This window comes from Cucurbita pepo, chromosome LG01 (genome assembly GCF_002806865.2).
Source record: "Cucurbita pepo subsp. pepo cultivar mu-cu-16 chromosome LG01, ASM280686v2, whole genome shotgun sequence".
In the NCBI taxonomy this organism is placed as follows: Eukaryota; Viridiplantae; Streptophyta; class Magnoliopsida; order Cucurbitales; family Cucurbitaceae; genus Cucurbita; species Cucurbita pepo.
The window spans coordinates 7,174,019-7,308,693 of NC_036638.1; the positions used below are offsets into that span (position 1 = coordinate 7,174,019).

Here is a 134,675-nt window from a genome sequence, read left to right on the forward strand (position 1 = left end):
TCCAACAAGTGTCCGTTTTCCAATTGACTATTCCAACCTATAATGAGATCATTTTCCTTTTTAAGGATATCATCCAAGGAAATCTATAGACCGTTCTAAGAAAGTACCCAATTTAATTATCACAATACTTCATTCACTTGCCTCAAATTAAACCTCAAATTAAACCTGATTAGACAATACTACTTCAAATATTAATTTCGATCCAAAGAAAGAGCAAAATCATCACTGTAACCTTAAAATTTCAAACCTAGAACAGCGACCAAACCACGCATAAAACTAAAAGGCGGAATGAAGGTAGTTCACCTCTATTTTTCATCACCGAGACGAGGCGAGAAACTCCTTTGGGTTCTGTTCTCTCTTCCTCCGATTGCCTGGTAACAATGTAGCGTTTGGTTTGAGCAGCGAACACTCAAAGGAGAAGAGGCCGTCGATGGAGCCTTGTACGATCTAGCCTTCGGTTTGGGCAACGAACACTCGGAAGGGAAGAGGACGTTGATGGAGCGCTCTGATTCTAGCGTGAGAATGTGCGCTGAAGAAGAGAGTGTGAGTGCGGGAGATATAATACATATATATAAGCCCGAGTGAAATACGCGCCCGCGGCGGCCGAGACAGCTGGCATCCGAGAATGGCGGGTAACGGCTCTGAAGACCGTTATGACTTTGACCCTGGAAAACCGTCGACGATATGAACGTTGAAGCTTATATTTCCGATCGTAACAAAACCCTTGTCGCCGGAGAAAAACAAATAGAAACAAAAAACGGCTATAATTTCTAACCTTTTTTTATTAATATTATTATCCTTCTTTCTAATTTCTTTTAATATATTAATCATTTGAATTTGCATTTCATCGAACGTGCATTTACGGGGTTCTCAATTCTCAAGTTTGGAGAAGGAGAAACGAAACAACGGATGGAAACTTATCGAAGAGAAACTAATCTTGATTTTCTCACAAAATAAAACGAAAAACCCTCCTAATAAAGTCAACCCTGAGACGTTGCTTGAAAATGCAGGTAAGTCAGCCCTTCGAAAGTTGCTTGAAAATGCACGTAAGTCAACCCTTCGAAACGTTACTTGAAAATGCAGGTAAGTCAGCCCTTCGGGACGTTATTTGAAAATGCAGGTAAGTTAGCCGTTCGTATTCAATCTAACTACCAAAGTTGAACGAACATATAAAGTAATAAGAAGGCATGAGGACACAATGTCATACTGGCCTTCTGTGATAGGAAGACATGTATGAAATTAATCGAGCAATAGTCATACTTGTGTTCAACTGCCTCGATTTTTTCTTCTTCTTTTTTTTGTCTATCGTTTTTCCCTTACTCATCTATCTCCTAACCCAAAATTTCGTCTACCGGTTATGAAATAAAGACCCTAACTTTCATCCGTCTTTCAAATGGCTACAACTATTCAAAATTTACGGACACGATCGAAACACGTCCTAAACTTCTAGGTCAAAATTGTCCCTTGTGTCTAACTCATTTTTCTATAATCCATCCCTAATTCAAACTCCCAAACTCACTCTCTTCAGCCACACCTCGTCTTAGAGGTACCCAAAATCTTCAGCTTCTAAGAGCCCAGATATCAAAATGAGATGGAAACAACAAAGGGATATCCATTATCTCAACAAGATCATGAAATCCATAGCAACACTGCCATTATTTGTAATGTTTATTTAATGTGAGCCACAGACAACCAGGAATAAGTTCTTTACTTGGTTGAATGTTGATGCCAAATTCACTACACTGGAAGTTGGGATCTGTAAGCATCATAGGCAGAAGTAGATGGAGTTACTGGACAGAACCTGATCGAGAACGAGTACGGCACCGGAGGAAGTAAATACTCCTCGTGTACGCAGGGAGACCAGCTATCATCTCCTCCCACACCCATGTGCTTGTGGTCGAGATGAACCTACACGACACCACGACGAAACTAAGAGCTTAGAACATAGAGGACGAGTAAAAAGTCAACAGAAGAATCAGATCAGAGGATATCAAACCAGCACATTCTTAAGAAACTTTTAGCTCAGAAGTTATGTTGGATAAACTGATATAATTACCTCAATGTCATCTCCCTCAACAAGCTCCTCGTTGTGTTCTGCACGGTCAAGCTCGGCAGAGGAGTAGTAGCTTGCACTCATTTGCATAGGCGGCGAGCTTCCGTATATCGAGGCATAGATTCCGATACCATCCTTGTTTTCAAGAGTTACCCACCTGACATCAGTCCTGCCTGAAGATTCTCCAGGGACAATGTATGGAACATGCATTTCAGATACGTTCTTCTCATAAACTCCGACATGAGCAGCTGCTTTTCGATCAGGATAACACTCGAATGGCCCTCTTCCGTACCATCTGACCCGGTCCATAGATTTATCCAGATTAAACTTGACTCCCACGCGTGGCAAAGGAGGAAGATTTGGACTTGGTTGTACTTTGCAGTCCACAATCACATCTCCAGAACCGAAAATCGTGTATGTCATATCCACTTGAATTAAGATATTTGATTTCTCCGAGTCAGAGGAAGAAGCCTGCTGATCATCACTCCCGACACCGAGAAAAACGATCGCAACTTTCACATAATGTTCTGTTGTACTAAGTATGGAACATCTTTCGGCAGTGAAAGAGAGGCTGTCAATATGGGCAGCTTTCCACAAGGAAAAATAACTACATGAACCTCCACCTTTGTCATTATCAGTAGGCGCCCTCCAGAAGGAAGGCATGATGCCCTTAATTATCAGAGGAACTCCTTTAACCTACAAGTCAATACTCAAACATCAGGACTCCCTAGTTCTCTGGAACGGCCTAAGGGGCTAAGGGGCATAGTGAAAATCCAATCATATATTATATTACCTTCCAGCTTTCAAGTGTTCCAGTTTGAACATCTAATTTAATCTCCCATAAGTCCTGCTGGTAGACTCGAACCGTATCCCCAAGAATTTCACTAAGTAAAGTAGAATTTTCATTCTTGATGGACTGCAAATCATTACATATTTTCCACAGTTAATTTATATTATTGGAATGGTAAACTCTCTGAATTAGTTTAATCAATGTATATAAGCACTTACATGAGGAAAAAATTCTCGCTTCATCGGCAACTGGACTTGTGATGACGAAATGGTGTGACCAGCGTCGACCCATCGCGTTGAGTGCAGACGTTTCACAGATACGGTTAGAAAGAACTCTAATGCAGGTGATGAAGCCCATAGATCATACCATGGACTTGATTGCCAGTCAATATTATGAGTTCCCTGAGGACCTAAAACAGGAAGAGAGAGAATTCCATTTCCAAGTTCAAGACCATCACCATAAATGCTCCAACTGAACTCCAAACCCTCTGTTGTTGTAAAGAAATGAGCATTCAGAACCTGTAAAATGGAAATTCAATGTAAAACATCTCCCTCCAAGCTTCAATATATGATGAAATAATCTAGTCAGGCATCTGAAGAACCTGAAGTGTTCCATCCTTGAACGAAAACTTGATTTCCTGATAGAGATTCTTGACCTCTGAGTTTTGCAAATTTGAAAACTTGTCAGTAACATACACGATGCTTTCGAAAGTGTTGCTCATCACATCACTATATAAATAACAAGATGATTTTCAATTTACCATTTAGTGCAGGATGTGGAGTTCGATCTGGCCATGTCACACCGTTCATACAAAAAACCGAATCATTTGGGATATCTCCAAATTCACCTCCATATGCCCATCGCTTCCTGCCATTGCCAACCTCCTTCAATAGTGCCTAGATCAAGAAGAAAAACCTTTTGAAACTAATGTAGAAAAGGGTTAAACACCTCAAAGGTAATGATTAGAAAGTAGTTTGCAGCATATAAAATTAGAAAAATGAAGCAGATAATTCATAAGTAGAACAAACAAACAGCTGATCTCAAAACCTGATCAACCCAATCCCAGATAAACCCTCCTTGGAGACCAAAGGTGTTGTCAATTGCTTCCCAATATTTATGAAGATTCCCAGTGCTGTTTCCCATTGAATGAGAGTACCTATTGTTTTTTGAAGATGTATAACATTAAACAAAACCAACAATGAAAATTTTATAGGATTATCCATAGTTATTGACAAGACTCACTCGCAGAGGATCAAAGGACGAGTTTCATCGGGATCGTTAGCAATCTTCACAATGTCCCACACACGCATGTACATGGGACAAATTATATCAGTAGAAGAGGTTCTAGACCCTCCTCCTTCATAGTGCAACACTCGAGAAGGATCTTTTCCGCGAATCCAGCCTACACCAATGTTTATGAGTTGAAAACTTTCTTGCATAAATAAAAAATATTGTGTGCGTCGAGATTAAATTGGCCTTGCAAGCATCAAACAAGAGTATCCAAGTATTTCTTACTATTAGAACTAACTCAAAGATAGAATTAAACCAAAATGACATACCAGCTAGAGCAGAGTGGTTGGGTCCATATCCAGACTCATTTCCCAAGGACCAAACTATAATACAGGCATGATTCTTGTCTCTTTCCACCATTCCTATTACGCGATCCAACATTGCAGCAGCCCAACTTGGTTGCAAAGTTGGATGCTTCACATGTCCGGAAAGATCAAAACCATGTGTTTCTATGTTGGCCTCGTCTACCATGTACATGCCAAACAAATCACACAGCTCGTACCATCGAGGGTGTTGTGGATAATGGCTGTTTCTCACCGCATTAATGTTGTTTTGCTTCATTAGGACCAAATCCTGCAACCACATGAAAAACAAACAACTAACTCGCCATATGAGTATCATCACTACGGCCTATAAACTATGCCTCTTTAGTGTAAGACGTGACAAATAAAGAAATGGAAAAAAGTTGAATGCATACCGCTAAACAAAGGTAGGTGAGTCAATTCAAACTTTAAACTTCGGTTTCATCAATTTAAACCTTGAACGAGCATAGTAGTTTAAATCTAATACAGCAATAAATAGTGCAATTGAACCCATTAATTAGTTAAGTTTCCATTTTCTTTTGAAGATTTGCAACTAGCTACGAATGTCCTAATAGATTATACTATTTTTGGGGGACCAGTTTTTCTAATTGTGTTCTATGCTTTTATTAAATTGGATTTTAGCATTTTTGTTTCAATTTTTACAAACAAAAATAAAGCGTTACCTTAACCATGCAGGACTCTATATTCGTCTTCCCGAGCCGTGGATGATGTTCATGCCTGTTCACGCCTCTGATCACCACTGGACACCCATTGACGAGTAGCTGTTTTGGAGCTTTCGTTATACTTCTTATTCCAACTAGGCATGATTCACAGTCGATAATCTTATCTGATGAGTCTTTCAGAAGAACAATAAGAGTGTAGAGATGTGGCTGTTTGCAAGCAAAAAGAAGAGATTAAAAATTAGCAAGCAGTGACAAAGAAAGAGAAGAGAAAGTAGCAGATTATTGAGAATCTTCAAAACCTGCTCTGCAGACCAAAGCTTAGGCTTTTCCATTCTTCCCCCAAGTACATAACCATGGAACCCCAGGGTGGTGGCAGAGAGCAGAGAAAGCTTAACACTGGCCACGTTTGATGAGAGAAGATCAGCAATGCCTTCATGATTGTCCAAGGTTCCATTGTCAAACAATACTGCTTCTAGCTTATAATCGTTAAGAAAATTTTCCTTCTTCGTTTCAAGAGAGTTGTCAATTTTCACTTCAACCTGTAAGATGAACATGAAGTTTGAGAAATTATGCCATCAAGCTAACAAAATCAATTTCTGGCCCATAAGGCTCCAATTTTTTGGTTTATGAAAGTTTGAGCGTTTTATTTTTACAATCAAAGTTTATGGGCCAATTTTTTTTATGGCTAAATTACAAAAAATACCCCGTTGCTACCTGTTTTAACAATATCCTTCCTGATTCAAAAATTGCAATATTACCTTTAACCTTTCACATACGTTTCAAAACAATATTTAGAGCATGTTGGACGAAAATTGGAACTTGAAACAATGTAGCGACAAAGAATAAAAACAGGGACCCAAATACTGCCACACTCCTTCCAAATCCCAATTTGCATCCAAAATTCTAACGGATTTCAACTTCAAATGTAGTTTTGAAACATCTATGAAATGTAAAGGTTAATATTGCAACTCTTGTTTCGATACATCAGGCACTTTTCCTGTGATATACATACACACACATATATGTAACCATTTGAGAAGTAGAAGCATCAACCGTTTGTCGAATTGAACATTTCGACCCAAATACTTTAAAATGTAAGTTAACACTTAATGTGATAACGTATCATTTTATTCAAAAAATAATAACAAAAGTCTGTACCGAAAGCATATAGCGTACCTGTATATCAGCCCAAGAAAAATCCTCCCCAACATGAGACTTGAAAAAGTAGTCCCCTATGAATACCTACATACAAACCAACTCCAATCACAAACAAACCAACATAACTGACTAACAACACTTGCAAAACTTTCCATAAAAAGCTGAAAGTAGAGTAGAGAAAAGATTGAAAAAAAACCTGAGGTTTGGATAAAAGAAGGACGTCACGATGAATCCCTGAGAGCCACCACTGGTCTTGGTCCTCAAGGTAAGAACCATCGCTCCATCTTAACACTTGAACGGCAAGAACATTCTTGGACTTTGAGCCACATGGATGGCAATATTCTGTTATTTCAAACTCTGCTGGTAGTCTGCTGTCCTGACTGACCTAACCATAACCACACCAAAAATTTAACTCTTCGAAAGAGTCTCAGATTTCATATTCAACACTATAATCTCCTAACTTTGAAGTTGCTATAAATACTAATTTCACCAAACCCCTCCAAATGACCACACGTTCATTTGGCACAGTCTACTAAAACCCACAAACCAAATCTATTTTCTCATAAGAAAACCAGCACAAAAGAGAGCAAAACTATCAAAGACAACAGATGTATGACAAATAAATTTGCCTTACAAGCGACCGCTTACCTGTATCCTACGAGACTCCCATTTATCCACACAAAAAATGCAGAATCAACAGCTTCAAAGTGCAACAAAATTCTACGACCTGTCAAATGTAATGAGTATTGCTTCTTATCTTTCTAGAAAACAGGAAAAAAGAGAGAAAAAAAAATGAAGAAAAAGAACCTTTCCATTCTTCTGGAAGATGGAAATAAGTTCTGTAGCAGCCTGTAGGATTGTCCTCAGGAACATGCGGAGGATCGAGAGGGAAGGGATACACAACGTTGGTATAAATGGGCCGATCAAATCCATGCATCTGCCAGTTTGAAGGAACTGTTCCAAATAGTCAACAAATAAAAAGTTCATCAGACAAAAACATGTGTTTATCCAACAACGTTAAAGAAGAGAAACAGATGTCCTCTATTCCTCTTTTGTTCTCCTAAAGATTCATTATGCAAAAGAAAGCTATGGTCCAACTTTTTTAAACTAAAACAATTCAATTTGGATAAACCAATCCATCAAACCAGGCGTCATGGGGCTCTCGAGATCTTAACACCAGGCAGGACCTTGGAGGGTATCTCCAAACACCCTTATGAATATGGCTAATTAAGTTTAGGCTAGAAATAGAGAGCCTCATGCAAAAAAAGATAGTCATCCACACCAAATTCACAGATATCTAACTGATTCATCGGAGCATTGAAATATACCTGGCAAAGTTGTCCATTCAGAATCCTCAAATGCACTTCCATGAAAATCCTCTGGAACGCTCGTTGGACTAGCGGCCAAGTAAAACTTCCAATAACCAGATAGAGACTTAATGAAAGGTAAGCCCTTGACCCAGAAAGCAGCACTATCAAGAGCACTTTGAACAGCATCATCATTCCAAACAGCCGAGTTAGACACCAGAAAATCTACCTTACTACGATCATGCCAGTACTTTAAACATCCTAAAATACACAAACCACCAGAATTTGCTGCAATTAGGGTACTGGTAAAGAACACTCAAACAACGACGAGTTTAGTTTTACTCGAAAAGATCCATACATTCATGATTTAGAAGTGTTTTCTTCATCTAAATAATCTCAAATGTTACACCCAAAACCATTCTCTCTCGCTGGCAGACTGCTTACATTCAAATAATCAAAAGTGCATTAAAAAATCAATGTTAACCAGCATCAAGGGCTCTAAATTCCAAGGGCAAACAAGAAGGTAAGAGATTCAAATTCTGACCAATTAATTTCCATAATCCACAGAGAAAACCTATTTTTCCAACACCATCCATCACAACAACAAATTAAAAACATAAGTAATACCTTCAACAGAATCCTGGCAGCGTAGAGGAACATGAGAATCTCTCTTCTTCCACTTGATGAAATTTGGGTCTTCCCACACCTTGTAACCATTATCAGAGGGAATGAGAAGCTTAGCGCCCAAAACAGCCATGACCTAACACACGCACCAATGTTTTCAACATTAAACCATGAAATCTGAACACAAACCAAGAAACAAAATGGGTGAAATCTGAGACAATACCTGAAGCGTTTGAAGATCAAAGAGCGATCGAAGTGTTAGATCCAAATTTAATCTCGGGAGAGATTCTTCATATCCGGCAATGCTTGATCACGTAACAATGCCGATTATCGCACATAAATACTGTAATTGGACGAATAATTTTGAAAGCCAATGTCAATCAGGGAGTGGCAACTGTGGAGTGAAGAAGGATATCTGTTTCTGATCTTATCCCCCAAGGAAAGTGTCTTTACAATAGTGTTGACTTTGTCTCCATTTTTTTNTTCCTAAATATATTTTTATATCAGAAGATAAACGGTAAAAATATAACTAATATTAAAAATAAATAAAAATTGAGAATTTTATCCAATTATTTTATAAACCATTATTGTAAAAAAAAAAATATTTATATATATATATTTAAACTTAAATAATAATTTTATAATTTTTTTTTCATTTACTAAATTAAATTAAAAAAAAGATTTTTAAAGTATTAAAAATATTTTACAAAACTATATAACATTTTTATCTTTATCTTTATAATATTAATTATAAATAAGCGACAAATATATATTAATAATTGTTTCAAATATAGAAGGTTGTTCTGGATAATGTTTCTATGTGCACAAATTTGGTTTAAAGAATAGTTTTCATTTTTTTAAAAACATAATAATATTTATATATTTAACATTTTTCAATATAATTTTTATCTCAATCCCTTCATTTTATATTTTATATTCCGTCCCTAGAAATTGATTCGACATATTTTATTTTATAAAAATCATTATTGTTCCCCAGTCTCAAAAAGCTAACCCTATTAACCGAAACATATAACTTCAATGCACATATTTTTCCGAGCTTACTTATTTGATTGCTGACCAGTCGATGGTGGGCGAAACGATTCAAGTAGTACGTCGACGTTACATGAACCAATATAATATTCATAAGACCATAAGGTTTGAATATTAGTACCATATTGATTGATGGGCCAAATTTGATGAGCAAAAACAATACAAATTAAGGGCCCAAAGGTAATGGAAAACATAAATACAAGGCTTGAATTCAATCAGTATGGCTATGATTATGCTTGTTTCACTTTCAATTCTTATTGGCTATCAAATACCTAAAAATGTTTGTGTTTGTGTGTGCCACACACCTATCATGGAGGCAGCCCAAATTTGTTCTTGCCTCCAAGCCTACCACACCACGCATTCACTAGCAGACATGTAAGTTTGGCTGATGGTAATACGTAACAGGTTAAAGTGGATAATATCTATTAACAGACATTGGACGGTGTGCCAGCAAGGACGTTGAGCCCTCAAATAGGGTGGATTGTGAGATCCTATATCGGTTGGAGAGGAGAACAACATATTCTTTATAAGGGTGTGAAAACCTTTCACTAGCAGACTTGTTTTAAAACGTGAGGTTGACAACAATGTGTAATGGGCCACAACGGACAAGGACTTGAATTGTTACAAATGGTATTAGAGTAAGACACTAGACAGTGTGCTAGCAAGGACGTCAGACTCCCAAGGGGAGTGGATTGTGAGATCCCACATCGATTGGAGAGGGGAATGAAACATTTTTTATAAGGGTGTGGAAACCTCTCACTGACAGACACGTTTTAAAACTGTGAGCGTAACAGGTCAACACGAACAATATCTGCTAGCGGTAGACTTAGACTCTTACCCTAACTTCTTACTAAAAGATATAGGTATATCATGTTAGTTGAACTGTGTTCATTTTGACATCAATATCGATGAGTTCATGAATGTACTCATAAGTTCGAGTTTTGGTGTGTAAGACATTAAAGGATTTGTGGACTTATTTGCCTCTCCTCGATGCTGCCTCCTTATGCTCCTTCCCTTTTGACCCTTTCTGTTCCTCAGCTGCTTTTCTTTGCTTTCATTGTGTTTCTTTTGGTCAACTCTTTATTATTATTATTATTATTATTATTATTTATTTATTTATTTATTTATTTCAAAATTTGATAATTGATTTTTGAAATTATTTTGGTACTTTGGATTTGTGATATCTAGACATTTTCATTTTTTAGATATCTAACTGACACACAAAAATAATGATGTTGTCTCCAAATTTCATTCCAAAAAATAATAATAAAACTCATCATTTTTATGGGTTTTCTAATAAATTATGTCCATTAATTTTTTTTTTTTGTTATTTTTAAAGGAATTAATGGTTTTTTTTTTCTCGAGAAAACTGGATAATTTTAAAAAATAAAATAAAATAACCGAGAGAAAAGAGTCTCCCAAAATTGCTTCACCCAGCCACAGAAGGTAATCTTCGATTGAGATTTGTGAAATCTCAAGAGAGTGGAACAAAATATTCCTTATAAGGGTGTAGAAACCTCTTCCTAATATACTTGTTTTAGAACTGTGAAGCTAAAAGTGATACGTAATGGGGCAAAGTGGACAATATTAGTTAGCGGTGGACTTGAATTGTTATAAATGACATAAGAGGTAGACAACAAACGGTGTGTCAGCTAGAATACTGCCCCCAAGGGTGTGGATTGTGTGTGGAAACCTCTTTTTAACACATATTTTTAAACCGTGAGATTGACAACGATACGTAATAGACCAAACCGTGGTCTTGTTTCTCGTCAATATTCTAAATAATCAATGAAGCAGTTTCAGCTCATAGTAAACGACAATTCTAAGTTTTAAAAATGTAACAACTTCTGCCAGCTTTAATAATCTTTTAAATTTTTTTTGACTTGCTAGCATTTACTTTCTTATAAATTTGCTGACCAGATTCCAAGACTAACAACATCCACAGAGAATGAGACATCACGATCACGATTAAGTTTGAAGGATATATCCGAGATGAATAAATAAATAAATCATTCTTAATCTAAATTTTTTAAAATAATAATTTGATAAATATTTTGTAATTTTTATTTAAAATTTAAAAAAAAAATGAACTTAGGGTTACATTAAAAAAAAAAAAAAAAAAAAACTTATTATTTATTTCTTTTTCTTTTTGAATTTTATCTAATTTTTTTTTATTATTATGGCGGCGTTTTGCATTAATTCATTTTGTCGTTAATAGAAACAACCGCTTTTAAAAAAAGAGGCTCTGACTCTTTTCTAAAAAGAAAAAAAAACAACATAAGATTTAACATAAAAGGCTAATTTTACTATTAAAAATAATATATATATATATATATATTTTTTTTTTTCAGCTGTAATTAATTAATTAATAATAACAGCCTTCCAAAAACTACTTAAAAAAAGTTAAGGGTATTTATTTATTTATTTTTATAGAAAATGATTATTTATTTATTATTATTATTTTTTTAAATTCTAAAGCACATAAAACAATTTCTTAAACTGGCTACCAAATATATCTTCCTTTTATTGTTTTTTTTTTTTTTTTTTTAAGTTTAAACTCATAAAAAAAATTAAAAAAACATATATTTTATTATTTATTTATTTATATTTTAAAGTTTGAATGTATGGAGGTAATTGATTGGGTCCATACTTGAATTTAAAAATTAATGGCAATACATCAATAATCATGTCACACCCATATAAATTTATTTATTTATTTATTTATTTATTTATTTATTTATGTTTTAAATAAAATGGATTATGACATTTATCATAGAAATTCACTCGAACTTGGAGGATGCTTTTCATTGTCCATGATCATTGAACTTAGCTTATCAAGTTTATGTGATGGGTGCTTTAATTTTGGGATTTAAATAATTAATTTGTCTTTTTTTTTTTTCTTTTATAAAGGAATTTTTAATTTTAGAGTCGGGTTTTTGATTTTACTTAGAAATCATGTTGTAACGTTTCATGTCTAGGATTCGGATTATGATTTGGAATCTTGATTCGATCCTTGAAAGCTACGACATTTCTTGTAACATGACCTTATCTACTTGTCTTGAGCTGATTCTAAGATGGAAGAAAGACTTGTAACGACCCAGATCCACTGGGAGCAGATATTGTCCTCTTTGGGCTTTTTCTTTCGAGCTTCCCCTCAAGGCTTTAAAACGCGTCTGCTAGGGGAAGGTTTCCACACTCTTATAAACGGTGGTTTGTTCTCATCCCCAACCAATGTGGGACATCACAACAACAATAACAGTGAGATCACACATCAGTTGGAGAGAGGAACAAAACAAACATTGTAAGGAGCTAAAACAGACAATATCTACTAGAGGTGGGTTTGGGTTGTTACAAATGGTATCAAAGCCAGTCATGAACGATACGAGACACTGGTCAGAATAGGGTCTTTTTTAAAAAAAAACCATGAGATTGATGATGAAACGTAACGGGCCATAACAGACAATATCTATTAGCAGTGACCTTGGACTACTACAAATGAAATCAGAGCCAGACACCAAACGGTGCGGCAACGAAGACACTAGACCCCAATTATTTCGTGTCGTGAGAGAAGGTTGGAAACATATAATAATTCCAATAACTAAGAAAAAAAGAAAAAAAGGTGTCCAAATCCATGGTAGGTGTGGAACAAGGTTCTTTAACAAAACAACAACAAAATTTGAAGAAAAGATGATTAGCTAAAGAAGAGAGTGATGCAAGTTTGGGTAAAGTGAAGGTCAAATCAAGATGGATGATACTGTTGATGAACAAGGTTTGGTGTTGTTCATCATGTGCTTCATCTTCTTCTTCTTCTTCTACCCATCATCATCATCATAGTTCACTCACTATATTTTGTGTTCATGTATTTCATATATATTCTTTATGCATCTATTCTTATATATATATATATATATATATATTGTTTGGCATCTATAACAACCAACAAAAAGAGCATCTTGACCCCCAATAAACCAGCAAAACAACTTGGAATCATGTACAGACCAAACATTACTTTCATAAAACTTTTCCAACCCATCAAATTCAAATTCATCCGTTCATCAAGTTTAGTAATGAACCGAACGACCTTATTGTTCTTGCTCATGATTAGAATTTTTTTTTGAATGAACGAGTTTTTATTCCTCTATTTGTAAAGTAATGAGTATCTGTTTTGAAAGAATGTTTTTATGCTTTTCTTAAAATTTTATGTATTTCTTATATGAATGTGGAAATTTCTCTCTAGTAGACGCGTTTTAAAACTGTGAGGTTGACGGTGATAAGTAATGGGCCAAAACGGACAATATCTGTTAATAGTGGACTTGGGCTGTTACAATGGTAGCAAAGCTAGACACTGGGCAGTGCCCCAAAAGAGGTAAATTGTGAGATTCCAAATCGGTTGGAGAGTGGAACGAAACATTTCTTATAAGGATGTGAAAATCTCTCCCTAGCAGACGCGTTTTAAAACCGTGAGGCTGACGGTGATACGTAATTAGCCAAAACGGACAACAGACGCGTTTTAAAACCGTGAGGCTGACGGTGATACGTAATTAGCCAAAACGGACAATGTCTATTAGCGGTGGGCTTGAGCTATTACAATAGTATTAGAACCAAACATCGGGCAATATGTCAGCAACAAGAGGGTAGATTGTGAGATCTTACATCAGTTTTAAAATGTGAGACTGACGATAAAATGTAACGGACCAAAACAGACAATATCTGCTAACAGTGTAGTTACAATTTTTTTTTTTTATTCGAACCCCAAATTTAAATCTTTGAACGGAATCAAGAATATAGCCTCATTCTTAGATTGATATAATCAACCCTACCTTTATTAGATGTGAAAGAAATTCCCAATCATAGATATATTCTCACACAACAAGCATGTCTGTCACACACACCGTTCAATCAACTAATCATCAAACGGGTCGAGTCGAAAATGGATATACAATTGAAGGGAAGTGACAGTAAAGACGAGTCACATAGCACTAGCTAAGATCAAGAGATGCTCGTGGCAAAGACTATATAGTTTTATTTAATTTCCTTTAAAGTTGAATAAGTACTCTTTATGTTATGTTGTGTTGAATGCAGTCAGTTCAAATCGCACTATTAATGCTTTCAGTAGTAGAGCAGCAGTTTGTTCTGCAACATGGCCCTCCCCAACCCTCTAAGTGCTTCCATAATTTTTATGCTGTGAGACATGGTGGCATCTAAAACCCTAATCTCTTTCCTTTAAAGATATATGCTCTTCAAAAGTTATGTATATATATTATATAATCCCCTTTTCTTTCTATCACATCATTCTTTTTCTTTTTAGATTTTTTCTCGATTTGTAATCAGGGTAACGATCGTTCCACGTATACGTATATCGTTATCGTTTGAGGGAGGGATACTGTTTACATTAGGGTTAAATCTTCAGGGTTTTAGTGTGTTTGTCCTAATTTGAATGTAATTCTATATGTTATAAGACGTTTTAGCTTTTTTTTAGGCTTAAAAGTATCGACATAGATTGAAGGTGATGAAGCTTTTGTTGTTCGTAAAATGTCGGTTTAGGGTTGTTACAAAAATCCTGCCAAATTAGGAAAAGTTGAGAGATCTTCTACTACTCTGCGTCGAGAGAACTAACGTACGTCAAAGCAATTACGTTGAGAGATTTCGTTATAAGGGTGTGAGAGATCTTCTACTACTTTGCACGTACGTGAGATTTCATTATAAGGGTGTGAGAGATCTTCTACTACTCTGCACGTACGTCAAAGCAATTACGTTGAGAGATTTCGTTATAAGGGTGTGAGAGATCTTCTACTACTTTGCACGTACATGAGATTTCATTATAAGGGTGTGAGAGATCTTCTACTACTCTACACGTACGTCAAAGCAATTACGTTGAGAGATTTCGTTATAAGGGTGTGAGAGATCTTCTACTACTTTGCATCGAGAGAACAGACGTACGTCAAAGCAATTACGTTGAGAGATTTCGTTATAAGGGTGTGGAAACCTCTCCCTAGTTGATGCGTTTTAAAACCGTGAGGTTGATGGCGATGACTGTTAGGAATTGCTGATCTCCTCAATGGTACGATATTGTCCACTTTGAGCATAAGCTCTCATGGTTTTGCTTTGGGCTTCCGCAAAAGGCCACGTACCAATGAAGATCTATTCCTTTACTTATAAACTCATGATCATTCCCTAAATTAGCCAACGTGGGAGCACTCCCAACAATAACAGGTCAAGCAGGTGTCGAGACATCTTATTACTCTATTAGGGTTTCATATCTCACAACATTTTTTATATCCATCGAGAAAACACAACATATCTCGACACAATTACGTTGACAAAAGAAACTCCAAAGCTCACGATTCATCATATGACCTACGATTAATCTCGAACCTAGTTGATTAAGGTAAGACTTTTTCCGATTGCCCGACACTCGAGTGGCCAAAGATCTCTCTTTAGAAGATTAGGTTTGCTCTTTCCTCTTTTGCCATCACACCATAGGGTTCATAGAGAAAGGTTAGGTATACTCCACAAAGGGAAGACACAAAAGCTAAGTCTATGGCTGTGTGTGTTAGTCTGTGGAAGCTATGTGTTTGGCAGACAAGAAAGAAAATGAACTGAAAACCCATAAAAAAAAATATATAAAATAAATAACATTGGGGAAGTTGAAATTCTTATAGGAACCTTTTAAAGTGGACAAATCTTTTTAACACAAATCTTCCTTCAAATAATTACCTGCTTTTTTCGGACCCACGTTCATACACGTTTCGTTCCCCTCTCCAACCAATATGAGATTTTACAATCCATCCCTTTTCGGGGCTCAACGTCTTCACTGACACACCGCCCGGTGTCTACCTCTGGTGCCAGTTATAACAGTCTGAGCCTACCACTAGCAAATATTGTCCTCTTTGGACTTTCCCTTAAAAAAAAATTTAAAACTCGTATGCTAGGGAGATGTTTCCACACTCTTATAAAGAATGTTTCCTTCCCCTCTCCAACCGGTGTGGGATCTCACAATCCACAGCCGTTCAGGGCTCAGCATCCTCACTAGCACACCACCTAGTGTCTAACTCTGATGTCATTTATAATAGTCCAACCTTACCGCTAGCAGATATTATCCTCTTTGGGCTTTTCCTTCAGAGCTTCCCCTCAAAGTTTTTAAAACTCATATGTTAGAGAGATGTTTCCACACCCTTATAAACATCAACATGGGATCTCACATTAACGTCTAGAGATTTGATAGAATCTCTTAACTCGATGAAAAAGATTATCCCAAGCTTTGAATCTCTGTGTCCCTGTTTGTGGGTTATGTGACCTAATCGTAAGGGTTAACCTAATTTATACGTATTGATCACTCTGTAAGTGTGTTCATTCAAAGCACTAACTAATCGGGTATTTTAACATTCAAAGATTTGATAGAATCCCTTTTAACTCGATTAAAAAAAAAAAAAAAATTCTCCTTAGCTTTGAATTTGTTTGTCCCTATTTGTGGGTTGCCAACCCTATATAATGATTTATATATTCTATGTATTTGATTAACAAAGAAGCCACATCATTTCCAATAAGGTCACATCCAATAGGGTATATATATATATACACACACACATAATCACTTCTTTAATATATAGTTTAGCAATAGAATGAAGAATATAATTTGAGTGTGACTTCTCTCTTCTTACCACTATCTATGGTTAAACGTTGCCTTATTAGACGAGACTCTACCTATATATATGCTTCGTTAATGGACCGATCTAAATAATTTAAATATTTCGAGTCCTTAATGGACTATAATTCGAGACTTTAAATTTTCATATCAGCTATGGGTCGGGTCGAACTTTAAAGCTTAACCCATTTTATTTTTATTTAATTTAAGAAACATAGCTTTTGTGAGCACTATGTTGTGAGTACAAATTTGTTTGAAGAGTGAGTACTCTTGTCTTATAATGGTTGAGTCCATCCTTGCAAGAAAGGGGACAACTTTATTAGCACCACATGATTTATGGGTCTTCCAAATCTATGACCAATGTTTATTAGATATATACCTTTGTTTCCACTTCATGATTCTTTATCTTTTTTCCAATTAAAAAGTGATGTCTCTTTTTTTTTTTTTTTTAATTGTTTTTTTTTATGTATAAATCGTCAGCTCGGGCCCACTGCTAACTCGTTTGTTAGGAAGATGTTTCCGAATCTCACAATCCACCCTCCTTGAAGGCCTAGCATTCTCGAGAGGCTGCACACTAGGCTCCAAATCTCACAATCTACTCCCCTTGTGGGCCCAGTGTTATGCTAGTACAAGGAGAAGTTTCCAAATCTCAAAATCCATCTCCTTGTGGGCCCAATGGACCCAGTGTTCTGCTAACACGTTTGCTAGGGAGAGGTTTCCAAATCTCACAATCTACACTCTTGGGCACAGTGTCCTGCTCTGTTAAGGAGAGGTTTCCAGATTTCACAATTCACCCCTTTAGAGGCCAACATCCTCGAGACGCTGCACACTAGGCTCCAGATCTCATAATCCACCCCTTGTGAGCCCAGTGTTCTGATAGCACTTACGCTATGGAGAGGTTTCCAAATCTCACAATCCACCTCTTGTGGGCCCAGTGTTCTGCTAGCACATCTGCTAGGGAGAGGTTTTCAGATCTCATAATCTACGCCCTTGGGGCTTAATGTCCTGCTCTATTAGGGAGAGGTTTCCAAATTTCACAATTGACCCCTTTAGGGGCCAGCGTCATCGCTGCACATCGCCTAGTATTTGAGTCTGATATCATTTGTAGCAGCCCGAACCCATTAGCAGATATTGTTTTATTTGGGCTTTCCCTTCTGGGCTTTCGCTTCAAGTTTTAAAACACGTTTGCTAGTGACAGAATGCTTTGTTCCCATTTCCAACAGTCATGAACAAGGATTAAACTGTCACAAAATTAAAGATATAGAATTAAATTGTAATATACTAAAACTTAAGAACTCGTACGAAGTTAATACAGAGACTAAATCGTTATAAACTAAAGTTCAGAGACTAAATTGTTATTTTCACGAAAGTTCATAATTAATAACTAAAAAAAAGTTTAATTTCGAGTCATCCAAGCATTAAACAAGAACTAATCTCCTTTTTCCCTTTATGAACCAACCCTAAACAAATTATGTCAATTTAAACACAAAGTCAAAAAATACTATAACCAAGATCTAATCACCAAAATCTATGGCCATATGGTGGAAAGCTTTTCAAGAAAGCCATTTACAAAAGCTAATTAAATCGTTAATTATTCAATTAACATGCTTTAATTGCGCGTCTCATTCAAATCATACTGATACACATTGAAAAATCATGATGGTGCTAACCTAAGCTATACGACGATATGAATACTATATAGTTATAACATATGTATACTCGACACGTCTTAATATTCTATAATCATATCATAGGGTAATATTTATATCACGACATTATTTTCTTTATAGCCTAGATGCTACTTTTAGGGATGTCATTTGATTAGGTATGAAAAGATGGTAAGAAGTATTGGTATCCATGTTGGCCCCATCACTTCAAATTTTGAGTATCGGCTATATTATTTCGTTTATGTTGCCCTGTTCGTGTTTAGATCATAGCTTAAATAAATGCAATTTCTTATCGGTTTAGATCATAACCAAACCAGTTACGTATCGTCGTCAGTCTCACAGTTTTAAAACACGTCTACAAAGGAGAAATTATGTAAGAACCACGTCTTAAGAAATTGATAATAATTGGTATAATTATGGAGAAAGTCGGCAATTCCTAGCGTTACAAAATCTAAGAAAATTAATATAATCTAATCAATAACATTATCTTTGTAAAGTTGAAAACTTTGGATTTGAGGTCACTAATTTTATCTTTAACTTGAATTTTAAATGAATTAATCATAACTCTAAGTCTCCCCCACTTACCATAATATTATCAATCTTACTATTATTATTATTATTATTATTTAAATATTGTTCGCGAGGTGAAGATCGGTTTGAGATGGTAAGATTTGGAGTTGAGTTTCGATGGTTCCAACATTCCCTGTAACAGTCCAACTATTAATAGAGATTGTCCGTTTTGGCTCGTTATGTATCACTGACAGTTTCATGGTTGCACCCTTATAAGGAATGTTTTGTTTCCTTCTCCAATCGATGTGGAATCTCACAATCCACCCCGTTTAGAGTCCTAACGTATTCACTGGCTCACCGTCTGGTGTCTGACTCTGATACTATTTGTAACAACTCAAGCCCACTACTAACAAATATTGTCTATTTTGCTCCGTTAAACGCGTCTACTAGGAAAAAGTTTTCACTCCCTTATAAGAAATGTTTCGTTCCCCTCTCCAACCGACGTAGATCTCACATTCTCATGCAACATGACCACGTTACCTATTTATCTTAAAGCATTTTCAGGATATCGAATCAAGATTTAATACTAGATGGTTCCAACATGACTTCGTTACCTATTTATTTTGAAGTTCTTATGTTTAAAATACTGAAGAAGAAACTTGTTAATAAAATAGAATCGGACAGTTGTTTTAAGAGCGGATATGTTACCTAATTTATAAGGAACAAAACCCAATTTTTGCACTCATGACGTGTAAACTAAATGTTTAAATGGAGAAGTATAGACCAAAAATCATAATTAATATTAACTTATTACTTTATATATTGGAGTTTTATTGAGAAAGAAACAAATATCATATTGGGTGGCACTCGAATTAAGGGGATTTTCAACTGAATTTCCATTTGTATTAATTTTTTCAAAATTTCCTATAAAATTACACGACAATGTTCAAACGGCTAATAACTATCGATTCATGTCAGGGAGTTTGATGGTTGAACTACTGAAAAAGAAAGTTAATAATAATTATTAATTCTTTTGATTGTTTTTATTCGAATGTGGTCTCGGTTTATTCATGTAATCTTCGTTTGCTCGATTCTCCTTCGTTGAGGGAGGCAATGGAGCATGTGACAAAAGATTCGAACTTCCAATCTAGTTAAAACATTAAGTTTGAAACTCGAAAACCAAAACGCTACCAAACCCAGACCTTAAAATTCAAAGTGTAACAACTCAAGCCTATCCTACCAGATATTGTTATTCTTGAGCTTCCCCTCAATACACCCTGTCGGGCCCATCATTATCTCGGACACTCATTTCTCTCTCCAATCAAAAAAGAATCTCATAATCCACCTTTCTTTGTAACTCAGCCTACTCACTAGCACATCACTTGGTGTCTAGCTCTGATATCATTTGTAACAGCCTAAACCCATTTCTACTCGAAATTCTCCTTTTTGAATTACCCTTTTAAGCTTTCTCGAAAAATTCAAAGAGGACAATATCTACCCGCGATGAGCTCGATCGAGCTGATATGTCACTTTCAACGTAAAATGAATTGTAAATATGGAGATTTGGGCTGTAAAGGCCATTATTGGAATTCACAACATTTATTACACTCTTTCTGTGGGTTTCACCTCAATACCTCTCTTCCTCTCTCTTACCGACTCAAACAAACATCTTTTACCTCACCACTCAAGCTAAACAAGCTACATCAAAAACTTTTTACCTTTATTACCTTCAAATTTAACAACAAAAGTTAAATTTTTTTTTTTTACTGTCATGTTGTTTGATTCCCATTGGTGGCCTCCAAAAAAGTTACCAGTCCAAAAAGGGTATATATATATCCCTCTTCAACACTTGTTTAATTGTAAAATTCACATATTAATTCCCCATGGAGGAAGAAAAATCCCCCGCCCCTCTCCTCCACCTCCCCACCAAACTTCCCGATCACCGGAACCACTCCGACCGCCCCTCCCAACCACCCGCCGGCGGGTGGAAAGCTGCAATCTTTGTCATATGTAAAATTTCATACTTCTTTTTCCTTTTCTGGGTCTCTCAATTTTCTGACAAATTTTTCATTTCTGACAGTCGTCGAGGTCGCCGAGCAATTTGCTTTCATCGGCTTGTCCAGCAATCTCATCATGTACTTCACCACCGTCTTCCATGAACCCACCGCCACCGCCGCCAAGATGGTCAACAACTGGTCCGGCGTCTCCGCCGTCTTCCCAATACTCGGCGCCTTCGTCGCCGACTCACTTCTCGGCCGGTTCAAAACCATAATATTTTCCTCTCTTATATACTGCCTTGGAATGGTGCTGTTGACGCTATCGGCGACGGTGATCGGAGCACCTCACCGGAAACCCGTGTTCTTTTTTGCACTGTACATTTTGTCGGTCGGAGAAGGCGGCCACCGTCCTTGTGTACAGACGTTCGCCGCCGATCAATTCGACGAGGAGACGCCGGAGCAGAGGAAGAGGAAAAGCTCGTTCTTTAATTGGTGGTATGTGGGCCTTGTGGTGGGGTCCACTTTAGCTGTCTTTCTGGTTATTTACGTTCAGGTATTGTTTTATTTTTTATTTATTTATTTATTTAGAAGTGGTAACGTTTTATTATTTATTATGGCTGCAAGAAAAAGACAAAATATCACCGAAAAAAATCAATTAAACCGGCTCAATTTGATACCGGCTTATTAAAATCGGTTCTGATCGACCGGCTTCCGGTTTGATTAAAAATAGGTTCAAATATGGGATGACCAAAATTATGCTTTTTTTTTTTTTTTATTAAAAATTTTACTTTAAACTTTTTATTTATGTGGGGACAAAAAAAAAAAAAGAAATTTTTTTTGCTTTAATTCTTTAAATAGGCATTGGGATATGAATAGCGAACAATTTTAGAAAAAAAAAGAAAAAGAAAAGGAAATATTATAAAATTTAAAATTTGTTTAATATTTAAATATCTAATTACCTCAGTTTTTTTTTTTTTTTTTTTTTTTTTTTTTTTTTTTTTTTTTTTTTTTNGATGGGGACTGAGTTTTGGAATTCTAGCCGGAGTTTTGGCGGCGGCGTTACTACTGTTTTTGTGCGGAGTGAAGGTGTACAGACGCCATATTCCTGTCGGAAGTCCGTTGACCAGAATAGCACAGGTGGTGGTGGCGGCGGCCAGGAAGTGGCGCGTGGATAATACGCGCCAGGAATGGAGAGTGTGTTACGAGGAAGATAGTCATGCCAAAAATGAGGATGAAGGTCAACACAAGCCCATGACTTTGGATCGCAGAAGCCAATTCGGGTATGTCTTAATTTTCATTCATAGGTCAACTCTCTTTTTTTTCAAAAAATAATAATATTTTAATATTTATTGTTTTTTTTTTTTTTTTTAAATTTTAATTTTGTTTTTTAGCCTAAGTTTCCATGTTATTTAATGAAAATTTTAATTTAATAAATTCTTAAATATTAAAAATATTTCATAAATATATAAAATTTGAATATTGTGTTATAATGACCTAAAGGTCGCTTTTTTATCGGCCACGTTTAATGTTGTATTAAACATGATCTCGTTTGTAGTAGGATTTTGGATAAGGCGACTTTGATAGATGATGAGGACAAGGCGAGGAAGAAGCGAGACCCGTGGCGACTAAGCACGGTGGCGGAGGTGGAGGAGGTAAAGATGTTGGGACGACTAATTCCGGTGTGGTTTAGTTGTTTAATGTTTGCAGTGGTACAAGCTCAGATCCACACTTTCTTCACAAAGCAAGGCTCCACCATGCTCCGCTCCATCGGCCCCCACTTTCAGATCCCGCCCGCGTCTCTTCAAGGCGTCGTCGGCCTCACCATCCTTCTCACCATTCTTTTCTACGACCGAGTTTTTGTCCCCTCCGCCCGAAAGTTTACTGGCCACCACTCCGGTAAGTACTGAATATAAGTCGAAATTAGGTCCAAATTATAGGTTAAGGAAATGAATATACGTCGATTATTAATGTTTTGTGTAGGCATAACGGTACTACAAAGAATAGGAATAGGCCTATTCATCTCAATCCTCAACATGGTCGCCTCGGCTTTGGTAGAGGCCAAAAGGGTCGCTGTGGCCGCCGAACACGGCCTCATCGACACTCCAAAAGCGACGGTTCCGATGACAATCTGGTGGCTAATTCCACAATACATGCTTTGTGGCGTCTCCGATGCCTTCACCGTCGTCGGTCTCCAAGAACTTTTCTACGACCAAATGCCCGAATCCATGAGGAGCATAGGATCTGCGGCGTACATCAGCGTGATCGGAATGGGGAACTTTCTGAGCACCGCCGTCATCTCGGCAGTCCAGGCGGCGAGCCGCCACAAATGGCTGGTGGACAATCTGAACCGTTCAAAACTGCAGTACTTCTACTGGGTTTTGGCTGGTTTGAGCGGTTTGAATTTGTGTTGCTACATTTGGGTTGCCAATGGTTATGTGTATAAGAGAGTTGGAGGGAAAGATGGTGAAGATCATGGGAAGAACAGCAACAAAGGAGTCTATGGAGATGACATGATTTGAAGATTAATCATTATCATATGATTAGAGGGAGAACATATAATTATGAGATTAATCTCTCTAATCATCATTAATCTTTGTTGTCTTCTAATAATTTGTAGTTAAAAGTTATTCTAATGGTGTTTTCTTTTTTTCTCTTTTTTTTNGGATGTGATAATATTTATATTAAATGAAAAGATTAGTAAAATGAGTCAAATTCTATAAAATAATTACATTATTGGTTTAATTAAAACGGGATAGCAGTGTGTGACACTTAGTTGAACCCAGCAAACAAGTTAGTCGTGTAAATTTTGGACTTGCGGACAATAACGGCGTATGTTCGAGTCTTGGGTCACGTTTAAGAAAATACGTTGAAAACAATTTTAAAGAAAATAATGTTGTAACAACGACTTTGATAGCATATAACCCGGGTAGGAAGAATTGACAACTTGTCACATCCGTTAGAGTACATTTTGAGGCATTTTAGCCGTGATGGATGTAGAGATGATTTTGATGATCGGTCATGCACCCTTGTATTGACACAATAAGAAATAATAAAGGTCTACTAACATAAAACCTGTAACGGCCCAGATCCACTGCTAGCCGAATATTGTTCTCTTTGGGCTTTCCCTTTCGGGCTCCCCTCAAGGCTTTAAAATGCGTCTGCTAGAGGAAGTTTCCACACCCCTTATATATGGTGATTTGTTTTCCTCCCCAACCAATGTGAGACATCACAAAACCAGATAGAAGGAGTTTGGAACAGGCATGCAGTCATGGATAACACGTTTTGGACAAACATAATTAGAACATCCGACATACAGCCACATGTGACACGCCTTGGACAAGCATGGCAGTGACACTTATATAACATTTTAATAATAGTTTGACTTTGAGACTAAATTTGAAATTAAACTAAAATAAAATTAATAAATTATTAACTAATATCTGGAAAAAAAAAAAAAAAAAGAATCCCATGTTTGGAAGATAGTGCAAGAATTTCATTACATTCTCCACTTTTATTTTATGGTTTTCATTTATTTTATAATTCATATTTATTTATATCTAAAAAAAATGTGGATAAGTTTGAATTGAATTAATAAATTAGTTAAGATAACACTAAAAAAAAATGTTTCACATGTTATAAAACACTTGAGAAGAATCATTTTCTTTTTTTATTGGCCAAAAGAGTTAGGATTGGGTCATTTTCAAATCTCTAAATTAAACCCATTTTTTAATTTATTATTTAGTAAACAATTGCTCGAAATTTTTCGATCAAAACCCTATAATATTTGATCTATCTTAATATACCTGATTTCGTATTTTTCGTTCAACTATTTAGGAAGAAAATGAGGACTAAAAGATTGTAGATCTCTTATTTCGTTTTTATGTTTGATTATGTCGCCCTAATGTAAGTTTTCATCACAAGATCTAGCGTTTGATGGGTTCCATGTCCACTCGACTCAGAGAATGCAACTGGTGGTTCGTTCATTGTAATATATATTTTGGAGTTTGTTTAGTGCGACAACATTGTTTATTAGTTTTTATACTTTTTGTTTTTCTCAGAGTTTTAAAACGATAAGAACATGCATTTAGTGAGGATCAAAGTCGGTCTAGATTTAGAAAAGTCGGGTCGTCACATACTACGGCACCTTTTTTTTTTTTTTCCTTTGCTTTCTCTATTCAATTTGGATTCTCTTTTCTTTTTTTCTTTTTTTTTTCTTTTTTTTTTTCTTTTGATAAAAAGAACAAAACAAAGTTGAGATGTGAAGCTATGCCTCAAATATCCAATATTTCAAACCTAATAATTAAACTCCCTCTCTCAAAATATTTTGTTTAAATAAATTTTCAAATATCACCATATTTACCAAACCCTAATTTTTTTTTAAAAAAAGTATTTATTTGATATGAAAATACTTTTTTTTTTGGGTCAATTTAGAAGGCCTCAAATTTCTCCCCCACCCAAATGAATATCAATATTTTACAAAAAAAAAAAAAAAAAAAAAAAAAAAANTTAATTTCTTTCTACAAATCCAAGTTGAATAGTCAAAATCCATCTTAATTTCTTTATATATATGAAATTAAAGATAAACAGAAATTAAATGAATTAAAAAAAAGTGAAAATCAAGAGATTTTATTCTAGGAGATTTGGATAAAGGAATTTAATTTAGTTTTTATCAAGATCCAAAACTTGTTAGGAAAAAAAAAAGGAAAAGAAATTGTAAAAATCTAAAAATTTGATGACAAGAATCTCAATAATTTTGGAAAATAAGATCCACTGGAATTTGAGCTGAGAAGGTGGCTGGCCACTGCATGTGCTTAAAGATTAAAGGATCACGCTCCTACGGTAGGGCTGTACTCCCCTTTTGATTCCATCATAAATAAATTCAAATATTTTTATTTTATTTTATCTCCTTTAATTATTATCTTAATTTATCCTCTTTCACATTTTTAAATTTTCAATATTCTTCTTACCCGACTTCTATTCATGTCGAATTTTAAGACATTTTCGTTGTCTTTATGCATTAAACTATGTCCGAGCATACATATAATACTCTATTGATATCAACATCAACACTAAAAATGAATCAAACATCAGAAAAAAAAAAAATTAACAAAATATTACATAATATAAAATATATTAACACTAATAATATCCATCAACATCCGCATTTAATACGGGTTTAGATAAGATTCGAGAAGAATATAAATATGGTAAGAAAATAAATAAATGAATCAACATTATTTCAATCAAAACCCAACACATTCATTAATTACCCAAAAGTAAAAAAAAAAAAAAAAAAAAAAAAAAAAAAAAAAAAAAAAAAAAAAAAAAAAAAAAAAAAANAAAAAAAAAAAAAAAAAAAAAAAAAAAAAAAAAAAAAAAAAAAAATGATTATTAGTACCATGAAATGAAGGACTAATTAATAGTTTATGATTGGTTTAAATAAAAATTAAAATTCCAGAAATAAAGAGAGGGACTTGATTTTTTTTTTAATATATATATATATATATAAAAAGACTTTTTTCAATTTCTCAATTATTTTATACTTTGACTATTTGGTTTTTTTTTTTTGGGTGGAAGAAAAAGAAGAAATCAAAGCAAAGCACCATCTTCCTTGCTTCTAGTTGAATTCAAACAAATCAAACCCTAAGAGATCCGCGAGATTGTGTAACAAAATCTGTCGGATCTGCCTTTCCAAACTGTCAAATTTTTCAAAGGATTTCGCCATATCCCATTCTAATCTTACGCCATGCCTTCTTTCTTCTTCTTCTTCTTCTTCTTCTTCTTCTTCTTCTCCATTTATAAACCCTATCTCCTTCCTCTCCTTCTTCGCAATCCCCTTTCTGTACCTTCTTCTTCTTCTTCTTCTTCTTCCTCCAATTCCCATGGCCCTTGTCTCTTCTAATGCTCAATTCCATGTCTTGGCTGTCGATGACAGCCTTGTTGACAGGAAGCTGATTGAAAGGCTGCTCAAAACTTCCTCCTTCAATGGTACTCTGCCATTGAACCTTCTTCTCTCTCTTTCTCACTCTCTCTAGGGTTCTAAGAATGGCTTGAATTTTAGGCTCTAAACAGTTGGTTTGGTTTGGTTTGGTTTTTTTCTTTTCACAGTTACGGCTGTGGATTCTGGAAGCAAGGCTTTGGAGCTTCTGGGTTTGGTTAGAGAGAGAAATGGAAGCATCCATTCTCCTTTTCCCCCTGAAAATCATCATCATCAACATCATCAAGTTAAGGATTTCCAATTTGGATGTTTGTTTGTTGTTCTTTTGGGCATTGTTTTGATTTGTTTTGCTTTGATTGCAGGAGATTGAAGTTAATCTCATCATTACAGATTACTGTATGCCAGAAATGACAGGCTATGATCTTCTAAGAAAGATCAAGGCAAGTTTCTTCTTCTTTTCAAAACATAAGGCTTAGTTTTCTGGTTGAGTTCACTTACTTTCCAACCAATTTCAATCTGAAAAGGAAAATCCTATCTGGTTTTGCAGGAATCTGACTCACTTAAAGACATACCTGTTGTGATTATGTCCTCTGAGAATGTTCCAGCAAGAATCAACAGGTGAGGAGGGAAACAGCTAGAACAGGAACCATTTTGTTTCCAAGCAAATCCAAATCTGAAATGATAAACAACCAGTAAATTCATGTCAATCATGTCAATCTGAATTGGGTTTTGGTTATTTGTTTTGAATCAGATGTCTAGAAGAAGGAGCTGAGGAGTTTTTGCTGAAACCAGTGAAATTATCTGATGTCAACAAGCTTAAGCCTTTCATATGCAGAGGAAAAGCCAAGGAAATGGATTGCAACAATCTCAAGAGAAAGGAAATGGAACAGAGTCAATCATCTGAGAGAACAAGAGCAAAATACAATGAACCTCTCTAAACTTCTGGCTTACATAATCAGTTCTTAGAGTTAAATGACCATTATTATGTACTTTCTAATGTTACAAGAGTGAATCATTTTGAATGTCTGAATGTACAAAGTTGATGAAAATTCGGATTTTTAGGCTTAGAAATCTCATTATTTTGTAGTTTAGATATCTGTACTCATGATTCGATCTCTACCAAAACAAACAAACAAAATAAAGGCATACAATCTTTTGTCTTTTAATTTTCCAATTTTGGCACTGAGCCACTAATAAGATTGCTGAATGAATTTGGTCAAGATTTGCTTGTTTCCAAATTCTCCACGAAACTGCTTGTCAATCTTGGAAGAATTCCAGAGGAGTCATAATGGGTAAGTTTGAGATTTCATATCTCAACCATGAAAAAAGAAAAAGAAGAGTTTTCAAACTTTCGAAAATCTTGACAGAAAATTAAATGTTCATGCTAATACGAGCATACATTTACGCTTAATCAAAATGTCCACGCCAATACGAGCATAGCTCAATAGACATAAAACATTTACTCTTAATCAAGAAGTTATAGGTTTTAAACCTTCATCCTTCATGTTTTGAATCAGACTTCTCATTTACCTAAAATAATTAATAAATAATAATAAAAAATAACAGAAGAAGAAGAAAGAAAGAATCAGACTTCTCATTTTGATGTTTTAATAATTGTCATTTTCTATTTATCTTAATCTCATAAAAGGAAAGGAAAGAAAGTGGAAAGATCTTGAAGATTGGAGAGAATCTGCAAGATATTGGAAAAATTCTCTTCCTTCTTCATATTTGCCTTGTTAGAATAAAACCATTCGATCTTGAATCAATATTGAAGATCAAAAAGACACTCATAGTAAAAAATGCAAATAGAATAAATAAATTCTCTTTTAGAGCATACAAAGAGACACTAATGCTTGACCACTAAGTTATGTTCAAACGAGGCTAAGAATTACTAAAACAAACAATATAATAACTCAATATTTAATCCTAGTGAAAGTAATACATTGATTCTTATCCACAAAAGAGTAAGAAGAGAAGGCAAGAAAAGTAGCTAGCGTGTAGCCATTGTGATTTTGGTCAAACTTCCAAAGTTGAGAGTGCCTATTGTAGTATTTGTGGTGATTATGACTAAATGATTTAGGAAAAAAGGGTAGAAAAGGAACTTCTATTCATTCTTCTTTCTTTTGATATATATATATATATATATATATATATATATATATTAACTTTATTTTTGTCAGAAAGTTAGTAAAAAAGCACTAGCACTGTGGTTATCCATTTCTATCCTTTACTTAAAGATAATTCATGGTTACTTCTCAATAAGATAATGAAGTACAGAGATCTTAGCTTTCTTGCAGACTAGAAACTGGAAGCTCCTCAATCAACCAACCTTTCTTGGATGCTTGCCCTAATTTCAATCTTTTACATACTGAATAAAGCAAATGAGAAAAAAGAAGTTAATTCACATAGATATAATTTATAAAGGACAAGATAAGTCAGGCTTTGTCAGGAATATGGTTAATCGATCAAACATCTAACCAGAATATTTATTTCCATCAATTTGAAATGGTGATTTTTTAAATGGTAAATTTTGCAGACACATTCTACCTCATATATGGACACCTTTCATTCTTACACCAGCAGTATTACAACCTGAGCCAATATTTCAATGGCTTAGCCAACTTATAAAAGCAGAACAAAAATTGATAATTAGTGTACAATGGGGATATATTCCCTCCAAAGATCGTGTGTGGGAGCAACTCAAACAAATAAAAGTCTAATATGAATTCGAACCTGGCCTGCCATCTGCTGCTATGACCAGGAATGGATTTGTGAGGGAATCAGAATCACTATACCGGACAACTCTGTTGGCGAGCTTTATTTGATAACTAGAGCTGCGTAGATCTCATGAGACCTACCCCCCATTACAATAAAAATGCTTTGCCTTTTCGTTTGCTATGAAGAGAGTCAGCATCTTCCATCCACCCAGGAGCTCACTCCATATTTCTGCCCATCGGAGACTATACTGAATGATACACATTTTGCAGATCCAAGTTCTTCTAAACCTAAGTAATAACAATATGCTGATTGAATTCTTTAGTCTTCAGCAATAACTTGGAACTGGAAACATAATGAACATACACGAACTATTTCTTGATTTTTATGAATAGAATTTGAGCCACTGCAGACCCTTTGCTTCGATCTTTCCCTTCAAGTTGTGATACCAATCTTATCATAATGTCTACAGTAACAGCAATAAGATATGTCAGAGAACTGCACTGTACAATTAAATATTCTCTACAGCCTTTTCCATCATAGGATTTGTCCTCACAAACTTGAGCTGAGAAAGATAATTGCTCCCAGCAAAATCATGCATTGAACGATGAGCACGTGGTCCTTCATAATCAGGCTTGCTAAATTCTTCCTTCATCAATCTTTTGCACTCATCAGTATCCTTCATTTAAAAGGGGGGAAACAAAGCATGTTGAGAAAAGAGTAAATAATGAGGTTTAAAGCATTAAAAAGAATGACCTGGAGCGTTTCAGAAAAATCAACCATTTAAGGAAAAGAAAAAAATCAATCATAGAATGTGCAAAAGAGAGTTTAGTCTACATAATCAGGCTTTCCAAATTCTTCCTTCATCAACTTTGTTTCTTTTTATTTCAACAATGTTGGTGGAGATATGAACATTTAGCCTTTAAGACAAATGAATAATGTGGGTTATCTTTTGCTAAACCCCACTGGAGAGGTTAATATCTTGAACATATTCAATAGAAAAATCCTAGATCAGCCTCCTCCAGAACTAGTATTGTTGATACCAAAATTGTGAAAAAAAGGACCAGGTGCTTTTTCTTTACTTTTCTGGACTTCTCCACAATATGTAGAAGAAGATATTTGGGGTATCTAGGTATGACCAATAGAATGTTCGGGCTCTCTTCATCCAGATGCATCTTAGCACTTAAAAATAGAACGGAAAGGGAAACTTTGTATAAGGTTTTTAGGGATTTCTTTAATTTTAAGCCGTTATCTTTAAGATGTTCTTTGGGTCGTGCCTCATACAATTAAAGAGGCTTAAAAGTGCATGTTTTCCACTTTAATAGAAGGTTTCTTGCGTGTGAAACAAAACATAACAGATAAGAAAGGTGTGCTTTATCAAGAATGAGGAACCGAGGTCCTCAAATCCTGATAGCTGAACCTTTGAAATCAAAGACAACTTCAGTAAATTCTTCGGAAGAAATTGCTGTAATATAATTATACAAGCATACAGGTTTTTGTTTTTTTAAAAAAAGAAACCAGCTTTTATTAAGATAAATGAAAGTAAAAAAAAAAGACGCACCTACAAAAGCCCAAGCTCAAGAAACAGGATGCAAAATTACAATAACTAGAGCACATAATAATGAGATTGTTAATACTCAAAGCGAATTGAGCATAACTCAACTGGCAAAAAGTGTGTACTTTCAACTAAAAGGTCTCCGATTTGAATCTCCCCATCCCATGTAGCACGCACACACACAAGAAAAAAAAAAAGAAAAAGTAATAACAAGACTGTAAATACCCAAGGCAAGATCACTACCACTACTATTTCAGAACGTATGGCATACCTGTAGAAACTGTACCATTTGCTCTTCAATTGTTTCATGCATTACTAAGGTTTCAACATGAATAGGACGAGTAGCACCCATCCGATGAGCACGACTAATCACTTGTTCCTCCATGCTAAAAAAGAGTAAAATATTGAGTGAATTACTATAACTGAAAACAATCCTATGTCAAGCAGTTAAAAAAGAATACTGCGCAGCCATGATGGATTAGTTATTAATGCTTTATCTTTTGAGAAGTCAGAGCCAAATGCATAGAAATATTGATCCATTACTTGGATTAAAAGTGCAAAATGCATGACGATCTGAAAATGTATGGGATGGAAACCAAGATAACATTCAAAGAAAGATGAAAATAAATAATGAATTAGCCTGTTTTTCAAATATTTCAAGATGTTTAATAACAGAGGTGTATAAGGGAGGAAATAAGTAGTAATTCACTCTAGTGCTTTAGAAGCTTAATACAAGACTATTTGGAAAGAGGAAAGATTGTTTTTCAAAATTAACCAAATGAGGAAAAAGTGTATTAATCACTCACAAAATTAACGAGGCCAAGATCAGCTCTTATGTTAAAGACATAATTGGCTACATAAAGCGACAATTCATCATCATGCAACATCCCCCTCGTTGAACTTTTTCATTCTTGCAAAGCAAATTCAGATCGCTAGGAAAGACTTCTTTCAGAAAGGTCTGGATTCAGAGAAAATGTTTTACTACTTGCAAGGTTAACTGTTTTCTTATGGTCTAAAATATATCAGCAAACTAATTGCAGTAGATGAGTTGTGAATCCAGACCTTTCTAATTGTTAATTGCAGAAAAACGGTGGACTACAATATATCAGCAACAGTAAGGCAAGAGCTACATGCCTAGTAAATCTGATTCTTCACAGTGCAAACTAATTGCAGTAGATGAGTCGTGAAAAATCCTCAGGTCGCAGCATAACTAACCGAATGAGAAAATTCAATCAGCTAATTTAAGACCTATCGTTCAATGAAAATCTGCAGGACTCGACCAATATTTTTTCTCATTAACCACTTTCTCATTTAGCAAAAACAGATTCATCCATGCTCAAACTACTTGGAGAGACACTTTCACTATTTACTCTCTCTACCAAGTTTGAAAGTTCTTGGTATCCCTATATATGGGTTGTATACTTGAAGTGATAAGACTTCATTCAGATGAAAGACAGAAGGATGGTCAGGATTCTCTCTCAAATAAAAAATCAGATCTGCTGCAAGAGTATTTGAGATGGTGAAGAACAACTTATTTTTTATTATATAGTCCTGTACGAAGGTCTAAATCATCCATCAAACGACTTGAACATAAAATGCTTTTGTATTACCTTTTGTCCCAGATTGGCTCCATTAGAAATACGTAAGTTACAAAGCTCAAATCAAGACCCAGTGCAGCACTTCCATCCATCAAAAGCACCATGCAGCTTGCATCATGCTGAAACGTGGCCAATGATTTCATCTGCACCGGTGAAACAGAATCAATGCACACCTCGACACCAGCATCAAACCTAGGTATCTCTACGCGTTATGAACATGATAGAATTGAATGCCACACCTTATTGCTAGCATGCATTGGACTATACATCCCAGCAAATCTGATGCCGGCAATGGTTAACTGGGCAAGGAGACACAATGCTAAGTTCAGATAATTGTACAAAATTCCTGGACTTACAAAAAAAAAAAAAAAAAAAAAAAAAAAAAAAAAAAAAAAAAAAAAAAAAAAAAAAAAAAAAAAAAAAAAAAANTGAATATGCTCAAGAAATTGAGAGAAAATAAGAACTTTGTCTCTGACTATTTCATGATCTGAAGTGATATTCCTTGAGTGGTCTACTTCCTGCAGTAGTACATCAGATTTAGTCAATGAAGGGGGAGGGAACAAAGCAGCTTCATCATTTGCTTCACTTAAAGCTTTTAATCTCTGAATGAGATATGCAACTTTACTGCTAGAAGTTGATTGCCAATCAGGATCCCAGTTATCCTGTAAATATCACACACCACGATCAGTTGGCCATATATTGATAAAGTTCAAACCACATATTTTCAAGTAACTATCACTCGTAGTCAGCCTACTTGCTTATATGATGGTTGCAACTCAATAAGGTCTTTGGGAACAGGCCACTTTGGATTGGGATTTTCAGGCCGTGCTATGGTTTCAGGAGTCTGCATCACGTATAATTTACCACAGCCAGGAAAGGTACACCCTTCACAATCCAAAGCAACACAATCAAGGCAAAGAAGATGCCTACAGGGTGCAATCACAGGTAAACGACACCATTCCCCACACCTATACAAGCATTCTTTCATTAATAAAACAAAAACAAAACATTGTGAAAGAGTCGGCATGAATCAAAGTGGAATAATACCTAGCACAGTTCCCGCCATAAAGAAGATTATATTTTATAAAAGAATACTCCTGTGACATAGGATCCAGACCATCATCAACAAGAATATCCATGGTTTCCTGAATATCTTCACCAGCTTCTGCGACTTTAATATGTCCAGCCACGCAGCAAGATAGTCTGATGTTCTTGATTGTTGTGCTTCGAGATTTCCATTGCTTCGGATTCAATAAACTTTCAATATGAGAAGGATCATTCCAGTCAGCCATCAATATATTACGCCGCACTGTAACTACAAGTTCATTGTAACTTCGAGCATGCTCTTCTGTAAAATTTAGGTATTTTACCTTCTTGATGCAAGGAGGGATGGATAGTAAGTCCGTCTTTCTTGCACTAATCATACACCTACGAAGTAAGTCTAACAAAAGTAACCTTCCTTCCTCCATTTCTGCCTCAAAAGGTCTAAGTATACCAGCCTCCCATGACTTATGATTCTGACCATAGGCTTCTTCATGAAGAAACCTAAGTAATGGTTGAAGATGTGAAAGCTGACTATTAGGTGTGCTAGGAGTTGGAGTTCCTGTTAATATCCAGCGATTTGAAGATATCAAAGAAACAGCCATTTGCAACTTGTTTGTTAAGTTAAGACTAGAGCCAAGGGTGTGCCCTTCATCTAAAATGACCCTATGCCAATGCACTTGCATTAATATACTTCTCTTCCGTGGCCCCCATTCTGCACTTAACCGACTAAATGTGGTAATGATAACATCATAATCCCATGCTAGACAATGTGCAGATGGTTTTCTATGATCAGTCCATACATAAACCAGTAACTGACCAGGTCTGATATGTTTTTGAATTTGAGTCTTCCAGTGATCAACTAGATTTGATGGAACAATAATCAGGGTTGCTCTTGATAAATATAACCGAACTGAATCGAGTGGCTCAGTCAATGCAGTTTTCAGAGCAGCAACATCAAATGCCAAGTTGTGAAGATTATGCGGGTAATACCATCTGATAGTGCCTTTTTCCATTTTTCTTACTAAACCAAATGCTTCGAACATCTTATGAAAACCACAGACATCACTACCAGGAACCACATAAGATGCTAGTATAGGACTTCTTAAACCAGTTGTTTCCATTTCTGAAATTTTTTCAGGAGCTAGATTAGATAACCAAGTCAAGGCTCTCTTTGTTCCAGAATTTATCAGTGCCATGTTTTCCTTGAGCACACTGGTGAAGAACGAAATATTTTTCTCCTCGCCTCCAGAAGTGTCTTTGCTGTAGAATCCTGGAATATTAGTAATTGGACGGCACTTGTCATAAGATTCTTCTGGAACACTGCAACTTTGGTAAAAAGGATCAGTATTCATACTACAAAACCAAGCTGTACTAGCATCAGCTATAGAAGTTTCTGAAAGCTTCCGCCACTTGTGACAAGCATCACACTGCACCCATGTGTCCTTATATTCGAATTTATCTGCAGTGGTTGTCTCAGACACCTCATAGTTGTTTGTGAATCCATTAGACACACCAGCTCTCTTTGCCCCAGCAGCCAACTTCCTTGTCCGTGTTCTTGTTGACTTTTTACCAGTATTCAGGTGTCTGGAAAGGCTAGATGCTCCTTCATACGTGAGAAGAAGATTTCTCTTGACACTACTCAAGCTCCTAGTGCATCGAACCATTTGAACTGCTTTTGCATAGTCTGTAGATGATGGAGATATCATCTCATTGCCAGCACATGAATCATTAGTTACTGTATGTCTGTCATCCAAAGTCGTCAGCCTTGCCCTTTTAGGTGTATGATATGTTAAGTCCTCCATTCCTTTCAGAGAACTACAGCCCACAGCTTCCTTCACCAATAAATTGTTGGTGCTAGTATTACTATTACTGCTAACCTCGTAGTAACCACATTTACGGTTGCCATTATGTGTGCACCAAACAATTTGTACTCCAGGTGGTGGTTCTGCTAATGTTCCCTGAGTCTTTAAGATAAGGGACAGTGCAGTTATTGTCTTTCCTAAGCCCGGTTCATCACAGAAAAGCCCCCCACGAAAATCAGTGATAGCTGGGGTCCCCAGAGTGACTATTTCACCAGTAACGGTATTTATGTGGAACGAAAAACCATCTTCTGTTGAAAAAGGTACATATAAAGGATGGTAGAAAACTTCAGCATTCCGCTCACGGTGTAACATCCATTCAACAGCTGCCTGCTGGTGAGGATACAATTTGAGTTTCATGCATGGCATGATTGATGCAGATAAGGATCTCAGATGGTGGCAAGTTGAAGCAACCCTAATAAGATCCAAAGGGCGAAGAGCTTTCATTATATTAATCAGAACGTCATCTGATATGTCCCATATGCCTGATTGAGAATAATCATCCTCTGGTTGTATTCTCGTATATTCAGGTTTGCATGACCTAAGAATACTCGGTAAGCTTCTAAATATTTCATGAAGTTCAAAGAGCCTTCTATTTGAAGAACCTCCAGGACTATTGTGCAATTTGCAATTGTGGACATGACATTCTGCGGGATTCCACACGCTCTTCCTAACCATATCTGCAACTTGAGAATGATCTTTTCCAACAAGTAGAGAGCTTCTTTCTTGCCATTCACAACTGAAAGTATATAGGATAATAAACTTAAAACATTTCATCTAAAACAAAAGGCCATTTATAACTGAAACAATAATAAACTCACAACATTTGCATGAAACAAAAATCCATTACAAAAAGCTAATAGAAGTAGGAGTCGAAGATCCTACTTAACAGAAGAAAAAAAATAAACAAATAAGAATGAATAGACTATAGATTACAACTTATACCAATCTTGATTCTTGCAAAAACTAAAAAAAAAAAATATATTTTTTTTTTAACTGCTTGGTCTAAGTTGCCAAAACGATTATTAGAAATTAATAAACGAATAAGGGACCAAAACATCAAGAATTTTCAAGTTTGTCTCCAAATCCTTTCATTCCTTCCCTTTTAAGAATGCAATCACTAGGGCGATATCTATAGGTCCTATCTTCTTTAAATTTAAGAATTTTTCACAACAGTACCACTCCTTTTAAGTACCTCTGGGAAGGATTCTAGCCTAAAAAGGTCTGATTTCTCAATCAGGTAAAGGCTACTAAGAATATTATCAGAGAGTGAAATGAATTACTTCGGGTGTCCATAGAAAGGAGCCATTGATGAAGAAGATTAATGTCCATATGCACAAATTCGAAGAAGAAAATTGTTTTTGAGCAAACAAGATTTGTGAAGCTGGAGTCGATGGAGATGAATGCTCAAGATAACCAATAACGATGCAAGAATCCAGGATTAGATAGATTAGATGAAGGGAATGAAGACTCTACTTTTTTCACCAACATGAGCTGTCTATACATTTTATGAAGGGATTATATGGCTTTATGGAGGGAGTTACAACTTATATCAGTTCTCTAAACATTTTCAAGAAGCTACATAATGTATAGAGGTTCCTTAATTGGAAGATAAATGATGTCATATAATGTGGATAGATAGTCTTAACATACTCAAGTTCTTTGGTTGGACCAACGATAGCCTTTTTGAGCGTCAATCTGATTATTCAAAAAAGAAACATAACCACTAGCCACTCGAGTTCCTCTTCAACATTGACTAATGAAATATGTTCATGAAAAGTCACTGAAAACTACGAACTCAAATTCAAACTCAACCGAAAAAAAAATAATCGAATGAACTTAAAGTAATCCATCACCTCAAATGCCTAAATAGCGCACCAGCAACCGTCTTGGATCTAGGAAACTGCCAACCGGACCACAATTCAACGGGAAGATGAACATCAACCAACAACACAGCTCGGGCCTCCTCATCAACGCCAATGTCAACAAAAATCACCTGCGCGTCAATCTTCAAGCACTTGTGCACTACCAGAGCGTGAATTTGATGCACAACGCTCATGCTGCCATGAACCAGCCCCATCCTATTCGTCCTCTTTTTCCCCGAGGTCCTACGTCCTCTCGCAGACATCTTCCGCTTCAAAGTTAAATCACCATTCTCCACCGTACTAGTTCCCTCTCCACCTACCGTCCCCCTACATTGCTCAGAATCTTGAGGCGAAACACCGGCCTTGGAGAGCGGTTTGGGGTTTGCTTCAATCGGAGTAAGCACGACGCCATATTCGGAAGTAAAACAAACATCAGAACTCTCAACAGAGACATAACAACGCGTACCTGGACGTAGAGCATCCGCCAGTTCGGACAACGGCGAAGGAACGGCAAGAACCACACACAAGAAACCGCAGAGCTTGTAGTCAGAGAAGTCGTCATCGTCCATTAGAGAAGAAGCTTGGATTGAAGTGATTACGGAGATTGAACAAATCACAATTCGAAAATTTTCGCTTGTTGATTGCTGTAAAGTAGACTACGGGCGTCCATTGTTCGAAGCGAAGACCGCCATGGGAATAGCAGCAAGATTGGTCAGAAAGAGAAAAAAATAGCGGTTTCTAAAGCTTCTGTTGGCTTTCCTTTTTTTATTTTTTATTTCTTATTTTTTTTCCTTTTCTAATTTTCATTGGGTAAGAATGTGGGCCCCATCTGGAAACTCTCTGCGGCTAATTATATAATATTCTTTTTATGTTCAATAAATTTAATTGCATAATTTTCTCTTAATATAATTAAAAAAATTTATTAAAAATAATACAAATGTGATTTTTCAATTTTGGTCTTTTTATTTTATCCTTATTATTTAACTATTTTTTTAAATAATTACATGAAAATTATTATTTTTTTTTAATAAAGTATAATATTTATGGGTGTTTTTATTAATTGAGTCTAAAATCTAATTGTAATTTTATTTATTTATTTATTTATTTATTTAAACCACGAAATGAAATTAACCTTTGTAGAAAGTCGTCACCCCTTCTTTCGCCTTATTCTTGTTCGTCGGGCGTTCACAGCAATCGGTAGTCGTCGTTTCCTCTCGCCAGGTAAATTCCTCCGTCGCTGTTCGATTCGCTTCGTCGTGTTCTTTGCTGTTGTTGATTCTGTTTCCTTTTCGTTCTGCAACTCTGTGTTCATTTTCTTCTGTATCAAATCTGTCTCCATCTATGCATCCATCCGCCATCTCCATTCCACAGGCTCTCTCTCACTTGCTTCGTTTCTGTTCTATTATGCTTTTTACTGTTCTCATCCTTCTTCTTTCATGTTTGTTCCTATTCAATTTTGGAATCAGCTCTGCGTCCATGCCTTCTAATTGGAAGCCAGCTCCCATTTCTCGGTCGGATTCCTTACCGATATCCTAAGAATCAATCGTTCTATCACTTTTTTTCACTGATTTTGATTGGTTTATTAAAAAAAAAAATTAGATATTTCAATGATACAATGTTTTTTTTTTTCTCTCTCTATGTAATATGAATTTGGTGTGTTATTTGCCGCCTTGCTTCGTGCTATAGATTGTTTCACGATTTATCATGCTGTTCCTCACTGACGCTGAGGAGAATTGTGCATACTGTCTGGTTTCCAGTTAAGTCCTGCGAGTAGAAAATCAGCTCGGTTGATATTTATTGTCAAGAGCACAAAGCTGAATACTGTAAACGAAGATAATTGTGCTATTTCAAGTGAAGATTCAAGGCATAACAGGAATCTTTGAGGAGGGTAAAATTAAGGGGAAGGATGTCGAAGTCTTGCAAAGGTTTAGCGATGGAACTGGTCAAGTGTCTCAGCGAATCCGATTGTGTAAAGGTCTTGTATAATCATCTTCTCTCTGTATTTGTCCGTCTTTATGTGTGTGCGTGTGCAGACATGTATCTTATCAGTACTTGGATAATCTTACTATAGAATTGCCATCTATTATTCTGAAATGTCCTTTTTACTCTTTGGCTATCATTTGTGACAGATTATACAGTATTAATGAATGTTAGAACAGTCTATCACGAATAATGTAAATAAGGATGTATAGCGTCGTTGCTTGATTTCAACATGGATTTCAGTCTTTATGTTGTTGTAATTTCAGGTCCAGAACCGAACTTACAAGGAATGTGCTGGAGAGAAGAGTCCTTGCATTCCTAGCGAATGCGTGGGATTAAGGGAAACATATTTCAATTGTAAAAGAGGCCAGGCAAGTTTTCGTGAACTCCTTCTCTAGCCTCATGCAGGCGTTCATTTTTTGTTTAAGTAGATCTCAATCATGCTACTGGTGCTTCAAAGTATTCTAAAATACACCTCATGATCCAACAACATGGCAACTCGTAGTTTAAACTTTTATGTGGTATTATATAATGTAAAGATTGGTCTTAAGATAGTGGACTGTGAATAGATGATTAGTCACTTCTTTATTTTCTCATCTCATTGGGAAGTAGAGAGAACATCTGTGGGTGAAGCTATCCAAAAGGATATCCAAAGTAATGCTATGGGTGAATGTTGGAAATTTTTCTTGGAAATATATGCTAGGATTTTTGCCCTATGCTAAAGGTGGAAGGTCAACCTTGTGTCACATGGTGCTAGCAAATCTACCATTCTTCTTGTCCCATGCCTAGGGGAAATATGACAGCGTCACAACACCTTGAAAAAGAAGACAAGAAACTTTCTCTTGGATGGCTCCTCATAGGGAAGCTTATCCACTTTGTAAATTCAAAGGTGGTCTCTTCTCTATAGAAAAATGGAGGATGCTTCAGTCCGTAAAGAGCCTTCTTCAAAGTGTGAGAATCGGAGAAAAAAATTAAGCACTGATGGAAAAATGAGTATGGAGGTCTTTGAATGCAGGGCAATGAACTGCATTTATCGAAAATAAGGGGGGAATGACCTGCTTCCGAAAGAAAAGGCAGAAGGGCATGGATCTCTATATCAAACATAACAAAGTTGAAGGGGATTCATCACAAATAATTCTGCTATCAAATTAGAAGATGGGAAGATATTGGCCTACTGGACCGTGGGACTTCATCCATTTTCTGTGAGGTTCAGTAAACGAATTATGAAATGAGGATTCGAGAAGCTGGAATGTACTGATTAGAAGGAACTTGACAGCACTTGAATTTAGCGAACTAAATGACCTGCTCGGTTTTATAGAAAATGAGTGGATTGGAACGGCGTAGAGATTGTGGACTTCCCTTTTTTGGGCTCAACATCTGTGTTATACCAAATGGATGCAGCAGTAGTGTTCTAGAAAGAATCTCTATAAGGGTAAATAGGAAAATATCCCCAAAAAGTCCGCACAGCTTATTCTCATGGACTCAAAACTTCTGAAAGGTGAAGACTCGATGTTGTTCAATTGTTTTGTCACAAAACTTTTTACCCTTTAGCGTGCCTTTATGTTTGGAAGAAAGTGAAGGAACTAACTATACATTTTATCCTGTGCCCTTTAGTAAACTTCTGATTTACAGTTTTTCTCAGATCGAACTTCGGAAGAGAATATATTTCATCTTGTTTATGGATATTGCTTAAGGTAAGGGGCAAAGCAAACAAATTTTAGGGTGGAGTCTCCGGTTGGAAAGAAACAATAAGAGTTAAGATTGGATAAATTTTGAGTTAGCTAAACTTTGCAGTTCTTACTAGGTTCCTGTAGATAATGCCTCCAATAACTGCACTTTCAGTTTAATCCTTCCTTCTGGAGGCAATGCTTTTGTAAACTCCATCAGGGACTGAGACTGACTGGGTGGCTTTCATGTGGTATATCCTTAAAGAAAGTTTTTATCATAGTAATAAACAGTGATTCCTGTTTCCAAAAAGAAAAAGAACTGAAAATCAGTGGCTGTCGTCATTTAATTTGTTTTTCTCGACGTCGTTAACCTTGTTAGATGGTACTAAAATTGATTCAATGCACCTCAAAATTCCAGGTTGACATGAGGGCGAGGATTCGGGGGAACAAGGGTTATTGAATGAGGAATGGAGATTTGGGAAAGGCCTGGAGCAATCCCATGGGAAGAAGTTTGAAACTTTGAATGCCTCGAAGCTTGTCTGCAATGAATGACCTGTAAAAATCTTGCCCTTCTGCATGTACTCAGTCATGTCTTCTTCCTTTTTAATTATGGTGGGAGAGGGGGTCGAGTGATTGTGTTTTCTTATGTTTTGGGGTTCTTGCATTAACTTTACCATGGCTGTTCAGTACTGAAGATTTTTACCATTTACACAACTACATACACTACTAGAAGAAGGAAGGTATATTTTTCACTTACCATTCAGTAACTTGTATCCTTCTGCTTCCCATGTTTACCTTCTTATAGGAAGATGCTTGGATTGGTAAATTCGAGTATGGCTTAACTGAGTTCTGAGTTTTCTTGTAGCGTATAAGCAAGTTTATTCCGTTCTTTTAGGCTATGTTTATTGCTAGATTGCTCTAGTTAGACCGGTTTAAAATGACTTTTTCAAAATGTTTTGATCACTTGAAATGTCATTCCGAACAAAGTCCAAGAAATTTGAAAATGGTTCAATGCTAGTTGTTGTCGGTTTGGTCACTTTTCAATATCATACTCGAGGAGTCTTAAAGAGGAGTAGGGTAAGGCACTACTCGAACTACTGTTAAATTTTCTGATCTTCGTTCTTTTCTTGAATTATTCTTGCAGGTATGAAGAAATTGATTTTGTTAATGAATCAAGTACACACCTATAATGGTATGTCTACATTTTCTAAATATTCCACTAAATTTTGTTAAGCTAATTAAGCTAATTGATTTTTCTTTAAAATTGAGTCTTACAAAATTAAAAATTAAAAATCTCATTACAAAAATGGTAATTATTTTCTATACTATGGTTCAAGTTGTATATCTCGGTGTGAGCTGTCAACTTAACTATATCCCAAATATAAATTTAATGTTGTATGGACAAATTAATATTGTCCTTATTCTTCAAAATTTTCTTAAAAATTTTAAAACTGGAAAAAGTAATTTTCAATAACAAAATTTTCTTTTCAAAAAATGAATTAATATCTATATATATATAAATTAATTAATTAGCTACGAAACTGAAGTATTTAAATCGATCGTTGTTACATGGGGCCTATAATACCTATTTATGATTGTAATTATTTCACTTGCTTTTATTAAAAAAAAGAAACAAACACACGTTAAGCACCTGAACTACTTTATTTAAATTATGGTATTAAATGTTTTCCTTTTGAATAATAAATGATTTTTCTTCCGCACACAAAAAATTATTACAATAGATATAAATATAACTTAACAAATAAGGGATTCGAATATCTTCTATTTTCATTTATTGTTTTCCAATTTTAAAGTTATTTTTTTACATCAAATTTTAGAAAAACTATCTATTTAATACTTTTAAAACTTACCATTAAACTCAAAATTAAAATTTTTTAATTTTATTAGATATAAAATTAACTTTTATTATTTTTAAACCTATTGAATACAAAAAAAAAAAAAAAAAAAAAAAAAAAAAAANACGTGTAATCTAACTAAAAAAAACTGTTCTCAAAATTTCCCTTTATTTAAAAAATATCTCTATTCTTAAAATATATATATATATATATATATATTTATTTATTTATTTATTTATTTATTTATTATGTACGCCTTCCATAAATATTTAAAAATTATTATTAAGTAAAAATTACGAAATGAGAAATAAGTTAGAGTGAAAATAATATTAATTAGAATTTATATTTTAAAAATAATTTTGTAGTTGCAAAATTATACGCAATGATGTGGTGTAGAAATGAAGGCATGTATGCATAAATAAGCAAAAGGAGTCAACGTTTTGGCGGTGAATGAGATAAGAAACTTACAAATTTGGGCAAATATGGGCAAATTCCAGAGCGTTTCCAGTGGGGGTAGAGAGAGAAAGAGTCTGGTAGAGAGAGAAAGCCATGAAAGCGAGCGACGAAGAAGAAACGCCAAGTAGAATTCAAACAAAGCCTGCCGCGTCTTCGTGTCAAAAAGGTACACAACATCATCTCTCTCTCTCTCTCTCTCTCTCTTAATCTCAAACCATACCCTAATTTCCCCCACCGAAAGGCTCACAAAAGCTTCCATTTCTCTCTCTAGAAAACCCTTTTCCAACAACATTCTTCGCTTACTTGCTACGCATATACTCCTCCGTTATCCCTCCTTAACCTAAACAGGGACAATCGGTTTTCTCATCGAAACGCCCTAAACAACCCTCTTTTTTGATTCTCTGTTCGTCGTGATTCATTGGTTTCTTTCCATTTTCTTCTCTCATTTCGACGTTTTTCGGTTGTTTTCCTCCTGCTTTTTATTGGGTTTCGACTTGATTTCATTTTTTCCCCTGTTTTCGTATTTGGGTCGATGGCGGAATTTGATCGAACTAAGTCTTCTTCCTTCTTCAATCGCTCCGTTACGTTGCACTCCTCCTCTATGGATTCCAACATGAAACCCTACCTTCGAGCCTCCCTTAATCGGACGGATTCTGTCAAGAAGTATTACAGCCCTTTCGAATCCATGAAATCTGCCTCCAATTCGATTAAAGGGAAGGTCAAGCAATTGTGTAATTTGTTTGAGAGCGGTAAGTCTTCTTCTTCGCCCACCGACGGATCGCAACATCAAATTCAAAGCAAGCTTAAACTCCCAAAATCCTTCGCTTCCGATTTCCGGGTTCCTTCCATTCGATTGCCGGGTACTGAGGATAGAATTGTGGTGTATTTGACCAGTTTACGAGGGATTCGAAGGACATATGAGGATTGCTATGCCGTGAGGGTAATATTCCGAGGTTTTAGGGTTTGGGTAGACGAGCGTGATGTATCAATGGATTCTGCCTACAGGAAAGAGTTGCAGAGTGTTATGGGCGAGAAAAATGTCAGTTTGCCTCAAGTTTTTATTAGGGGAAAGCATGTGGGAGGAGCCGAGGTGATCAAACAACTCTTTGAAGCTGGAGAATTAATCAAGATTCTCAAGGGGTTCCCGGTTCAGGAACCCGGATTTGTCTGTGAGGGTTGTGGAGATGTAAGGTTTGTCCCTTGTATGACTTGCAGTGGGAGCAGGAAGTTGTATGATGAAGATGAAGAAGTCTTGAAGAGGTGCTTAGATTGCAATGAGAATGGATTAATTCGATGTCCAGAATGTGCTTCCTGAAACATTCTTGGAACGATCGAATGAAGGAAGGACCGAGGCAACCGATGTTCTTCGGTGTGTATTTCAGATGCATTGTTGTTGATAAATAAACACTAAACCCTCACATTATTGATTGTGCATGTGGCTACATAAGTTTGAAGTTTGGACTCTTTGGTTAATGGTTTATTGTTTAGCCAAGTGTTCATCAGTTGGGTACTGGTGTTCATGTACTTTATGAACAGCATTTTGATAATAGTGTATGTTATCAATCTGCAAAGTTGAGTCATGTTTTTTCCTTTTGGGTTTATTTTTTCATTTGACCTGTTACAGGGAGGCTAATTCCCCTCTTATGGGAATGTAAATATCTAGTGCTATTTGCCAACACCAATTTGCAGAGGTTGCAATTGATGTATTCTTACTAAAAAGGCTTTGTTTCATACCCATATATCTATACCTACCTTAAAATTCTATTGAAATGATGGCCCTTATTAGTTATTGCATCTGCTTCTTCTTTTGTATTGTAGTATTGTAGTATTGCTAACAGATAGTAAGAGATTTCCTTCCCTCCCTTGTTGGCGAGGTAACACGTTTTCGTGTTTTTTAGGCTCTCTTCATGAGGATTCATGTATGTGGCTGCACTTCGAATTATTTCTACTGTCTGGTCTTCTCATAGGTATACATATATATCAGATTGTTCTGGTTTCTTTGTGTGTAAAGGAGAAACATCGTTTCGATTTTATTAGAATGTTACTAGTTTTGGTATGTTGGATAGCGAAAACGTCATTGTACATGCTTGTCATCTGAAAAAAGTTGACCTCTGATAGTTAAAGATTATCCTGTTGGCTGAGATGTTGAAACATATGATTAATTTAAGTTAGATAGATGGAGAGCTAGAAAAGACCTTCCCCCACCCAAATTTACTTTTGTGAGCCACAGAAAATGAAGCCTGACCTGTTCTTTGTCAAAATAGCCTGCAGTTGCTTGCTTTATAATCTATTCAAGTGCCAAAGTCTGAATCTCTTGTTTTCAGAGGTTAGAAACTAAAAGCAAGGTTTGAAGCTGTGCCATGAATGCAGAAACCAAGTTCTTGCCTTGCATTGGCAATGGATATAAATAATGATATCAGTAATCTCTCTGCTTCAGAATTTGTAGCTGCTGCTAGTAAAGCAGTTTATCAAGCAAGCACACACAGCTGGTGAAGGATTTTCCAATGGCTTGTTTGAATGGCCTGATGGTTTTGGCTTTTCATGCAGCAGAATATGAAGGGGAGAGGAAATGAAGAAATGCTCTAACTGCTGGTAGACTGAAGGGTATCAGCAATGGATTTGGATGTTGTTCATGAATTTTCATAGCTTTTGGAAGAAAGGTTATAAAATAGTTACTATTAAGTTTATGACAGGATCTCAGGCTTATGACTAGCAGAATGTGTGTGGGGAGTACATGGATTTGAATATTTGAATTCTTGGGAGCTGCAAACAGTTTCTAATCATCTGTGTTTATTAATTCCGATCATATTTCGTATATCAGGAAAAGGAACCTTTTGCTCCGTCAGGTTCAGGATTTATCTCTAATAATGAGCTACTTCTGAATCTCTTTCTTCAACGACGCCTGACTTGGTCAATTTTTTTTTATTTTCTTTTTTGTGTTTGTTTGTTTTTTATTTTCTTCGATCCATTTTTGTTCTGTTATGAGCTTTAGATTTTCTGTATGGCAAGGTGAAGAAAAGAGACCCCTTTTTGTGGATCTATTCACGTTTTCTTGTTCTATTTTCAAATTATTTGTATGATTTTTTTTCACCTATCTTTGATCACGATTCTGAAACAACCGTCTTCAATTTCATTCTAAAGATAAAGAGAAGTTACTAAGAGGTTCTTAGTAATCCCCAATCTCAGGCTATATGTATTTGATTCTTAGCTGTTGGGATTTATTCTGATTCAACTCAATCTTCCGGGTATTGTTTGCTATTTTTCTACATTGGCAAACTTTTATTCAGATTCTTTGTTCCTTCTTTCTTCCTGTTTGTGATCTTTTCTGGATTTTCCCTTTTGATTATTAGGGAGGAGAGATATGAAGGTGAACCACAGATTTTTTAGTGCTTCTAAATTGAAAACAGATGGTTGAGACTGATATTAATCTTTCACAAAAGAGAGAAGAAAAAGAGTATTGGTTGGGTATGTGTATCATGTCATTTGAATTAAGAAGGTAGTTGGGTTTGGAATGATGTCTTAGAATAAAAATCTTTGAGTGGCTTTAGGGTTTTTATTGGGATTTGNCATTTCTTATTGCATAGCAAAGTCAAACAACAAACAACTTATTGCATAGCAAAGTTGCGAACGAAGTAAAAATTGCATAGCAAAGTCGCGAACGAAGTAAAAATTATATTTGATGCAAGGAATTGTCTGCTCCAACAGCAAAATGACCAAGAATGATGAAAACTAGAGGCTTCCCATTTCCAGGTATGAATGAATGTTCCCTTCCACCTACTAAACTTATGATATGATTCTTGAAAAAGAAAAGACAATCACATTTCACATTAAAGAAGTAAAGTAATCTCGAATGTACAAGTTCTTTCTCCTTTCCAACATATTAACATAGTTTACAGAAAAACATTCAAAGGGGGATAATCTTAAACACAAGCGAAGGTTATTGAGGCATAAACCAACTATGAACACAAGAATTTCTTCAGCACAGACACTTCTTCCATTGATATTCCTGAAAAGTAACCTTTTTCCCCTGCTCAGACCAATGATTTGCAGCAATCTCTAAGAACACCTCTATCTATGGTTCCCTAATATTGTAAACAGCTCAGTTTTGGATGGATGGATGGATGGATGGATGGATGGATGGATGGATGGATGGATGGCTCAGCCTACTGAGAAAGAGGAACACATTCAAGCTCCATCTCCAGCACGCCTCGTTCGACGTTCTGCAGCTTCAAAGAGATGTCTTGTCGGATCTTCCCATCTACAAGAGTGATGATGCCATCCTTTGCAAGAGTGTTCTCCTTGCATGCTACCCATTTTCCTAGCTGCATCGGTTCACTGACTGTGGATCTCTCACAGGCTTGGGCTGCCGTGAGCAGTGGATTGATATCAATTTCTGCTTCACCCATGAAGTCATCGGTTGAAAATGTGTCTTTGTCATACACAATCTGCACAAAGTTACTTTAAGTTCCTCCTACTAAACATGATCAAGAGAAAGAAAGAACTAGGAAGTATTTTCAGGTCATCCAACTTACTTACCACTCTTAATGGAGGAATGTGATCAGGAATTGACAGCATTAGGCTCTCGTTCCACACTGGATTCAAACTGCTCTTGATGACTCGTGTCTTCACTGACTGAAAAGTATATAAGAACACAGGAGAATTCAGGCAATTTCCCACCCCAGGAGCTATGACAATATGAAAAAGGTTCATTAGGGAGTCTCACTTGGTTGCCCAACGAGAGAATTACATATGGGTCGCTTGTCACCATATCCCTGATAGCTAAATTGGTTCCTCTAACTACGTTGACCTTAATTAAACCAACGAATTCAATCATACCTGCCTGCAAACAGTACACAGCATATAGTTCAGCTACCTCTTCTGCTTAAGTTTTATTAGGAAAACGATGAACAGAGAAGAGTTATAGTAAGAACACGTGAATAGTTGTGTGTGGAAAGTAATGCAGAAAATTAAACACTTTCACAGATCATTACCATTGAGCTGCTTAATACCAATGCATTTCCCTTTTTGCTGTTCTTCGGTTCACAATCTTTTCTTCCCCAGCTGTTCCGGAATGCACTTCCGATTCGAGTTTTTGTCGGTAGTTTTTCGTAATTCCTTCTTTCTTCGCTTCCATTATAAGAAATGCTATGCCAGAATGATGATTTCTTCTGCGGGGGTGGAAAAGGACAGAAAATCTGGTCGTCAAGACTTGCGAATTGCAGTAGCTCATATTTTTTCCTGTGCAGCCAAACCATGTAAATATTATATTATTTGGATGATATTTGCTTATAGCAAGAATAACATCACAAAAGATTTACCTTATAAAATCCAAACGCTCCTCTATGGATGAGTCTGGTTTTGGTTTCTTATCGCTGTCTGGGATGAAAACTTCGTACTTTTTGTTTACGGCAGTATTTCCACCTATACTCGTCAAAGCATCAACTTGTTCATCCGTCCAATCATCTAGCTTCACTGAAAGAACCTGCCATAATTTCAGAATCAATTGTAAACCTATAATTTTCAAGATTATGTTAGAAAGTAATACAAATTAATAATCTTCAAAACAGAGCTGTTGAAGAAAGGAGTAACACCTTAGATATATGCACTCCGAGGCTTCGGTGTACTCCAGAACACTTGATGCAAATAAATGCCCCCAAATTCAAAGACCTGCGTCCAACAAGTGAATCCATTCAAAATACAAAAGATTCTAAGATATCTACCTTCAAAATTTCGTGGTGGATTAAAAGATCCATATAAGATTATAAGTTACAATTAGCTAGTGGTCATTACCCTAAGGTTTATTTTCAAGGGTATAAATAGTCATTCATGTTGTTGCTTTAGTAAAAAGATTTTGGATATCATAATGAAAGTTGCATATTATACTTCTTAAGCTATTAGCTTGTTCCGTCGCATTTCTTGTGTTTAGATTTGCATGTCAGAGTCATTCAAGTAGTCTTGATCAAACTATCTTATGGAGTGATTCGAATCACGAGTTTTCTTTATTTTTGATCTTGATCATCAAGTTAATATCATTTTTGTAGTTTTTGAATAAGGTTTTTAAATCGAATCCTAAGAGTTTCATATCAGATGCGGTCCTAGTCCTAGATGCTTAACCAATAAGAAAAAAAAAAAAGTTCTGAAGCATGAAAGATTGCAAGTTAGGAGTAAAAAGGAGCTGGTAAGCTGATATGCAGTCAGCCATATAAACACTACACCACGCAAGCATGGTTCTGCAGCAAAAAGAATGAGCAAAATAAAAGCAAACCGATTTCAATAGCTTCGTAGCAGATTCCCAATAATTTTAAATTCAGTATTCAAACTTCTCAGGAAGGATGGTACCTTTCAGAATAGTCAAGTACTGAACTCTCAGTTTAATTATTCCCCTAACTATGTACGAATTGTATTCCATATAGCTAATATAATACAATACTTACACCCATTTTGGATCTGGAGACCCACAATCTGCACAGAATTTATTGGCAGACTGAGATGTGAGATCCTTCAGCCTTTTCTGGGTACCTGATCAATGATGGAGTAGTGGAATATGGAGGTAAGAACAGGACATTCTGGAAGATTTATATAGAACAGTTCCAACATTCAAGGAGGAAGATGAATCGACCATTCACTACATTTATGAAACTTGGATTTCAAAACCCCAAACTATCAAGGCCATGAAAAATCGAAATCCATGGATACATATTAAGGATTTCAAAACCCCAATCTAAATAGTTACAGGAACACATGAAATTCACACCAGAAATGATGAAGAAAAAGAGTACCTGAACCACCACCCTTTTGATCAATCTGTTGTAACTTGGCTGACATTTCTGGAAAAAATGAATCCAAACTCATAAGCGGAAACTTGACTCTCGAAATACGCCTAGGAAAACTCCAACAGCTTGAACCCTAATCAATCACAAAAGACCGTCAAAGAAAAGAACGTTGAAATCGGCAATAGATCATAGAAAGTACGCAACATTGTTAGGTAAATTACCAAGATAAATACAATTCATCTCCGAGATTCTTCTCTGCAATGCCGATTAACGATCTAGGGTTCGAAAATGCGTAGGGATCGCATTAGGGCTCATTACAACGAATCTCTGTTCCATCGGGTAAAACGATAAACCAGATGGATCCTAAAACATACACAGAGGATGCAAACAGGGGAAGATTCAACGGAAAACGAAGGAAAATTCATTGGTAACGAAAGAGACGAAGAGAAATCTGCATTAGGTGGGGATTAGAACAGAAAACGAAACAGAAAATTGAAGAAAATGAAATGAGTCCGGTGATTGCCAACAATAAAAAAAAGCATTTCACAGCAAAAATGGCTCAAAAATGGGTCACGATGTTTTGGTGAACAGTGGAAATGGATTCGAAATTTAGGAGATGACAGAATTTGTGGTAGGTAAGTTAGTTTATCTGTTTATTTATTGACTGATTACTAAAAGACCACGCGCATCCAAATCGCGTGTTTTTCCCAATTTTTTTCTTCCCCCCATTTTTAGATAAATTACAAAAATCACAAAATTTTTCAAACTTATCTAATAACCTTTAATTTTATATTTAGTAAATTTACAATAAATTTAAATTTCTTATTTGTATACTGAATTTTAATATATATAAATAAATGTTTGTGAGTTCATGAACTAAATTATTTAATCAGTCAGGAAATAAATGTTTTCAATGTTTTCGTACGAGTACCTACTAGTTCCGCTTTGGACAAATTGAGCTAATTTAGACTTTGGAGCCAATGGTGTACTTTTATCGAGCCTAAACCAATTTATTTGGATGAATTTGAACTAATTTGGACGAGCTCAATCATCCAAGTTTATGTATATTATTTAACACACATGGTCAATTCATCCCTTCATTTTAATTTTTATTTTTTATTTTTGGCTATTAAAATACTATTTATTTTTAAAATAAATATCCAATAAACAAGGGTTAAAAGTGTAAATTCAAGTCTTAGGGGGAGGGGCAAAAAGGTAAAAATAAAGAGAGAAGTAAGAAGACATGTATTTGAATTTCCCCTTCAAAATAACATTAAAATTAGGCTCTCTACTTTACTTTCTTCTTCTAAGCACCTAAACAAACATACAACACAAACACATTACTACTACTGCTCCTTCCAAATCCTACCAGTTACCCTCAGCTTCAATTCTTTCCGATCTCCCCCCGAGAAGAACAGCGCCATGTTACGTTGGATAATAAGCCCGTCAAAGCTGTCTCGTACCTTCCGATGACTGTCCCGAATACTCCGTGGCACTCCTTGCCACACCGTCTTCCTCCCATTTCCACCCACCTCTAGACTATAACTGTAGTTCTTCGCTTCATTATCGTCCCCCATAAACCGCAAGAAAGCTATGTACACCGGTGCCATCCCGAGCTGAAAAGCTTCGAAATGTAAACAAAAGTATTGACCAAAACAGCTGAAAACCTATAGATCAAACAGAAATAACGGTATCAGTTGCGTGCGTGTCCGACCTCTCAAAACATGACACAATAAGACGAAGCAGAATAGTACCGTTAACATCCACGTGGCATTTTCGACCTCTTGCGGATTTGACTTGACGTATCGGTGATTGAAAGTGCTTCCATTATGCATGTCGACTTTGTGATCGTCCTTGAGGTGAGCTACCAAAAACGGAATATCGCCAACAACCGTGCATTCCGACCCCGCATAAGGACAGTTATAGGGTCGATATACACACTGAGATTCATGTTTCAGCTTGCTGTAGTAAGGGTATATGCCCACACATCCAAAAGTTTGATATTTACATGGAAGTTCCAGAGATGCAGCCACCTTCTCTAATGCAAGACATCTGATATTCCCGAGTTCATGCCTGCAGGTCGGACACCGGTTGTGCACCCTCGGCTTGCATCCCGAACACAATGTGTGACCATTCGAACACTGCGACAACAGAAAGTTAATCGACATAAGAACACATGGTACTCTCAAAGACTACCCAAAATCTTTAACATTATTCATAAACTCAAGGGGAACATTCAGTTGAGCCCAAAAGGAAGACAGCTCTCGAGCTATTATAATCCAGACGAAGCCAGTGTATTTTGTATAGGAAGAAGAGACAAAATCGTCTTCGTAACAGCCCAGCCTATCACTAGCAGATATTGTCCTCTGTGAGTTTTTCCTTTCGGACTTCCCTTCAAGGTTTTTAAAACGCGTCAACTAGGGAGAGGTTTCCACACCCTTATAAAGAATGCTTCGTTCTCCTCCCCAACCAATGTGGAATCTCACAATTCACCCTCCTTCGAAACCCAATATCCTTGCTGGTACTCGTTCCCCTCTCTAATCGATGTGAGATCTCACAAATTCTACGTGACCTATGGAATGGAAAGAATCACCGTTCATACGATCTTTGAAGAGAGATCGGGAGTTTTTAGGAGATTCGGGATTATATTACTTATAGGGAATCCGTTTTAGTTCTCGTAACAGATATATATGTAATCTCTTCCATGACCATGAGAACAGTTTCATGTTGTGAAAATAACAAAGTGTATATAATATGGTATAACTAATAAGAGTTCTCGAAGTTTCGGGATGCCGAACGTCCATTTTCTGCCTCCAACGACAGCCCCTACCCACCTCACCACCAAATCCACCTCCAGAAACTAAAGCTGCCAAACCCATCACCAAAACCTTTGCCATAACTAACATCACCACCAACTCCATCATTGACACCACCTACTTCACCCAGATAAGTGTTCTTGTCTTAAGATATTCGATCAACAAGCTAATTTGAATCTTACTTCTCTTACAGTGATTCTTTATCATTTGGTATCAAAGCGTTCATCTCCAACAAGTAAACAATTTCATTCAAAAGATCTTAAAAAGATGAGAACTGACCTGATGAATAGGAGGGTACATAGCATTTAAGCAAACAGGGCACTCCAACAGCTCACGAACACTGCTCGAGACAGCCACGTTAGGCTTTCCTCCATTTCGAGCAGGATCACTCACACTTTCACTAACATCCATCATGTCATCATCTTGTGGAGGATCAATAACCTCAGGTTTGGTCCGAACGTCATCAAAATAAGGATTTGCAGATGACATTTTTATCAATAAAATGCCTACAAACATAAACATTAGGAAAAGTATGAACAAGAAGTTGCAAGTATTAAGAACATCATATGTCAATCCATAGGTCTACCCCAGAAGTATTGACCAAAACATCATATGAAATGACCAACCATAGTTACAAGAAATAACTTCAAAACCAGATAAGAACAACTTAGGAACGATTTGAAGACCTATTGATTCTAACAACTGATTGCAGAGTTGATCATTCGGACTTTTCAATTCATAGATGTGAATCTCGAACCTAAGAATGGGGATATTCCCGAAACTCACAAAGAAAAAAAGAAGTGAGTTGAGTTAGACAAAAAGAAACGAGGTGACTTAGACAAATCTTTAGACCAATCATTCGAATATTGATTAATACGTAATCGAATGAACATTCCTTGAAAATGAAAATGGCTCTTCTGCTCATAAATGAAATGTTCATAAAAATTCTTGCTCCCATGGGACCATTTGTATCTATATTTGTATCGGATTCTCATGGATTGTTTGAGAACCAACTTGTTTCGTCCTATAACCAATGGGTAACTAACAAAAAGATGATTCACTAAAAGAAAAGAAAGCATCTCAAATCATTATCCAATATTCTGTTCAATGATCTAAAAGATTATTGGAAAAGAGAAAGGAGTAAGAACATGATGAACACTAAACTCCCAATGGAACCAATTCAATTACCAAACAGAAAAACTAAACTAAACCCAGAACTCCATCGAGGCCTAAAGAACAACAACAAATGCGCAGAGTAAACCGATCAATGAGAAAAAACCCAACAAAATGCAGATAAGAACATCCAGAAACGAAGGCCTCAAACATCTCGGGACAATCATAAAAACCATCCCAGAAAGAAATACAAGAACCCCAAATCACAAGAACTCAAAACCCCATGAAGAAATCAAGGGAATCATGAAATACCTCAAAAGATAATCAGAACCCCACCAAAGAATCTGGGTGGACGGCAAGTTTGATTGTGGTACGACAATAAACAGCGCCAAAAAGGGATGATAATACACAAAGGGATGCGACGAAAACCGCGTTTGGGAGCCGAGAGAATTCAAATTAAAGCATGGGAGAGAGAGAAAGGGGAGGAGGAGGAGCGTCTGAAGGGCAGAAGAGAGAGATTTTTCTCGAGAAAGAACAAAAAAGGGCAGAAATTAAGAACAAACAAGCAGGGCGGCTTCACTGACCTCGAAATTCCGAAAATCGGTTTAATTTTTTAATGGAAAAACGAAAATCTCAGAGATTTCTGACCTTTTCCATACGCTAATCGAAAGATTTCAAAATACCCAGAAAAGAGAAAAGGGGAAAATTTGTTGTTTTAAACGAACGTTCGAAAGAGAGGGGGGGAAAGCGGCAGCGCCCTGTTGAACACAGTGATTATGAATGATTGAATTGGTTGACTCGAACCCACCCGGTCTTCTTGCGTTAAATTACGCGCTTTATTTATATATATATATATATATATATATATATATATATGCTTTAAAAGCACTCTAAAATGGAAACAAAAATTAGGTCAACTTTAACAACTTTAATTTTCAAAACTTGTTTATTTTTTTCTCCAAATTGCCTTTTGGAAATTAACTTTTGTAATTTCTAAAATTTGACATTGATTATGTAATCAATGATATAAAAATAATAATAATTATTATTATTATTATTTTATAATTGATGAGTTATACGAGCATAACTTACTAGATCATGCATCAACTATAGCTAAATTTATACTTTAACAATTTATAACAAGTGCATTGTTTAATTATAGTAAGAAAAAAACTACCTTAAATCCTTTGATGATTTGGACTCTAGTTCTTACAACATCAAACTAAAAAAATGGTTGAACTAGTGCTACAAAGGTTGAATGAGGTAAAATATTGAGTGAGCGGATGAAAAAATAGTAACGAGTTAGGTTTAAAGTTCAAGGACTAAGTTGATTTTATTTTTAGTTTCTTAAAATTTAGTTTATATACTATTAAAAAATCGAGCAAAATTTTGAAACCTAAACGAAATATGATAAAATTTAATCAATTTAAAAAATTTATGACACGGGTTTCTCAAGAGATAAGATGCCTCTATCTTTTAAAGCGATTCATATAAATAAGAAAATTGAAAATTGTGAAATAATATAAAAATTATGTGAGGCAAAAATTGTATATCACATGATCTTAAATTCAATTTGAGTGAAGTGAGAACATCAAGAAAAAAAAATAGTGGTTGAAATTATTAAATATTATGTGGGAAGAGCAGGACCAAGAACAATAAATGCTTGCCCATGTGCCATTTATTTATTTATTCTTTGTTTTTACTAAATAATTGACTCTTTATGGATCAAAGAACTCTTGGATACTGGGCTCTAACTTTCATGTTTTATTGTAGACTAAAATGAAGTAAATATTAAAAGTCTTTTGTTAAAAATGAGATTCCAACCAAATAAAAGAAATCGATGTCTAAGAACAGCTACCGTATGTTCAATTGGTGAGTCTCGAACAGGTGTGATAAGTGACGCGACGAAGTTTGCATCATTGTTGGCCTGGTGTCACCGCCATCACCAATAAGTAGGCACCATCCTCGGCTAAATCTGGATTCATCACTTATACTAGCAAATCAAGGGACTTCGTATGCAAAACTTGAGCAGGTCTGATTTTATGCTCATGGAGCAAATTGTGTTTGGACTTTTGGATCCCAAGTTCACTAATCATAGGCATGATACTACGTTTGTACTTTTTGTTGCTGCCCAGAGGCTCGTTTGGCATCAAGGCAACAAACGTAGTACATAATCATTGTAGATCCACTCCTTTTCCTATTCAAATATCAACCAAGTTTCACTGAAATTATAGCTCACGTGATATAAATCTTGAAAAATATGAAAGTAAGCTCAAGAAAATCTAGTTAGCATGCATATAACAAAGTAATGAACGATGTCAATCATCTCATCAACGCATCATATTCAATCTTAACTTACAATATAAAGTTCTACGCATACACAAACTGAGATATCCTAAAATCCTACCAGAACTAGAGAAGTGCTTTAAGAATACAATTCAATCACTAGGAATAACATTTTATGAGAGTCGTGGAAATTGCATGTTATGTTTCAATCTTCCAAGCGGACTAAAATAAAACATCCAAACGCTCACACCACTACAGACATAGCATCACATAAATAACACAATCCAGTTATTGCTGGTGCGTGTTAAGTTACATACAAGTCGGTCTCCAAATCGTTGTTCAGAGTTTATTTTTTTCTGAATACATAAGAAGCATGTTGTATGCTTCGAGATTTCAATACTTCCAGATCTATGTTCCATGATTTTGATACTTCTAGATCCACGAGTTAGTCAAAGTTTTGAAGCTCCCATAACAGTGGTTTGTATGATCTAGTAAGCAGACGAACGAAAAGAAGATCTTGCATTATTAATGAATCCATATGGTCAAGCATGAGAAGCAAACAACAGGGCATGGAAGAGATAAAGGAATGAATTACCCGTATGATAGTCCTAACGTGCACATTTCCTCACTGAGAGGCTTCATACTCCAGAACTGCATCATCTACCAGTCCAGTATTCGACGTGTTATCTGATGTGTCCATACAAGGACTAGTTTTTACCTGCTGCATCTCTGCCGACGTCCAAGAACTTCTAGACCCATCCATGGAAATATGATGTTTACCCAACGCATTGCAAGACAAGAATTCCATTGGCGAGCTCTTCAAACCTGCCTTCTGCTCGGAAGAAAACTTCGCGGAAATTGGCGATTCGGGTGCATCAGGGTAGTTTTGTGAAAACTCGAAGGGTCTATGGAAGAGAAGATGAGCCACAGTTCTGTCGATGGAGTTGGTCTCCGTTTCAGCATCCGGCTCCCCAGCCATTCTAGAAAAGAATACAAAAGAATGCAGAGTACATCACAGAGTTAGAGATTCCATTAGAATTCTTCAAATCATTGGTAACACAGATGGAATATGTAGAATTCGAGTAACCAAGTCCATTCTTAGGATGTAACCACAGGATCATATTCAACTATAACTAAGATATGAAGTAATTTATTACTAAATATCAAGAGAGCTCTTCTTGCCTTATATTGGCTTGATTTCTATTATGTTTGCACAAGCTCTTACGCCATATATTAAGCGACCAAGTAGAGTTGAGAAGAACTAGAACTATTTATTGAAAAACACAAGTGAAATAGGTGGGGATTGAAAGGCTCTCTAGGCCACTGATTATAATCTCAGCTCCCAAATTTCCCCTTTTTCACCCACCAGATTTGTAACTTTCATAAGACTCAACCAACGTTAAAAACTCTCCATTTTCTTAAATTAGGAAGCAGTACTTCAAATAAGACCATACATTTAAAAAAAAGAAAAGATAGAAGCAATACTATTATTTGCAATTAGGTTGTTTTGATCTCTAGAATAAGCACTCATGACTATTTTTTAATTATGAAATAATTTGAGTGGATTAAGTTTTTCATACCATGAACCTTAAAACACAGTGAACTATGTTGCACTAACTTATTAATGTTTTGGTTCCTCAATGTAATAATCTTAGTTTTGACATAAAAAGATTAGATTTTATTAGCAGAAAATGTTTCCCTGCTGTCTTGCACATATCCTAACGTGTCTCTTAAATGCTCCGTGCATGCCTCAATATGGCTGGAATTTTGAAAAGATAATAAAATATCAAACATTCGAAATCACAGAGATAAGTTCATGACTCAAATGAGCAAAAACAATTGAGGCAGGATCTCAAAAATCTTTTTTGAACAACTCAATGCGAGAGAATGAGAATTAAAGCGCATTTACTAACCTACAATGACTATTGATTTCTCCTTTTGCAGTGGTTTCATTTTCATCTCTGGTACTTTTGTTGGAACTACTTGTGTCGTTAGCATAATGTCTCTGCATTGCACTTTGGGCCAACCGGAACAAGCTGTCCCGAATACAAAGTCTGATTTTGAAATCCAGCTGTAGTAAAACATTTCTAGGGCATTGTAACTAAAGTCAGGTTACTCTAGGAGGAAAATAATCCACTCACAAAGTCAGGTATACCTTAGAAATAATTTCTTGAAGCCTGCAAAGAGTTGTATCTTCCATAGAAAAACGATCAACCGTGGTGGAGACTGTACTGGAATCATCTTGCTCTAAAGGTGACTTTGGATCTTGAGCAGGAAAAGTGTATATTTCTTCAGAAACAAGATCAGTCTTTTCGATGTGCTGAGACTGAATTTCTTGGGGACATTTTGGAGAAATGGATTGACTGGTAGCAGAGACTTGATTATTGAACTGTTGCTGTTGTTTTTTAATGGCAAGCATTGCCTGCATTTGTTGTCTTCTCCTAAGCTTTTCAATTTTTTCTTGAGGTGTCATGGTAAGAGACTTTACAAAACCATCGGCCGGTTTGTCCACGTGATTTGCGCCACTGGGGGAAATATCTTGACTCATAAAAGGCTGAGGCTGAAGATCTCCCTGCTGAATTTGGGACAGCAAGGGTACAACAGGATATGCATTTGCAGCAATCGGATATAATGGCTGGTGCATCAAAGGATTGGAGCTTCGTTGGTATTGCGGTGATTTGTTATCAAACTGAGCTGCTGGGTTCGTTGGTGAAGGCCAGTTTCCATGAAAATCTTGAAACATCTTCTCAACACTTCTCCCCTCCGATCTTTTACGAGATTTCAACACTTTTTTCTGCCTACCAATCTGAAACATGAAAAAGTAATAAAAATTAGAGATCAGACAGAAAAGACTATGACTACATCTATCAGGGTTGAGAAGTGGACGTCTAAATAGTTAAGTTGATGTAAAACCCACCAGCACAAAGCAAGGTTGCTAGTTCTGGGTGGGCAAATGAAAAAGGCATACGCGGTTATATAACACTACATTGACGACCATAAGTCGGTGCCTGTTGCTCCTTTCAACTTAGTAGAGTCCAGTGTAATCTCACCTGTCAGATCTAATTATTGAATATAGTACACTGTTTATTGTAGTACTATCAAGTTAATTGGACTGTACCTCTACTAGTTATAGCTATAACAACCTTCCTACCGAAGGTACTTGTTATTTGCTTGGAGTTGTAAGTGGAGTAGATTCCATCGTAGAGGAACAAGTTCAAATTTGACTGATTGGTAGTAAAACAAAAAAGTTCTTTGAAATTTGCATAAAGATTTGAAATTAAAGCAAACGTGGCAGTAAGTAAACATGTGAATGGTGAGTTGGTAATCTTTTCACCAATGGTTGCTGGAGTTTACCATTAAATTACAACCATTTAAAAGTCTTTATGGTTGCTGCATGGATTGAACATACCTTTGGTGGGAGGGATCTTGGGAGGAGGTGTGGTTGAAAGTTATGCTCAATGCCTCAGTTTGGCAGCAGTTCCGTAGGACTTTCATAATTGTCATTAGGTGTTATTATTTTGGCATGGAGACCTTTATGTATATAGTTAATAATTGGCCTACCCCGTTGGCTTTTTTTTTTTTTCTTTCTTTGGGACACCCATTTGTATTCTCTCACTTCATTTCTATGAATATATAAGGACACCTACGGGTAGAGGTTGAATTAGATAGGCATTGCAGAAAACTTGAATTTGAAAGAACAGGGGCATTAGGTACCACCTTCCAAATCAATCGGAATTGCAAGCTAATGACAGATAGCTTAGAGTTTTGTAGATTTTACACTCAATATCAACGATGATACACTCGAGGATATACTTTTTACCACCTGGTTACCACATGAAAATTAATCTACTTGAAAACGGTAGATTGAAAATGACAACATCCTATCTACTAATGCTGACCATTCTTTTAGATTAATTATCATTGCAGGTATTTGGACAAAGTTGCTGTTTCCACATTCAATATTCATTGGCAGGTAAAAAAGCTGAAATACAGTAAACAAAAGGATGATCAACTAATTAATTGAGTAAACAAATGAGAAACAAACCTTATTTGAAAACTCATTGACAGTTACGGTAATATCAGGTCTTTGGTGAAGTGTGGCTGCAGATGGTTTTTCCATTTTCTCCAGATCTGTCTGGATAAGCCAAGCAAATTACATAGAATTTTCAGTTTGCTCAAAAAATAGCAACAGAAAATGCACTATTCCAACATGTTTAATACCAGATCCTTTGCAATAGCTCCAGTTCTATCTCCTACATTTGTTAAGATTGCACTTCCAGTCTGCAACCCAAGTGATCCAGTATCACTACTTCGCCCACTGGCAAGAGTAGATAATTGTTCATTTTGTTTCGAGTACTCTGGATTCTTTTCAGTGTCCACTCCTGAGTCCAAATTCTGCGACTCCACAGTTGGGAATAATTTCATCGGGCTGTTGTGCAAATCTTTCAAAGAAGAAGACCACATCTCATCAGCATCACTGAGACTTACTTGGCCAAATACTGGGTCATCGTTGCTACAAAATTGACATTGATTAGAGAAAAAAAAGATTTAATATAGGGACAAAAACGTTTCAAAGAATAAGATTGCATTCCTACGGGACAAAGAAAAACTCTGATGCACTATCATGCTTCGAGACTATCCAACAACTTTGGTAATGGTGATCATGTACTGACTAATTTGAACATGATAATAGAAATAATGAATCAGAATTGAATTTTGGTAAAAAAAACGAGCATATTATATTTTGCAACATTGTCCAAAGAACAATCGACAATTGATTAAGAACTAGAGAAGAAGAGGAAAAATCCAATTGTAAAATGAAAATTACACATGATAACCACTGTCGGGCAAGTATCTACAGTTGTGACGACAGGGTTGAAACTAAAGATAAAAGATATGGGGCTACTGCTAGAGAGGATTAAGAGGACTAAGACCTACTAAGATCCCAAAACTTTAATTAGATTGTAATTTACCATTAAAAATGTGTTGAGCTGGAGTTTTCTTAAGTCTCCAGCTTGCTTAATTAACCAGCTTCTTATTGGTACCAATTTTAAGGGCCGCTCTAAAATTCTTTGAATTATTTCAGTTTACTCAGTGCTGTGGCATGCCTGGTCGGCTAGGATTGAGGGGTCAGAGTCAACTATTGCTGGTTTATGGGACCTTATTTGCCTCCACACATCTTCATGGTGTTCTCTCACGATTTATGAAGAATGTCTATGTATAAGGGAGCAAAGCAACAAGAATCTGTTCCATTTCATCAGTAAAAAAGACAACAGTCTTTCCCAAAAGGGTATAAAACAAGATCAGCTCACTGCATGACTACACTGTTTCAGGTCAACGTTACAAGACATTTTTGTTTCCTCTTCATCATGAGTATAATTTGACTTCAGTTAAAAAAAGAGCTTACGAATGATGAGTTCTTATTTTAATTATACAACCATCAATCAAGGAGTTAAGAGAATAAAATACCGATGTACCTGAAAATTCTATCTAGGTCATCAAAACTTCCAATATTAGCCCATCCATAGTCAACAAAATCAGCCTGTCCTTTACCTTCTTCAGTACTTTGAAAATTTTGGGCATCTTTGATCATCGCAGCTGTCAGTATACATGTCATTCAAAAAATTAGTACACAATTGAACTTTATGCTAAAGCTCGTCAATGTTGCATTGTACGTGTGCACACATATATCTCTGTAGAATTTACAGAGAATCAAAAATATAATATCTTTACCATATCTTGGTGAATTATATTTGCTATTTTCAGTTAATTCATGAGATACTTCAGTACCATTAGAGTCCTGGTCAATTCTGCAAGGTTTGGACAAGGATATGTCAGCCAATGGATCATTGTCGAGATTTGAGGCAGAGGTTCCTTCTTCATTGCCAGGACTGCTTTCCAGCTTTCTTCCATGGGTATCATCAACATTAGTCCCAGGTGACTTTTGCTCCATAAGTTTTGTGCATACCGTGTCTTGGTGCCATTCTTTCTTGTCATAATAATTCTCACTAGCCTCCCGATAAGGCACAATATGATCATCACTATCAGCAGCCTCACCCCATATTATATTTGCAAGCTGAAATTATCACATAAATTTAAGATCACAATTTAAGAGAGGAATTTTTTTGTAGCACATAATTATTAATTGTAATCAACGAGTCACAAGCACATTCTAATCGAGACCCATTTTTTTGTATGCTCAGGAAAAGGAAAGAAATCAATGAACTAAATCATAGAATCGCTTAAATGATCAACCACGCAGCCAGATACACGTGAAACAATGAGCTTTATTCTTCTACAATCTCAAGTAACAACGGAAATTGCTCCTTCACTGTTGAAATGAAAAGCTTCAATAAAGAAGTAGAAAATAGATACAGAGAAAGTCGAGCTTGTACCAATTTGGGCTCCCTACAGGTATCTCCTCTTCTCTTTCTCCTTACATTGGGATCTCACCTAAGTTTCTCAGAATGTTTAACTGAATGTACTATTTAGTATTCACTACTAAATCTTCTACTTTCAGTGAATGCTACGTTGTATAAGACTATTACTAGCTACAATAACCGCTGCCCTCAAACGCAAGTGCTGCAAAGTTGTGAAGGAATGAGATTATAAATTCAAGAAAAATATTCTTTTCATCAGTTGGTATCAGAGTAAGGAGTATAACTTGACCCAATGGCTTCTAGGGAATGTATATTTCCATCCATCAGTGAAAATTTAATTTCTTGTTTTTTTTAACTTCAAAAAAAAAAAAAAAAAAAAAAAAAAAAAAAAANAAAAAAAAAAACCTTCGGAATGAATTGTCCACAGAAATCAGAAGAGCAAAGGCTATATGCTCCGATCTGTCATGATTACTCTAACAACAGCAGATGCATATCGCCGCAGGACTCCAGAGTACTTATAAATGGTGGTTATAATCTGAATGGGTAAATCCATTGCAACAATAAGATAAATGTTCCAAAACAAGGTTCCATATACAACCTGTACTACCAGTAAAATAAAATTGACCGAGATCATGCTTTTTTTGGCTAAATATAAAATTCTGCTCTAATATTTGTACTCTTCTTTAACTTGAATCTCTTAAGAATTTCAGTTGCATATTCTAATCTTTTATCGGTTTCGCATCTATTGATTTTTTTAATAGATAAAAACTTATAGGCTAATGAATCCTAGATTGGTAGCCACTCCAACTTAAACTCATTTCCTCTGGGCCATCTTTTCTTCCCACTTACAATGAACTTCTATAATCATCCGTAGCCTCATTGACAATAGAAAACTTAATCTAAGAATTGTCTCCTCATAAAGGCACTTGAAAATCTAAATAGCATTAGAAAAGACTTTCCTTAACCTATCTCTCAAAACTTAAGCAATGATCTTATAGAGATAAACTAGTGACAAGACTAATAGAGTCCCTGTTCCTCTAACCCTTCTCTTCTTGGAAATAAAGCAAATATAAGTTTCGTGTGTGGAAGAATCATAATCCCCCTCCACGAACTCAAAAAAGACCTTGCCTAAGTCCTCTCTAAAACTATTCCAATTTTCAGTGAAGATAGCCATAGTGAAGCCATCCAAATCAGGCCTTTACTCCCATTAAAGCTAAAGACCACTCTCTTCCAAAATTAAGGGAGTCTTCAACCCTTCATGATCCCAGGCTATAAGGAAATACCGACATAAACCTTCCAAGAAAAGTCCGGAGGAAGCGAGGGATAAAGAAGCATATAGAAATTTTTAAAAAAAAAATAGAAAGGGAAAAAATAGTATGCATCACAACCACGCTCTTTTTAACCTACTTAACCTTTGCTTTTTGTCTCTAGCAGGAATCCTCCCAATAAATTAACTTCTTGAAATCCTCTTTAAACCTTAACCAAACTTCTCTCAACTCCTTGCTCATAGTTCCTTCCTCATTTAATTCAAGAGTCTAATTTTATCCAAAATTCCTAGGTCCCAAGACTGTATTTCCAATCCTTTTGAACTACTTCAAGCAAGGATAATTTCACCATAAACCAAAATCTCTCTTACTTGCTAATCTTCAACATTTACACCTAGTCAAGAAGGGAAATGACCTAAAAGTGTAGCCTAAACTCAAGCAGATAAACATGATTATCGAGCCTAAGGATTCTCTCATTTCTTTAAAAGTGTCCAACCAACCTCTTGACAACAAAAACATATCTCGTCTACAATAAAACACACACACACTCTCTCTCTCTCTCTCTCTCTCTCTCTCTCTCTCTCTCTCTCTCTCTCTCACATTGGTTGGACGAAGTAAATCAGTCATTCACTCGGGGAAGATCTAAGAGACCACAACTCTTGATAAATCTATTAAACCTCCTCATAGATCAAGTGATGCCGTCCCAGTACACTCCATCTCGTGTGACATTAGGTCATACTAAAGTCCCCGCCAGACACCCACAGCAACACAAAGCTCGAAAAGGCCTCCTAGCTCCTCCCAAAAAAACTTTCCTCATTCCACGAGTCACTAAATTACATCCCTTTGCTTTCAACGAAATTGAACTGCCTAAGGAATGAAATGCTGAGCTGAGCATCAGATCCATCAGATTCGTCTCCCATTCTTGCAATAAGCCTTTCCAATGAAAGTGTAAGGTATACTGATTCGGTGGTTCAATGCAAAAACTATCCATGGCAGTACTATAAACAAAACAAGCTAAGCAACACCCAGATACACTATTCACTCCCTCGCCACAAAAGTAAAACATCAACAACTATTTCATGCTACAGAAGTAAAATTGAAGCCAAGAAAAACAAAAATTCACTGGCTACCTCTTCGTCGTTCCAATCAAACATAGCTGAAAAACTCAAACAAAATCTCTAATCCAGAATCCAAATCCAACAACTGATCGAAGATTGATCCGCACATCGCCGAATTCTCCGAAAAAGTAGTTACGGAAAGAAAATTCCGGAATCAACAACAGAAAGCATCAAACTCCTCCAGAAACAGGATGGCGTTCAAAAGCCCTGGAACATGGAAGGGGGGAAGAAAAAGAGAGAAAAAGGCAGAAAAACACAGAGCCACGCGATAAATTCAGGAAAAAACCAAATGAAAAGGAGCTTTCTGGAGGCGAAGGATTTGGGATGGAGGAGAGTAGCCAAGGGATTTGGTTTGGTTGAAACAGGGAATCACGTGAGGTCACGTGAAGTGGTAGGGTTGGAAGTAGAGGAGCGAGAGAGACGACACGTGTGAGAAAACTGTATCCAAAGTTGTGGCTGTGAAGACTGTGATCAAATACTGGAATCTGATTGGATGGAAGTGAATTTGAATTTCATTTGGATTTCATTTCACATTTGGAGATATGAGTGGCAATGAGGTGTTGTGGGCCCCGGCTGAGGACTTAATTTGTGGTGGAGATTTGCTGAACTGTCGCTTTTACTCTGCCAACGCGGACTCTATAAATCCTTTTTTATTTTATTTATTTATTTATTATTATTATTATTAATTTTCTCAAATTAATGCCCTTTTCTACTTAAAATTGATATTTTTCTACCTCATAAATGCAAATTTTATTTTTAAAAATTGGACGAGTTGGCAATTCTATTTTATTTTTGTTTCTACATTTTTATAAAATATTTATAATATTCTCCATCGTAGTCTTCAATTTAAAACCTTTAAAATATCATTTTTCGTCCTTCTATTTTAATTCATTAATAAATTTTAAAAAACGTGAAAATTATTGTTATTATTTAATCAATTTTAGTTGAATTAAGATAAATGAAAAAAATCAATAAATAATAATTTTCTACATCTGTAAATATGTGATTTTGAAAAGCATAATTTCTGTGTTTTTTTTTTTTCTTTTTCTTTTTCCTTTTCTTTTCCCCAAAATAGTCCATTATATTTTGGATCAGATTGTTTGGGCCTAAGGCCCATATCTGAGGCCCATCATGAGCGGCAGCTGACAAGACAACCATCCACATTGTGGGCCTAATGGGTTTGGCAGCCTTTTTTCCTCTTTTCCAATTTTGATCCATTTAATCAGCCCGATATAATTAAATTCATTTTCATTAATCTTTATATCCATAAATTTATTACTTGTAATTTAATTTTTATAATTTAACCTAAAATTATTTAATAAATGTTGGACGAACAATAACTTCATAAGTTCAAACCATCATATTTGCTAACAAAAATAATTGACATTAAGAGTGTTTAAGACACGGAAAAAAAACAAAATAATGATCATAATAAAATTAAAACTAAAATTTGGCAAGTTCGTCGTAACTTTTTTTTTTTTCTCACATGGAGAAGGAAACTACATCTTGATAAGAGAAAAGTTTGGCTTTTTTTCTCGTAAAATATGTTTGGTAGATTTATTTTGAAAACTGTGGATGGATCCCGTGGGTGTGTATTTTTTCTATGGGACCAGTGACTGAAAATCCTCGTTTAGGTAGCAAATAAAGAAAGATAAATTTTGTGAGCTAAACAGAACCCGAACGAACCAACCATTGGTTTAATTATTTATTATTTAGTGATAAGAATATTTTGTGAACGATTAATTAAAAAAAATACAAATAATCTTTGTCATGTCAATTATTTAGGTGAGATGATATATTGATTTTATGTTATTTTTTCTATTAAAACCGTTGAAAATATATATATATATATATATATATATATATATATTATACTAGAAAATTCCTTAAAATAATGGACAGCTCCTCCATTCACAGGCTAACAGTTTGGACACGCCAACCAAAAAGTGCTAAAGTCCAGTCATCATGGAGTCATCACATGATTTTCCACAATTCATTAATTTATATATTTTTCAGCTTTAAATTTATTACCCTAAATAATTAAATTACCTTTTTAACCTTTTTTAAATATTCATATCTAAAAACGTTAATAATTTATTTTAGAAATACCTTTAATTTTTAAAAAATACCCTTAAATTACCAAAAGTTTAATTAATATTTTAATTTTTTTTAAATCATAAATACGAACAAATATATGGATAAAACCATTAATACTCCATTAAAAAAAATATTTATGAATTATAAAAAAAATAACAATTTTTTTTTTTTTTTTTTCGTCGAACCATTGATTTATACCCATAAATCAAGTTACTAATTCAAACATGAATGATTTGATTTTCATATTTATAATTATTAAATATGTAGAATTTATGTCACGCGTAGAAATTATAATTCGATTGAAAAAATGGAAAAAAAATAATTAGTAATTTAAAGTTTAGCTTAATTAACACGTATTAATAAATATAGCTTTGTTATCGGTAAGTTCAACCATTTCCTTTTTATATACCTTTATGCCTTTTTTTTCTGTACTACAAATTCTAAATTAATTGCCTATTTTTTGAATTTTTGGATCAGATAAATTTAAAAGGCTTTTAACAAATATGAAAATATCTAATAAAATTCTAAATTTTTATTTTATATTTAATAAATGAATGAATCTTATATTTTATATTCCATAAATCATTAATCTATTTGATATTTTTTAAAATTCACAACCAAATATGTCTGTTAATTTTTATTTATTTATTATTTTAGTGATATTTTTTTACACCTATTTAAAAGTTTATAGGACATTATTTTTAATGGAAATAATCTCATTGACTTAAAAATAATTTTGTTTGCAAACATTTTTATAAAAATTAATATTAGTGAGAAATTTGTATGTGCACAAAATCAATAATTAAATAATTTTTCAAATAAAAAAAACCATATTCAAAAGAACTATGGAAAATTAATTGTAATTTTTTTTTACTAATTTAATTTAAAATTTTATATATATATATATATATGACTAACGTCGTAGCAAATAATTAGAGTCATCTATTATTTTATTTTATAATTTATTTTTTCAATAAATGTTTTAATTTCTTTTCCTTTTTCAACCCCTAATCTATCCTCAAAATTCGATTAAATTAAATTTAAAATCGAAAAATATAAAAATTCAAATTAAAAAATGCTAAACTCCAAAATTTAAATAAAAATTGACAGAAAAAAAAAATAAAAAAATAATATATATATTATTTATTTATTTATATATATATAATTTTAATTTTTTTTTTTTAATTTAATGATGAGTGGCATTGGACGTCGGTGTCGAGCTGTACCGTTCAACAAGACTCTTTTGTCTTCTTGCTGAAATTTTAAGCGGGAAAACAAATCTTCCCCTTTATTTGATTGATATTTTTCTCTTACCTTATAAAGAAATTAATTATTATTATTAAAACAAATCTTTTTTAATTATAAACTTGGAAAGTAATTTTATAAATTTTAATTTATTAATTTTAATCCCATTATATCAATTTAAATCTTACTAGTGGTTGGGGAGGAGAACAAAACATCAGTGCTCAAACATTTCCTTAACAGACACGTTTTAAAATCTTGAGGGGAAGCCCAGAACACCGGAAACCTTCCCTGCGAAACCAAAAGCATTTTAAATCCTTGAGGGGAAGTTCAAAGAGGACAACATCTGCTAGTGGTGGATCTGTAGTTGTCTTTTATTTATTGTTGCCCGCAAACTTATTTGTTCTTCAAACCTTGGAGCGAGTGCAATTCTTTCAAAATCGCATTCAACAATATTTCTCGCTTCCTGTCCTACATTACTGTTATCTTCGTCCTTAGTAAAATCGTTGATGGGTCGATAACGTCAACTACAATTAAGTCATTTTTATATTAGTGGGTGTCGCTCTGTCCATTGTCGTACTTTAGTCAATCTTAAAATCCTCGCCACTAAGGTTGTTATCTTCGATGACGTTATAGCTGAAATCTTCTTCACATTCGTCGACGCTAGTAAAGATCGGAGACGAGAAATATCATAAAAGTTCATGTGTGGGTCATTTCTAAAAATCAGATCTGTAGTGTTCTTGATGGTGGTCACCTGATATTGATTAAAAAGCAAATTATCCTATAATAAATAAAAAAAATTAAAAATAAAATGGTGTTTATAAACTTAATTTAAAAATAAAAAATTACAAAAATCAATAGTTATCCAGTGGGAGAATTTTAAAATCTTAAAAAATATTTTAAAATTGGGTTTTTAAAGAAAAAAAATTAAGATTATTACAAATAAAAAGAAATATGAAATCGACATGTCGATCTTGATCAGTGGCAGCCTCCATTGCAGGCCACGTTGAGCAATCTCTGATGGAGGCGTGGATTTCAAGACGAGCGCTGGTAAATTCACAGAGAAGCTTAATACTTTTTTTAGTATTTAAAGGAGTGGGTAGAGACAAAGGGAGAGCATTCCGCAGCTCAATCTGCTCATACCTACTGAAAAATCCATCCCAAGTTTGAAGTTATGGCGACCCTTCGTGTTCCTCATGATGTTCCTCCCCCAAATGTTGATGCAGAAGCCATTAAAGCTGCTTTCAAAGGTGATTTAATGGATCGTTTACTCATTAGCGTCTGAGATCGGATCATGTTTTGTTGATCTTTCTGAATCTCTTGTTTTTTCTTTCTTTCTCTCTCTCTGTAGGGTGGGGGACTGATGAGAAGGCTATTGTTGCGGTGCTTGGCTACAGAAATGCTGGTCAAAGGAGGCAAATCAGGATTGCTTATGAACAGCTTTTTGAAGAGGATCTTGTTAAGCGCTTTGAATCTGAGCTCTCTGGCCACATTGAGGTTCTTCTTTTCATCATATTCTTGCTTGTTACTCTTTAAAGTTCATCGATCGTCGTATTTTTCTCGTTTATGGCTATGTTCTTCATCATCGCCCTCATCAATAGTATCAGATAGACGTATATTGCTCTCCTGTTCCCGATCATCGAAAATCAATGGATTCTCTGCTTAATTTTTGAGGAGATCATCCCGTTCTCTTGTTTATACGCTTTTTGTAGAATATGATTGTTATACAGACTGAATCGGAGTTTAATCAATTGTTTGTTGTGAAAACAGAGAGCTGTGTACCGATGGATTCTAGATCCAGAGGACAGAGACGCTGTGTTGGCGCATGTCGCCTTAAGGAAGCCCATCGAAGATTTTGCAGTGATTGTTGAACTATCTTGCATTTACTCTCCTGAAGAGTTCTTGGCCGTCAGAAGGGCGTACCAGCACCGGTACAAGCGATCCTTGGAGGAAGATGTTGCCGCCAACACCCACGACGAATTCCGAAAGGTCCGTAACTTGCCCCTTATCCATTTTATTAACTAGATCATCCATTGATAATGGTTTCCTTTGTCGATCATCTGTATTTGGATCGCTGAGCTTAGGGTTACAGATCAACTTTTCAATCTTTCTTTGGGGATTCAAATCGTTCTAGTTACTACTTCGAGAATAAAAAACTTATGATCTTATTGTTTTATTATACCAATACTGTCTGAGTTCGATGATTTCAGCTGAAACAGTACTCCAAGAGAGAGGAGATCTTCCTTCCCATTAAATATATAGATTTCATGCCACGTTCTGAACTGAGAAGAAATTCTAATCAGGGGCAAAACCCAGTATTAAAAAATTTATTAGAGATCTGATATATTGGGGGAATTTGAAACTGGAAGAGACTAAAATATAATAATGGAACTCGAAACATAGAGATACTACTAGCACATGACTTTTGTTTTAGTCAATTGTGGGGGAGGATTTGGAACCCCGGCCGGCAAGAGGATGAGTATAGAATGGCATGAACAAATTGAACCGAAGAACGGGGATAATAGTTTTTGTGATTGTTGTTGATTGATGGATTTATTATAATTGCTGCAGCTGTTGGTGGGATTAGTGAGTGCATATCGTTACAATGGTCAAGAGGTAGATGCAAGACTCGCGAAGTCGGAAGCTGGGATACTTGAGAAGGCAATTAAAGAGAAGACCTTCCATCATGAAGATGTTATAAGGATCCTAACCACAAGGAGTAAGGCACAGCTGATTGCAACTTTCAATAGCTACAAAGATGCCAATGGCATTTCTATCTCTAAGGTATATAGAACTAAGTGTAAAGATCATAGATTACATTGATGATATTAATGTTGATCATATTACTCCGAGACTTTCTGAGATTCTGACGTTCTGACATTCCTTGTTAAATTACCATCATCTTTGAAGCTGAGTTATGTTGGAAGTTTACTATTTGGGTGTTCTTTTTCCTCTGTTGCAGCAATTGGGTCAAGACCGAGCTGCCAATGAGTTCACCGAAGCACTTAGAACTGTTATTCGATGCATCAATGACCCTGTCAAATACTATGAGAAGGTGATGAATGAAACTCATATCAAAGTAGATTTAAGTTGTTATTCATGTGCATGTTTTAATGTGTTTCTTAAAGAAATCTTCACTAAAGAGCTGAAAAGCTTCCTTCCATTTCTTGATGTAGAATGAATCTAATAAACCAATCCATCCATTTCTATTATTGGATTAATAGTTTTAAAAAATATGGTGAACAGGTGGTGCGAAATGCGATCAAGAAGGTCGGGAAGAGCGACGAGGATGCGTTAACTCGAGTGGTGGTGACAAGGGCAGAGAAGGACCTGAGGCTGATAAAGGAGGCTTATCACAAGAGAAACAGCGTGACCCTTGATGATGCTGTGTCCAAGGAGACCTCTGGCGACTACAAGCACTTCATCCTTGCTCTTTTGGGCAACTAAGTAAGCTGATGAGTTACTTACTTAAAGCACTTTATCCTTGCTCTGAGTGTGTTTTAATCGGCTTGTAAGTAGTTGCTTTATAATAATAATAAGCTGCTGGTGCTCCGAGTCTTGTGTCTGTTGAAGAATGCTTGATTTTGGTTTTGTAATGTGGACTTATTTATATATCAATTAAGGTGTGTTGTTCCTATATTTCTCTCCCAAAGTAGTTGCTTTTTTAGATGTATTCTATTTTTACTAAGATATTATTCTCCCTCTAATCTCGACCCACCTAATATCTAACTTAGCCAAACTATATAGTAACAAATTCATATTTGTTATAGCACATTAATACATGTGTATAATAAACAAATGTGATAGGGAGATTTGAACAGATCTTTGCTAATTTCCGTTAAACTATACTTACTTTAGTCTAGGATTATATGTTATAAACAAATCTTGAGTTTAATCTACGAACTTGTGTAAATACAAGAACAACGAACCCATAATTAGGAACATATTAGGAGGAATGAAGGTATCTTAACCATTAAGCTATAATTCAATTTGTGCCACTAATTGTCGGCCAATAATGACCTTAAAAAATGGAAAAGTTTGATCCTTTAGGTTCCTTAATATTCTTGTCTTTGGACCTTTTCTTTTAATTTTGAAAGACTTTTTGCATCAAAAATAAGTTAAAAGAGATATGGACAAAATCAAGAAAAGGAAAGGGTTGAAAGTCTCTTCAATTAAATAATGATTACATTAAGCTTATCATTGAGTTTTCTTACTAATATAATGTCTTTATGCAATTTTGGGTCATATATTCATGGGTCATATATTGGGTCATATATTCATGGGTCATATATTCAACAATAATGTATCCTTGAATTATTAAGAGTTTGCAGATTTTCAAATTTCTAATCATAAAAAAACTTTTAATCATAAAAAACATACGAGTGGATGATAAGTACTAATTAAATTTTAGAGTGTTCGGTGACAAATAAAAATATATTTTTAAATAATAAAATTACAATCATAATCGTAACATGGCGTTTAAATTTTGACAATGTTTCAATTTATTATAAGCAATAGAGAATGGGAACTCATACATAAATTAAACACAACAAATTTCCATCTTAAAACCACTCATTCATGGTAACTAGAATCAGTCTGATCTTGCCAGCAAAGTGAGCAAGAAATCTTTGTAGCTGCCATTGCACACACTCTCAATTCTCTCACCCAATGAAACTCCATACTCATTTTTGAACTCAACTTTGATCTCCTTCATGTCTTTATCTGCTCTTGTAACCACGATTCGGGTCAACGCCTTTTTTATCTTCTTGTCTGCCTCAACTCTTAATGCCACATTCAGAATCTAAGAAGACATAAAATAACGAAATCAAGCTCTTTAGTTTAGTGCAAAATTGTAGAGATGTTCATGGGGTGGAGCAGAGACGAGAATTCTTCTCCATCCTTGTCCCCGCCCCCTATTTTAATAAATTAGTTTTGTGTCTCGGGGCGGAATGGAGATAAGAATGAAAAATATAATCCTATCTTCGGCCCTGTTTATCTAACAGAGAGAAATCTCTCCTCACTCATTCTCCATTCTGACTCAGACTTCACAAGTTTTTGAAGTTTACATACCTGAGTGAAATACTTTACGGGATTGACTAAGCACAACACTGCCTCTTGAAGACTCAAGTCGCCACGAAGATCCTACAAAAAGAAAGAAAAAACCGTCTCAATCTTCAGTATTCAAATTTCTATCTCATTTGGAAGAAAAATATGCATTACAGTGTCATAAACTGATGTTGTTAAAAGGATCCTGGATTGAATCAAAGATTCTTGGGACCTACAGAATATTTTTCATTGTCCATAAGTTCTTCATCTGAGAGCATTAGGTAGCATGTGAAAATGAAAGTACCTCAACAATGGATCGGCCAGCTGAGATTTCGTTGTAGTGTTTGTAGAGGGCATGGAGATGATGTTTGCTTCTTGTTGACAGTATTCGCACAACGTCGTCGTGCTCTATGAGGCTGCTCTTTTGGGTGGCTGCTTCCTTAATTGCATGAGCAACTTCTTTTGCTTCCGACTTTGCTGTCTCCTCCTTGTACTTTGGTCCTTCGTATCTATATGCGCTCATTAATGCAACCAAAAGCTGCATTCCAAAATAACAATTAGAGTAAGTTACAAGTGTTCTTCAGTTAGATCTTTAAATCTTACCCAATTGTTGGAATTGTAAATTTTTTTTAACAATAATAACTCTTATAAACTACTTAAAAGGATGAGAGAACTCATGAATCAACCAAATTTATGAGTTGAGTTCGAATTTTCAAGTCATTGTATTTTTTGAACATCCTTGAACTTAAACTAAGACCTATTTGTAAATAACTATTTGACTGAAAACTAATTTTCGTTAAGAAGGGATAAGAAAAGAAATTGTTAACAAACAGGGGAATTTCCATTGCTAGGAAGAAGTTGTATGAAAAGGTTGAATTTTAAAAGAACAAACCTTGCGTTGAGGGCCATTCATGTGGGCGGCAACATCTTCTTCAATGGAAAGATCAAACAAGGAATGGTAAGCCTTCCTTGCGCCCAAGAGCTCATCAGAAGTTCTAGTACAAGCCACTTCTATGAGGATGTTCAAGTTCTGGCCATGATGCCCTTTGCTCAATGCTTCCTTTACCAGACGAGCGTCTCTTTCCCATGGATGTGTCGTCCATAGCACCACGGCATTCTGCATCAATCCATCCACGGACAGCGACACATCAAGCTTCTTACGGTTGAAATGAGTAATCCATTTTTATGAAGAACAAAAAGAAAGGGATACCTTGAAGCGCATGAATTCATGTTTGAGCAGTCGCATGCCGTGTTCTTCCCACCGCTCAAAGCAGCAGCGTTCATCTTCACTGAAAAATTGGCTGCTGCTCTTTCTGAACAATCTCTTCTCCTCCTGATCCCATTTCCCCAATGTCTCTATCATTGCCTTCTCGTTTATTCCATGCCCTGCTTTTCATTTCACATTTCTCAAATATATTACTTCTTTTTTTTTTCTTCTTCTAAATCTCATGAATTTCAGTCATTTTATGTGTCCATTCTAATTTAAACAATATAATGATTGCCAATGTCAAAAAATATAAGATTGTCTACAACACATGAATATGATTTCTAATCAACCAGAAGAAAATTAGCCAGATTCTTATTCAAGATATTAAAATTTGAGAAATGTATAAAGAATTTGACCTATCATCCTAGTCAATAAAGATATTGTTTCCGGGTTCCACGCTCTTACAACTCCTCAATAAAGATATTATAATAAAGAATGATTTGTTTTCTCTCGTACCAACGTGGAGCTTACAACTCCTCAATAATTTACTCCTAAATCTTGTACCGTTCATTTTTTTTATAGGAATATCATTTACAATTTTTTTTTCTTTGTTAACTTTCACATATTCATTAATTCCATATTTTTCATTACAATATTAAAAAAGTGATAGAAATATATATTAAAAAAATAACAATAAAATGTAAATAATGTCATTAATAAGTATTTTAATTTACTAAGAAAAAAAAAACCTAAAATGTTTGTTTTTCCATTTAAATGTATATTTTTTTAAAAAAATCTTGATACAGCACAAACATTTATTTATTTTTTATTTTCGTTTCTCTTTGCATTTACAAAAAAGTAAATATGTTTCTTTAAATCATATAAAATAACTAAAATTATAGCAAAAAAGTAACTATAAATAAACAGAGCACGAAAATTAAAATATGCAGGGATGGTAATTCGATTGAAAATTAATACTGAAAATGGATTCCAGAAACCAGATTACATTTCTCTGTAAATTTCACAGAGTTCAACCAAAAATCAATAAATAGAAAATCTTATCACAATATTCTATTGAAGTAAATTTCTAGTGCTACGAAAACGATCGGTAAGAAAAACAGAGAGAAACTGTCATGGTGGCCGGAGTTTTTTTTCTCCGGCGAAGTCCAAAGAGTTCATGAAGTTTTCGCGACAGAGTAAGAAAAACAGAGAGACACTGACAAGTCGAGGCCAGAGATCATATTTCTCCGGCGAAAAGTAAAATTTCCGATCCAACACTAAAATACGTACTCAATCCATATTCCGAGTCAAGAAAAATGAAGATCAATGAACAGATTTCGATGAATTTCGCATTCAGGATGAGAAAGAAGGAAAAGAAAACGCAAGCAACGATGGAAGAGAGAGGAAATTAATGGCAGAGTAATGGAAGAAGAAGGAATGAGGAGTTCACCTGAGAGAGCTCGAGTGAGAACTTCCATGGCAGAATCCGCCATTTCTCAATTGCTTATTTGATCACGGAGAAGAAGAAGACGAAGAAGACGAAGAAGAAGAGGGAAAAGCAGTGTACCATCCCCTCATCTAATTCCTCCCGCGTTATAAAACAAACTCGAGATGCCCATTTTCGTCATTTCACTCTTCTTTTTCCTAACAAATTAATATTTTCGTTTTTAAGAATTAAAACCACTTTGTTAATAAAATGCCACTCTTCTATTTTTATTTATTTATTTTTAAATATATTAACAGAAATACAAACTATATATTTTTTTTTAATTAGTGAGTGAAAACCGAATAATTTACCATAATAATTATTATTAATTTTACTATTGATCCTAAAATTTAAATAAATTAAAAATCACTTCTAAAATTAAATGAATCCTTAAAATTTTTATTTGTATTTTTTAAAAATAGAATAATCCCTTTACTAATTATAAAATAAATTTAATTTTTTTAATAAAACTTTTAATTTCATGTGATTTATTTATGATATGTGAAAAATTAAATTGTTCTTTTTTTTATTTATTTCTTAATTAATATTTATTTAAGTTTGTAAAAAATATGCCACGTTACTTTGTAATTTATTAAAGTATTAATTGGAAACAAAAGAGAGAGGGAGAGGGAAAATTGCTATTAATAAAAGTAATAAATGATATTAAGTTTAATTTTTTTTAAAGTCAGTTAAAAATAAATAAATAATTTAAAATAACGCTTTTAAAATACAATAATATAGAAATGACGTGTCTGTTTTTGTTTGCTTTCCTCGGTCCTCATGTTTTCGTATTTTGCTATTTGTACCCAAATGTTTGTTTAATTTCCAAATCTCCGCTTACAGATTACTTTCTCTTAATTACAGACCCATACTCTACTGAAATTGCATTTCTACCCCCAAAAAAATCGGTGGGACCCACATTATTATCCCAAAATTTCTTTCCTATTATTATATATTTTTTGAAATAATAATTTGATGTGTAGCAATTATTGTAAGAATTAGGTAAAAAAAATTAATTTGTTATCCACTAAATATATTAAGTTGAATGTAAACACGGGCGTACTCGAGTTGAATTGGATTGGGTTGGAGAAATCTTTGATTGTGGGTGACTCGAACAAACTAAATAGGGTTTAGAACGCTACTTTTCTATTTTCAAGTTGAGTTGTTTTTTTTTTTTTTTTTTTTTTTTTTANTTACATTAACAACTAAAATTTCATAAAACTCAAATATTAAACATTTGCAAGTCACAATATATCACAAACATTAGTAAAAAACGTTAAATATTCTTAATTTTTACAGTAATCTTTAAATAGGATTGGATTAGGTTGGGTTGTAACCATATTTTCAAATGTGTCGAATTAACCGGGTTAAAAATATGTCAAGCCCGACAAGTATGATTTGGATTGGGCTATTCAGATCGGTCGAGTCATCAGATTATCAAATCATATTAAATATAGTATTATATTTCACATATTTTAATTTTTAAAAAAATAAATTTAGTTTGTTACCTATTTATAAACGATTTTTATTTTTTTATAACAAAAATATACTATTTAAAAGTTGAAATTCAAAATAAATTTGCTATGGCAAAATCTAACAATAAGAAGTTACATTTAAAATATAAAACAAGATCCATCAAAATTTTAATAAAATCTCCATAAATTAGTTTTAAATTTTATAATAGTCAACTTATTTTTCTTTTTTAATTAAATTTTATTTATTTAATTGTCAAATAACTTGTTAGGCTAAATTTACTAAGATTCTTACTAAGATTATGCTTAAATACGACCGCGTAAATGAAGGAGCTAAACACGAGCTAATTTAAAATTAATTTCATTTTATAATCCATCAATATTACTTTGGATAAAATCAATCAATTATTTAAAATATATTGTCTAAAATACAATAAATTAAAAAAAAAAAAATCACGGGAAGAATGCGTGCGATTTTCTATTAATTACCCACTAAACATGATTTATTTTATTAACGGAAATCAAATTTTGCACTCTAAGATTTTTTAATTAAAAAATATAAAATAAAATAAAACATATAATTTAAACCTTTAACTAAACTTATTATTAATTTTATTACCGTCCCTATTTTATTCCACGTGGTTTTATTTTAACTCGAAATAAAAAATAATTTAACCTTATCATTTATTTATTTATATATATATATATTTATGGATTATTGTTCTAATATAAAATGAGGAGAAGTAGAGTGAGGAGGTTCGAAGGTAATGAGAGGAATATAATCTTTATCTTCTGTCCTCCTTAGCTAATGAGGAAAAATCTCTTATCCTCTCTTTATTTTCTGTCGGTTTGAAGTGAGTTACACATATTTTATTTCATTGTTCTATCCAACTTTCACGGGTCTCGTTTTCACATTATTTCATACAATTTACATGCCTTAAAAATAGTAATACATGTTTTTTTTTTTTACATGAGGACAATAATTGATGAGCTGGCAGGTCATCGATGATGTTGGAGAAAGGACTAAAGCCATGAGGCTTATCCCTTCACATTTGTCCCTTCAATTTGTTGTTTTTCACGTGGGATTATATTATATGGCTCCCATGTCTGGATTCTCGATTCATGAGTAAAATTAAAAGACAATAAACTTGTAAAATCAGATATTGATAAATTAAAAGACAACATTGACTACTGAGCACCGTCTTGAAAGCATATTATTAAATTTTTATACAATAATTGATTTATAATTCATTGAAGTTATTATTATTATTATTATTTTTTTTTGTAGAGGTAAGATAGCTTGTTTGTCTTTGTTATTTCGTTGTTGTATCATATACGTTAAGATCGTTCTGACGAAAAACTTAATTATGTACAGAGTTTCGCACCGTAAAAGACTCGTTGTTGTTGTAATAAAAGTCATATTTACACTCGAGCTATTTCTTACAAAAAGAGAAGCGAGAAACGTTAAGTTTTTCAACCATATCATGCGGGATGTCTCGAGCACCCCTAAATAATATAGGTAATAAATAAAAATATTTGAAAACATCAAGTAAAAGGTAATGAGGTAAAAATTAAATTTCCAACATTAATATGATAAAAATTTAAAGAAAAAAAAAATTAGTTAGATTAAATTTAAAAATGCAATTAAAATACATAATAAAAATGTTATTTCAATACGAATATTTAAGTAATTGTGGGATAATAATAATAATAATTTTTTAAATAAAAAAAAAAGTATGTTTGTTTTATTTTTTAAAAATTAATTTATAAAAAAAAGACAATAAAAGTCAGAAAACATGTTTGTTGCTCCTTAAACAATCAGTAGATGTTGAAGACAAATATCCAACAAGAAAAATTAAATTTCATCAAAATTAACAACCACAAAAATAATAAAAATATAAATAAACATACAAAAGGGCCACAAATTATTTAAATTTCATCAAGAATTATTATTTATACTAAAATTAAAAAAAGAAAAGAAAAGAAATGTGGATAAGCATCAAAACCCTACTAAATAATGCATAATTTCTATATTTTTCTTCGAATTAAAATTATCCATAATATACAAAATTATATATAAACTCTGTGTAATATGCTTATATATATATATATTTATTAAAATATTATTTTATTGTTTTATTGAAAAAAAGCTTTTAATTGTCCCATCCATTTATTGCAGCTTAGCCGTTAATGATAACGTGTACGTAGTAAATACAAGCTCTTTGTCGTTGATTTTTCTTGTTAGGACTCAAACTTAACGGCTCGAGGAAAACGTGGCCATCCTATCCGTTACTTTTTTGCAATTCAGGACATAATTCATCAGAAACTAAATTTGTACCCAGCGTAATATTCCATAAAACAGGGCAGCTTCGTGTAATTTCCGAGATATTGAGGGACCAAATAGAAAAAAGAGTCTATGTAAGGGCTTCTTTGTAAACATTGAGCAGAAGATGGGGTTGAAATCAGAAGGACATGAAGGGTATTTTCGTCAAATGAGTTGAGGGAAAACAAAATCTGCTATATTGCGTTGTATTGTAGCGAAGTTTGAGGGAGGGAAAAACAAACGGAAAACAGAGAGAAATTCATTTCTTTGTATTATCAATTACATTTCAGAGCTCTGAAAATGAGCAGTTTCTCGTTCAAGAGCTTCTCGTGGAGGAAATCGAAGTCGGATTCCGGCAATTCCTTTTCGCCGGAGGAGGAGAGGTTTCTGACGGAAAATATGGGAACTCTGAGAGTGCCGGAGATCGTTCCTTCTCCTGCTGAGGACTGTGATAGGCTCAAGAAAGCTTTTGATGGTTTGCTTTCGATGAACTCTTTAACATTTTCATTTTAGTTATCTTCCGCTTTCGATTTTCATGTTCTTCTCGATATTTCATTAACTTATCTGTGGATTCTGCATGTTTTTGTTTCTCTATTTGATTTTTCTGTTTAAAGTTCTATGTAATGCGTGGATTTTGTTTGAATTGAAGTCGTATTTAATTTTCTAATAGTTTGAGCTTTATCGTCGTGAGTTGAGTTCTCAATTCTCAGTAATGGAGTCTTTATGTCTAGACAATGTTAAACTATTCGGCTGATGGCTTGGCTGCACTCTTCTTCTTCTCATCTTATTCGATTGATTTATTTATTTATTTTTCAGGAGTCGTATGGATCGTTATATTTGTTCCTTCTGTTTTCTAAATCTGTTTTGTTTATTATAAAATATTTTGAAATTTTGGGCTAATTTAAAAAACGAAAGTAGCTTATTATATGTATTTTTCAAAATTAACAATAAATTTGGTTGGTTTGGACGGAACTAACTCAACTTAAAAAAATTATAATTGGGTTGAGTTGGGTTCATTACTATTTAACTGAAAAAAATTTAGATTAAAATCATTGCGTCGGGTTTAAAAAATATTCCAATCCGACCTAATTCAACCCGCGAATACTATATTTTTTAAAGCTATCTTACACTCTTAATATATCAACCCAATCTAATTCGACCCGGGAATACTCTTTTTTTTTTAAAGCTATCTTACTTGCTTAACATATATATATAATATATATTTTAAATTTTTTTGAAATGATATAAAATAAAATTTGATTGATTAGAAAGAGAGTTAACAAATTAATAGTAAACGAGTTTAGTTTAATTGACATGTTAAAATCTCTCTAATCTAGTAGTTCTTCATTTTTAACTTTCGAGCTGCTGTTGTTAGAGTTGTAAGCAATCAAGTTCCTTCATAGTTTCCACGTTTTCTGCCATATATATTTTTTTTTCCTGCAGCAGAATGAGAATTTAATGAGTTTAGTTTTTCTTCTGCAGTTAATTTTTTTTCTGGGATTTTGATTTACTTTTCACCAAGTCATTGATCACCAATCTTCTTGATACATTACTGGTGTTTGTGTTGTCTATTTCTAATACTATTTCCCATAATGTGTTAGGATGGGGAACGGATGAGAAGGCATTGATAAGGATATTAGGACAAAGAAATGCGGCACAAAGGAAGGCTATTAGAGAGACATATGTCGAGCTATACAATGAGGGACTCATTGATCGCATCAATAATGAACTCTCTGGTGATTTTAGAGTATGCTTATTACTCGTAGCTCTTTACATTTCCCGATCACACTCCACATTCTTAACCAATCAACCCTTTGTGAGATCCCACGTCGGTTGGAGAGGGGTATGAAACATTTTTTTATAAGGGTGTGGAAGCCTCTCTCTAGCCGACATGTTTTAAAAACCTTGAGGGGAAAGCCCGAAAGGGAAAGAAAGGTTACACCCTTTGTTGTTTTTTTTTTTTTAGATTTCAGTCTTGAAGTTTCATTGGCATTTAGAACAAACAAAATTCTTCCGTTGTTTTGATACTTGTTCTATAAGGGATCAATAGTTTCAATTTTGTAGTCAAATAAGTTGTATTTTGCTTGTTTTTTGTGTTATTTTTTCCCTGCTCTCCTGCTTTTGGATGTGAAAATTTGGATGTTCAAGGAGTTGTTCTTAAAGCTGACATTGAGCAATAACCACTTAATTTCCACTACTATCTTCTTTTTCCTTATCCATCTCTAATTTAAGCTTCTTATGAGTAGAAAGCGGCAATTTTGTGGGCATATGATCCTGCAGAAAGGGATGCCAGATTGGCAAATGAAGCCTTGAGGTCATATAAGAAAGGCATCCATGAGCTTCAAGTATTAATCGAGATAGCCTGTGCAACATCTCCTCACCATTTAATGGCAGTAAGGCAGGCCTACTGTTCTCTCTTTGATTGCTCGCTTGAAGAAGACATTTTCTCCACCGTCTCCATGCCTCTTAGAAAGGTACAATTGTAAAAAAAATTTCTCAGTCTCAAGTGAATTGATACACGGGCTTGAATTCTTGGGCTGAGTCTAATTTAATGTCTATTTGATGAACATTTTGTTCTTGGTTTTATTATTTACTTTGTAGAAATATATTTCAAATCCTAGTAAAATTTGAAAACTAAAACAGTGATTTTCGAAGACCTATTTTTAGCACAGAAATTTGTTTAAGCATTTAAAAAACTATAAATGAAATCACCACAAAATGAGACCATAGTTTTTTCTGCATTGATGCTTGGTATGTCCAAACTGATATAGATAAGTTGCTTGAAAGAAAGTGGTCAATTCTTTAGAACATTGTGCTTTGATAGTTGCAGATACATTCCATCTTCATGAATTAGCAAATATCATTACACGAAATGAGTAACGATACCGAAACATTTTTGGTCAGACTTGCAATTTGACTCCATAAAATGTTCGATACTCTTTGTATATCTTTGAAACACTTGAAGAGATGACTTGTTTATCTGCTTTCCAATTGCTTTGTATACTGTTGTGGTTGCAATATTGAAGAACCTTTTGTTTTGGATATTGTAAAGCTTCTAGTTGGTATGGTGAGTTCCTTCAGGCATGATAAAGAGGTGGTGGACGGTATTGTTGCTGATTCAGAAGCCGATTTATTACACGATGCTATCAAAGCAAAGCAAATAAACCACAGCGGTGTCATTTGGATACTCAGCACAAGAAATTTCTTTCAGCTTAGAGCAACCTTTGCATGCTATAAGCAAAAGTATGGAAAACCTATTGACCAGGTTCAGCCTTTAATAACAAATTGTTTGTAAATTCTTTTCTTTCTTTTTGTCTTTTCATTTTCTCTCTTGGAAGTTCAGTTTTGCATTGCATTTACAGGACATTGTGAAATGTGGAAATAGTGATTTAGAATCTCTCTTCAAAATTGCGATTTTGTGCATTGACACTCCTGAAAAACACTTTGCAAAGGTGAGATGCTCTTTCCTTCAAGGAAAAACAAAATAGTTCTTGAACTCTGCATCTTCTTTCTTTATTAGATTGAAATACTTCCAATCATATTTTGGCTCCTCTGATTGTTTCATCCAAGAGCTCTATATATTTTGATAACAACACATAAAGTGTAACGGCCCAAGCCCACCTAGCAGATATTGTCCACTTTGGGCTTTCCCTTTCGGGCTTCCCCTTAGGCTCTAAAACGCGTCTACTAGGGAGAAGTTTTCACACTCTTATAAAGGGTGTTTCGTTCTCCTCCCCCTTCTCCTCCCCAACCGACATGGTACATCACATAAAGTCATTTAAAGATCATTGATGAACTCAACTCGGAAAGAATATTTGGTTGAATTCTAAACAGGAGACTAATTTCTGCACATACTTCTATCACCTTACATGCATGAAAAGTTTCCATTGTGGAATTTTGCTGCAGGTAATCAACAAGGCCATTGTTGGGCTTGGAACAGATGAAGATTCTCTAACCAGAGCCATTGTAAGTCGAGCTGAGATAGACACAATGAAAATTAGAGAAGAGTATGCCAACATGTTCAAAAGCAAGCTCGACGACGATGTCATTGGTGACACATCTGGAGACTACAAGGACATGTTGATGATCTTGCTTGGAGCTAAAGTTTGATTCTTTCCAACTTCTCTTTGCTTCTTGCCTTCATCTTTCTCACTGCAAATTCCATGTTTGGTTTTGGATATTGATTGTAGGCCTTGGAATAAATAACTTGTTAGCCTCTGTATATATATTTGGAAGATTGATTGTCAGGAAATAAGAAATAATAAGAAGGGAACACTTTCTCTTTCTTGCTGCTGTTTTATTCCGTTAATGCATATTTCAGATATCCGAAAGAAAGAAAGTTATTGAGACTTTCTTGGTATTAGGCCTATAGGAGTTGAAAAAGTGCTCCCATCTGTTCATTGGAAGAAACTTTAGCAATATTTCCAATCACTTACAAAGAAAACCCGACCAAATTGCCTATAAATTGACGAAAAATTAAATAACCAAAGGTCGATAGAATTTAATGCAAGTAGTGCTTTTAGTAAAATCATTCTTGTCATTAAGAACAAGAGAACTAAATTTTCTTATATTTTTTTGTGCAAAACTTTTAATTATTATGTGTAAACGAGATCCCTCTTTTAGATATAAAATTGAATCTTACGTCTTATAGAACATGAACAGTGAACTTTTGAATTTTATAAATTTCGAAGGTTTCCGTTGAAAATTCAAGAACTAGTCTCTGTAGAGAATAGAAGGCAAACAAAATGTTTAGTGGTACAGGTAGAAGTTGGAAATGAAAGCAAATAATAATGAATCTTAAACAAAAAAGGAGGCTGAGACTAGGAAGAGACACTCCCCTTAATTATCAAACAGTTTGAACACCAAGAATTTTAGCAGCATTAACACAGCTTCAAAAGTGGTTGCCACTCAAAAAGGCCTCACTGATGAAGCTATATAATGAGGATTGCCAAAACAAACACATCACAAAGCCTTCTCAACCAAACCACATTTGAAGCAAATTTAGCTCTGCAATGAAAACTGCTTCCATTTTTCTGGGTATTATCCTGTCCTTGCTTCTGTTTCTGAATTTCTGCTTTGCAGCAGAGGAAAATGTTGCTGAACTCCACTTTGCCCAAGGTACTTTACTTACATTTTAAAGCATTTTGAGGCTTATTTTCTTGTTTTGCTCAACCCCTTTTAATGAAAACTGTAGTTCTTTGCACACATTCTGTATTCTTTGTCTAATGTTGTTCAATAAGAGGTCAAGATGGCCGACCCAGAAGTGAATTTGTATTGTATTTTAGTTCAGAGAGGTTGACGAATTACTACGATCTATAGAATCTAATCGTTCGGGCTAAAATTCCAATGAAACCAAGTGATAGTAAGGATTGTAATGAAGGGAATTTTATATGCAGGTGCTGCTGGTGTAGCAGCTAAAAATGGAGAGGAAGACCAAGAAGAGAAATTCATGTTTCTTCACCACCACAAGCCATACTTGAAGAAGCCATTTCTAAAGCCAATTCCATACAAACATCCTTTTCTGAAGAAGCCAATCCCAGTTCATCATCCATTTCTCAAGAAGCCAATCCCCATTCATCCATTCCTCAAGAAGCCAGTTCCAAAGCCACTTAACCCACCAGTCTTCGCCACCCATCCTTGAAATATGTTAAAAAAGAAGGCTCAGTTCTATTATTATTATTACTGTTTGTGTGTTTAATTGTAGAATTGGATGAAGTTATTTCCAATTCAAATAAAGCTTTGTTTCTATTTCTGTTAAAATAACTGTGTAAGTTTCAAATATGAAGTTTCTGTTCGTTTACCAATGGATCAGTTTAAGCACTGCTGAACTCCTCTTGATTTTGATCCAAGAAATCTTTGAGAGAGTAAGAGAAGTGTTAGGTCAGGTCTAAAAGTGTTTGTGAAATCCCGGAAATCCCAGTTGGCGAGTTATGTCTTAAACTTAGCTATGTTTGTGGAATCCTTGTTTGTAGAACAATAATCAATGAGCATAACAAAACATATTCATCAGTAAAACTTCAAAATATCAAACAAGTGTGGCTCGAAAGAGTTGGCTAGTGCCATGTATTCCACGATGTGATTAAGGTCGAGGAATTGGCTCGAATAAGAGAGATCGGAGGAAGTTATAGGATTTCATTGTCCCATAATAATGAAAAAAGAGGTTAGTGAAGGATGGTTAGTTAAGTATATAGTTGGTAGCTGGAGATTAGATTGAATGCTAATGAATTCAAAGCATACAAAGCTGGTTTTGTATGCCGAATCTCATGTATGCATATACTCATAAAGGTCAGGAAATACCGAAACAAATGCCTTCTTTTTTCGACAGTATGAAAGCAACGAACGTCCCGAAAATGAAAGCAACGAACGTCCCGAAAGGGTAAGTAAATGGTCGTTAAAAGTATAGGTGGTAGCTACTAATACATATCCTAAGCAGAAAAAGGTGGTGAGATTACCTACTCACTCCCAAACGCCCTTAGCCACCTGAGAGGTCAAAAAACCATGAATTTTAGTTAGCAATCACGCAGCTTTAGGCACTATAAAATGGGATGAGTATGGGCAACACTGAGTAACTCATCCTAAAAGCCTTCTTCACCAAAATTCTCTCCTCTTGCAATGAAGACTGTTTCCATGCTCCTCTGCTTCCTTTTGCTTGCCAACCTCTGCTATGCAGCAGAGCAAGAAATGGGTAAGTTGGAGGCCGCCCAAGGTACCTTCACCAACTTTTTAGGCTCATTTTGGGTCATTTTCAGGCTAAAAAATGCTTGTTGTTTTGATCATGTCTGTCTTCATTTTATGCAGGCACCAAAGGAGAAGAAGGGGAAGAGACCGAAGCAGAGAAATTGAAGCTTATTCCACACCACATACCATTCTACAAGAAGCCGCTTTTGAAGGCAGCTCCAAAGAAGCCAATTCCGCATCACCCAATCCTCAAGAAGCCATTTCCAAAGCCTCGTTATCCGCCAGTGTTCCCCACCCATCCTTGAAACAAACTATGCTCATGAGCCCTTATAATGCCATGGAATAATAAGCTTTACTGCATAGTTAAGTTTTAGAAACCAAGAGTTTATTTTGGAGTCAGCTTCCTTTGCTACTACTACTCTTCACTGTTCTTGTTCTTGTTGTGTTCAATCAAATAATAAACTATCGCTTTTTGTTTCATCATGTATGCCTTTTCATCTGTTCCCTAACCCTATAAGTTAACATGAAATAGGCTAAATTTCCGACCAACCCAACTCCCAATCACTCCAAAAATTTGGTTGGACTACGAGCTTATTTGGATTGAGTTTGATTCAAATAAATGAAGATTCTGTAGATTGGGTTGATTCCTGTCCGCTCTCCTAAAACTAGATTGGGCTGAACAGAACCAACTCGAATTTATTGTTAATTTTAAAAGATCTATTGAGTTGTATACATTGACATTGAGTTGTACTTCTGACCCGAACAACTCGAACCAACCCAACACAAAAATGTTATGGTTGGGTTCATTATTTGATAAGGATTTACAAATATCCCGAAAAAAGAAAAGAAAATGATGCAAGAGATGGGACACACAAAGCTTATTGGAAAAGAGAAGGAATGCATGACAGCAAGTTTCTGGTAGAACATGAGAATTTCTTCCTTCTGCAGCTATCATCTGCTGAGTCAAAAGGGTATCATCTTCATCATATGCTACACAACATTCATATCCAAACATTATACCTTTAATGGAACAGTTTGAGCCATTTTCGACCACTAATAAGCCCGGTAACGAAACAGGATTATGCTCGGTGTTAAAAACACAAAACTAAAAACGATATCGTTATGAAGTACTTCTTGGTTCAAGAAGTTCGTAGTAGAATGTTATATAACAAGTATTTGTTCTTTCTTTTCATATATCAACGAAACATTTGTTTCTTGTTGTTCGTGTTAAAACTTTTCGTACATGTTTCATTACGTAAATCGAAACCCCACGATGCAAATCGTGTCGTAAGTCGTTAAAAAAACACATTCTTTTTAGTAGAACAAATATGAAGTATGAGAATTTAAATAACTGATCTTAAAAAAAAAATAATAAGTCAGCTAAACTCACGTACCTTTGTTGTTCGACCGAAATTATATTAACTTCATAAATATTTAACAAAGATTATTCCTAAAAATATTTATTCCCATTTTTTTCTCGGGTCTTTTTTTTAATAAAAAATTATAATTCCTTTGATCCAATTTTTTTTTTCTAATAGTTTATAACTTGCTTGTGTATATACACGGCACAAACAAACATCCATTTGGATTGTCTTAGAGAATGTTGAATTTATTAAAGAACGACAAAGACAAATAAGACTTAATTTATAGTCAATAACGTGTGAACTCGAACTTCTTATCATTATTATTTTTATCAAATTATAAATTTTTTAGTGCAAATCAAAGCATAAAATTTATAAACTGGTTGCAAATATTAATATATTGAAGTCTATTTATATGGTATATTATATGAATCAAGGGGACATATAAATCAATTTAATTTAAATGAAAGAGAAATTTAAGCTTTTTTTTTTTCTTTTATAATTTATTTTGCCTTTTCCTTTTAATTAAAAATTCATTTTATATAGATTATAGTGACATCATATTACACAAATCAATATTTTCTTTTTTACTTTATTAAAAATAATATTATATCTTGTAATATATATATATATTCAAGATGGTAGTTGCACTAAGTATATTTTATAAAAAAAAATAATAAAAAGTACTTCAATTTTAATTTGGTCCTTATATTTTCAAGAAACTATACTTTTGCCCCTGAATTTTGAGATTTTACATATTCCCCTTAAAATTTTTTTACAAAGCTCACTTTAGTTCTTAATGTTAATTTTTTATTAGTTAATTTAAAATAATTAAATCAATTTTTATTACTTTTTTCATCAACATTAAAATTAATTAAAAAATTTACATAATTATATTTAATTAATTAACTTGAAATTAAAATGGAGACTTAAAATCAGTGAACTAAATAAAAACTAAATGCAAAATGCAAATAATTTGAGACCAAATAAAAAATGAAGTCAAAACTACTGATAAAAATTAAAATAATAATAATAAAATAATAAAAAAGACTTGGTCAACGATGGGTCGTTTTCATTCCAACGTGCAAGGGACGGACAAAGGGAGTTGGCCAAGCGACACGGCCGTCCGCCACTCCTATCCGATCCCTCCTTCCCAATGCTCCAAAAAGCACCAAAAATGTCCTCAGCCCCACAGAACACTATGCCTTTAACGTTTATTATTACGTTTTCCAGTTCAAAGTTTATGCCTACAGCTACTCATTTAACTGCAACTCTCTGTCTTTTTTCTAATCTTCTTCTTCTTCTTGTTCTTGTTTCTTTATATTCCCTCTTCTACTTTGAATTCATCACTGACCCTTTTGAGCATTTCTGTGTATTTCTGTTCTTTGTTGTTCATGAGACTCAGTTGAGAGATGAAACAGGTGAAGGAGATCGAAAACAGAACCTTCTCTGAGGTTATCTCTGGAATCATAGCATCTACGGATGAGTTAGCTTCCATATCCAAGAGTTCTGAAACAGAAAAGGAGATGTTTAATGAATTAGCTCTTGTTTTGGAAAAAATCCCACCAATTTTCAGTGATTTGAGGGAGTATGACGAGATTATGGACACCCCATCAATCAGAAAAGCTGTTGGATCCCTTGAGAAGGAGATAATGCGCGCCAAGTGTTTGATAAATGTCCCCAACCAAAAGATGAAACATGTTGAGTCTATTGCCCATGATCTTGGCCGGTCCTTGGGCCTTGTCTTGTTTGCTACTGCTGAGGTCTCTACGCAATTCAAAGCGAAGATTGGGGAGTTGCACAAGGAACTGATGAACATGAAGTTTAGTGAGAATTGCAGTCCTACTTCAACTTCAACTTCGAGTCGAACCACGGAGTTCGTATGTGATTTGAGAGTGGAAGAGATTGAAGAACAACAAGTTAGCACTAAAGTTTGTGACATTGCACATCATCTCAAGTATGGAAATGATGATGAATTCAAGCTTGCAGTTGTGGGGTTGAAAGAGTTGATACATAGTAAAAATGTTGATGATGAATGGCTCAACGAAGAGGGAATCGTTTCGATTTTGCTGAATCGTATGGATTCTAGCAAATCCGCGAATCAATCTATAATCATTCAAGTACTTAGGTACCTTGTTTGTAACAGTCCTGCAAGCAAGGTAGAGCACCACAAGACTATTGCATCTGATTTGAATCCATTATTTTCAGTCCACTGAACACAATAATTTGCAGGGATTGATATCAAATGTGGGAGCCTTGTCAACATTGGTCAAGTCTTTGGCTGGGGACGAGGAGGAGAGGAGGGAAGCTGTGGGGCTGTTGCTGGAACTCAGTGATCTTGTTAATGTAAGGCGCCGGCTTGGCAGAGTTCAGGGTTGTATTGTTATGTTGGTTGCCATTCTGAATGGGGACGATCAGATTGCTTCGTGTAATGCAAGGAAATTGTTGAATGTATTGTCAGTGAACACCCAGAATGTGCTCCACATGGCAGAAGCTGGCTATTTTAAGCCAATGGTACAGCATTTGAAAGAAGGTGAAGTGAAGCAAAAACTCCAACTAGTATGCATTTTTCTTATTTTTTCAGAACATACTTTGAGAACTAGACTAGACACCTGGGAGCAATTATAGTAGCTCGGTTAAGAAGAACTAATGCCTTATCTTAATATCATGTCTATCATTTAGTGGGGTTCAATACAATAATCATATCGTTGCAAAGTTAAAAGCGTTTTGCTTGACAGGGCAACCAACGTCCCACATAGACTAGATAAGGGGAAGATCGTAAATGTACAAGTGAGAGATACTATCACTATTTGTACAGGCCTTCTAGGTGATTTTAGAATCAAAACCATGAGAGTTATGTCCAAAGGTGGATGATATCATATAAATTTTGAGGTATGTGGTTGATTCTAGTGTCCATCGAACATCCCTCTCACAAGGAATCTAGATTGCTCGAGGATCCAAATTCGCTTCTAGATATAAACAACTGGATTTCTAGCTCATAAAAAGAATGATATTTATGCTTTTAAGGTTAAGAAATTCATGAGCTATCTATGCTGAATGCTTTCCATGTCTTTAGGTTCTGACATGAATAAGATCCTTATGGCAACGGGATTATCAAGGATGGAACACACCGAACAAAGCAAAGCCTCACTAGGAGAAGAAGGAGCAATTGAACCCCTTGTCCAAATGTTCCGTACTGAAAAGCTTGAAGCTAAACTATCAGCATTAAGCGCATTGCAACGCCTCTCAGCCTTGAACGAAAATGTCCAGCGATTGATTGATTCTGGGATGGTCATTTCATTGCTTCAACTCCTTTTCTCTGTAACCTCTGTGCTTATGACTCTTCGAGAACCTGCAGCTGCAATTCTTGCAAGGATGTCTGAATCAGAGTCATTTCTGATGAACCATGAAATGGCTTTGCAAATGCTCTCACTTCTGAACTTATCAAGTCCAGTCATTCAGAATCATCTCTTACAAGCACTCAATAACATTGTTGCTAATTCCAGTGCGCTTGAAGTTAGGATAAACATGGTGGAGAGTGGTGCAATCCAGCTTCTCTTTCCCTTTTTGATGGAAAATAATACTAAGATCAAGAGCAGTGCCTTGAAATTGCTCTATACTTTATCCAAAGATGCACCAGAAGAGCTAGAAGAGAGCCAAATCAGTGTAATTCTGAGTATAATTTCCTCTACAAGTTGCAAAGCTGAAAGGGTCTATGCAGTTGGTATACTGAGTAATGTTTCTGTAACTCAAAAGAAAGCAACAGATATGCTGAGAAAAGCAAACCTCCTACCCATCTTGATATCCATCATGAACTCCAGCTTAGATAATTCAGATGTTTATGTATCTTTGTTGTCGGAAAGCATAGCGGGTTTATTAGTACGGTTTACAAATCCATTTGATAGGAAATTACAGCTTCATTCAGCAGAACAAGGGGTAATTCCTTTACTGGTGAAGTTGCTGTCAAGCAAGTCAGCCATTGCTCAGTGCAAAGCAGCAACTTCACTAGCTCAGTTGTCGCAGAACTCGCTCTCTCTTAGCAAGTCCCGGACTACAAGATGGTTGTGTGTTCCTTACTCAAAAGATTCAGTTTGTGAAGTTCATGGAAGGCAATGCTTCATAAAAACCACATTTTGTTTGGTCAAGGCTGATGCAATCCCTCCCATGATCCAAATTTTGGAAGGAAAAGAAAGGGAAGTAGATGAAGCCGTCCTCAGTGCTCTTACCACGCTTTTGGAAGATGAAATTTGTGACAATGGAAGCAAGTACATAGTTAAGATGGCTGGAGTTCAAGCCATCTTAAAAGTTTTAGGCTCAGGCGACATCGAGGCTCAACAGAAAGCGTTGTGGATACTGGAGAGAATATTCAGAATAGAGGAGCATGGAGTCCAATATGGAGAAACTGCTTGGTCAGTGCTTGTTGATTTATCCAGGAAAGGGGATTCAAGCTTGGAATCAGCCATCGCAAAGGTATTACAACAGCTGGAGCTATTTCAACTTCAATAATTTAGGTACCTGTGAGCAAATTTTAACAGCATAGATATATATATGTATATATATATATATACCATGATTTTTGTCCTTGAACATTCATGTCCAGTTTGATCAGCATAAACCATTGTAGTTAAGGATGCGTTAGGCTTTACTTATTCAGTTCCTCCAAAGATTTTGCATTGAAATACGAATGTGAATTCATACTTGCAAGTTCTTACAACTTTTGAAGTACAAAAAGAGTTGAAAAAGACATCCCTTTTTGGAACTTCTGTATTCCTAGATTGGCTTATCATAGAAGAGCAGCACAACAACACCTGGAATTCATTAGATTATCTTGAAACCATTGTTAAAAAGACGTCTCTCTCGAAAGGACCTCAGGCAATTAGGACAAGAGCTGGAGTTTCAATTTAAGGTAATTTCATTGTGTGAGATCTACACTGGTTGGAGAGGAGAACGAAACATTCCTTATATGGGTGTGAAAACTTCTCCCTAGTAGACGCGTTTTAAAATCGTGAGACTGACGGTGATACATAACGGGCCAAAGCGGATAATATCTTCTAGCAGTGGGCTTAGACTATTACAAATGGTATCAGAGCCCGACTTCGGGCGATGTGCCAGCGAGAACACTGAGCCCCCAAGGAGGGTAGATTTTGAGATCCCACATCGGTTGGAGAGAGGAACGAAGTATTCCTTATAAGGGTGTTGAAACCTCTCCCTAGCAGGCTCGTTTTAAAATCGTGAGGTTGGCAGCGATATATAACGAGCCAAAACGGATAATATTTACTAGCGATGGACTTGAGCTGTTACATAAACAATGATCTTTACACAACCACTTAAATGTCTAAACATGAAAGTTTGTTAAGAACGTCATCAAATTCGTCCTTTTATTCCATCAGTCTTGTTCTAGATTTCCTAAACCACAAGATTTGGGCTGCCTTGGTGACACTAAACTGGTTCTCAATGATCCAGTAATTGCTCGGTTACCATCGTAGTCGAGAAAACAAATCGTTTTAGATTGGTTCTTTACATACTTTGGATAATCAATACCATTCTTGGCTTGGTGAGGCGTAACCCATTTGTGGATGAGAAAATCTCTCTATTACACATGTTTTCACTTCTCATTACATTGACTTCAAACTTATAAGGTTGGAAGTCACAAGAAAATATGAACAGCTGCCTGAGTTCTGGAAGAACTAATACAATATGAAGAGAAAAAAGTGTTCAGCTAATATTTGGTTTGAGATAGATCACATCACATGAGTCATCCAGTCATGTCTTAAACAGTAAAATTGCTAGATAGTTGTCTGTTGGCTATGCATATAGCGTAAATCCTGCTGCTGCTGATGTTAATCACACAGTCACACTAACATCAAAGCAAGCATCACAAATCCAGCAACAGCACAAAGCAAAGATGCTGCAGAGAATTTTGAAAATCACTACTAGTTTATGAAACGCACAGTAAACAGATAAAACCATGTGCATCTGCACAATGAAAAGACAGTCTTCCTGAATTCTTACACTAAATCAGAAAGAGTGCTTACGAAAGTGAACCAAAACTTGTAACCAATGAAACTGCAGAAAGAAAGATCAGTGGTTGAGAACTACACTTACCATCCTTCAAGGAAGTTTCTGTTCCCTTTCTTTTGTGTATGTGGGCATCGAAAACTCTTTTTTTCTGATAAGTGAGTTGAAACAAGATTTACATAAGAATCTTTCCCCATCTACACACACACACACACACACAAACAACAAGAAAAGAGTTGAAAAAAACCTGATGGCTGAGGCTGGTTTGGAACATCTGCTGCTACATGGCAGCACTCTTTGTTCTTTGCGTCTTCACAAGCCATCAGAAGAAAGACAAATCAGTGGCCGTGAGGTTTCACTACTTCAATGAACAACCCATATATTGCTTGCCTATATATGCTTAGAAAGTGCTTACTTTACCTAACAAAGAATCTTGCTATTCATGATGAAGAGTATGTTCACACCTAAGTTCATACATTCTCCACTCTTCAAGAAAGTAGAACAAAGATTAGAGGTGTCCAAGTGAAAGTGTGAGGCCCCACAGAGGTTTCTAAGTGAAAGTGTGAGGCCCCACAGAGGTTTCTAAGTGAAAGTGTGAGGCCCCACATCGGTTGGGGAGGAGAACGAAACATTCTTTATAAGGGTGTGGAAACCTTTCCCTAGCAAACGCGTTTTAAAAATCTTGAGGGGAAGCTCAAAAAAGATAACTGAAATGGGTGTGAAACATGACTGAGAGGGTTTTTTTTTTTTTTTTTTTTTTTTTCTCATTGTAGTGAGAATCTGTGCATTCTTAACATTGTGTCAAGAATAAGTTCCTGTTTATAGGATACTGAATATATTCCCCTTATCTTATCTTTTCGTTTCTTTTAAAAAAGTGTGTAGTATTATGTAGATCCTTCTATGGTCTGTAGCCCATATATATTACATTAACTAAAGCCCTCTGTAACTTACAGTGGTGCAATCCATTTCTCAAGTGCATGAAATCACTTTGTAATGAAGAAACAGAGCAAAAAAAGGAAAGAACAGAAGAACCTCTCTTATTGGATGCCTATTTAAAACTTGTGCTGAATTCATGGTTGTTTGAAACAGTCAGAGATTGTCCCTTGAAAGAAAAACTTGATGGCATTGTCAGTAAGACAACTACAAGATCCAAATAAAGTTAGCCAACTACCTTGTTTCTATCATTAGCTTAAAAATTCATGCCTTCTGTCTTTTAGCCATTTATTGTAGGTTTCTATCTTATTTGCTTATTATCCTATCAGGTTTTGGCTGATAATTTTGTAGCAAAGAGCTGGATGAGAAGAAACTCTCATGTTCAATGTTCAATTCTGTAGTAGAGATGGAATTAAGAAATAATCACCAACTATATAACTTCCAAAGAACCATATTTCATAGAAGGATGAAAGGAATATCTTTATCATATCTTGTGAATGTACATTACCTTCATTGTCCATATTTTGTGGTTTCATAAGCTATTATAAAGCTAATAGGCCTGCAAACAGACCTTTCACTGAATTCAAATTTGTCAAAGGAAGAAGGGAAATGGTCATAATCAAGCACCAAAGGAGAGAAGTAATGGGCTGTTTGTAGACGAGCAAGTGATAGAAATTCTTGAAGATTGCATCCACCGCCTGTTTGCCAATCAGTTAGGCATAGCAGGAAGAGAGGCACTGAGTAATTGAAGGAGGCTTCTGAGGAAGTATAGGTCTTGTGGTAGACTGTCTGTAAGTTGTAAGAGACAGGGCCCCTGAAAGAGCTTGTTTGATGTATTTTTTAGCACCTGAGAAATTACAACAGCCACTCATATCGTACTTGTGGCATTCCCTCTCTATATTTGTTCCAAGGATTGAGCATATAGGCTATCCAAAACCCTTCAAATATATAGGATCTCCAAGCCATAATGGATCCTTAATGTATACCAGGGCAAAGATAATACACAACAAATACACATTGTTTGCACATTCTCATTTTATCTCCTCTATCAAAACTTTGTCGCTTCTTTTGGCCTTGCTATCCATTTTTGTAGACATTTTATGATTCTCAAACTCCATTATTGAACTCTTCTCCATTTTCACAATGTTCTCCAAAGTTGACCAAGCTTCACTTGGCTGCTCGTGAACCCAGCACATGATGAAAAAGATCTTCCTGTCAGCGTGTTTAAGCTTAGTACCAATGTCTGACCATCTAGATTTTTTTCTCCTCTTTTCTGATTTCAAATCTCTTTCCCCAGCTTGAATAAGCCTCTGCAAGTCGCAAAGCAAGCACACTAAAGCAGGACCGCCCAGAGAAAGCAGGATTGCAACATCGTCGATAATACTCAATCCAAGCTGCAAGCCCCCCACGTGTCGGTAAGCGGGGGAGCAGGTTTGTTCCAAGCAAGATGATAGGGCTTCTAGAACTGTTTCTGGTTGACCACTTTGGCCCAAGACAGAGGAGACACTCAAAACAACCAGAGCTGATCCTATAGCATCTGACTGCCAGTCTCCATTATACAAGCGAAGTGTGAAACAGTAACTATAGATGATATCAACCAGATGAACAGCCAAGAGAGGTGATGGCTTTGCAGAACTAAGCTTGCTAAGCAGAGGTAATGGGGTATCGGGTGCTCGTGGAATTTCACTTGATTGGTTCGCTTCTACTCCACTTGTTAGTGAAATTGTTGATTGCTGCTCAGCATGGAGTTGAACAAGTGTTGTTCCTTCTTTGCTCAGAGATATGGTTCTAGCAGAAGGTTTCGTCCACCAAGCTTCCCAAGGTTCAATCATTTTGCTTAACTCTCCTGATGCCATAGCTCTTAAGAAACGTTTCTTCTCCTCCGCAGACAGATCATCAAAACTGAGTTGGCCACCTGCAGAAATTAGGAAGAAAAATCTATGTTCATCTATGTGAATCAGACGATTTAACACCTGGAGATGGTCGAAACTCAAAAAAATGAACTTGTAGAAACCCAATGGATGAGTACACATCATGAAAACAGAAGAGTTGAAACATCTGTTCAAAAGCATTGGAAGAAATTCAGGTAGAATCAAGACTTATCACAATAAATGATTTCTGAGTGATTCCAAGGAACATACCAGCAAGAACTTTTTCAATAGTTTCCTCGGATAAAGTTGAATCTGCAAGGCACAAAAAGTCTTTAGTCATATTATAGCAGATAATAAGCTGTTGGAAGATTTAAGGACAAAACTTTGTTAAAATAGCTTCACAAAAAGAAATTTTCATTTCAATTTTATCATTAAAAAACTTATAAAAGTAACGATAACATGGCTCAACTATAGAAGCAAAGCATCACTCAACCAAGTACTAGAATCAAATGTTTTAAAAGGCTAAAGATGATCTTGAGAAAGTATGAGACGTAAGCCTCAAATATAATCAATGACATCTTTACAAATTCTAAGGACTAAGCATTACTAAACATAATAGTCATATAGAAGTATATTAAAAAAAAAATCACCTCATCAATCGCCACTTAAATAGAAATCGATATTATCAATAACTGAATCGACTTATACCATAAATTTTTATCTTCAATGCTTTCAAGGTTATAGAAGTAGAAGTAGCAACAGTTCACATTGTGACAACTCGAACATTATTATTTATTTGAAGGATGAGGGAAATTAATATGATTCTTCTAATCATTCACAGAGGCACAAGTCTCTGAAGGTTCAAAAGAGGCGTAAAACTTGTGCCTCAAGGCATAAGCCTCAATAGCCCTTTTAACATTGCTAAAAATCCGCTAACAGACAACTAATCCTGGCCACGAAAAAGTAATAGTGGTGAATCAAGGATTGCGACCACATACCATCCTCATCCAAGTCTTCCATTTCCTCTTCCGAATGAAATCTTTTCAAAATGTCAAGCGTTTTACGTTTAGTACGATCATCCGTCCGCAATTGCCGCAGCTCCTCAACAACATTTTCTCGCATAAAGGACTCGGTACAACGATTACTATGAGACTGCAAGCCCAAAAACAATTCAAGTAAATAAACCACTCAATAGAGCTTCCTAATAACCTAAAAGAATCCTAAAAATTAAACTCAATGAAACTATAATATTCCGATGACCAAAATATGCATGGTTTTTTTTTTTTTTTTTTTTTTTTCCCACTAACCTTGTAGCATTGCAGAGAACAGTACCGAGAATTACAACGAGGACACGTATACTGTGAAAATTGCTTGTGGCACCTGCATTAGCATTCGAAATAGAAAAGGATGAGATTAGGAAATTGAGAAAAACAAATTTGAAGCAGAAATCATGAAGATGAATCCATGAGAGAATGGCATACACATGACAGACGGTCCGCAAAGGAAGATTGACGGAAGAAGACGAATCAACAGAGGTTCGTATCTCCTCCTCCATATCCAGCAGAAGAAGAAGAAGAAGAAAAAAAAAAAAAGCTTCAACGGATTCGGCGAGTACTCAGAAGGTGCGCTACGGAAACGAGGAGAAGATGAAGGAATGGCGATTACCCTAAGACTGGAATGTTCATAGCATAAACCTTGGGGTTCTCTCTCTCTCTACTTTCTAGAATCATTTTCTGGTGAATTTTAAAATTGGAAAAATACAATTATTTGAATATTTATATAATACTAATAAGTTTTGAGTATATATGATTTCTAATTTTTTTTTTTTAATATATATATATATATATATATATATATATATATATATATATTATAGAATTCGCTTAAATTCGATTTTTTTTAAAAAAAATTAAGATTTATTATATAAAAAATTAAATTTTATATCTAATAAATTCATAAATTTTAAAAATTTTAATTTTGAGGCAGAATTTTTTATTTTTAAAGTTGAAAGGTCAAAATATACATAAATATCAAATTTTAAAATTTTAAAAACTAAATTTATAATTTAAATCACTAATTTTTCGTCATGAATATTATAATTATTTCTTGCATCAATTATGTGGAAATTATATTATAATTATAATCTCTACTACTCATTTAACCCTCAAAGCTACGCTTTTACAAAATCAAAAACTTTGAAACTACTGACCATGAAAGGCTTTTAAATATACAATCCAATTCCACAGAATACCCGCAATATTGAGCACACCTAGAAATGAGATTCAATCACAAAATCAGTTTGGCTTCTTTCCCTGAGGACGGTCTGTCGAGCGATCTCTTGCAGCCTTGCAAAACCGTGTTTCTACCGAAGATATGCCTTTCGGATGACAAGATGGAGAGTGACTGATCAGCTCGAAACTCACTCGTCTTGAATCTTTGATCGCCTACAAGTTTATCAGTGTTTAGTCCTCTTCTCTAAAATTGCTAATGTCATCGGGCAGTTGAGACAGCGTTGTTGTCGTCGTTGTGTCAATCGTAGTTTTCAAATTTCAGAAACCAATTACGTCAATGAGGTAACAAACCAAATTATTCTTCCATTGTAGTTGTTCTTTCCTGCAGCATAGTATTTCCATCATCTTTATCAGTCTCATTATCCTCGTTCTTAGTCGAACTATCCTCGAGCATAGGCTCCTCCTTCGGCCCACCGTATTTTTTAGTGTCGTTATCTTCATTCCCAGTTGAACCATTTTCAATTGAAGAATCTCCATTTGTACCATTTGTACCATTTGCAAGGCCATCGGTCTTTGAAGTTTCCACGGTGATGTCTGAAACACTATCATTATTGGCTTGCTCTGTATCCATATCATTTTGCGCAGGAACATCATTTTGCTGTATGTCATCGCCCGGATGTGTGATATACCCATCATATGGGTGGCTGCTGATCCGAATCTGCAGGGAAAAAGTTCAGCAATCCGCATGACTAACACACAAATTACATAAGAACACAAAAAAAATCACATTTGATGATCTAAATAACTCAAAATAAGCTTTTTACTAAACCCACTTTATATAATTAGTTCTTCCAGAGGTGCTGATAAGAAAATTAATTTCAATTAAAGAACATTTTTTTCAAAAGCTATTTGAAACAAGCGATAAGTTTGTGATAATACCTGATAAAGCTGTTCCAGAATGCTGGCCATCTCCTCGCTACCACTCACATGGTAAACAGGACCAGTGTCTGCAACATTACGTTCTGTGTAAGATGTTATCTCATTCAAGTTGAGAGCAAGTCGGTCAGGCCTCTGAAGCAGAAGTTGAAATGTTGGCTGTAGTTCATAACATTGTTCAAACAGAGACCGGCGGCAGAATACATACAAACCAAGTCGAGCACGAGACATGGCCACAATCAATCTTCTAACATCACGAAGATGCCCCACAAAGCGGGTTCGAACTAGAGACAGTAATATGTAATCATTCTGCTGACCTTGAAATTTATCAACTGTCGTCACCTAGATTCAAATATCAAACAAGATCTGTTAATTAAGTGATTACAGATATGTAGGAAGCAAAGTTAAGGTTAGATGTATGCAAACGTAAGGAACGCAAGGCACTTGCTCAGTCCCATGAATATTAAATGAAATGATTCAAAGGATGAGCACATACAAAGGAAATACAAATGGTTTCTCCAACTAGTTCAAAAGAGAGTTTAGGCTGCAGTTGTTAAAAGGAGCCATACGTTTACACCAATAGAGATTGTAACAAAGAGAAGACTCAAGGGTACCCATCGGAGTGCTTTTTTTTTTTTTTTTTGTCTTGGAAGAACCCTAAACTTCAAAAAATAAGATGACAGGTGAAGAAACGGTAGTTTATCCACGTCCTAGACTGTTTTGTTAAACCATCAATTCAAAAGACCAACAACAAATGTTTGTGTAGTAACTAAACAATTGAGAAAACTAAAAAAGATGTGTACAAGGATACTGACTCCATTGATTAAAAAATTCAGAATCGATAAGCAACAAATAATGTAATTGCTTGAATAAAATGAACCATTTTGGAGATACCTTGCTAGGGGCACCAATGAAGTTGTATGGTACACATCTACGATTAATAACATCTCGGATTAGAAGCTTCTGCCCATTGTAAGTTGTCAAGATGGATATCTTATTTGCAGGGTACCCAAGTAAACGCATATAAATATACACACTAACAACGTATTCAGCTTCCCCCTCGTTCTGATAAAACCAAGGAGAAGGGGCAGTCTCACCCCTACCTTGGTAGTCCGGCACATCCACTAGCTGATAATCATATGAGAACCCAGCATTTGCTCTATGAAAGCTTGCTGCCTCTTTCAAATAAGGAAGATCTCCCAATTCTTTATATCTCCAGTTATAAAGCTTGGCTATACTTGGTCTGGCACGACCTTGAGCATTGAGTTCGATATAAGGAATACCCAATCTGACAAACCTTGTAAACAAACTTTGATCCATATGGCTATACTTTTGAAAAGCCATATTCTTCACAACTGGCGGCAACTGATGGTGATCACCAATCAAAATGCAGCGTTTGAGACGTGCATAACCATCTTCCTGCCTCTGAAGTAACATTGGTATGAAAGTTTCAATTTCTAATATTTGTGCACTTTCTTCCATTAGCAAATTATCATACTTGAAGCCTAACCGAAGAAAATCTTTCCTCTTTAGGGCAGCATGAGTGCATGTCATTGCAACAATCTTTGCCTGCTTAGTCATCAAGTAGTTTGCACGATCAGCTGTAGACTTGAGTAATTCAAAAGCCCTACACTCTTCAAGCTCCTGAAACATTGTCTTAAGATGACGAAAGCACCCCTTAGCTGCCCGCATATCTTTATCAAAAGATTCACCTGTGAAAACTGGATTTGGTGAATTTGAGAAAAAATCCTTGAAGGGAAATCTCTCTTGGACAAAATTTGATTTATCCTCATTTCCAGCACAGGCGGCTATGAATTGCTCCCAGCGTGAGTACACATGCAGTAACCAAAAGTATCCAGCAGTTTCACAAGTATATCCAACGTCTTCAGGGAGTTGGAGAGATCTTGCCAGCCTCTCCACTTCACTTAGCAATTCCAACCTTCGCACAAGCATCGAATTGACACGCCCTTGCCGGCTGAAATCAAGATCAGTAGCTAACTCTTGTTCACCTTGACCAAGGCGAAGCAGATAGCGGGCAGGAACATCTCTCTGAGATCATTAGCGAGGTCAGAAAAAGTATATACATACATATATAAATATATGATTCAAAAGTATATGCGCCATGATAGCTTAAATTATGAACTGTATACAAAAATAAACACCGTAGTGCCCACACACATTCACACTCATTCACACACAGGGCGTGACCTAATTAATTATAAGATAGTAACAGTTCAGTTTTCTTCATTTACCTCCATTATTTTCTCGAATAGGTCATTCAGAGCTTGATTTGAGTGAGTGATTATCAATGTTCTCTGTGATGGACAATTGTGATAAAGAACATTTAGAACTTGAACAGCTGTGTCAGTCTTTCCAGTACCAGGGGGGCCAACAACCATGGTTAATCCAGGTTGAACACCAGAGATGATTGCTCCAACCTATAGTTAAAAAGAAGTAAACAAGGTTAGTCTCATAATTCAAATAGAGAGTTCCACCAACTTTTCTAATAGAAACGATGTCCATGTGTATATTATGCATTCCATAACACCAAGTTTCCCTATTCCTGAAATAAAATCGGCACAAGGACAGGAAAATTAAATGCACATCAAAAAAATAAATAACTTTGTTTAAAGAAATGTAATGCAAAATGACTTATAATTTGAGTTCCACTTTCCAAGTCTTACAGTTCGACCACGACTAATGCAAATATATGGAGTAGTTTCTTGCAGGAATGATTGGGTAGAATCCCATTTTTTCCCATATATTAGTGAAAAGTCTATTTCATGAAAGAGCCAGCTATGAACTCATTGTGATATGTACAGATTGGAAATCCAGTTTTAAGTACTAGTCCTTATCATTTTCTTAAATGTGCTTTTTTTTTTTTTTTTTTTTTTTTTTTTTTTTTTTTTNCTAAACTTTCATTAAAAAAAAAAAATAAAAATAAAAAAAAAATAAATAAATAAATAAAATAAAAGAATACAAGGGCATACAGAAATACAGGCCAAAAATTAACAAGAGCCCCATGCTAGCTATAAAAAGGGATTCCAATAAAAAAGAACAAAACTAAGACCATAATTACAAAAATGTCTAGTGACCGCTGTCCACAAAGAAGCATTAAACTTGCGAATTCCCAAACCTCACCCGAATTCTGGACCTCCCTAAAATTCCTATTATTTCTCTGAAGTCTAAGGGAGAAACTTGTACAGATATTTAAGCCTTAGATGATGTAGATTTTTCCAAAGAATTGCTGAGTAGTCTGTTTTTCAGTTTCATGGAGGAAGGTCTATGCCATATTTAACTATTAGTTTGCAGCTCCTAAAAGATCAAAGGAGTTCCTCCAAGGCTTATGTGGGAGCATATTTGAAACAGAAATCTTATCTAAGAAATTGAATAATCTTCATTCTTCAATAATCTTGATAAAAAATAATTTTGTTTCTTTCTTTTGCAGGTAGCAACAATATTGAAAGCCATATAATTGATTGGTTGCTCAAATCCAAGAAAATAGAATTTTTCAACAGTCTTACACTTCACAGCTGTCAAAATAGTTTTGCATGAAAAAAGGAGAGCAAAAACAGGATGAGCAAAAAGTTGAAAAAGAACCTGTGTTGGAGTAAATCTGACAGAGTTCTGTTTTGGCTGATCTTGAGGATAAGGACCCGGGTCAGGAGGAGTATACGCCTCAACTATAAGCTTCTCCTTCTCAGCACAATCCATCATGTTTACATCATCCTTTGAAATGCCTGAAGACTTCTTATTCTCGGGGAGGGCATGATTGCTACCTCTAAGAACTCTAGGAAGCCTAATACGGAAAGGGGAACTTGGGTGCAAAATCTCCTCACCATCTGAATTTGTAAAACAGACCTGAACAAATGAACATATACATTTAGACTCGGATACTTTTGATAATATACACCAGAGGCAAGGATATTAATTCACTAATTTAAGAAATCATTTTAAATAAAAAGTAGAAAAAAGTTTAACCTGATAATCTGGAAAACATTCTTTCAAATGATCGGCATCAAGAAATGTATCTTTAAAGTCTACTGTTTCCAAAAGATCTGGCATGTTAGACCATTGAGCAGCAGAAGGATTCCCATAACCAAGAAGTATATTATGCAACCAATCAGGAACTATACAGTATTCATTCATAAGATCCCTGATAGATTCCAGAATAGCTTTAAAATTATTTTCCTTCGGTTTCCTCCTCATCAAGACATTAAACGTCCCATAAACATCTTCTGTACCCTTCTCTGCAATAGCACTGACATCCATATGGTACTGTGCTGTATCTAAAGCAATAGTTACAGTTCTCAATTCCCCTTTAGGAGGCTTCCACTCATCCGGTTTAATTCTTCCAGTAAAGTCATTCATCAGAGTTCCCTCTTCATCACGAATCTCAATAATTTCACATCCACGTACACACTGAAGGCCAAGACGTTGAGGAACACTAGCCTTGGCAGCTTCCTCTGAACTTAGAGGCTCAAATGAAGGACTAATAGAAAGTAAAAATAAAACATCGTGCTCCTTCAGAGCATTCCATTCAGATCTTATTTGGGCTCTATAGCTAGAAATGCTAAAAGTGACATCTGCCGTTACAGATGAAGGCTTGACTTCCCCAATATTTGGCTGCTTTACCTCAGTAATCTTGAATTCTTTAATAGGCACAGCCATTCTTGACCAGCCACGGAAAGCAGTTTGTCCCTCATTATTAATGTAGGCAAGGAGATGGGGTACAGCTTCCTGAATGTCTTCACGGATCTCATAAGTTGATTCCAGGCGGAAGAGATTGAAATTTCTCAGAAGATAGTCATGGAGCGTTAAAAACTGTAAATTTAACTTTGGAAGTGCCAAGCAACCTTCCCCCGAATAATTAATGCTTGGCACAACACTCTCATCCCACATAATCTCCTCATTTGGGTATAGTGGAAGTGCATTAATGGCTTCCTTTTGAGACTGTTGCTTCTCGAAAAAGGAAACGACAACCTCAATCAAAAAATCAACTCTATCCGACCAAGGATCTTCTTTTGACACTAACTTGAGCTGCATAAGCAACACAAAATTTTAGCCAAAAAGGAGCTTAAAATTATTTGTTATTAGAAGCTGGCAGCAAACTGTCACATAAAGCAAACCAAATGAGAGATAAGTGAAAAAACAAATGAGGGTGAGAAGAAAATAAAAGAGTTCTCTATGGTACGTTTCATAATTTCCGTGAATCTTATATTCTTTCAGGGAAAATGAAGTGACTACAGATGGTCTTTCCATTTAGGAAGATCTATAGCTTCTAATCCACCTTTTCCTTTAAGAACTTCTGTATTTTATACATCTTTCTTGGATTTTACCAATTTAAGTAGCTTTACATAAGCGCCTTTGGCCATCGAATGAATGCCCTGTCCTCTGTTTTGTATATCCTATTGTTTTTGGGAAAAAAGTCTGGTTCTCTCCCAAAGAAAAAAAAGTTGACAATAACGTGATAGAAACAAATTTGTAGAACAAGGAAATACAAAAAACTGCCCCCAAGAATTTAGAGGAGCTTGAAACCAACCCTCGAATAAACAAGCTGAACTATTAAGCACCATCGTTCACGTACATCTATCCCTCTATTTGTAACCATCTACTACAGACCTCGACTCAAGAGTAATATACCTCCAGTATCCTAAAAAATTTCTAACCTCTACCCAAACAGAATTCCTAACAATATATATAACCTGAATATTGCCTTCACACTACATGATTCTAGTTTCAAAAGATCAATTGCACACTTCATAACGAAATGAGAAACGATATGCAAGTCTTTTTCCTAGCTTTGAACTATTGTATAATAGACAAAGGGAAAGTTCTTTCTGTTCCATTACATTTTCATGCAGGATTGATCACAGTTCCCTAATCATACGCCATTTTTATTAATCCTTACCCTAGGTTGGGGGGTGTCCCTATCTGAAAATAAGTATAGAAAAACTATGAAATGTGTCCAACAATAGCGATATTGAAGTTGATAAGTTCCTTCTTTCTGATAAATCGGAAATATGAACAAAACGATCAACTCATCATTCAATTTTATATTTTTATCATCCCAGAATAATAGCAGTTAAGAGTCAGGTATTTCACAGACCTTAGAGCAAACCAAATCTTTCAGCTCTGGAAGAGAAAGCACAGATAGTTTCTTGGCAAGGTCAACGCGTTTATGAATTGAACCAACATTGGCCAATGCGAGTTCCCGCAGCTAAAAAAAAAAAAGGAAGAGAGTGATAAATACATTAGCCATACCTAAAAATTAAATTAGAAGTATCAAAAACAGAATTAGTAAAAAGAATAATAATAAAAAATTAAATATGCCTTTTACTTCATTGCACTTTAGAAGTCATACCCTCTTGTACCTTGGCAACTATTGTTTTAGTCATCATTGTATTATTTGTTTACGATGGAAAGGAATAAATGAAACATACATTTGCACGGCTAAACATCCTTTTTGCTTCTGAATCAACTTAGAAACTAACCTTTGGAATCTTCTTAAATGCAAGAAGCTGAAAAGATTGGACACGGTCATAATGAGATTGGAGAACCTCATCATCCGTCAACTGTGTTCCAACATGATCATTGATCTCAAATCCTTCGTAGAACTGCAGCAGATCAACCAGCTGAGCAAAAAGTTTACCTTTTTCATGTTTGTAAAGAGCACTTAAATGACATTTGGCAACAACAGCAACATCAGCAACAAGAGGTCGAAGGAATCTGAATGGTCCAACAAGGGTACAAAAGAGACAAACATGATTAAAAGAATAAACATTTAAAAAAAATCATCATGAAAATGTAACTAAAGCAAGTGCCCCAACAATCAATTTAAGTAGATCAACAAAACAAATCCAATATGCAATTGGAAGGCACTCATTCATTAGATTTTGGCCGGGGTTCTCTCTACCCTCACCCTTAGGTTGTTTTTTGTGGCCCTTGGTTTGGCCCTCTCTAATAGATTTCTTGTTTCTCATCAAAACAAACAAAATGAAGAAAATAAAAAAATCACTATGCAGAGATAACTACCACAATACGCATAGAGTCCATTTATGTAGTTTATTCACCAGCAAATTGGGGGAAAATAAAACTTAAATAAAATTAACAACTTTTGGGCAAAAGGAAAGCTATTGAAGGTCAACTATAATAGAGAGAAATCCAACAACAACAGCAGAAGGCTAACGGATCTCAGGCGAGAGAGAGAGAGAGAGAGAGAGAGAGAGAGAGAGGATAAATTATCATTTCATAACTGGTCAAATAATATTAAGACCTACTGCACATAGATCCATCAAAAATTAAACTATGAAAAATTCCATTTATCAAGATTTAAATTCAAACAAAGGATGTAATATCATGGACACAGCAGTTAAGTATACCTCCTTGTAGGGAGTTGACTTAAAAGGTCAATCAGAAACTCCATGAACCTCTCGCAATACAAAATGCAAGCATTGTCTCCATCTATCAATCCATTGGCAACAAATTGATCATTTTCATCACCTGAGTTACTTTGAGGGAACACTTCACCATCCAAAACCTGGTTCCCAAAGATAAGAGAAATAATAGTCAAGATTTTGCACAAAAATTACAAAAATAATCTAAATGAGAGAGACAGGCAACCTCCAGGAACTCTTCAATGAGGTTTCTTAAAAACTTCACTTCAAGAGTTGACAGTGGATCATAAACTTCCCCTCGTTTAATAAACTCTTTAGCCTCTCTCTTAATCATCCTTTTCCATTTCTTTATTATATCAGTATTAAGGCAAAGCTCCATCTGCAGATTAATGGTAGAGAAAATTGTTGTTACACATTCCAAAGGCAAGAAAAGATTAGCAACAGAGCACATGTCATACCTGAAAACGGCCATAAGATAAACTGTGCCAAGACTGCAGGCCTGCTATTCTCAATACAGTCTCACTGACAATCTCATCCTCCAAGCTCTGCAGAAGTTAGTTTTCAAAAATCAACAAGATATAAAAGAAGAACAATACAGGGAGATGTTGGCAGAAGCACGATCACCAGCCTAGAAAAATTATTGACTACTAGCTTATTTCATTTCATTAAAGGTAAATTAATTGACATGCATAAACAGGCCCTATGCTTTCCAAAGCAATTTGGAGGGAAAAAACTCATTATATACTCTTGCATTATGAGCTGTAATTTGTAAACAGTAAACACAACAGATTAAGTCCAAATTCAGTTTTTCGACTTCTCCTATTTTGTGTATTAGATGCAAGGAAGATTGCCATATTAGATATTACCGATCATTAGTTTGTCGATTGCCTTTTTGCTTGGATTAGCGTTCTTAGTATTCTTGAGACTTTCAATTCTCATAAAATTAAAGATATAATTGAGCAATTCTTATATGGTCTCTTCTTTTTTTTTTTTTTTTTTTTTTTTTTTTTTTTTTTTTTTTTNGAGATTATATGGTCATCCTTCTCATCACAAAACTAAGGTTATTTGGGTACTGTAATGAAAGGTAGCCTTTGGTAAAACAGCAAGTAATTGTTCAAAATTAAATTGAAATAAACATGCCATATACCTGAAAGGCATTAATCATAAAAACAAGATAATTTGTCTTCTCCGCAATGCTTATTTCTCTTCCCTACATCATAATAGAAGTAGTTACATTTTCAGATTAAAAAAAACTGATAAATTAAGGTCTAAACAAAAATAAAGTAATATCTGGTCTATATTATTACAAAAAAAAAGACATTCATATGATGACATGAAAAGTACAACTTTGGGACTTACAATAGGGAAGAGAAATAATTTAAGCAGAATCTCGAAGATACAATAGAACGGAATACCCAATCAATGGCATAAAGTAAAGAGAGAACTCGTCCTACTTAAAATGGTTCTCATCAGAAGCAGGACAATTCTGTTAATAGAAAAACAATTAACAAAAAAAGAAAAGAAAAGAGGATAAGTCATATTCTTGAACTAAAAAACTACCGATAGTAGCAAAAAAGAACAGCAAAAACAACCCAAACTAGCGAAACATGAGAACAACTGAGAAAGCTAGTAGGTGGCTATCTTCTTCTTCAACCATTGCAACACATTAAAGCTCTGCCCATGCAACACCATATTTTGGAAATAAAAGGCACAACCGCAAAATATATATATGTATACCTTTTTATATGAGACAATTTCATTGATGATTGAAATTTACAAAAGGGATGTGTTATCCATGATGTTTACAAACAAAAAAAACGTTCCCAATTTCTGCTTAGACACTAGACAAAACACACCAATTCAGGCCAAGAACGAGAATTGAGTTTCTTTCTCTACAAGACAATAGGAGAACAAGTCCTTCCCTAGACTATGAGCTAAGTAAAGAAGCTTACTTTCCTCCGGATTTCAAGCCTCTAAAAAACATGAGAAAAAAAATACTCCAATCTATTTGGATCGTAGTAACTAAATCTTTTCCTAATTTTCTCTATTTCTAACCGCAAGCGGCTAGAGACTTTTCCTATAATTTTCAGCTTTTGGTAGCTCAATTCCCTGGATCGGCTTCTATTTTTATATAGCTCATTGAATTTACATTCTTTTGGATGACAATGGTTTCTCAATGAAACACACACAAATATATCAATGTCATAAATCAAGAATGAAGTATAAAAATAAAGGATGATAATCTTTCAGCTAAAATTATCAATGGATCAATTTTCACAAGTACGGCATACCAAACAAGTCAATCAAAAGAAAACTAACCTCCTTCAGTCGAAGAACCCTCTCAAGAAACCCCTTAAAGATGTCTTTCCGATCATAAAAACATACCCAAGCTGCTACATTCTCTCGAAACTACCAAGATTAAATTACAATCTGTAAGAAACAAACAATAATATACTGTTTCAATAAATTATAACCTAATGACAACAATAAAAGAATGGTAAGGTTCTTTCTGGATGAGCTCTTACGATATTCACTTCAGTTTTTCATAAAATTAATAAAATTGTGCCTGAACGCACATCAATATAAAAGGGGGGAAATGGAGGTTTTTTCTTTTTCTCCTTCTTCCAAAGGAGCATCTACCAGAAACCACGAATTACCGTGCAAAGCTTATTGCAACACTACGGAATTTCGAATTAGCATGCAACTTCGCATTTCCGGCTAAATGCTTTACAGATTTCCATTACAACACAACGAGAAGTACATTTAAACGGAGAAATGCTAATGAGATCAGTTAATGAATTCCAGAAAGCTTTCTCTCACAGAATAATTACCTTTTCATTAACCATGAGAATCATCGACATTACATGCTCGAACGTCGCAGTCTCCGGGTCAAAATTAGGCCACAAATAGTTTTCCAAGTACTGACTGACCTCTAAAATCATCACCCTCTGCAGAGGCACGGTCTTCCGCCCTTCTTTAACCGAAAGCTCCGTCTCATAAATCTTCTTTACTAACTCTGGATCGAAGGGTTTCTCAGGCTTCGAAGGGTCGCTTACTTTCGACCAGTTCGCCGTCGCAATCTTCGTCAGCCGGTCTCGCTGAATCTCATCTAGCGTTATAGTGTTTGGCAGTGTCGCACCAGGCAAAGACTCCACGGGCTTGTCGTCGACCTCATTGGACTCAACTGGGTACTCCGCCACTCTGTGGCGCTTGAAATCGTAAACACCAGTTCCATACACCTTCGGCATTGTAAGTGGTTGGAAACCTTAACTTCTACGGCGGAGGAAGGAGGTCTAGGGTTCCAGAGTTCGCAAAATTGGTGCAGGGTTTTAGCTAGAGGGATGGACTTACTGAGGGATAAACCTCGGGGGCTGGGTTTCAAAGGAGCAGCAGAGTCGATGTAAACGGCCTGGTCACTGGCCGGAGTCGATGAACGAGGAAAATCTTCACCGTGGCGGTCGAAATTTACTGATTGAGAGAAGAGTCGCCGGCGTCGGCGTAAATGACCGTCACCCGACCAGGGCGGGTGATCGTCTTATACCTTATACTTCCAATCCCAAGACTTTTGGAACGCGAAAATTGGTGAAATTTTCAATAGAATTTCCTCAATTACATGCTCTTTCTTTTATTATTGAAAAAAATCCAATTATATTGTCAACTTTTTATTGTATTAATTAAAAATTCAAATTATAATTTATATGAATTTAAATCTAAATATTTTATATTTGAACTTAGACTCTCTTCTCATGAATATTTTCACTTTATCTCATTTAAAATTATCACAAAATCAACTCACTAAAATTATTTTAGATTAAAATCAATAATTTGATAAAGAATACGGGTCTTATTTGCATTAAATAAGAGCTTTATAACCATCACTAAACGTGTTAGAAAAAACCTACCCGACCATTACTAAACATGTTAGAGAAAACCTATCCGATTGTTATATGTAGCAAGTTGTTGTCGTTGTCTTTTGCTTACATTCCCATATAACACAAATTTTAATTTCTCAAATTTTAATTTCTCAAATCTTGCTTTTAAAATCTCTCTACCTGTTTTCTAAAACTTTATTCTTGAACCGGGACCAGAGGCTCGAGCATATGTCACTTGTTGCTGAGATGCAAGTGCCGCACAATCGCAAGTCTACTATTTTCAAATGTAAAAATCATCGACTCTCCATTTTTAGCCGAACATACTAGTAACAAGGCAACAAATACATCATCACACCAGGCATGCAAAAAATTCGGTCTACTAACCTTGTTCAAGAACAAGGCATTTAGATTAAAAATTATATACATCCAAAAACTCGAAAACCGTATAGAATCAACCTAATATAAAATTTTAGAGCATATCGATTTCAAAACTTTCCTTTGAGTTGGTTGGTTCGGGATTAAAGGAGAATATGGAAATTCCCAAATGTAAATATTATACATAACTGACAGAAGAGATCAATACCCAAAATTTCAACATAACAAATGCTGAACCTACAAAAGTTGCATTGAATCTACTGTTCTTCATGTAAATGAAGATTCAGAGCAGGTGATGTGGGCAACAGTGCTTGAAGCTCTCCATAGAACTTTCCTAGACGACTGTTATCTGAATTTTGCTTCAACAAATCTATTGTTTGCGAACTCGTATTTGCATCGACGCATTCTTCTTTCGTGTGTTGTGCCATAATATCGTTGTGGAATAGCCTAAGTGCATCTGCTGTCGAAAGAGAGTTCACAGATTCATACAAGCTTTGGAATTTACTTCTGTTTTCTTCAATCCCTACTAGCTTCTCTTTCAAGTCATCAGGAAGGGAAGCAAGCACACTTCAGAAGATGAAAACGAAAACATTCAGTAGAAGGCAGTATTACCAAGAACAATGGACCAATGGCCTTTTTTCCATGAAAAGAACAACTCTCATTGAGAACAGCACGAAGGCAATACAAAAAAGCAAAATATAAAAAGAAACATTAAAGAAAGAATAACAAAAGGATGCTCCAATTCAAAACAACGAGAAACATAATTGCTGAAGGCCTTAATGACACAGAAGATCAAAAGAGATATTAAACTTGGTCAGTCCCAACTCCTCCAATAACTTTCCTTTTTCACTACGACTCTCCTATTTCTGTTCAGCCAAAATTTTCCATAAGTCGCAAAGAAAACAGCCTATCAAACAAACTATTCGACTAAGAATTCGCATTTCAAATCGCCCACCTAAATTATGATTTAACATCTAATTATATGCATAATTTTGCTAGGTGCAGCAATAGCTCAATCCTCACCAAAGGAACGACGACATGGGCTTAGACTGAAATTCAAAGGAAAGAAATAAGAAAGAGGGTGAAAAAGGCAATGCAGGTTACCAACTTGACACTTGTTGCACGACATATGAGGCTGACTTAAATCAGGTCCTGGAGAAACCCTATGCGTGCTGCACAGGGACTGCGAGACAGATGTGGTTTCATAAATACTACCCTACACCTCTTTGCATGTCATACTTGACGGGCTCTCTTAACAATACAGAATGCAACATCATGTAGGGCCGACTTGAAATGACTTTCTAAGTGCAAAAATGAATCATTTCAAACGAGCCCGAAGGACTAAAAATTTGACAGACTTTTTGAAATGTCAGCTGTACTCAAGTAACACATATTTTAGAACATAGGAGCAATATAATATAACTGTTCAATTACAACAACCCAGTGTTCTTTCACGTTAAAATAAAAAGAAAATAACAAAATTCTTGCTGACACAAACTTCAAGAGATACGTATGAATTCATGCATGTGTAAAATGATAGGAAATTTATTCTCTCCTAACCTGCTAACACCTCTGACAAGACCCAACTTATATCCGATAGAGACTGACTGCTTGAAGCCAACATTAAATCCCTCTTGAGATGCAGCTTCTTTCCCAGCAATTAAACCATCACGGTATCCAATCTAAACGATATTCAAGAGTGAAAAAGGAGCATGAAATCCATTTAAATCCTCTCTTGTGAAACCATTTATTAAAGAAAAAGATAAATAGAATAGTTAATCTGTTACCGTATGAAATTGGTCGTGTCTTCTATGCCACTCCCTATCCAGATCAGATGTTTCCTCCAAGCCTTCATCCGAACCACCCCATAAAGATCCATCATCTTCACACGAGTCATTCACAGCAGAACCTGCAACCAGACCCTGATTCATATAATCCTACAAACGTAGGTCAAGTTATGACAGCGTTTTTTAGGCATAATTTGTGATGTATGGTCCCTTGCTAGATTATACGTTTCTGTGGGCATCGGTGACAAGAATCTTTGGTAACTATTCTTTTGAGTATTGTTTTACTTAACTGGAGCACCTCCCTCTAGTGGGGTTCCCTTTTATATGTACTAAGGCATTATTGAAAAAATAGTAATACCTGATGGCCGATTTTGTCTGTAATCAGATAATGACATATCAGCCAATTTTGATTTTGTTGACTGTAAACTCTCGGAATAAAGTTCTTCAGCAATGGTACCCTCCATCTATCAGAATTAGGCCGATTTTAATCTTCAGCAACGAATAAAAGAAAACTTTATTGTGAATTCAATTTCAAAGAATAATCAGTTACTTAAATTATCTCAACATAGAGGGGAAAAAAATAAACGAATGGTTCTCGACAAAACCAATTATTAGAAGCATTGAGCCTATACACTCAATTCCACAAAAACAGATAAGCATTTCATACACCAATGGTCATATTAGAACTAAACGATTGGCAATTCTATTACAACATCTGTGTCAGCAAAACATCTTCGCCCATCAACAATCTCCCATGTCATTATCTTTTCATAAAACTAGAATTAGAACAACAAATTAAAGCCCCAATTTTGCTCAAAGAAAGCTTAAACACCCCAATAACCGAAATGCGGAAAGATCAATTGTACGAAGAGAAGGAGAGGAAGAGAGGTGGGATACCCAAATCAAAATTATGAACATCGCCAGATTCACTTATCTAGCTAAATCCGTATTCCAAAACCTGAGCTAATCATAAACCATTTATATCATCAATCCATCACAAACAAAACTTCTTCTCAATCAATTTCTAAAACCCAGACTCAGATTCTATGTCAGAACGGACCACCAGCCGTGAAATTGATGAATTACAACCAAGCAAGAACACCTAGAGCATTGGGCATCATTCCTATTATTCAGTTTCCAGCCTAAGGTCGGTACTCAACATGCAAAATTCCAATTTAATTCACATCTACTAATTTCTAAGGGTCAAAATGGGTTCTCCAACCACGTCATAAATGCTAAAGATACTATCAGCTATTAAATCAAAATAACCAACCGTAGGATAGCATTTCTGTTAACGTCTAAACATCAACAATTCATGTCCACTGAGTATCTTAGTATCAAACGGGCATGCATTATCAATCTTTTTATACAGGTTCCATTGTGTAGATTGAATTCAATGTACACAGGGAGAGAACTAGAGAAAGCAATAAACTGATTACCGCGAGAAAAAGAGCTGAAAGCGTTGGGCGAAAACAAGGCCGCGCCGTCAGCCGTGCGTGCTGATACGGATAACTGAGAGATGGAGCGGACGGCAAGTAGGATAGATTGAAATTGGTGGAGAAGGGGGCGCCGCAACAAGGAGAGAGCACCGGGTTGGCGTGGCGGCGTGAGGTTGCAGCAGAGAGTGAGATAAAGAAGAAGAGAAAGAAAAGTGCAGTCGAGGCGTGGCAGCGATCGGCGATCGGCAACGACAGAGAGGAAGTATCAAAGAGACGGAAAAAAAAAAATCAGAGATGGGATTGGTGTGGGCGGTTACCGCAAAAGAAATGTTTATTATATTTTTATTTACAAAATATTAATGGATTTATTATGATATTTTACATTTTTTTAATACAAATTATTCATTAAAAATTTAAAAGTAAATATTTTAAATATATATTGATAATAATTACAATAGGAAATCAACATTTTAATACTCCAAAAATAAATGAAAATTTTTGAAAAGAAAATGAGCAAGGTTGAAGTTGTTTTTCTAGGAAATTTATTTTCTTTTATTTTATATTTTTGCATTATTGTTAATCAAAATTTATTTTAGATTTCTTCAACTTCCCCTTAAAAATTTTAAAAGGCCTTTGTTGGGTTCCACTCTTTCCTCCAATCGATATAAGATCTCACAATCTATCCACCTTTGGATCTTTTGCTAGCACTCGTTTCTCTCTTCAATCGATGTAGGATCTCACATATTAGATATAAAATTGTATTTGTATCAAGCCTCATAGTTCTTATTTATTTGTTTACGCTAATTTTTTAATATATTAAAAAAAACATAATTATTTTATTCATTGAAAAAAACGAAAAAAACTACTCTTTTAAGAAAGAAAAAAAAAACATATTATTTAGATAACAAAAAAAAACTGAACCCCATAAGTAATAGAGCTCCATGTACAACAATGGTGAGCTTAGAAACTGGAAGAACAAAACCTGAAGAGAATAAATAAAATTAAAAAAAAAATGGCCACAAAAAGAAGAAGAAAGTTAAAAGGCATTCAAATCCTTAAATTGTGGGTATCATCACCATCAATATCATGAGCTTTGGCTTTGAAATCCCCAAATGTAACTTTTAAGTATGAAATTCTATAGTATTTCTATTTTAAGAGTACTTTTGAAACGTTTATGAAAGATCAACTACAGTGATAATTTGAAACAAAGAGCAAAGTTCAACGGTTTAACCAAATTTATATCGGGGAGAGCGATGTAGCTTTATCCCAGTAATGAAACTAAAACTATTCACTAGCTAGAGACACACTTCTCAAACCAGAAACTAAGCAAGCCTATTTAGCTTCGTCAAATGGTACAGTCACAAACAACCCTGAGAAAACTATAGCATATGAACATGGCATTTAAAATAAATAATAAGCATACTTACAGCAGTAACTATGAAGCTCATAGCCATCAAAAGCCAGTTTATTGAGGATATATGCGAACTATTTCCCACTACCCCATACCAAATGAAAAATATTCCGGCTAGCAGCTGCATTGATCAAATTGTTGCTCTGTCTCCTTAACATCTCTTCTTGTTGGGTGACATTATCGTCCTAGTTTTTCATTAGAAAACAATAAGAAATTACTTTAAAATACACACGCTTCTCTTATTAGCTCACGTTTTCAATAATATGTGTTTTCGTTGTATAAGGAATGAATTAAAGATATTTTGGGTTGTGAAATTTTACTTATTTTGTGGGTATAATAATTTATGGATATTTGTATGTAATATTAAAAGGTGGGTTTCGTAAGCCTAAGCTCATGAAACAGGGTTTATGCAGCCGTGAGTCCCAAACACACCCAAAAGTGATTGCTAACCTCAAGCTTCGCTAAATATGACTTGTCCAAAAGTACTCTCTGTCTTATGTTCGTAGATTAACAGTTTTTGTCAATTATATGGTTTTGAGTAGTAGATGGGAACTTAATTCCTTCACCTATATATAACAAATATGTCTTAAACCTATCCCAATTCCCAGTAAGCGCGTAATCAGAAGGACGATAAGCAACCTTATGAAATAAAAGACAAGGAAATCGAACTCACTAAAAGAGAGTATGCTCGGGCAAGTGATAGAAGAGTGGGGTACAAATCCAAAACAGCGACCGCAATCTCCTCTGTAACTTGAGGCACCTGCATACATAGATGCCATTAGACTATGAATGATCATAGGATTCTAAGAATGAACTTTGCTTTCCTTTATAAACATACCTGCATGAGCTGAAGTGCAAAAACATCACTAACCGTCATCTTATCCAATTCTTGGCACTTTTTGATAAATACATCGAGACGAGGACAGACATCAAAATGACTAAGACGCTCATCAGATGCCTGTAATATGTAGTATTGTGTAATTGCATGAGTAAGATAACCATACTTCTTTAGTGTATCTGACAAGCCACTGGTTCTTTGCACATCAAATCCCTCTAAAATCTCTGTTGTAAAGCAACTGCAGAACATAAAAAACATACCATAGTTTTTTTTTTTTTTTTTTTTTTTTTTTTTTTTTTNTAATTTGATGAGAATCAGATGCAAAAACAACCTAAAAAGCTGATGAAATAAAATGTACAGGATAAACTATATGATCGAACGTTTTTCGATTATTCTTCGTCAGAAAAAAAAACAGAGTAAAGGGAGAATTCGACAGCTTCCTAATCACTCCTATGGAGAAACTTGCCCTGCCCCCTCTCATGCTACAGTATTTAACCATATTTACATGATTTCCTTTCTAGCCCTACCAATGCCTACCAATTCCTTTCTAAGCAGGCCCCACCCATGTAACAGACTCACACGATCAAACTCATAACATCTTTTTTCTCTCATTCTTAACTAAGAGACCACGTTTTGTAACCACTAATATAAAAGGGATTTCAGATTTCATAATTGTAACTAAATCACTTTACTCATGAAGATCATAAGGAACAAAGAACCCAATTTTTCTTGATGCTTGTCATAATAAAAAAGAGGAACCACACTTACGCTGTTTTGATGCTTTCTGCCGCTTCAGATGAATTGGGATCACCTTCCACAAGATATATCATCCTTTTAAGCCCACATCTCTAATGATACAAGAAGCAAGAAGCACTAATCAGTAAGAAGCTAGCCACAAAGATAAATAACTACGCGAGGATCTGCATCTTGCAGTATTCTGCCCATAATATTCATGCCGAATGATAATAATAACAAATGGACTAGCATTTAAGCAAACTTAGCCCAATATTTTCAAACGATTTTCAACCATGCATGGTCAATTTTCAACATGAGCTGTACATGATACATCCACGTAGTCCCCAGAAAAATTGGACTAAATGAAACAGAACCTAACAGAAAATCCCTTGGTGGCAATACGAAATAATCGTAGCAGTGCTGAGCTGCCATCTAAAAGCTATAGAAACGGGAACGAACATATTAATAACAAAACCCAGTTTTGTAATGGAAGTAGTGACAGATTCTACAAGCCTATTTCTCAACAAGTCCATAGCATATCAATATCGAAATTCCTCAATTGATTCAGGAGAGGAGAGAAAAATACATTTCTTAGATTGACAGAATGCAGCTACCACCAGAGGGAAATAAGAAAAATATCAATTAGTTAAAAAGTTACCAAAAGTTTTAATTTCTGGTCTCTATAGCGATTGTCCCTGATTGAGCACCGCAAATCATCAATATTTTTCCTCTCAACAATAAAATCAAGAACATATTCATTATCAAGATGTTTATGGCGAGCTATCCAGATTCCATCACCAACCGGAAGCCTCCTAATCTGAAGAAAAATTGGGTGAGCCAATCATAACCAAGTAAAATAGTAAATATGGAACTAGGCGAACTGCTGACATGAATAAACAGACGTCACCATGTGCAAATGCTAAAACACACTTTAATAAGCTGTTTCACATGGTCGTCAAGATGTTCTATGTTGAATACTGGATATTCATTGTTACATACATTACCGAGTATAATATCATTACTATTCAAAAAGTTGGTCAAAAGTGCTGAAAATAATATCGGCATATGCCTGAATTGCTGAGAACAATAAGTATCAAATTTAATCCATAACCTAATAACATAGCAATGCATTATGCAAAAGAAACTTTCACAGAAGAATAGAACAAAATTACCTCAATCTGGATCTTGAATTGGCTACAGATATTCTCAATCATTCTCCTAGACCGAGAACTAGAAAACCACCACATACATAGTTTAGTAGTGTAATCAAAATACAAGTAGAATAACAAAATGTCAAATTTCAACAAACAACTGCAAGTTTGCAAGCACGTGACATAAAAGGGAAGACAAGCTTTCCAGAGTCCTTGATTAGTAATATTGTCATTCACATATATCACCGACGTAATAATACCCCTAAATAAAAATTACAAAATATATCCATACGGCTTTTTAAGAGGAGGCTTGTGCTAGGTGTGAAAAACAGGAGGGAATAGACCAAAAGTCCAAGAGAAATACGAGCATTGTTTCATTTTTTTGAACAAGATACAAATTTTCATTAATTAATGGTGAGGAACAAAAATGTTCAAACTTTCCATTGATTAATACACAAAACACGAGCACTGTTTGTTAAAGGCAAATTGAACTAAGGTGCAACAGCTCTACTCTATTCAAAAAGTTCAAACCTTGAAATTCTAAAAATGTGTTTTATCCTATAAAATAAAATTGACAATCTAGACATGTTATATCAACTTCAAATTCAGAATCGAAGTCATCACACCAAGAGGGAGAAAGATGAAAGGTAGGGTCTTTCATCAAGTTACCTCATGAATAAAAAAAAGTATCTTTTGGGGAGAAAACTTTATGGCTACTAAAAAGGGGATTAAAGGCTTTGATGAAGCTAATTTAGATAAGTTTTGACTACCCACTTGCTTTATAGAGGAGGTTTGAACAATTTTCTTTATAAAAATCAGGATTCATAGAATTATCATCAGTAGATGACTAAGAAGAAATGATAGATTCATCTTTTTGAGTATAGTATAAGGGAAGCAGCCGTAAAACAATTTTTTACCTTGTTAATGGTCAATTTAAAATTTAGATATGTTAAATTATATATCAGAATTACTGACCTGTGGTTGGCAAACTGTTCTCGATCGTCCAATATCAAGACTATGCTATAAGCATCTTCAAATTTCTCACCAAAGCTCAAAGGTGGCATGCTCAAGATGTTCGTATTTTCTTTCACAACATCTTTACGGGATTCAGTGATGGAATGATTCTATAAATACAAAGTACAATAAGCTTCACGGCTTCATAATATAATATTATACCCATTACAGAAAGATGACGGATTACCAATTTTCTAATGAAGTGCTTTCTTTTGCATAAAGAGCCTCTTCTTTTTTTCTTTTTTTCTTTTTATTGGGGGGGGAGGGGGTGAGAGAGAGTTAGAATATCTACTCACAGATGATGAGCAAGCTCTCAAGTTAAAAGATCTCTCTCCATTATCACTAACAACGATCTTTGGCACATGTCCCTCATTAGAACCTGTCGACCTATTCTCCCTTCCAACTGCTTCTACTTGACCTGTGTATATCCACAACTTATCAATCTAGTGATCAGTATTTTCGAAGAAAAAAAGGGAAAACAATTACTCCATATCCTTCATGGTTACAATAATAAACAGGCTTACGCTATCAAAAACTTATGACCATATTTTCCCAGATTTTGGTGATAACGCTCAAAGCCATATTTGGTTTAGTTTTCTAGAAACTAATCAAATGTTGTGGCAATATTTTAAATTCCTACCAAGAGTTATAAGAACAAACCGTAAACAAGATCTTCACGAAGGCGACATAAGACTGCTGGCCAAAGTGATGAGATATCCTTGTTCGGGTTATCCTCTGAAACTTCTTTAAAGGAATCAAGAACTTGATGCTTAGAGTAGCCCATGCGCATAAACTGGGGAAAAAAACAAAAAAAAAAANAGATGGTGAATTGCGCATAAGGGATGCCCAGTTGGGTAGGGCTTGAGGCTTTGGTGAAGAGCAAATGGAGTTCAAACTAACAATGGTTAATGAGTTGTATCTATTGAGCAACCCTAGTGCCATAGCAATACATGAGTGTAATTGTGAATACTCAATTTGCATATTTCTCAAGCTAAATAATTTTAAGTGAATATCACTGACGAAAAGGTGACATCTAAATTTTTGAATTACCCTCTCAAGTGATTCAAGGGGAACATCGATTGATTTATTTTGACTACTCCGACAAATAGATGGTGAAGTCACTTCTACATCTGAATCAAGATGATTAGCACTGCGATCAGATATATCGCATGATTCAAGAATAGACGATCCTTTCATAGTGTCAAAGTTCTTTTCTGAATTTAACAGTCCAGATCTCATAAGACATTCACGTGCCACTTGCTGCCCCTCCTCTGTAAGCATGTATCTGTTAAAGCAAAAAATATTAGCATATACTTGCAAATAATAGAACACAAAGAGTGATCATAATCTGGAATATTATTCAAACATGGCTTATAAAAAAAAGACAAAAAGGTTTAAACAAATTACGAGGGTATAGAGTTCTGCTTTCATCCACATGAAAGTTGATGTCCCCGTTTGAATAAAACTACTAATAGCATTCATGAACTTTTAAGTTGCAGATTTAAGCACAATTGATGTGATATTCTAGTGTAAGTTAAGTCTCATAATATGTTTACCTTAAAGCTTTGCAGGATTAATTTTTATTCTTTCAGGGTGTTAACAATCTTTGCCAAATAACTCGGTGTTGTGCAATTCCATACTTGCATAATATTTATATATGTACGGAGCCATTATTCCAAGGTCCAGCTTCTAAAGATAAAAGAATCCTCTATATGTCAGAAAAGGATAATGTAGCCCGTGAAGCAAGCTGAAGCTACCACATGCGGTGGTCAATGCAAGAGAAACTACATGATATTGCCAAATACACGTTTTCCTTGATTAATGATTCAATACAAAGCTATAACGTAACATTTTTGTTCTTACAGTAACTTACTACATCTAAAAAGGTTCGAGAGTACAATATCCACCAGTTAAGAATATAAAATGTGTTGTCACATATATTAACGTTTTGCTTAGGTCAGATGGTATTTATACGACGCAATAGAACAGCCTACAGCCATCAGTATCAAGTCCTAAACAATCAGATGGTACCCACCGGCGGCCACAGAAACAATGATGTAATGACATATAGAGAGAATCATTCCAAAATAACTGTAACGGGGAAAAGTGGCAATAATCAAAATTATGACCGAGCCAAGACCATACTTTGCTGGGCAACTAGACTTCACCACTAATCCTCTAGATACCAATGTCTTCATGCAGTTCCATCCACTGTACCAATCCCTTGTAGAGCTTCCAAATTGACCAGGTTTTCCTTTACCTTTTTCTGGCCTGAAATGGGAAAATACTCTCCATCCATTAAATGATAAAATGTACAGCATAAAGAAGAATGCGGGAGCTAGCTTACGCAATTGCCACCCTAGAAAGACCACTTGCTTCAGCTGCATCAATAAGCTCCTGCTTACGCATGTATTCATTCCCATTTGTTGTACCCCTAATAGTGAAGCGTATGTTACACATGAATTTAAATAAGAACTCGACAAAACAAATTACAATTTGTCCATTGTACCTATAAAGAGTAATCAATAAGGCATATGCAACTGAATTCTTCTGTGGAACATAGCGTTTGGTTCCCTTTGTTTTCTTACCTAAATGAATAAACATGAAAAAGGACAAACAACAAGAAAAGCAATAAACATCTCCTTGTACGAGAAAACCATTAAAAGTTAGAATCCGGAGCTTGTGTAAGGTACCTTTTCCCGCCACTTCTTCAGGTCCAGAACCTTCAGAGCCATTCTTAAAAAAAACTTGTACTTGTTTAAGAATCCACTTCCCTACGCCTCTGCGGCATTAGAACATCAATACTTCAAAAGAGAAAGCAGAAGCCAGAAGCCCACATTAACGAGATAATAGATTCAAAGAATGAAAAACACTATGCAAATAGTTTCGTCTAAATTAAAAAGAATGAGAAGAAGTAAAATGTAACTCTTTCACCAAAATAGCTAATCCTCGAACGAAATTAAGCATATTATTGAAAAGTCCCTTTTGAAGTATAGCTTCTAAAAGAAATTAATAAAGATCTTTGTTATGACCCAGACACTTCAGCTTCAATCCCACACAATCAAACTTCAATCATGACTTTGTTTCCTAAGCGGAATCAGCGACATGACATTGCATTACAGAACAAAAACAGAATTACCATCCAGTATAAAGATCCCAAAGAAAACAAAAAAAAAAAAAAAAAAAAAAAAAAAAANCAAGATACAGTTTTCTAAAACCACGAACATACAGAAACAGTGAGGCAATACAAAGCGTACTTGATCTGGGAGAGATCCTTCATGGACTTAATGGAGTCCTTGGAGTTGCAGACATTGAAATAAGCTTTGTACAGAGTCATATCGACTTTATCAGAGATTCCTTTGGGTGTCTCCGCCATTTCTAGCCGCTTCTGCCACATGAAGGCGGCAAGGTCTTCATTCTCCGGACAGACGACCGGAATTCTCTGCCGGTCCATTTCGAAGATTCGAGGTTTAGAAGAGGAATATGGAAAATTGATGGCGGAACTGTGAAGAAACGAGATACTGGGAGATGGAAAGAAACCCAGATTACCGCGCTAGGCTTCGCGGTTTTGAATTTCTTCAGAAAAAAAAAAAAAAAAANAATCAAGGGTTTTAATTATTAAATTTTAAAACAAATTACAATATTATCTTTTTATTGACTTTTTGACCCATTTTTTAAAAAATATTTATATTTCTAATATTTCGAGACAATAAATAAGAAATAAGAATTAAAAAAAAAATTAACAAACAACCTCTCACAACATTTTTTTTTGGGTTCAAAATTTAGTTTTTATATTTTCAATAAAATCTTTAAATTAATTTATTGAATAATATCGTTGAAATTAAAATAAAATAAAATAAAAAAGAGGTTTTTTATATTGGGCCGAATTGGGCCGAGAGGCCCAAAGGAAAAGAAGCGGCCCAAGATTCTGAACCAGTCATCTCTTAGACGAAGCTACAAACTGAGCGCACAACGAATTGCCCTCTCTCACAGTTCCCATTGATTTGATTTTCGAGTTTTCACTGCCAAATCCAGAGAAAATGAGCGGCACCGTTAAGAAAGTGTCCGATGCTACCTTCAAAGCATCCAAGAACATCGATTGGGATGGCATGGCCAAGCTTTTGGTCTCCGATGAGGCTCGTAAGGAGTTCTCAAACCTTCGCCGAGCCTTCGAGGAGGTTAACTCTGCCCTCCAGACTAAATTTAGCCAGGTGTGGAAGATCTCAAATTCTCGCTTTTTTGTCTTGTTATTTTTATGGTTTTAGATCTCTCTCTTTTTATTTGGTTTTTTGTTGATGTGGATTGATTTTGTTTGGCTTGAATGTTTCGAGATTGTTCTGATTTGAATTGTGTTTTTGCGGAATTATTTGTAGCTGTGTTTAATTTGGTCTTCATTTCTCGGTATGTTACTAATTGAGAATCGTAATATTTTGTTTTTTGTGGGTTGTAGAGAGGTGAATGTTGATTTAGTTATTGTTTGATTGAGGAAGATGTCCAGAGTAGAATTGGAAATTAGAAAACAAAAATGTTTGTTGTTGTAGGGAACATTTCCAACTTATTTGGATCCAGAACTGTTACGTGCATCAGATGATAAGAACAGGTTATATGATTCATTAGTGCAGAAGTTTTAATGACTCCGGTTAACTTGGTTGAGCAATGTCTTCTTTATACGAAAATGGAAAATCATAACTATTGGTATCATATATGGATTACCTATTGCATACAGTTTAAGAGCACTTGAGATTGTTGGAACATGGCTTAAATATTAAGATGTTAGTACTTCTCCTATGAGTTATAGCCAAAGATGATCCTGTTAATTCTGTGCTTTTCTTTACCATCAGTCAACAAGTTGATCATATTAATGACTAAGCAGTGCTTTTAATTGTGTGGCCGTTTATAGAGTGAAATTCTCTCTTATGAGGAAGCCTTTTTTTTTTTTTTTTTTTTTTTTTTTTTTTTTTTTTTTTTTTTTTTTTTTTTTTTTTTTTTTTTTTNTAGTGAAAATTTCTGCCTTATGGACTCGGTTCAAAACTTTCAAGATTTGCATTGTTATAAACTGTTTATCTCTGTGCAGGAACCGGAGCCCATAGACTGGGAATATTACAGAAAGGGAATTGGACCCCGCCTGGTCGACATGTACAAAGAGGCTTATGACAGTATGCCCTTTGATTCACTTGGCATTTGATACTTATTTTTCTGTGCAATATTTAGACTAGGCAATGTTGTGGTTTTTTTTAGCACATGGCTACCTGTTATGCTTCTCTAATTTGAGTCTTCAGAAGGTAACTCTTCTTCGCTGAGAGTCTTTGGAATCCACCATCATATAACTACATTGTATAGTTTGAGATTTTTGGATTACACGCGGCGTCTAGAGCACATCGGCAAATCTATCACTAAAATTTTAAATGGTCCTTCAAATTTGCAACATTTCTTTTTATTGGGACACATTTGGACTCTGAAAATCTTGTTCTAGTAGGCCCAAAATCTTGTTGTCTTAATGTAATTTGCTTGATAAAGAGTAAGGCTGTCTCACATTTACCTTTTCCTCTACCATATCTCTTACATATAGAATGAGACCCAGATATAGTCGTCAAGGTCCCATGTCAGGTTAACCATAGTTTTGCATTGCCATTGAAGAACAAAGCAATGCCCTTATTATTACTTGCCTTTCTCATTCATTACACTTTGGTTGAACTGCTTCCTTTTTAGGCATCGAGATCCCCAAGTTTGTAGACACAGTGACTCCGCAGTACAAACCTAAATTTGATTCATTGGTAAGCACCAGTTATATTTTAGTAGATCTATGAGTTGCTATCTGCCAGGTACTTCATTTATTGTTTATGTGGCAGCTGGTAGAATTGAAGGAAGCTGAAGAAAAATCCCTGAAGGAGTCTGAGAGGTTGGAGAAGGAGATTGTCGAAGTTCAAGAAATGAAGGTAATGGATAAAAAGGCTTATTTGATTTCCCATTTTGTAGAAACGAATTCTCACAGCCTGTTATTCTCATCAGAAAAAGATCAGCACCATGACTGCTGATGAATACTTTGAGAAGCATCCTGAGCTGAGGAAGAAATTCGATGATGAAATCCGAAACGACTACTGGGGCTATTGACTGGAAATTACAGTTGAACCGCCAAAGTTTCCGAATTTAATTTCATAAACCTTTCCGGGACTTGTTTTGCTGCAGATGTTTGGTCAGTAATAAAACAAACCAGATAGGTCCTCTACAATTTGGTTGCATTTCCTTTCAGAATCATGGTGACGAAATTGATTAGAGAACCCAAGTTTTTCCTCGAAATGATATTTTGTCAGAGTTCCAATTAACTCTGAGGTACATTTTTTAATGAGATTGTTATCTTACTTATCGTTTTGAAAATCGATAAATAGATGTGCAGAGCCTTGAATTCATGGAATATAACTATTTGGTTATTACAAACTCACGATTAATCCAAAGTGAAGAGAAAATTTGGAATATTATTCATCATAGAATTTATCCAAATATATACATAGTTTGAACTTCGGCTTCGCCTATGCTTGTACAGGTTTTTGGTCATTCTATGAACTAAACGTTGTATCCTGGAATGGCATAGATAAGGATTGTCTGAAAACAATGGCATTTATCATCAACTAAAGATTACATTTATAAGCAATAATCAAGCATACAATCGATCCCAGCAATATGTACATTAAAAATGTATGTAAAACATGAAAAGATTGGAAAACAAAATGGTTGGCTTGGCATAAATGTACAAAAATGAGCACCTTTGAACTTGTTCAGGCAAAATACATTAAGGCATAAGTTTATATATCCTTCTTTATACCTAAATTGCCATAGTGAGGGAAACTCAAAGTGTCGACATACAAAATGAAAAAGCTAAGAAAAGTTCGATCGAGGGAAACATCAAGTCTTGAAGGAAATGGCAGTGATGTCGACGGATGAAAATCTACGCAACTGATTTCTGTAAAAGTGCGAGCAAAAAGAAAACCCAGAACAATCACACAGAGAGTGCGGGTTAACGTGGATGAGATACCTCCAAGTCAAAACCACGGCCTTATGAAGGCATCCAGAAAAAGGGGTGAGAAGTTTAACCAGAACCAGCTGCTGCTTTCTTTTGAGACAATTGGTCAGCAGCTGCTGCTGCTGCTGCTGCTGCTAGCTCCTCATTTTTGTCCATTGCTTTCCTTGCTAGTTCATAGCCTGCAAAGTTCATGGCACCCAAGGGGGCAATCCAGAAGAACCTGGGCAATGCTCCTTTGAACAAACCGATGGGGCCTTCGTGGCGAAGAATTGAAATGAAAACAAATGACATTGCAACTGATCGACCTTGAGCTGTCATCATTCTTGTCTTCATCACATCAAAAGGTGTTGTAACAACAGCAGCTAGCCCGCCCGACAATGCCCCAACCGCAATTGTTTCCCATGGCTCAAGCTCCCGTGAAAGAAGTTTCTGAACAGCCTTTTAAACAAACAGTAAAGAACATGTCAACAACAGTCGCCTCATTGTGACTAGTGGTAGATCTAAACGAATAGGTGAATTATGGGTTTCAAATTCTAATGTAGCTTCCAGAGTACAACAATTGAGGCATTTTGTTTGTTAGTTTGTGTACATTTTCGTTTTCATTTTTCTTTGATAGGAAGCATAAATTTCATAGCAAAAATGAATTAAATAAAAGAGGGCACAAGTGACCATGCAAAAGGGTTAATAAAGGAATCCAAGTTTTGCCAACAGAATGGAACTACCCTCGGGGCAAGGAGATTTGGTTTCTCCATGCCAAATAAATAGACCCACAAACAACTCTTTTATTTACATGTCAGTATGGAAAATGTGTTGCTTATGATATTAATATCAGTATGGAAAGAGTGGCTTTTATGGCTGCGAGTGTCGGCTGTTCCTCAAGTATTTTAACTTTGAAGGGTATACTGAAGAGGACTTAATTAAAGAAAGAGAGCTACGGAAACTGGAAAGATGGAAATACTTCAACCTCTCTAAGGAAGACACTAGACGTTGGCTATTGCAGTATTTTCCGACCTTCCAACTTTTATCCTAATCGATAGTGTTGATTTGAAGGGACTCGATGGATTTTTTATTTGGTGGAGGCATAGAGAACAATATTAGACATTTAGTTAATGGGCAACTGTGATTTTACCTCAGGAAAAAGGTGGTCTAGGTGTTGATATCTTAAAGAAAAATAAGGGGCCTTGTTTGTAAAGTGGCTTTGGAGGATTCCAGTGAAGAAATGGGTACTTAGGAAAAATATCATCAGGCATATATGGCAAGAAATTTCTGATTAAATTGTCATTAAGGGAAGTTATATCAGCCCTTGGAAGACTATTTCAAGACTTAGACCCCTCTTTGATGAACGTTCCTCAATTAGAGTTGAAAACTTGAAAACGGGGAGAATACCATAACCTCCTATGCATTTTTTACCTAGAAGATTTTCTTTGATACAGGAAGAGATGTACTGAAGAAAGATGTTTGAGAGGAGAGCAAAGCCAATAGGAATTTTCTATTGGGGAGAAACTAAACAAAAATAAATAAATAAATTAGAAGAGGAATTCCAGTAACAAGTCCAGCTACAAATTGGAGTTCGCATTAATACTAGGGAAGGTAAAAGATTGTGGTCCTTATATCCAGTGTAATACTTTCAGTTCTCTTTGTTCTTTCACTTAGTGAATATGACAAGCTGCCTTATAGTTATGGAAGATGTGGCTGAGGAAATATTGGGGGATAAAGTACCAAAAATAAGTTAAATTCTTTGTATAAACTATGCATTGTCCAGGAGGTTTTAATGATGCCAATAGAATTTTAAAAAAGATGACTTATAGTCTTTGGCCAAGTTGTCCCATTTCCCAGAAAAAGATGGATTAGGTGGTCGACCTATATTTTCAAGCCATTTGTTTAAGAATCTCATATGGTTTGACCATGGATCTAAAAAAGACGAGTAAATAAGCTACAACAAAGAATTTCTGTAGGAAAAATGTAATGGAAAATTTAATTTTGAAAAGAGGTTGATAGATGGAATACAAATCACACCTTTTTCGATTCAGCATAAAGTCCCATGCCGGCAACATAGAATGGAACTTCTCTACAAAGAGTGGCACCGGTCCCACGGAAGAATCCCTTAAGGCCATCTTGTTTCCAAGTCCCCAAAATTGCCTGACCTACATTGTCAAAGAGTCCCGCCTGCAACCTCTGCTTCAATACCTCACATGGGATCCGCACTGCAGTCCCCAAAAATGTACTCCAGAACGATGCAAGGGATTGGACCTACAAAAAGTGCTGAGTCATTAATCTAAGATCCCATGGTGCATCATAATAGGTCGCAGAACACATCCTAAATTGAATGAAGAAATGGGGGTGATGCATCTGTAATGTGGGTGTATCTTATGCAGAAGAGCGTGCATGATGGTCTACGTAACAGTCGAATCATAGTTCTTAATAATTTTATACATTTTTTAGGAGAAGCTTTGGGCTTGTGCTGAAGTATATAAATAACAATACGTAAGAGATACCAAAACACATAAAATTCCCTAACTTTACTATATATCAATATATCATGTAACAAGTTGCCTAAAATAAATTAGCCAGTTTATCAAGGCAGATAAACTAGCATAGATGGTGAGTTTATCTAAATCAAAATAAATGGACTAAAGTAACCGCATAGTTTCAACCTTCCAGATAAGTAGATGTCAATATTTTATGCCCAATTGAAAGAAATACGAAGATTGGAAATTAAAGTCTCCACTGAGACATTAAAATTCATGGACGCAACTTGTGCATACCATGAGGTACATGAAGATGCAAGTCATACTCACCACTATTAACATTCTAAACAACATACATGAAGGTCCAAATAAAATATACAAGAGGAAGGGTGTAAGAAAAATCAAAAGCAACCAGCTAGTGAAAAGATCATGACCACTTGATTTAGATACTTACTTTGTAACTTTATCAATTACCAAAAATGTTTATTAAAATAATGATAACCAGACAGAGAAACCTAAAAATCACCTGTATGTCTGGGAGTGTTGGAGCTACATTTATCAAAAGAAGTTTCGTTGCTTCAAATATTCCAGTTCGCAAACCATGACTACAAGATTAAAAAGAAAGTATCAACAGTTTGATACCCAATATGGTACATCAAAAAACTCGATTTAATTAGTGATGATTTGGTGAAAAGAAAATAACCTTGAAAACTGTCCTAGAATGGCAGGAATTGAACCTCGGTATAGACCTCGCACACCAATTTGTGGAATCCTGGATATGACTTCAGGGAAAGTTGATGTTGATGCCTGTACGCGAGTCTGAAAACCATGAAAAAGAAAAAAAAGTCAAGATGAGCATATTGTAGAGAAGAGATCAAACCATCAACAAGTCTGAAGTTTAAAGAATCAAAAAGTGAAATTTTCCTTGAAAAAGTATATCATGATAGGACAAGTGGGAGAATTTTAACCAAGACTTATTAAAATTGATTCAAAGAATTTGCCTTAATTGTATCGACTGGGAACATTAAAGAAGTAGACAGAGCACAAGAAAGACCCCCAGCCAATGCAGATCTTAGAACGCTGCCAGCAGGTATTTCCACAGGTGGTGGAACAGCAACAACTGTAGCAGCTTCAAACCAGATACTCCTGTATCCATTATTAAAGAAGTTATAACGTTAAAAATCTTGGTAAATCATAAACAAATCCTAAATTCATGTTCAATATAAAATTAGCAAGTTCTAACCATTGGCTACCTAAAATTACTATACAACTTAACCAATTTTATGATAGCCATAAGAAAAGTGAAAATAACCACACAAGATATATGCCATATACCTTTAAGTTCAGATATAATATAATTATGACTGAAGCACAAAATCACAGATAACAACTATAATATTTGCAAGTACCCTCTAATATTAATTCTCAACAACTAGAGTCCCTTATAAGTTTCTGGCTCAAGACTTGTTTCTTGTATGACCCTTTTCCATTTATACTTTTACCTACAAAATGAAAGTTGGTCACTCCATTAAATAGATTTTTTTTGTTTTTTTCCCTTAGAAAACTCAATTAGGAAACAATGTCATCTGTAAGGAGTTAATCATTAGCAGCACGATAGGTAACATCATAAATTTTGAATTTCCATACAGCAAGAAGGGCACTTGGATTATCAAAAATCTCAAAAGAAGTCAACACAATACCATTTATACACAGATATTCTTCCTAGTGATGTATTAGATTAAATCCAAAAATCTGATGTCAGGTACCATTTTAACTGTACACTTGATATGGTTATCTCAAGACAAAAATATATCATCCAAGCCAACTAAGTTGACTCTTTTCAGCTAATAAGCTTCAATTACTCCATGAATATAGCAAAAGAAAAAAACTCATTTTTTTTCCTTTCTCATATTTTAGTAGAAAGAACCTCAAGCAACTGCCAAAAAGTTGGACCATAAGATATACCCTCAGAATATCAAATTAAAAAAGCCATCTTACCGTGGATCTTCTTGCAGTCGATCTGAAGGAAGAAGCAGCATAAAGTTTCGGAAATGTCCATATGAGATAGATTCCTCAGTGTCTGCATTCAGAAATCGCATCATAGCAACAGCATTGTCTTCATTAGCAGGGAGCCCAGCATTCTTAAGCGATGCCAATATTTCACTTTTTTGCAAAGTCCCTGACTTGCTCAGACAGAGAGTAGTATATGCACGTAGAATGGTTGGTTCCTTCTGTTCCATGAAAGACAAAAATTGCTTCCAACCAAATGACTTCGAGAATATGTGACTTCTAGTGCGATTCATGAACTCTCGAGCATATCGTTTGGGCAATTTTCTCTTTCTAATGGCAATTTCAAGATCCTCCATAGTCACTTGGCCATCACCATCCCTATCCAGCTCTTCAAAGAACCTCCTTCCTGTATAAGAGCATTAGGTTGACAGACCTTTTCCCCCTTAAATAAATTAAGTAAATGGACAATCGGGTGATAGTAGGAGAGTGGCGACATCAATGGAGACATCAAAAGACAAACTACATCATTTTTGTCAGTAATGACCATGAGCTCATGACTTTTCATCACAGATGCAGGTTTATAATTGCCTTCCTTGATGTGACGAAACAGAAACTCAGTAAAACCTTGGGCATAAGCTTTAGTTAATAAAAGAGGAACATAGAAGATGACAAGTCCTTAATCAATCATTTAGATCCCTGGATTTTCCTTGATACAGATCCATCTGGTCACTCTAGGGTACAAGTTCCGAGAAGAATGTGATTAAGAAATATCAGAGAAGGCAGGCTCAATACATATATCATTTAATTGAAGAAGAATGTGATTAAGAAATATCAGAGAAAGCAGGCTCAATACATATATCATTTAATTGAAAAATAACAATGGCAAGATAATAACATTAAATTTTTAAACCAGAAAGTAATGTGTTTAACGCAAAAGAATATGAACCATTCGAGCATACCTTCAGCCTCTGTGTATCTGAAGAAGTCCTGAACTGAGATCAATTTCTTCTTGTCTGGATGATCTTTAGAAGACCGCCCTACTTGTGGTAAAAGCTCAATGAGCTCGGTCAATGACACAGTAGATAATGTGGATCTCAAGCGCTCAACATTAGAGAGAGGAATGCTTAGGATGCCACTCGCTAGTTTCTGTGGTGAAATGCCACTAGTTTCTTCCCTATTCTCAGAAGACACACCATCATCCCCCTCGTTCACAGAAGAACTGACTCCCACTATGCCTGATGGAACACCTCCAACTCTTGCAAACCTCAAGTTCCCCAAAAACCCATTTACTTCTGCTTTTCGACCTTCCCAAATGCTTGCCACAGCCTTGAAATGATCAATCTGAGGGGCCAATGGTGACGGTGAGGAAGTATCATAGCTCTTATCAACATTTCCTTCTTCCTCAAGATCAAACTTCTGAAGATTCTGTGTCAACTGATAAAAAACAAAACCTATTAAGCACTCAAATGGCACATGTTTTCCTTCATCGTGCCTCAAGCTTTCCTGAAATGATTTAGTATGCTGCTTCTCCTTCTGCCTTTGTTTTGAATCACGTGAAACTTTTTGCTTCGTGCACAAACCTACCCTTTCTTCCTCATCCGTTTTCTGTAATCGTTTCTTAATTGTCTTAAAAGGGCGGGGAAGTGCTCGAACAACATTGTTAACCAAGAAAGACCAAGAGACAGCAAACTGAAAGCACTTCCCACAAGAGGCCTCCTCCTTAGCAAAATCTTCCTCTTCCAATGCACTCTCGGAAGCCTCCAAATTTACTGGCTTCAGCGAGAAGTTTCCCAAGAAAGCCTTTACTGGAACGTTTGTACCTTGCTTCCGTTTATCCCCAACGACACAGGGACTCACCTTCTTCGTATCATAGATCACACCTTCGTTCTGCGTATCCTCATCCTTAGGTCGCAAAATAAATCTTATGAAATTGTCCTCATTCCTATGCCCGGGGAGACGATACTCAAGATCTTTCGCTACTTTTCGGAAGCCCAATTCGACTGGCGAAAGCGCTTCTTTAACAACTTGAATCGAGTTGAAAAAAGATTCGATAGGGTCATTAGCAGACACCATTACTGAAAACAACTAAAACTACACAAATCTTCAACGAAATCGACGGACTGCTCCACAGACACCAGTAATCCAAACACCATTCACACAGATAAAACTAAAATAAGAAAGGAAACAACGTACAAAACTAGATGAAATTCTCAATCAATAAATCCAAAAGAATCACTACCAGACGGTGAGGAAAACCGATTGAACAAAAGCATCACCGCGATAATTGAATCCGAAACCAACAAAACCCAAAGAGACGAAGTTGAAATCGATGCGTATCACACATTTCGGCAGCGCTCAAGAGCAATCCATTTCTGCAGAAAGAAACAAAGAGACGAGAGAGTTCTAGGTCGCCATTGTAGCAGAGATTGAAAGGAAAAATGAGAAGAAGACGAGTGGAATCTGGGGCAAGGCTTTGGTTAATGCTTCCTTAGCGAGACGAGTGGCAGACGAAGCAGAAGAAGAAGGAACCAGCAGTTTTGAGACCGGAAAAGCCTATCATTTTTTTCTCTTTGTTTTTTCAATCTAAATTATTATTATTTATTTTTTTTCAAAATAATTTAAATAACCCAAACCTATACTTTTATAATTAATATATAAAACATATTTTCAACAAAATTATTAATATAAATTGGAGAAAAATGCGAGAATCAAATAAATAATAACCATCTTTATTAATTTTGAGCATTTATTTCCTCTCCTTATTTTAATAAAAGATTTAGAAATTAATAATTTTATTTTTTTAAAAGTAGTTGAATAAAAAAAATTACTAACAAATAATCTAAATTAATTAAAACTTTACAAAATTATAACCAAGTCCAAAACTTTCCATATATTTAAA

General features: G+C 35.3%; 19 protein-coding genes and 1 long non-coding RNA gene across 34 annotated transcripts; 8 read left to right on the top strand and 12 right to left on the bottom strand.

The window, feature by feature from the left end:
• Positions 1–1,592: 1,592 nt before the first annotated feature.
• On the bottom strand, positions 1,593–8,630 carry LOC111790243 (beta-galactosidase). The gene is made up of 18 exons (XM_023671108.1): positions 8,431–8,630; positions 8,211–8,343; positions 7,605–7,844; positions 7,084–7,230; positions 6,925–7,003; positions 6,473–6,656; positions 6,295–6,360; positions 5,418–5,657; positions 5,119–5,325; positions 4,403–4,706; positions 4,086–4,245; positions 3,891–3,999; positions 3,604–3,739; positions 3,445–3,500; positions 3,062–3,361; positions 2,847–2,969; positions 2,057–2,749; positions 1,593–1,908 (listed from the first exon to the last, which is right to left on the bottom strand). The coding sequence occupies exons 2-18, from the start codon at positions 8,338–8,340 to the stop codon at positions 1,738–1,740; spliced, it is 3,345 nt and encodes a 1,114-aa protein (XP_023526876.1). The 5' UTR covers positions 8,341–8,343; positions 8,431–8,630; the 3' UTR covers positions 1,593–1,737.
• A 12,326-nt stretch (positions 8,631–20,956) lies between these two features.
• On the top strand, positions 20,957–23,721 carry LOC111790287 (protein NRT1/ PTR FAMILY 5.4). Its single transcript, XM_023671154.1, has 5 exons — positions 20,957–21,089; positions 21,160–21,629; positions 22,079–22,356; positions 22,635–22,972; positions 23,057–23,721. Exons 1-5 carry the CDS (start codon positions 20,963–20,965, stop codon positions 23,593–23,595), a joined length of 1,752 nt encoding a protein of 583 aa, XP_023526922.1. The 5' UTR covers positions 20,957–20,962; the 3' UTR covers positions 23,596–23,721.
• Positions 23,722–26,736: 3,015 nt separating this feature from the next.
• On the top strand, positions 26,737–28,180 carry LOC111790276 (two-component response regulator ORR4-like). Its single transcript, XM_023671143.1, has 5 exons — positions 26,737–27,064; positions 27,185–27,300; positions 27,377–27,454; positions 27,562–27,632; positions 27,766–28,180. Exons 1-5 carry the CDS (start codon positions 26,959–26,961, stop codon positions 27,950–27,952), a joined length of 558 nt encoding a protein of 185 aa, XP_023526911.1. The 5' UTR covers positions 26,737–26,958; the 3' UTR covers positions 27,953–28,180.
• LOC111790251 (F-box protein At3g54460-like) lies at positions 26,923–38,396 on the bottom strand. 3 transcript variants are annotated; one of them, XM_023671134.1, is made up of 11 exons: positions 37,642–38,396; positions 33,930–36,524; positions 33,637–33,850; positions 33,312–33,544; positions 33,122–33,194; positions 32,895–33,025; positions 31,556–31,670; positions 29,493–30,408; positions 29,344–29,382; positions 27,587–27,687; positions 26,923–27,271 (listed from the first exon to the last, which is right to left on the bottom strand). In XM_023671134.1, the coding sequence occupies exons 1-8, from the start codon at positions 38,217–38,219 to the stop codon at positions 30,241–30,243; spliced, it is 4,107 nt and encodes a 1,368-aa protein (XP_023526902.1). In that variant the 5' UTR covers positions 38,220–38,396; the 3' UTR covers positions 26,923–27,271; positions 27,587–27,687; positions 29,344–29,382; positions 29,493–30,240. The 3 variants fall into 3 exon arrangements, with proteins under 3 accessions (XP_023526902.1, XP_023526887.1, XP_023526894.1); XM_023671126.1 differs by lacking the exons at positions 26,923–27,271; positions 27,587–27,687; positions 29,344–29,382; ... (2 more) ...; positions 32,895–33,025; positions 33,122–33,194 and adding exons at positions 32,272–32,286; positions 32,538–32,548 and having other exon boundaries at positions 33,312–33,400; positions 33,508–33,544; XM_023671119.1 differs by lacking the exons at positions 26,923–27,271; positions 27,587–27,687; positions 29,344–29,382; ... (2 more) ...; positions 32,895–33,025; positions 33,122–33,194 and adding exons at positions 31,962–32,286; positions 32,538–32,548.
• A 377-nt stretch (positions 38,397–38,773) lies between these two features.
• Positions 38,774–46,412, top strand: LOC111795776 (cytochrome c oxidase assembly factor 5). Of its 4 annotated transcripts, XR_002815252.1 has the most exons (8): positions 38,774–38,871; positions 39,408–39,625; positions 39,897–40,001; positions 41,716–42,037; positions 42,442–42,489; positions 43,519–43,775; positions 45,508–45,576; positions 46,160–46,412. XR_002815252.1 is itself a non-coding variant. In XM_023678355.1 (4 exons), exons 2-4 carry the CDS (start codon positions 39,557–39,559, stop codon positions 41,755–41,757), a joined length of 216 nt encoding a protein of 71 aa, XP_023534123.1. In that variant the 5' UTR covers positions 38,774–38,871; positions 39,408–39,556; the 3' UTR covers positions 41,758–42,143. The 4 variants fall into 4 exon arrangements, 2 of the variants coding, with proteins under 2 accessions (XP_023534123.1, XP_023534138.1); XR_002815251.1 differs by lacking the exon at positions 45,508–45,576; XM_023678355.1 differs by lacking the exons at positions 42,442–42,489; positions 43,519–43,775; positions 45,508–45,576; positions 46,160–46,412 and having other exon boundaries at positions 41,716–42,143.
• LOC111795751 (uncharacterized protein At5g39865-like) lies at positions 43,771–46,412 on the top strand. Of its 4 annotated transcripts, XM_023678337.1 has the most exons (3): positions 43,771–44,978; positions 45,508–45,576; positions 46,160–46,412. In XM_023678337.1, exon 1 carries the CDS (start codon positions 44,142–44,144, stop codon positions 44,922–44,924), a length of 783 nt encoding a protein of 260 aa, XP_023534105.1. In that variant the 5' UTR covers positions 43,771–44,141; the 3' UTR covers positions 44,925–44,978; positions 45,508–45,576; positions 46,160–46,412. The 4 variants fall into 4 exon arrangements, with proteins under 4 accessions (XP_023534105.1, XP_023534112.1, XP_023534096.1 ...); XM_023678344.1 differs by lacking the exon at positions 45,508–45,576; XM_023678328.1 differs by lacking the exons at positions 45,508–45,576; positions 46,160–46,412 and adding an exon at positions 45,934–46,040.
• A 988-nt stretch (positions 46,413–47,400) lies between these two features.
• LOC111791725 (probable ADP-ribosylation factor GTPase-activating protein AGD11) lies at positions 47,401–50,960 on the bottom strand. The gene is made up of 9 exons (XM_023673198.1): positions 50,604–50,960; positions 50,389–50,515; positions 50,044–50,128; positions 49,201–49,276; positions 48,928–49,091; positions 48,601–48,847; positions 48,333–48,449; positions 48,146–48,241; positions 47,401–48,054 (listed from the first exon to the last, which is right to left on the bottom strand). Exons 2-9 carry the CDS (start codon positions 50,459–50,461, stop codon positions 47,773–47,775), a joined length of 1,140 nt encoding a protein of 379 aa, XP_023528966.1. The 5' UTR covers positions 50,462–50,515; positions 50,604–50,960; the 3' UTR covers positions 47,401–47,772.
• Positions 50,961–51,604: 644 nt separating this feature from the next.
• LOC111788670 (E3 ubiquitin-protein ligase DIS1) lies at positions 51,605–55,091 on the bottom strand. 2 transcript variants are annotated; one of them, XM_023669103.1, is made up of 4 exons: positions 54,624–55,091; positions 53,478–53,704; positions 52,137–52,523; positions 51,605–52,049 (listed from the first exon to the last, which is right to left on the bottom strand). In XM_023669103.1, exons 2-4 carry the CDS (start codon positions 53,685–53,687, stop codon positions 51,729–51,731), a joined length of 918 nt encoding a protein of 305 aa, XP_023524871.1. In that variant the 5' UTR covers positions 53,688–53,704; positions 54,624–55,091; the 3' UTR covers positions 51,605–51,728. The 2 variants fall into 2 exon arrangements, with proteins under 2 accessions (XP_023524871.1, XP_023524879.1); XM_023669111.1 differs by lacking the exon at positions 54,624–55,091 and adding an exon at positions 53,885–54,319.
• A 1,566-nt stretch (positions 55,092–56,657) lies between these two features.
• LOC111794810 (protein LNK2) lies at positions 56,658–65,717 on the bottom strand. 3 transcript variants are annotated; one of them, XM_023676965.1, is made up of 9 exons: positions 65,373–65,717; positions 62,331–62,673; positions 62,075–62,195; positions 60,819–61,110; positions 60,643–60,732; positions 58,753–59,403; positions 58,511–58,698; positions 57,193–57,577; positions 56,658–57,085 (listed from the first exon to the last, which is right to left on the bottom strand). In XM_023676965.1, exons 1-8 carry the CDS (start codon positions 65,394–65,396, stop codon positions 57,223–57,225), a joined length of 2,064 nt encoding a protein of 687 aa, XP_023532733.1. In that variant the 5' UTR covers positions 65,397–65,717; the 3' UTR covers positions 56,658–57,085; positions 57,193–57,222. The 3 variants fall into 3 exon arrangements, with proteins under 3 accessions (XP_023532733.1, XP_023532742.1, XP_023532749.1); XM_023676974.1 differs by having other exon boundaries at positions 58,511–58,668; positions 65,373–65,716; XM_023676981.1 differs by having other exon boundaries at positions 62,388–62,673; positions 65,373–65,715.
• A 4,074-nt stretch (positions 65,718–69,791) lies between these two features.
• On the top strand, positions 69,792–72,338 carry LOC111778545 (annexin-like protein RJ4). Its single transcript, XM_023658443.1, has 6 exons — positions 69,792–69,949; positions 70,051–70,196; positions 70,470–70,688; positions 71,271–71,483; positions 71,662–71,754; positions 71,946–72,338. The coding sequence occupies exons 1-6, from the start codon at positions 69,874–69,876 to the stop codon at positions 72,144–72,146; spliced, it is 948 nt and encodes a 315-aa protein (XP_023514211.1). The 5' UTR covers positions 69,792–69,873; the 3' UTR covers positions 72,147–72,338.
• An 845-nt stretch (positions 72,339–73,183) lies between these two features.
• Positions 73,184–76,508, bottom strand: LOC111778535 (annexin D4). Its single transcript, XM_023658435.1, has 6 exons — positions 76,403–76,508; positions 74,956–75,131; positions 74,638–74,862; positions 74,050–74,283; positions 73,770–73,841; positions 73,184–73,500 (listed from the first exon to the last, which is right to left on the bottom strand). Exons 1-6 carry the CDS (start codon positions 76,443–76,445, stop codon positions 73,291–73,293), a joined length of 960 nt encoding a protein of 319 aa, XP_023514203.1. The 5' UTR covers positions 76,446–76,508; the 3' UTR covers positions 73,184–73,290.
• A 3,959-nt stretch (positions 76,509–80,467) lies between these two features.
• On the top strand, positions 80,468–86,126 carry LOC111778528 (annexin D3). Its single transcript, XM_023658423.1, has 7 exons — positions 80,468–80,708; positions 81,835–81,980; positions 82,480–82,707; positions 83,286–83,498; positions 83,596–83,685; positions 84,140–85,351; positions 85,630–86,126. Exons 1-6 carry the CDS (start codon positions 80,534–80,536, stop codon positions 84,341–84,343), a joined length of 1,056 nt encoding a protein of 351 aa, XP_023514191.1. The 5' UTR covers positions 80,468–80,533; the 3' UTR covers positions 84,344–85,351; positions 85,630–86,126.
• Positions 86,127–89,307: 3,181 nt separating this feature from the next.
• Positions 89,308–92,844, top strand: LOC111778564 (U-box domain-containing protein 44-like). The gene is made up of 3 exons (XM_023658472.1): positions 89,308–90,431; positions 90,505–90,805; positions 91,349–92,844. Exons 1-3 carry the CDS (start codon positions 89,685–89,687, stop codon positions 92,776–92,778), a joined length of 2,478 nt encoding a protein of 825 aa, XP_023514240.1. The 5' UTR covers positions 89,308–89,684; the 3' UTR covers positions 92,779–92,844.
• A 983-nt stretch (positions 92,845–93,827) lies between these two features.
• On the bottom strand, positions 93,828–94,737 carry LOC111778570. Its single transcript, XR_002812577.1, has 3 exons — positions 94,538–94,737; positions 94,378–94,441; positions 93,828–94,180 (listed from the first exon to the last, which is right to left on the bottom strand). It is a non-coding gene; the product is annotated as an uncharacterized LOC111778570 (long non-coding RNA).
• Positions 94,738–95,683: 946 nt separating this feature from the next.
• On the bottom strand, positions 95,684–98,825 carry LOC111778587 (zinc finger HIT domain-containing protein 2). The gene is made up of 5 exons (XM_023658503.1): positions 98,576–98,825; positions 98,402–98,474; positions 98,093–98,246; positions 97,365–97,406; positions 95,684–97,138 (listed from the first exon to the last, which is right to left on the bottom strand). Exons 1-5 carry the CDS (start codon positions 98,647–98,649, stop codon positions 96,255–96,257), a joined length of 1,227 nt encoding a protein of 408 aa, XP_023514271.1. The 5' UTR covers positions 98,650–98,825; the 3' UTR covers positions 95,684–96,254.
• Positions 98,826–99,213: 388 nt separating this feature from the next.
• On the bottom strand, positions 99,214–111,257 carry LOC111778577 (intron-binding protein aquarius-like). Its single transcript, XM_023658490.1, has 14 exons — positions 110,490–111,257; positions 109,978–110,067; positions 108,806–108,868; positions 108,117–108,203; positions 107,885–108,037; positions 107,644–107,801; positions 106,756–106,990; positions 106,371–106,481; positions 104,243–105,301; positions 103,862–104,122; positions 102,514–102,699; positions 101,156–102,310; positions 100,265–100,603; positions 99,214–100,043 (listed from the first exon to the last, which is right to left on the bottom strand). The coding sequence occupies exons 1-14, from the start codon at positions 110,904–110,906 to the stop codon at positions 99,681–99,683; spliced, it is 4,677 nt and encodes a 1,558-aa protein (XP_023514258.1). The 5' UTR covers positions 110,907–111,257; the 3' UTR covers positions 99,214–99,680.
• Positions 111,258–111,987: 730 nt separating this feature from the next.
• Positions 111,988–115,453, bottom strand: LOC111778596. 3 transcript variants are annotated; one of them, XM_023658514.1, is made up of 6 exons: positions 115,132–115,453; positions 114,590–114,650; positions 114,051–114,156; positions 113,693–113,814; positions 113,466–113,587; positions 111,988–112,472 (listed from the first exon to the last, which is right to left on the bottom strand). In XM_023658514.1, exons 2-6 carry the CDS (start codon positions 114,608–114,610, stop codon positions 112,163–112,165), a joined length of 681 nt encoding a protein of 226 aa, XP_023514282.1. In that variant the 5' UTR covers positions 114,611–114,650; positions 115,132–115,453; the 3' UTR covers positions 111,988–112,162. The 3 variants fall into 3 exon arrangements, with proteins under 3 accessions (XP_023514282.1, XP_023514300.1, XP_023514291.1); XM_023658532.1 differs by lacking the exon at positions 114,590–114,650 and having other exon boundaries at positions 115,132–115,452; XM_023658523.1 differs by lacking the exon at positions 114,590–114,650 and having other exon boundaries at positions 114,051–114,181; positions 115,132–115,452.
• A 1,049-nt stretch (positions 115,454–116,502) lies between these two features.
• On the bottom strand, positions 116,503–123,865 carry LOC111778613 (crossover junction endonuclease MUS81). Of its 2 annotated transcripts, none has more exons than XM_023658544.1 (15): positions 123,538–123,865; positions 122,974–123,062; positions 122,790–122,868; positions 122,628–122,714; positions 122,426–122,551; positions 121,331–121,565; positions 120,941–121,073; positions 120,577–120,698; positions 120,242–120,390; positions 119,288–119,345; positions 118,774–118,932; positions 118,149–118,228; positions 117,381–117,618; positions 117,216–117,302; positions 116,503–116,727 (listed from the first exon to the last, which is right to left on the bottom strand). In XM_023658544.1, the coding sequence occupies exons 1-15, from the start codon at positions 123,732–123,734 to the stop codon at positions 116,617–116,619; spliced, it is 1,950 nt and encodes a 649-aa protein (XP_023514312.1). In that variant the 5' UTR covers positions 123,735–123,865; the 3' UTR covers positions 116,503–116,616. The 2 variants fall into 2 exon arrangements, 1 of the variants encoding a protein (XP_023514312.1); XR_002812582.1 differs by having other exon boundaries at positions 116,632–116,727; positions 117,381–117,500.
• A 383-nt stretch (positions 123,866–124,248) lies between these two features.
• LOC111778624 (ATP synthase subunit d, mitochondrial-like) lies at positions 124,249–126,663 on the top strand. The gene is made up of 5 exons (XM_023658557.1): positions 124,249–124,491; positions 125,355–125,436; positions 125,990–126,054; positions 126,130–126,216; positions 126,290–126,663. The coding sequence occupies exons 1-5, from the start codon at positions 124,321–124,323 to the stop codon at positions 126,389–126,391; spliced, it is 507 nt and encodes a 168-aa protein (XP_023514325.1). The 5' UTR covers positions 124,249–124,320; the 3' UTR covers positions 126,392–126,663.
• A 330-nt stretch (positions 126,664–126,993) lies between these two features.
• LOC111778634 (mitochondrial substrate carrier family protein C-like) lies at positions 126,994–134,347 on the bottom strand. Its single transcript, XM_023658570.1, has 8 exons — positions 134,016–134,347; positions 132,736–133,896; positions 131,765–132,182; positions 130,768–130,912; positions 130,470–130,585; positions 130,293–130,371; positions 129,315–129,548; positions 126,994–127,736 (listed from the first exon to the last, which is right to left on the bottom strand). Exons 2-8 carry the CDS (start codon positions 133,847–133,849, stop codon positions 127,365–127,367), a joined length of 2,478 nt encoding a protein of 825 aa, XP_023514338.1. The 5' UTR covers positions 133,850–133,896; positions 134,016–134,347; the 3' UTR covers positions 126,994–127,364.
• Positions 134,348–134,675: the final 328 nt, after the last annotated feature.

What these genes read in the sequence shown, in the direction of transcription:
- LOC111790243 (XM_023671108.1), bottom strand. Translation starts at nt 8,340, where the DNA reads ATGGCTGTTTTGGGCGCTAAGCTTCTCATTCCCTCTGATAATGGTTAC. An exon ending in TTCTTTTATCCAAACCTCAG is followed by an intron (nt 6,361 to 6,472) that starts GTTTTTTTTCAA and finishes GTTTGTATGTAG; the next exon opens with GTATTCATAGGGGACTACTT. An exon ending in CGTCCTTTGATCCTCTGCGA is followed by an intron (nt 4,000 to 4,085) that starts GTGAGTCTTGTC and finishes AAAAAACAATAG; the next exon opens with GTACTCTCATTCAATGGGAA.
- LOC111790276 (XM_023671143.1), top strand. Translation starts at nt 26,959, where the DNA reads ATGGCCCTTGTCTCTTCTAATGCTCAATTCCATGTCTTGGCTGTCGAT. An exon ending in CAAAACTTCCTCCTTCAATG is followed by an intron (nt 27,065 to 27,184) that starts GTACTCTGCCAT and finishes TTCTTTTCACAG; the next exon opens with TTACGGCTGTGGATTCTGGA. An exon ending in ATCTTCTAAGAAAGATCAAG is followed by an intron (nt 27,455 to 27,561) that starts GCAAGTTTCTTC and finishes CTGGTTTTGCAG; the next exon opens with GAATCTGACTCACTTAAAGA.
- LOC111790251 (XM_023671134.1), bottom strand. Translation starts at nt 38,219, where the DNA reads ATGGACGATGACGACTTCTCTGACTACAAGCTCTGCGGTTTCTTGTGT. An exon ending in TATGGCGGGAACTGTGCTAG is followed by an intron (nt 33,851 to 33,929) that starts GTATTATTCCAC and finishes ATGCTTGTATAG; the next exon opens with GTGTGGGGAATGGTGTCGTT. An exon ending in TGCAACCATCATATAAGCAA is followed by an intron (nt 33,545 to 33,636) that starts GTAGGCTGACTA and finishes TGATATTTACAG; the next exon opens with GATAACTGGGATCCTGATTG.
- LOC111795776 (XM_023678355.1), top strand. Translation starts at nt 39,557, where the DNA reads ATGTCGAAGTCTTGCAAAGGTTTAGCGATGGAACTGGTCAAGTGTCTC. An exon ending in GCGAATCCGATTGTGTAAAG is followed by an intron (nt 39,626 to 39,896) that starts GTCTTGTATAAT and finishes TTGTAATTTCAG; the next exon opens with GTCCAGAACCGAACTTACAA. An exon ending in TCAATTGTAAAAGAGGCCAG is followed by an intron (nt 40,002 to 41,715) that starts GCAAGTTTTCGT and finishes TCAAAATTCCAG; the next exon opens with GTTGACATGAGGGCGAGGAT.
- LOC111795751 (XM_023678337.1), top strand. Translation starts at nt 44,142, where the DNA reads ATGGCGGAATTTGATCGAACTAAGTCTTCTTCCTTCTTCAATCGCTCC.
- LOC111791725 (XM_023673198.1), bottom strand. Translation starts at nt 50,461, where the DNA reads ATGAGTTTGGATTCATTTTTTCCAGAAATGTCAGCCAAGTTACAACAG. An exon ending in TTCTCTCGTTGGGCAACCAA is followed by an intron (nt 48,242 to 48,332) that starts GTGAGACTCCCT and finishes TATACTTTTCAG; the next exon opens with TCAGTGAAGACACGAGTCAT. An exon ending in ACATTCCTCCATTAAGAGTG is followed by an intron (nt 48,055 to 48,145) that starts GTAAGTAAGTTG and finishes AACTTTGTGCAG; the next exon opens with ATTGTGTATGACAAAGACAC.
- LOC111788670 (XM_023669103.1), bottom strand. Translation starts at nt 53,687, where the DNA reads ATGTCATCTGCAAATCCTTATTTTGATGACGTTCGGACCAAACCTGAG. An exon ending in TGTACCCTCCTATTCATCAG is followed by an intron (nt 52,524 to 53,477) that starts GTCAGTTCTCAT and finishes CTGTTGTCGCAG; the next exon opens with TGTTCGAATGGTCACACATT. An exon ending in ATGCCACGTGGATGTTAACG is followed by an intron (nt 52,050 to 52,136) that starts GTACTATTCTGC and finishes TTTGATCTATAG; the next exon opens with GTTTTCAGCTGTTTTGGTCA.
- LOC111794810 (XM_023676965.1), bottom strand. Translation starts at nt 65,396, where the DNA reads ATGTTTGATTGGAACGACGAAGAG. An exon ending in GACCTAGATAGAATTTTCAG is followed by an intron (nt 61,111 to 62,074) that starts GTACATCGGTAT and finishes TCAATTTTGTAG; the next exon opens with CAACGATGACCCAGTATTTG. An exon ending in TTCAAGAAATTATTTCTAAG is followed by an intron (nt 58,699 to 58,752) that starts GTATACCTGACT and finishes ACCTGACTTTAG; the next exon opens with TTACAATGCCCTAGAAATGT.
- LOC111778545 (XM_023658443.1), top strand. Translation starts at nt 69,874, where the DNA reads ATGGCGACCCTTCGTGTTCCTCATGATGTTCCTCCCCCAAATGTTGAT. An exon ending in CATTAAAGCTGCTTTCAAAG is followed by an intron (nt 69,950 to 70,050) that starts GTGATTTAATGG and finishes CTCTCTCTGTAG; the next exon opens with GGTGGGGGACTGATGAGAAG. An exon ending in CCCACGACGAATTCCGAAAG is followed by an intron (nt 70,689 to 71,270) that starts GTCCGTAACTTG and finishes TAATTGCTGCAG; the next exon opens with CTGTTGGTGGGATTAGTGAG.
- LOC111778535 (XM_023658435.1), bottom strand. Translation starts at nt 76,445, where the DNA reads ATGGCGGATTCTGCCATGGAAGTTCTCACTCGAGCTCTCTCAG. An exon ending in TCTCACTCGAGCTCTCTCAG is followed by an intron (nt 75,132 to 76,402) that starts GTGAACTCCTCA and finishes AATGAAAAGCAG; the next exon opens with GGCATGGAATAAACGAGAAG. An exon ending in TGAATGGCCCTCAACGCAAG is followed by an intron (nt 74,284 to 74,637) that starts GTTTGTTCTTTT and finishes TTTGGAATGCAG; the next exon opens with CTTTTGGTTGCATTAATGAG.
- LOC111778528 (XM_023658423.1), top strand. Translation starts at nt 80,534, where the DNA reads ATGAGCAGTTTCTCGTTCAAGAGCTTCTCGTGGAGGAAATCGAAGTCG. An exon ending in ATGGAAAACCTATTGACCAG is followed by an intron (nt 83,499 to 83,595) that starts GTTCAGCCTTTA and finishes TTGCATTTACAG; the next exon opens with GACATTGTGAAATGTGGAAA. An exon ending in CTGAAAAACACTTTGCAAAG is followed by an intron (nt 83,686 to 84,139) that starts GTGAGATGCTCT and finishes ATTTTGCTGCAG; the next exon opens with GTAATCAACAAGGCCATTGT.
- LOC111778564 (XM_023658472.1), top strand. Translation starts at nt 89,685, where the DNA reads ATGAAACAGGTGAAGGAGATCGAAAACAGAACCTTCTCTGAGGTTATC. An exon ending in GTAACAGTCCTGCAAGCAAG is followed by an intron (nt 90,432 to 90,504) that starts GTAGAGCACCAC and finishes AATAATTTGCAG; the next exon opens with GGATTGATATCAAATGTGGG. An exon ending in GGTACAGCATTTGAAAGAAG is followed by an intron (nt 90,806 to 91,348) that starts GTGAAGTGAAGC and finishes CCATGTCTTTAG; the next exon opens with GTTCTGACATGAATAAGATC.
- LOC111778587 (XM_023658503.1), bottom strand. Translation starts at nt 98,649, where the DNA reads ATGGAGGAGGAGATACGAACCTCTGTTGATTCGTCTTCTTCCGTCAAT. An exon ending in GTTCTCTGCAATGCTACAAG is followed by an intron (nt 98,247 to 98,401) that starts GTTAGTGGGAAA and finishes TTGGGCTTGCAG; the next exon opens with TCTCATAGTAATCGTTGTAC. An exon ending in GGAAGACTTGGATGAGGATG is followed by an intron (nt 97,407 to 98,092) that starts GTATGTGGTCGC and finishes TGTGCCTTGCAG; the next exon opens with ATTCAACTTTATCCGAGGAA.
- LOC111778577 (XM_023658490.1), bottom strand. Translation starts at nt 110,906, where the DNA reads ATGCCGAAGGTGTATGGAACTGGTGTTTACGATTTCAAGCGCCACAGA. An exon ending in TATCTTATGGCCGTTTTCAG is followed by an intron (nt 108,038 to 108,116) that starts GTATGACATGTG and finishes ATTAATCTGCAG; the next exon opens with ATGGAGCTTTGCCTTAATAC. An exon ending in AATGTTTTCCAGATTATCAG is followed by an intron (nt 104,123 to 104,242) that starts GTTAAACTTTTT and finishes TCATTTGTTCAG; the next exon opens with GTCTGTTTTACAAATTCAGA.
- LOC111778596 (XM_023658514.1), bottom strand. Translation starts at nt 114,610, where the DNA reads ATGTTCATAATTTTGATTTGG. An exon ending in TGTTCATAATTTTGATTTGG is followed by an intron (nt 114,157 to 114,589) that starts GTATCCCACCTC and finishes TAATTCTGATAG; the next exon opens with ATGGAGGGTACCATTGCTGA. An exon ending in GACACGACCAATTTCATACG is followed by an intron (nt 113,588 to 113,692) that starts GTAACAGATTAA and finishes AATATCGTTTAG; the next exon opens with ATTGGATACCGTGATGGTTT.
- LOC111778613 (XM_023658544.1), bottom strand. Translation starts at nt 123,734, where the DNA reads ATGGACCGGCAGAGAATTCCGGTCGTCTGTCCGGAGAATGAAGACCTT. An exon ending in TTATTGATTACTCTTTATAG is followed by an intron (nt 122,715 to 122,789) that starts GTACAATGGACA and finishes CTTCACTATTAG; the next exon opens with GGGTACAACAAATGGGAATG. An exon ending in TTGCACTTCAGCTCATGCAG is followed by an intron (nt 117,303 to 117,380) that starts GTATGTTTATAA and finishes CTATGTATGCAG; the next exon opens with GTGCCTCAAGTTACAGAGGA.
- LOC111778624 (XM_023658557.1), top strand. Translation starts at nt 124,321, where the DNA reads ATGAGCGGCACCGTTAAGAAAGTGTCCGATGCTACCTTCAAAGCATCC. An exon ending in AACCTAAATTTGATTCATTG is followed by an intron (nt 126,055 to 126,129) that starts GTAAGCACCAGT and finishes TTTATGTGGCAG; the next exon opens with CTGGTAGAATTGAAGGAAGC. An exon ending in TCGAAGTTCAAGAAATGAAG is followed by an intron (nt 126,217 to 126,289) that starts GTAATGGATAAA and finishes TATTCTCATCAG; the next exon opens with AAAAAGATCAGCACCATGAC.
- LOC111778634 (XM_023658570.1), bottom strand. Translation starts at nt 133,849, where the DNA reads ATGGTGTCTGCTAATGACCCTATCGAATCTTTTTTCAACTCGATTCAA. An exon ending in CAGATACACAGAGGCTGAAG is followed by an intron (nt 132,183 to 132,735) that starts GTATGCTCGAAT and finishes GCTCTTATACAG; the next exon opens with GAAGGAGGTTCTTTGAAGAG. An exon ending in CGACTGCAAGAAGATCCACG is followed by an intron (nt 130,913 to 131,764) that starts GTAAGATGGCTT and finishes TAATGGATACAG; the next exon opens with GAGTATCTGGTTTGAAGCTG.